Consider the following 125,042-nt stretch of genomic DNA (forward strand, 5'->3'; position numbering starts at 1 on the left):
TTTCAGATCGTATTGATGTATTTGTATGAGTTTGGAGTTAGTGAAAAAAAAAATCGAACTATAAATATTTATCGGAAGTAGTATACTGTTTGTGGCCAGAGCGGTAGGCAAAGGACGCGGTTCTCCATGTTCTAACTTACAGAGACATGATTGTAACATGCAGCTATGAGCTCCATGATTGTAACATGGAGCTCCATGATTATAAAATGGACGACCTTACCCGATGGCATGCCTGTGATGAACTGCCCTAGCCTAGCCTGGGCTAGTAGTAGTAGTAGTAGCAGTAGTAGCAGTATAGTAGCAGTATAGCAGTAGTAGCAGTAGTAGCAGTAGTATTAGTAGTAGTAGTAGTAGTAGTCAGTGGCGTAACTACGGGGGGCCCGTGCCCCCCCACCCCCCCCCCCCGAAAAAAAAACGGGGGAAAGGAGAAAAAGAGGGAGAAAGGAAGAGAAACGTAATGGGAAAGAAGAAATTATTGTTCATTATAGTTATAATTGTTATGTTATATTACATAAGAGACGTTTTTTTCATAACTTTATGAAACATAATTTGCTCAGGGCCTATGTCTTCATTGTTCCTGGTGCTCGCATTGTCTGTTTTACGAGATATATAATCCTGTTGTACTAAAACCTGCGGTTTTCAAGTCAATATACACCAAATATATTTCCTCGCACTTAGAGTTATTATTGTTTTATGTAGTGACATATGCTTCTTTTTCATGACTACTTAAAGTGATTGCCAAATTTTAAGGTCTTAATATAAAACATTTCCTGTCCGTGCTAACGTTCGCAATAGTGGATTGGTGATATACGTCTGCTCTTCATGAATTCTGAAAATCAGTCCTTAAAATTTCCCTTTTTCTAATCTGAATATAAAAAAATTTCAGCTCGCGCTTCGCGCTCGCATCATTTGGTTAGTAAAATACGTATGGTCTTAGTGAATTCCTACAAACAAGCCATAAGATGCCCCTCTTCGGATTTGAATTTCCTAAATTTTCAGCTCGCGCTTCGCGCTCGCCATATTTGATTAATGAGATGTGTATGTGACATGCGTATGTTAATCACTATGACTACAAGTGCTTCATGTGTTTAGATGTAATTCTAACAAAATCAGCAAGCGCTTGGCACTCGCATTAAGATATGACGTTGGTGAGATATGTTTACTCTTAATGGATTCCTAAAATATAGTCCTTAAAATGTCCCTGTTTGGGGTCAATATATACAAAAAAATCAGCTCGCGCTTCGCGCACACATTGTTTGTTTAGCGAGACAATTACGTATCATTATTACAAAAAATTGCTTATAATGTCCGTTTTTTAGGTCTTAATATAAAAAATGTTCAGCTCGTGCTTCGCGCTCGCATTATTTGATCAGTGACACTCGTTTAATGGTACTGTCCTTAAGATGTCTCTATTAGGTCAGTATACTTAGCAAAAAAATATTGCTGGTGCCCACCATGCCGTGACCCACGTTACGCAACTGGTAGTAGTAGTAGTAGTAGTAGTAGTAGTAGTAGTAGTAGTAGTAGTAGTAGTAGTAGTAGTAGAAGTAGTAGTAGTAGTAGAAGTAGTAGTAGTAGTAGTAGTAGTAGTAGTAGTAGTAGTAGTAGTAGTAGTAGTAGTAGTAGAAGTAGTAGTAGTAGTAGTAGTAGTAGTAGTAGTAGTAGAAGTAGTAGTAGTAGTAGTAGTAGTAGTAGTAGTAGTAGTAGTAGTAGTAGTAGTAGTAGTAGTAGTAGAAGTAGTAGTAGTAGTAGTAGTAGTAGTAGTAGTAGTAGTAGTAGTAGTAGTAGTAGTAGTAGTAGTAGTAGTAGTCAGGCAGGGGTGGATCCAGGATTTTTCGAAGGGGGGGGGGCACATTTTCCCGAGGAAAAATTTGACAAGCAAAAACAAAAGGCTTCACTTTCGAAAGGGGGGGGGGAGACACACTTCTGTTTTAACTGCATTTTTACATTACAAATTTTAATTGTGCCTCTTAAAAGAGGGCACGGGCCGGCTGTGCCCCCCTGGATCCGCCAGTGGTAGCAGAAGTAGTAGTAGTAGTAGTAGTAGTAGTAGTAGTAGTAGTAGTAGTAGTAGTAGTAGTAGTAGTAGTAGTAGTAGTAGTAGTAGTAGTAGTAGTAGTAGTAGTAGTAGTAGTAGTATAGTAGTAGTAGTAGTAGTAGTAATAATAATATAGAAGTAGTTGTAGTAATAGTATATTTTGTTCATCGTATTTGGGAAAGTAAATGTGAAATCAGAAAAAAAATCCGCTTTCTTCATCAGTTGTGCTATTTCTGTTCGCATGAGTCCATATCTCCATCTATCGAAAATAATACTAATATACAGTTCCAGATTTTTGCTTGCCTGAAAGTGCACATCTTGCGTGTAACATGTTAGTAGGACAGGATGGTTTGTTCAACTTTGAAATAATCAATACACTTTCATTACATCAGCAACATAAGGAATTCAGCCTTTTTACATGTATTTTAAGCTGATAACATAGTTATGGAAATATAAACAAAATGTTATATCCGACATAAAACATACAAAATACGGTTATTGCACTCTTCTGACAAGTTGATATTATGAAGCGTTGGTACTTATTACTGCTAGGTTTCAAATGCTCATATTTTATTGATTGTACTGGTAACAAGTTATATAACGATACATCATAGTCGTCGTCGTCGTCGTCATCATCATCATCATCATCAGAAGAAGAAGAAGAAGAAGAAGAAGAAGGAGAAGAAGAAGAAGAAGAGAAGAACAAGAATATTTCCCCATTACATCACGTAGGCCTATATGTAGTATAGTTACACCATAGAGCTATTAACTCCATGGTTACACCCTCCTCGTCTTGGCTTCCATAAGAACAAAACTTGAGCACAACTTTGCCCCTCCTGCAATATCCTCAACCTAGCGCCCTCCTCTCCACCATAATCTCTCAGGACATTTGCTTTCGAGAGAACCGTTATGCTATAGGTTGATAAGTTTTGATGACAGAGATTCTTTGAGAAAGTTGCCTTGTTTAGGTCGTAAGGCGGAAGTATTAAAATAGTGTTTTTCAAAAACTTTCGTCAGCACATTACCAATACATCAGACCAAGAAGAACTATTTCTGGATACTTGACTTCATCAGGGGACAAAGCTGGTGCTTCGATGTGAAATTGGCTAAATTTAATAAGTATAAATAGAGCGTAATATATACTCTACATACTCCGTTAAATGAATTTGTATAAGTATGCTGTTGTATCCACTGCATAACATTCTATAAACTAAATAATCGCTATCTATCCAAACACAAGAACAGTGTATCGAAATGTAAGTTGTAATATATAAACAAACGAACAGGCAATCTTTACATAATATCATAAAGTATACTATGATTCACATTTTCTTTCATTTTAATCGATTCCATTTGACTAATCTTAATCTTAAACTACTATTTTAGGGATTTGAAAAAAAAAAACAATTTTGTCTATTCTGATAAAGAAAATAAATCGAGATGGATTTTCGTGGTATAAAGGGAATATCGAATGGCGGCAGGGTGGAATTAAAGGACAAGTCCACCCCAACAAAAAGTTTATTTGAATAAAAAGAGAAAAATCCAACAAACAAAGCACTGAAAATTTAATCAAAATCGGATGTAAAATAAGAAAGTTATGACATTTTCAAGTTTCGCTTAATTTCACAAAAGAGTTATAAATTATGCACATCCTGGTCGGTATGCAAATGAGGAGACTGATGACATCATCCACTCACTATTTCTTTTGTATTTTATTATATGAAATATTCTAATTTTTTCCTCATTGTCAAGTGAAACAACAATAATTCTTCCCTGAAAATATGGAATTAGCATTGTGTAATAATATATGGTTCAGTAAAGTTGGTCCATATTGTCAAATTTGTAAAAAATGAAATATTGTATAATTCAAACAATAAAAAATAAAAGAAATAGTGAGTGAGGGACATCATCGACTGTCTCATTTGCATGTCACTGAGTTGTGCATAATTATTACTGTTTTTTGAAAAATAAGCGAAACTTTAAAATGTCATAACTTTCTTATTTTACATCCGATTTTGATAAAAATTTCAGCGTTATGTTAGTTTGATTTTTCTCTATTTATTCAAATCAACATTTTACTGTGGTGGACTTGACCTTTAAGAAAACATGAGTAACCTGCATCATGCAGACAGAGAAGTAGACACAGTTCTAAGAATATAAAAATCTTATTTTGCTTATACATGTAGATTTTTATTTTTACAATAGAGGTCAGTAGATCGAATTTTACAGTAAGACAAGAAATATCGCTGCTTGAATACATAGAACCTGAAGAGACGAGATTAGGGTACTTAAATCAATGTAGAAAATCGACTTTACTTTCAAGTGGAAAGTATGCATGGAAGTTTTACATCATTTTTTATCTACAAAATAAACCAAAAACTTATAAAATATATCAAATAGAATAAAAAAAAAATTTCAACACAAACAAGGCACAGTTTGCTTTACACATTATTCTGATGACTTCGGCTTCTTAGTCTGCAGGCACAGACCCTGATTGAAACTTTGATCAACAAGTGTGTCTCCACGCAAATACTAGCACATACAAAACTAGCTGTTTCTAGCGAGAGGGCCTTCAGTAAACAAGGCATCAGTAGGCTGCAATTCAGACCCTTTACTCGAGAGAAGGGTTTGCCCAGCAGAATATCGGCACCTCATGACAGGTTTTTAAGAAACCAGCGGAATAAGTCAAGAAAATGCGCCCAGAGTAGCGTTGCCCATTGGCAAGAGGCTCTGATACCATTATAGGATCAATGCAGATACGACAGGTGATTTATGCTTATTAAACGATTAGTAAAAGAGTCATGAACATAAGCGTGCCTTTTGCCATTGGAAACAAAAGTGAAGGAAAAGGGGAAAACGGAAAAGAAAGTGAAAGAAAGAAAAAGAATGAGAGAAAGAAGAAAAACGAGAAAATTAATTCGAAGAAATATATACAAAGAACAGCTTGTGATGCTGGTTTCGGAAATAATATACAGGAAAACAGTCTGAAATATAAGCTTACAATGTGCTGAAAAACTCAAAATCTTTGAACCGGCACGTTTTATTGTAATTCTGTGTTCATCTTCCTTGGGCATTGGTGGAATTTGAAAACAGCATCTCTTTAGCTATTTTGACATTATTGTCGGTTCATTGCAAGGGGCAAGCAGATGTAGGAAAACATCGGATTTAGACAATTTAATCTTTATCGTAGCAGATGGAGAAGTGCATTTCCTCTGAAGAAAATGAAGGGGAGGGTTGCCATATAAGATGAGCAGCCAGTAAAATAATGCCCAGTGGACAAAAATATGTTTGTGAAGAAGTTGAAATGAAACCGTGCCAGATCTAAACTTATTGATGATAAATGTGATTGGAGGGAGGGAAGCTATATTAAAGGGAATACAATAAGCAGTTTATGAGTTGTGGGGTTGTGTTCAGAGCATGAATAGCGTTGGGTCTATGTATCAGTATTGTACAACATTATCTAAATAAAAAAACAAGACAAAACAGCCGAGAAAAACACAGTTGATATGATTAATATTACATACATCGGAAATTGATCATTCTCAGTAAATACACCTCCATATAATTGCATTGGCCGGGGCAGGGTCCCGGCATCGATCTTGAAAATAAACTGGAAAGAAAGAAGAAACATATTTTGGCCAGGGACGATTCGGTGACGATTATATTTTGCTGAATCGTGTTGTTGTTATGTTTTTCTTTTTTTCTCACTCTCAATGCTGAACTGTTGTGGACCCGTGGATCTTCATGCTGGTGGTTTATTCATTCATTTACGAGAAAATGACTTTGGCCTGTCTGACCCGGCATGTCACACAGCCCAATGATGATGGAGCCTCAGCGTAGACTAAAAATGACAGATTTATTCAAAATATTTAAAGCTCACCAAATCGGAACCAGGTGGAAATAGGGAGAGAAGGCCCTATAAAATTATATGAAAATGCAATGAAGGTAATACAGTTATTTTTTAAAGCTAGAACTGCAATAACGCGTTTCTTGTCATTTTCATTCGTTTAATTTGCCGAATTAAATTGAACCGGAATTTGAAACATGAAATTGTTGTCGACCATGCTGACGAACGCCTTTTTTATGAAACAAGGGCTTATACAGCGGGAGGGGGGGGGGGGTTGCAAAAAATTTCCAAGTGGAGTGGTGTATACAACCACCCTAAAAGGGGATAAAATAAATAAATAAGATTTAAAAAAAGAAAAAAACTAAATAACACAAAAATACATATACATATATACACTGGCGTAAATCCGTGTTGATGGGTGGGATGGATGACTGAAATATTTTGGCATTTTTTTGCAATCATGTTTTTAAATATACAAGCAATTGCCATTGATATGTCCACAGTGGCGTACCGTGGGTCACGGCATTGGGGGGGGGGGGCACCAGCAAAATTTTTGAATCACTGAGTGAGTGCGCTCAGTTGCCAGTTTTACTGACCTAATAGAGACATTTTAAGGACAATGTCATTAAACTGATATGTATCTCACTGATCAAATAATGCGAGCGCGAAGCGCGAGCTGAAATTTTTTTATATTCACACCTAAAAAGGGACATTATAATCAAATTTGTGTAATCATGATAGGTACCTGTCTCGCTAAACAATGCGAGCGCGAAGCGCGAGCTGAAAATTTAAATAATTCAGACCTGAAGTGGGGTATTCTAAGGTTTTTTTTGTAGGAATTAACTAGGACCATACGTATTTCATTAACCAAATGATGCAAGCGAAGCGCGAGCTGAAAAATTTTGATATTCAGATCAGAAGAAGGGACATTTTAAGGACTGATTTTAGGAATTCATGAAAAGCAGACATATCTCACCAATCCACTGATGCGAACGTAATCACGGACATACGAAGACCTTAACATTGGGCAATCACTTTTTGAGTCATGAAAAAGAAGCATATGTCACTACATAAAACAATGATAACTCAAGTGCTAGGAAATATATTTGGTTTATATTGACTTGAAAACGGGATGTTTTAGTACAACAGGATTATATATCACGTTAAACAGACAATGCGAGCACCAGAAACAATGAAGACGTAGGCCCTGGGCAAATTATGTTTCATAAAGTTATGATAAAAATGTTTCTTATGTAATGTAACATAACATAATTATAATATAATATAACATTATAATGAATAATATTTTCTTCTTTCCCACTACGTTTCTCTTCCTTTCTCCCTCTTTTCTCCTTTTTCCCCTTTCCCCGTTTTTTTTTTTGGTCAGCCGATGGGGGGGGGGGGGATGTGCCCCCATGCCCCCCGTAGTTACGTCACTGTATGTCCATAGGGCAAATACCCCTCCAGTATTATTATCTTTTTTACCCCATGATGGTTTAATGGTTTTATTAGGATTACATTCAATTTTTTTTGACATTCCATCTTAATTCCTTCCCAAAGACCCCAACATGGATGAATTGGAAGAAACGGGGGTTTCTCTTCAATGTTATAATAAGGTCATAAGTATTTCGTTTGGAAATGGTGAACTGGCTCTTTATTTGCATTTTATGATTCAATAATATTGTTTTATTTGTTAAGCGGTATTTTAGGAAGAATTTTCACCAATAAAACAATTATCTCTTTGATTTTTTTCTTCATTTCTTTCGTAAAAAGTGGGGGGATGTTTGTACAGGCCATCCCCCCCTCCTCGAAAATTGGGGGGGGGGGGATATATCCCCCATCCCCCCGGGATTTAAGTTTCAAGGTATTTTTTTTAATGTAATGATATTCTGCATAATAATTATCTAGGCATGTATAAATGCAAACGGTGAATAATCGTGGGTTCGATCCTCGGCCAAGTCATACCAAAGACAAAATGGGACCTTCTGCCTTCTTGCTGGGCGCTCAGCATTTAGATTGGAGAAGGGTAATAATAACATATCATGTTATGCAGGGCCCGCTGGTAGAGCAGTTTCCTGACTAAAGTGGCTACCCTGGTTAAATAAAACGTTATTATTATTCATTTATAATCATCACCTTCATCATCGTTATTACTATCATTCTACATTATACGATGAAATCAATTCATGAAATATTAGATAGGATGGTTTACTGTGGTATGAAGCAAAACTTGTCCATTGACCTTTCTCTGAAGAATGATGAAGTTTTATCTCTCATTACAATGAATCTTAATAATTGCGTAATAATGACTATCGATTTTCAAGTAGTTATGATGAACATTGTAACATTTTGGGCAGTAAAATACGTTTTTCTCACAGTTCACAAAAATAGGATTTACTGGATAAACTATGACTATATAGCAGCAGGAGAGCGGGCTTATTTCAATACATATTCAATAAACAAAATGAGTCTCAATATTTAGAATATTCAAGTTTTTTCGCAACAAAAGAAATAACCATTTTACTAGTTGATACCAAAGTACATGAATAGATAAATAAAAAGGTCTTTCTAGGAGGGGGGATAGTTTGTTTTATTCTTATTGATTTATTTTACTTCAAGAAGGGCAAAAAAAAAATCAGATGAATAAAAAAAAGAAAACACTGACATCTACCTGTAGGTAATTTATTGAATTTTAATTGTGTGTGTATGGGTTTACTCTCGATCCTCTCTTTCTCTCAAAAGAGAATTTCTTCTTTGACATTACGCTTCATGATCCTTTAATCATCATAAGAACCACAGGACTGTTGTTTTACCCTCAAATGGAATAACATTTACAGCATGATGCGGGTACCACAAGGGGAAAAACTATGAACATGTGGAGAAAATGTTACGTGGCAGTGTTATTTGCTCACAAAGATTACTGGTTCCAGTGATGTTATGTGATGTCAAATACCACCGCTGTTTATGAGAAAAGAAAGATGAAAATATTGGCATGTAATTTTTTTTTTTTTTTTTTGGGGGGGGGGGGGGCGGACTGTCCAGCTCGGGAATAACCGTTTTGTGTTTTAAAATTCAAATTATTATCACTAGAACAATGGAAATCCCCTTACACTCCCTTTTAACAAAATGTCGGAGAATATCTCCCTTTATTTAGTTTATTAGCGTTTTTTTTTTCAAAATTCTTTTCAAAGTCAATGTCGTTATTTAATTTCTTCCTATAGACTAAACATAAATAAATATTATAGACCTCGTTTTCGTTGTGAGCAGCAGTAGTCGGGTGAAATGACCGTTATCAAAAGTAGATTGTCTCCCTCTTCAGTGATATCGAGAAAATGTCGTCTGCCGCATTCTGAGCAATGGCGAGACATTATAAACTCTTGAAGAAAGATTTATTCAACTTTCCAAAATAGGAAACAGAGACCATAGGTAAGCCATCGTTGATGATGAAGACCTGTAATTAATGAAAATACAGAGATTATAAAAAATACGTAAATCACATGCACTATTTTCAAATATTTGGGGAATATTAACGGGTCAATTTTACGTCGCGTGGTTCTCTTCCAAGACCAAGTTCCATTAATTTGAGGTCCAGTCGCTCTGCACTGATCATATCACGCAGCCCGGTACGCTGGGGGCAATACGCGAAAGTGTTCGTGCTATGTATGGCCTTGGGGTCTGGTCGGGCTAGTCAAGAATAAGAATGGAGTTCCGCGACGTGGCTCTTTGCCATGTCCTTGACTGATAACTCAGTAATATTTGCTCTACGGCCGAGTCGAAAACAACCGTTTAAACATTTTTGTACCAGCTACATATAGGTAGTGGGGCGAATAAAATTGAATAATTTATGGCTCTTTTCGACTTGCCGTACAACCACTGGCGGTGTAACGGGGGGGGGGGGGGGGGGGGGGGGGGGGGAGGGGGTCACTCTCCACATGGACTACTACCCACCCGTGTCCAACAACCTCAGAATTGCAACCCTAAATGGCGTAACCCATGAGAAAAGCCACCCCAAGACGTGGTGTGAGCAGGGATATCCCCTAAGTTAATGCCGAAGTGGTATGGTAGGGGGTCCTAAAGCTGCGCGGGTCCTAAAGCTACGCACCACTCATCGCGCATGTAGTTTTTATGGCAAATGCGCACTCTGTGTGTGGAACTGTGACTGCAGAGTGACGAACGATTCCTATTCAATTTTTTCTACAGAGGCTGAAGTAAATCTCTAAATGCAGAGAAAACCATTAACTGTTTCGGAATTTTGGAGTTATATTCGCTTAAATTTCATTTTATCCTATGATAATATGAATATATTTTAGAAATTGAGGCACAGGAAATACTATTTGTTTGCATGATAAATCGAGTGTGTAGCTTTAGGACCCCTTCTACATCGGGTGGCGAAATCAAGAGGTGTTCGGAAAACACGGCGGGATTTTCGTATTAGTGAGTTTTGCGATATTTTCTTCTTGGTTAATGATCTTTAGAATGTTTGCCACAAATTAGTGAAAGATATTTGTTGAAATATTAAAATTGGGATAGTTTTTATTGTTTGAAAACAAAGTGCGTAGCTTTAGGTCCCCCCATCATATAAACATCAAAATCAATTAATTTGATACCATAATCGATGACTGATGTTAAATTAGTATGATGGGGTGTCCAAACTTCGCGCACTTTTCAAAAATATTCATCAGGCTTAAATTTTTTCACAAAATATTCATAATTTATACAAAACCAATTCAAGAAATAGTTACCACATTGACGGCAAGATCGTAAACTATAAAATCATGGACGAAAATTTAAAGTAGGTCAAGGGGATTCGCCGGTATCGCGATCTCAAAAATCTATTCCGATCGGCGAATGCGCGCTGTGCTGGAAAACCGTTCAGAAAAAGTGTGACCTAACTTCGCGGACCAAAGTTTTTGTGGACATTTAAACAAAAACTCAAGCTCAAAAAGTGAAATATTTATATCAGATTGATGGCAAAATGTTATAGAATCGGTTAGTACCACATTTAACTCACATTTTTGATGATTTCTGCTTGCAAAATGGTGATATCGTGATGCTTGTTGAGAATATCAGATTTCTTCAAAACGGGCGCTAACGGTGACAAATTTGCCGATCTTTTGCCAATATTTTCATGAATACTGAACTCATCCTAAAGAAATTTACACCAAAGGGTAATTTTAGGTCGCTTTTCACGTTGATGATGTCAGATTTTAAGGATATTGGCTAGTTTTTTAGATAATGACCGTCCGCGAAGTATGGACACGCGCGAAGTTTGGACTCACTGCCATACAACAGGTATAAATTGCAAAGTTATTGAAAGTAAGGCCAACATGATACTCTCATTCTCAAGGACACCTCTCTTAGCCTCTTTGAATGCCCATCTTTTAGCCTAAAATATGACAGTAAGTGAAAAAAGTTGCTTGCCTTGACATGCATCAATCACTTACCATTCGTTTTACTAATTTTTATCAAAACTTGAAAAAATGGAATCCATACCAGTTTAAGTGTTGAAAAATACATTATTCATATCATGGACTTGGGTCCATGATCATATTCATTTGTTTGCAAGCCAAGCCTAGTACTTTAGTAGCTTCAAACAGGCCCGGAACATAATAGCATAGCATCCTCTGTGACCTGTGGGCATGTAGTATAGGAAACGGGTACTGCCTAAGAGCTGGGTGTAAGAGACTAGCGAGGACTGTACGGGCTAACTCTCATAAGTGCTGCGCTGGCCGGTGTGTGCGAGAATTATTTTGCCACCCTTAAGCCCTTCATGGTGTTTATGGCTTAGGACTGCTCCCGGGTCTCCTCAACTTTGCCCAAAATTTTCAACCCTTAAATTTGCACCGCTAAATGGCGTAATCTTCATAACCAAATTGGCAACCCTAAATGGCGTGAAGAGAAGGAAAAGGCTACCCTTATAGGCGATTTACCAGCGAAATGGTGCTGAAATGCAACCCTTTTTGCCAAAGACGTCGATGACACCAGAGTGCCTGAAACGGGACCCTTTTCGACGCTTTTACTGGACGCGGGTGCGTAGCAGGCCATGTGGAGAGCGACCCCCCCCCCTCCCGGGGCTGTAACACTACATGACTTCGGCATGGTATCTAGTCCTAACAGTTTGGTCCTATAGCTGAAAAGGTCCAGAATAATAACCAGGAGAACAACAAGACTTCAAACAGGATAGTTTTAGATAAACAACAAATAGATCTATAACTCTCAATAGTAGAACTCTTCAGACACAACCATAGCTGTATAGGCTGTAGCCTAGCTAGTCTTTCCCAGAAGTCCCATCTCCCTTCATTACATAACTAGGCTAGTCATGTGTAATAATATGAAAACGTTTAATCAATGTGCAAACAATAACAGTGCAAACCCTTACATAGCTGTTAAAGGGGTACTCTGGACTGAATTAATATCTGTACTGTAGAAGCATCAGTGATAATGTTTGGTCCATTTTTCAACAGAATAAACCCTAACTTAGATTGTTCTAAATTCATAACAATAATAGTATCAGCCAAAATTGACTTAATGCTATCTTAAGAAGATATTAACATGTTTTAAGCAGTCGCCTGTTTTCATGCATTTCTATTCTATTTCGTCTTTTTATGTGCGTTTTTTTTTTTAATCACACATTTTCTCCCAGGGTAGCAGCAACTTCCATCTTTTACCTTCTTTTGGTCTGTCAGGCCAGGGCTCGAACTCCCCATATTCTGAAAACTTTGACCTATATGTGGTGCCTACAGGGTTGTAATAAAAAACGTTTTTTATAAAAAAAAACAAATAAAACGTTTTTTATTGTTTTAAAACGTTTTAAATCGTTTTAAAATGTTTTTTTTTCAACGAACGATGAAATTTTCAGTAAATAAATTAAACTATACACTTAATACAGTACAATTTAAGCTGTTGATGTTTTAAATTCATTTTTAGAGTAAGTATCGTAAGAGATAAGTACATTTTTTGTTACTGAATTTCCAATAGAAAAGTTCATATTTTCCCCCAAATTACTAAATCATTGAAATTGAATGCAAACAAGTGTTGAGAAAGAGATCTTGTTAGAAGAAAATAATATACCACTTAAGAAATAAAAGTATAAAAAAATATTCATCTAAAATCACATCCATGACCATGCATATTTATAACACACAGGTCTATGAGGTGTTTTAAAACACGTTTTTTTTGTAAAAAAACCGGGTGTTTTAAAACGCGTTTTAAAAACATGTTTTAAAACACACCGTTTAAAACGTGCCAACCCTGGGTGCCTATCCCCTCCTTTTCTGAAATCATGGACCTGGATCCTTCCCTAGATATAGTAGGCAGTTTGGAGGGGAGTGGCAAATGGAGGCCTATAAAAGGACAAATACCCTTTATTTATTAGCTAAAGAAAAAAATATTGAAAAGGGTCTTGTCCTGGTCTTTGTGGCCATTTTGGTTGATTTCCATCTCCATTTATTGCTATTGTAAGATCTATTTAGCACAGGTCACCATTTTCTGTGTCAATGCTATGAAAACAGTCAATTTTTTTTACAGACTCTTTCTGATATCATACCATTTTTATTCAATGAATCTTTAAACCATTCTCTTTTTTATTTTTCTATCCTTGTCTTTCATTAAATGCTTTTATACCTGCCCATATATAAAATAGTAAAAATACCAACAATTTTTATTTCAAGAACTTGTTTAAACTGACTTGATGATTACCTGATTTTTCATTAATGTGTGTTTTACACTACAGTTTCCTGAACCAGATAACTTTAAGTCATTAATAGTTATTGGCCAGCAAGAAGATCCTCACATTCCAATACAGATGATACACATTTTACTTACCTCCGATCAAAAGTTCTTATCACTATATGCAAAAATGCCAGCTACCTTTTACAAATTCCTTTAAAATTTCTTGTAAATTGCAAAAGTAACTACCACTTTGGTACTGTTTTATCTTGGGACAATACATGAACTTTAATTTGCTCTCTCACAAGCAAAATATCATGTATTTTTCATGATGAGGCAAGTGTGAAATCACCTCTTGTCCCTTGTTTCTTTTTTTCTTACATCCCTCCAGAGGATGAAGTGACCCTGCCAGTTATTTACGAAGTCAGAAGATCAGGGCTATTATATGATTTCCAGCTTGCCCTTCCATTTTATTTTAACTTTCTGCTCATTTCCAAACAGTTATCTGCAAAGGCCAAAAGTTTACTTCCTCATTCCACCATCTGTCTGTTACTCATTACTCTCCTTTTCCCTGTTTATCTCCCCCTTACTCTTTCTTTCTTTCGTTCTTTCTTTCGTTCTTTCTTTTGTTCTTTCTTTCTTTCGTTCTTTTTTTCTTTCGTTCGTTCTTTCTTTCTTTCTTTCATTCTTTCATTCTTCCTTTCTTTCTCCTGCCCTCACTGCATTTCCCCCTCTCTCTTCCTACCTCTCCATCTCTTTCTCTCCTGTTCTGTATTACATTGTGCCACAGGGATTTGCAGCTTTACCAGTTGACCCTTGACAGACTCCTGGCCCAAGATGACATTGAAGTAATACCATTCATTCATCATCTTATATGAACTTCAAAAAAAATAAAGTGAAAATAATAATAAAATAAGAAATGAAAAAATAGAATAAAAGCCATGTATAATATATATTGTGATAAATCAGACATTGAAATGAATAAAACATTATTTTCAAGTAAGAACAAAATATAAATCGTGGAAGGATAATTGATTAATTCAACTTGTTTCATTTGATTCTGAAACTGATTATTGAAAGGGCAAGTTTACCCTAACAAAAAGTTGGTTTCAGAAGCATAACACTATTAAGATTAAAATTATTTCATTTAAATCGGATGTAAAATAACCCACTCATTATTATTCTTTTATTTCATTAGGCCTATATGAAATATTCTAATTTTCTCCTAATTGTCATATGGAACAAAGTTTTATTCCTCCCAGAACCTAAATGTATGTAATTACCATTGTTTTAAAATTTTGTGGTTCAAATAAGAGCGTCCTTATATTAAAATCTATAAAAATTGAAATATTATTTAATTGAAACAATTTAAAAAAAAAAAATAGTGAGTGACATCATGGACTCTCTCATTTGCATATGATTGAGTTGTGCATGTAGGGGTCTAACTATTTCATGAAAAATAAGCAAATTTTTGAAATGTCATAACTTTCTTATTTTACCTCCCATTTTGATGAAATATTCAGCATAATGCTTTTTTTTTCTCAATAAGTTCAAATTAACCTTTTTTTTTCTTAGGTATACATGACCTTTAAGTTTAAATGGAGAAAATGTTCATGAATTTTTTGTATGGAGTGCCTGGCAAAATGTTATGTAGTATTAATATAGTGTGTTGTCATCAAAATGCCTGAAGCTTATGACCATGGCGGTTGTTTGTTTCCTTTCCAGTAAACTAGTTGTAAGACCTTGCAAATGATTTCAGTTATAATAAATTGGGGATTCAAGCTGAAGATGACATTCACTTTTCACTTCCCAACACTGACATGATCAGAATCATAGCTAAATTTAAACTGCTAAAAATCCCCTTCATGAAAATATTGCGTTTCTTTGTTGGACAGTAAATTTCATAAGTAGAGATGTTGTTTGCCGCCTGATTTGATGAGGAAATGGACTTTTGCATTGCCTAATTATACTGTTGCTACTTTAGATTGATGTTATGGCCAGATGTTAATAATGATTAGCAGTGCCCTATCCCTGACCTTGATAATAACCTAGACAGTGTTGTTGACATCCATACCACTGTTTCCTGCTATTCAGCACTAATCAGCTATAATTAGCAGGTATTAGAGGGATGAATAATTAACATTGTCAAAAGGAGACAAAGCTTTTGATAATACCTGAAAGTTTTAGACGAAAAGGAAGTCCTTGATAAATTACCAGCAGAGACACCATTCTCACTACCTTCCTAAAACTAGTTTACTGGTAACTAGTTTAGTGGAAACTAGTTTAACGTGTAGTGAGAACGGTCAAAGCAATCTTGGAAGCGATCTTTCAAACCGGTTCAGAAAACCACCTTGCGATGTAGTTTTCAAGATCGCTTTGCCTCGTTAAACTGGTTTTAGCGTGAGGACACAACCGTTCTTCGGGAGCATTTCCATAGCAACAAGATCGCTTTACGTGAAGTGATTTTGAAAACCACTTTCGTGTGATCAAGTGGGAATGCTAGCAAAGCGATCTTCCAAACTGGCTGGTTTCCTGAATCGGTTTCCAGCAAACTAGATTTAGAAAGTGTAATGAGAAAAGCCTCATAGGCTTGCTGTTCTGCACCAGGCCAGCGCCTTTGATCAGTTTAAGACTTTTGAATTTCTACACTGTGCTCTTATTAGTTGTGGGCTTGTCTAAATGGGGTGCAAATCTTTGTTTTATTTCGTTAAATTTCTGAGAATTATTGATTGATATTACTTATATAGTCTTATTTTTAGATTCCAGTAATTAATTTACAGTAAAAAAAATGAGTGCTTAGAAACCGATTAGTATGATGTGCCTAGCAAATGTTATAATTAGGATTAGGCCTACAATTCAACTTTTAAAACAAAATAATAATCAAGGTTTACTGTACGTTTGCTCAATAAAGCTCACAAACATAATGCTTTGCTTTCATATTTAATCTAAACCAGGAAAATTGTGGATCAACACTATTTAACCTGTTTTTTCTGGTCTTTCATTTAATACCATGGGGATGGGAGGTACTGTGAATTTCATTTATTTTACCTGTTTTTTCTGGTCTTGCATTTAATACCATGGGGATGGGAGGTACTGTGAATTTCAATCTGATCGAGTTTTTACAGAGCAACACCTGTTACTCAGTAAGCACCTGGGGCGATATTCTGAAAACCGTGTTAGCACAGAAACGGTGTTAGCTAACACGATTGGTATTCTGAAAATCACGTTAGCATGAAAAACACGTGGGTCAAGCGGTAACACCGCGCACGGTCATGAAATACGCAGTGCGCAACGCACAACCCCCATACGCGGTGTTAGGGAGGAAGATAACACAAAATTTGGTATTCTGAAAATGGTGTTAGCAAGAATTTTGTTAAAAGATAACACGAACATTTAACACTGCTAATGAGAGGTTAAGAGGCTGTTCTCACTCAGTTCCTTAAACTAGTTTAGTGGAAACTAGTTTAGTGGAAACTAGTTTAACGCTAAGTGAGAACGGTCGAAGCGCTCTTGGAAGCGCTCTTCCAAACCAGTTTGGAAGACCACCTCGCGATGTAGTTTTCAAGATCGCTTCGCATCGGAAAAGTGGTTTTAGCGTAAGTGAGGACACAACCGTTCTTCGGGAAGCGATCTTCGCACATTTTGAGCGCGCTACTCCACACGACAGGTGTAGAATGCCTATGCTGCGGTTTCGAATTTCGCGCGAAACGTGTCTCCCCACTGAGAGCGTTTCCATAGCAACAAGAGCGCTATACGTGAAGTGATTTTGAAAACCACTTTCGTGTGATCAAGTGAGAACGCTAGCAAAGCGATCTTCCAAACTGGCTTTCTGAACCGGTTCCCAGTAAACTAGTTTTAGGAACGTAGTGAGAACAGCCTCTAAGTTGGGGACGACGATGGTTGCACTTCTTATAGCAGACGCAAATGTCGATAACAACAGTACCGACATAATTATAGGACTAGTTATCTTCTGGGAGAACTTCTTGTAATTTTTTGTCTCACCTGCATAGCAGAGTGAGACTATAGGCGCCGCTTTTCCGACGGCGGCGGCGACGGCGACGGCGACGGCGGCGGCGGCGGCGGCGTCAACACCAAATCTTAACCTTAGGTTAAGTTTTTGAAATGACAGCATAACTTAGAAAGTATATGGACCTAGTTCATGAAACTTGGCCATAAGGTTAATCAAGTATTACTGAACATCCTGCCTGAGTTTCATGTCACATGACCAAGGTCAAAGGTCATTTAGGGTCAATGAACTTAGACCATGTTGGGGGAATCAACATCAAAATCTTAACCTAAGGTTAAGTTTTTGAAATGTCATCATAACTTAGAAAATATATGGACCTAGTTCATGAAACTTATACATAAGGTTAATCAAGTATCACTGAACATCCTGCATGAGTTTCACGTCACATGACCAAGGTCAAAGGTCATTTAGGGTCAATGAACTTTGGCCGAATTGGGGGTATCTGTTGAATTACCATCATAACTTTGAAAGTTTATGGATCTGATTCATGAAACTTGGACATAATAGTAATCAAGTATTACTGAACATCCTGTGCAAGTTTCAGGTCACATGATCAAGGTCAAAGGTCATTTAGGGTCAATGAACTTTGGCCAAATTGGGGTATTTGTTGAATTACAGCCATAAATTTGAAAGTGTGTTGGTCTAGTTCATAAAACTTGGACATAATAGTAATCAAGTATCACTGAACATCCTGTGCGAGTTTCAGGTCACATGATCAAGGTCAAAGGTCATGTAAGGTCAAAGAACTTTGGCCACGTTGGGGGTATTTGTTGAATTGCCATCATATCTCTATAAGTGTATTGGTCTAGTTCATAAAACGTGGAAATAAGAGTAACCAAGTATCACTGAACATCTTGTGCGAGTTATAGTAGTTTTCAAAATCAGCACTGCTGCTATATTGAATCGCGTGATGCAGGTGAGACGGCCAGAGGCATTCCACTTGTTTTCTACCTTTTTCCCTTTTCCTTCTACCTTTCTCTCTAATGTCAATGATTAAACAACAATTATTTTGGAACTTAATTCCTGTGAAAATACCCTTCGAAAGCATCTTTAATTCGGATTATTCAAAAATCATTATTATGTGTGCTCATTCATGAAATATTTAATTGGCTACATTTTGCAATCGTAAAAAGTACAAAAGATAATTAAACACGTCTAAAAAGCACAAACAGCATGTCACTATATAAGAATGGAATTGTTAAGAACATGAGATTGGGGAACTTTTCTATAATCTCATATTGTTTTGCTCTTTTCTATGGTTATACTATAGGTTTTCCTTAACCTACCCCCCCAACCAGGGACGTCAATCGTACGCTTTCGGGGGGGGGGGGGGTAAATGTCAACAAAATATTTCTTTCTTTTTTTGCTGATATGGTTCTACACACTAAATAATGCTAAAGAATTTTACATGAGGTAAGCATAGATAGAAAATATAATTTTGTGTGTTTGATAATATTTCTGTCAGGTTTGATGTTCTTTTAAATGCTTTTCATGCTTTTTGAATTTTTGCATTGCATAACAATTTCAAGTTTTCAAAATTATTTGGGAGCAAATAGATATGTTTGCCCCCATATTTTCTTGGGTTGATCGCCCCTGCACCCTCCACAATCGATCGAGGCCTCTATCTCCTATTATAATTTCGGACCCATGCTGTCTGAAATAATCCCGGGAAATAATCCATTCTTAATTGCCACAATCACCCCTCCCCACATCTAGCTCTAACTTTTATTTAGCTGTAAGCGCCTACAAAATGATGTCATAATGCAGGCTTCGTGTCACGTCACTGCGCGCGCACTCATTTTTATTTTTTTCCCTGAAAATTCTGCGCGATATGTTTTTTAACAACGCATTTGATTGGATTAAATCTATGCAGAGTGGGAGGAGCTGAAGAAAACACGAAATGAGATAACACGCAGATAACACGGTATTCAGAATACCGATTTGGGGGTATGTTAGGGGTGTGTTAAATCAGAGAGATAACACGATATTTAACACGAAAGTTAACACGATTTTCAGAATACCACCCCTGCATGAGGTAACTGCTCTGAATTAGCATCCTTTTATCCAGGGGTCTGATGCCCAGTGCTGATTAAAACAAGCCTTCACCATAACACACTTTTTGCAAAAGGAAACAATTTGCAGATGTAAATAATTACTTAATAGATAACAGAGGTATTAGTCAGTTGGTATATGAACATGCATACATGGAGAAAGTTAAAATTGATTAAATGTGATTGTATTAAATTTTATAATAATTTTAACTTTAAGGTCGTATTTGTGTGACTTTACATGTATCTTGTATAAAAATAAGATTGAAACATACACCTGTAACACTATGTTACATTTTGGGGAATAACATATTACATGCTATAAGGATATGTATCATCTCTATCTACATATTAAGTCTCCTTAATGATAGGCATTATGTTCACACAAATTGTTTTCAGAGTGACACAAATGTTTTGAGAAATATGGTCAAGTTGTGTCTTTAATTTTATAATTTGTTTTGTTCCACAGCTTATATATTCTGATTTGATTCATTGATAGAACAGTTAACAAAAACACTTGATTGAAATGAATTGATTGAGTAGTTAGAGGTTCTATCATTAATCATAAACTATAGACCCTATACATATGCCCCTGGTCTATAGCAGTCATTTGCAATCCCATGAAGCAAATATTGTGTCATTACAGTAATTATTCTTTGTTTCTGGTGGGGTTGACCTGCTTTTCTTTTGTAGGTAAATAATGATGAGAAAATCAAGTCCTTGTTTAAAGTATTTTATTTTTTTCTGACAAAGAGTACAAGGCTATCTAGTCCAAACCAGAAACCAGACAGGAACAGAGCTTTAAATTTCAGAGATATAGGCCTACAGCATTTGTCAAGGCAGGAAGAGACAAACTATGATTTGTAGGGGAGGAAATTCATTATCGAACAAGGGATTTTGAGTCAAAGCTAAAACATACCTTACACATCCGTCAAATAAAACCCAATTACAGGTGTTTGATTGACTTACAACACAGGTTTAGCAATGTGATAGTTGCAAAATTACACTCAGATATACAGGGGTGACACTTCAGGGAGGGGTGTGTCAGCAAGGTGATGATTGCCTCCTATTATTTTTAAGAGATAAAACAAACAATTTAAAAAAAAAGTTAATATAAAATAAGATGAAGAAAAGAAATGAAGAGAGTACGGAAAATCTATGGCTTACCGTTCCTAACAAAATATTCCTATTACAAAAATACTCTGGCACTGCCCCTGGAGAATAATGCGATTCATTTTGATGTATGAACAATTAAAGTATGTGGATCACCTTTAATTAGATTTGTCATTGATTTTTTGATTGATTTACGTTTGATTCTGAATTAATTTGCTTTTGGTTCTGAACCCTCGGCCTCGTGGACTCTCAGCCCTGTGGAACCTCGGCCCCGTGGGAAGACCCCCCCCCCCCCCGACAAACCTTGATAAGAAATATGATGGAAGAAACTTCGACTTAGACATAAATAGAATATATATAATAAAAAGAAGATGAAAAATTAGGCTTTGAAAGTGAAACAATTTCATGTATGATGAATGCTGATGATTTTCAATTATATACAACTTTTAGTGCTAGGGATCGCTCTTGTGCTGTCCAAAAAATGGAAGATTGTTTGAAGGATATTAGAGCTTGGTCATTTCAGAATAAGCTCTCTTTAAATGATTTTAAGACTGAACTTGTACATTTATATTCTAATCAATCTGATTCTAAGTATTGCTCTGATGTTCCGCAAATTAGGATGGGGCAGTCTGTAATTAAGCCTTCAAATATATTGCGGAATCTATGTGTTGTCATGGATTCATTCCTTTCCATGTCTCAAAATGTTAATTTTATATGTAAGTCTGCCTTTGTAGCTTTAAGAAAAATAAGTAAAATCTGTAGGTTTCTTGACCAGAATACAGCCCATTGTCTTATTCATGCATTTGTCACATCTTGCTCAGGCCTTCTTTTTGGTTTTTCCACAAAAATGACCTTAAAGCTCCAGCGCATCCAAAACACTGTAATTTGTAATATTACTATTAGTTTTTTATACATTATGTAGTGCAAAGTATTTCCATTCCTTTTTTCTTTTCCACTTCATATTTTCTTTCTCTTAACCGTGTAGCCCTAGGCAATATGCAGTATATAAAATGATTACTATTATTAAAAGATTGATTCATACCCCAAAGATCAAAAATTCATTTGTCTGCATGATTTCCTTGTAAGAGGAAACCAATGGATAACTGCATTGAGTTTGATTTTGTGCAAAGTCTGGAAATTTAGAGCATTGTTAAATCAGTGTGGTTTTAAAAGTTTTCCAGAAGGACCGACAGGTCATTAAACTTAATCTATTATTTGTTGATTTTTTATTTAAAATAAACATTTTTTTTAAATCCAAGTAGATATTTTTTAGGAGAAAACTTGTACATGAATTATGTTAGTTTAAAACCAAAAGAAAGATATGCAACAAAGAATGCATTTTCAGAAATTAATGAATTTCATCCAGGAATTCAATAAGTTTTTGAGGAAATTGATATGAAGGGCTTTTGACAAAACGTGAATCAAACTAAAAGAAAATGGAGATTTGAAACAGTTAAAAAGCTATATTATTTGATCTAGTTCTGTAAAAAAAAAATTAAATATTATATAAAAGAAATATTGACATGGGTTTTTGTTTCATGTATGACATGTGTATGAGAGACCAAAAAGGAAATGTTTTCTCTTGATATTTGAAAAATAATAGTACTGGTAGATAACAATATTAAAATGGCAAATGAAAGTTCAATATTCTAGGCTCTAGTTGAAATTAAATAGGCCTAAATGTAGCTTTGTTATCAAATTTACTAAGATTAAATGATTTTCTTTGATGTTTTCAGTACAGTTGTCATGGATATATGGATTAGTCCCCATATTTTTAGTCAACAGGTCCTGGCTTCAAATCCCACCTCAGCACTATCATGTATCTAGACAAAATGTAAAGCTGCCTCTGATTTGATAGCCTGCAGTATATGAAAGCCATTGTTTGTTTATAATCGTGAGCATTTTACATAGCATTTGGTTAGATTACTACCCAGGATGTGGAAAATGTGCATATGTATGTATCTGTGCCAACCAGATTAGATGAATAGAATGCCTCTTGTGTACTAGTAACAATTTTATGAATCTATACCTGTACAGTTTATCACTGATTCAGTGCGATTAGTATGTGAAAAAAGGGAGTATTTGCTATTGACTAAACCTTTAAAATGTATGCATTCAACCCCCCCCCAAAAAAAAGATAGATGATATGATGTTTTGTCATTGCAATATACTTTTTATAATTCTTTGATGTGTCATATTGAAGACATCAAATTTAGCACAAGAGTTTAAATGAAATTCATGTGTTATGATATCAAATTTTTGTAAACTTTCTGGCCAGTCAGTGGTTTGGTAGTAAGCAACAATAGTTTCAGAAAAAAATGTGTGTTGATAGAAGTTTTTCCACAACTCATATACATTGTCCCCCTGAATCTGAATCCTAAATTTCCTGAAATTCATCGGTGTTTCAAGGATTTTTTTCAGCCAGCCTTATTGAAGATTTTTTTCATAAATAACTGTCAACTTATGAAGTTATCAGATCTGACAACCTATCTTGGCTCAGAATGGCTGGCAAGTTTATTTCCTTTGGTAATTGTCAGATAAAACAAACTTTCTCAGATAAAACATCTGACAAGTCTTCTCATGAAATTCCTAAGGCCCCTCTTTTCCATCAACCTCCTGAAATAAAGACAAAGTCAAGAATATATTTGGATATTTTTTTAGCTAGAAAAATCTTGTAGTGAAACTTGATACATTCACAGTTTTTTTCACAGAATTTCCTTGAATTTTTCCTTTCCCTGTATATTTCCTGAGAATGATCTAGATTTCTTGGAATTCTTGAATTTCCTTAAAAGTGGAAAGAGTTGTCGATACATTAAATTAGGTTTTTTTATTCATAATATGCTGATGAAAACTTGAAATTATTTTGAAATAATGATAAGGCTAAATAATTATTATCATTGACATTGCCTTTCTCTAAATCTTGCAGTCTATTCATGAATAGTAAATAGCCCCATCTTTTGACAAAACGAGGACTGGTTCCCACCAGACAGCAGGATGTGGAAGTGGTTGTATCCTTGGTGAGTCAATGTCTACAAAATCAAAACTAGTCACTAATAATAAACCCCCTTCTGTTTATTTCCTCTCCTATGTCATCAACATCAAAGTCTGATTGATGATCAATGTGAAATATTATGGCTTTATCAGAAATATTCAGATAATAATTGATATATAGATCACTTTCTATAACCTTTTGCATTGTAATTATAGTAGATGTCATTCTCTTTTTTTTATCGGGGGGGGGGGGGGTAGTTTGGAGTTCTACATTACCTCAATCATTGTCGAATTATGACGACACAATTGTGGAAATGGCCATCCTATCAAAGATTTGAGACATATAATTTTGTACTTTACTTAAAGCTTGAATACTCCGCAATGTCTATTCCTTTGAATTTTTAATAAATTTTTTTTTAAAATTATCATTGTCAAATATCATGCTAAAATTAGAAGGGTAAAAAGGATATAAAAAAAAGAAAAGTGAGAGAGACTAAAGAGCTCTTTCAAGTTCAAGTTACAAGGTGTTTGTTTTGGGTGGAAGTGGTCGTCAAATTTCAATAGGGCAGACTGAAAAAACATAATCTGTTGATATAGAAATATCATCTGGATTTCCTCATCTTGGTTGGGAGTGCAGATGAGAAACTGATTATGAATGATGAGGCGAGTCATATCATCAATTAATTTACTGTAACGTTGGCTCATACGATCTTCCTTCGACGCGTTAAGTATTTAGAGGCCTAAGTGGGGGTGACGATGGGTGATATCTCTTTGAACTGCTTATAGTGCTGTAGGGAAGTGGATCAATTCTGGAAAAGGGCCCAGAAATATGTAGACTAGTAGATAGATCATAACCAGATCTTATCATTATTGATCAATATGTACAATATTTTCAGCAGGTATTATTCCCGTCTACACTTGTATAAAATTCCCTTTTGATATTTAATCTGTACATTGAAAGGAGGAGAAGATGTAAGATCTACAAATTTTACTTTTTCCTCATTACGTCTTACCCCCGTTTGGGAACGGACCGCAGTTCGGATTGCAAACTGCGGTATTTCACCCCATTTTGCGTTTGAAAATCTAAAACATCATTTCCAAGCCCTGGGGGTCGTTTCATAAAGCTGTTCGTAAGTTAAGAGCGACTTTAACAACGACTGGTGATCATCGCCAATTGTACCATTTACCGCAAGACATGATCACCAGTCGCTCTTAACTTACGAACAGCTTTATGAAACACCCGCCTGATCAACCCCGCTTGGCCAGGTAATCCCCACAGGCCAGATTAAGAGCGTTGAGCCAAGGACGAAATGATAACAACAGCTGTGCTATTACGTAAGTCTTCTCTGCATGTAGAAGGACCTTCGGAATTAAATTATTGTATTCGATATTTAATCACGTTTTCAAAGGCATATTGTATTCAGAAATTCAATGCTAGCCCATTTTCAATTTCGAACAAAGAAAATCAACCTCGAAATAAGGAAAGTAAGTGAATAAAAAATGGCGACATGTTTTCCCGGACCGCACTCGGGCTGTTGTGTTATCTTCGGACCGAGGTCAAGAAACAGGTGTTTTGATACTTACATTGCATGCCTGGGGCAGTAGGGTTTTCGTACTTGGAGAAGAGGGGTATAGTGTTATCAAACGGAGCTCTTTCGTCATGTTTTAAAATAGAAAGGTCAATGGAACCTTTTATTGTGTCATTTGACAATAAAATTTTATGTAATGATAATAGTAATACAAAGCAGTCATAGGGTGCTTACTACGGGTGTTTCTTACCGTGCTTTTTTCTGTTTAAATGAGATCGGCATAAAGAAAATGTATATTTCAGGAAAATGTTTATACAGGTATTTCATTTTAGTCTGAAGACTTCCCTTCATACAAATAATTTCACTTACACTAGTTATAGGTTTGTTGGAACTTTATAGAGATGAAAGTACTAACCTTTGAAATTTAAGGCCACTGGTTCCATTCCCACTTTGGCTCTTAAAAGTAATTGAAAATGTATTTCAGGAGGATATGTCACTTTCAAAATCACTTTTAATTCATAGTAGGATGGGCTTGATTCCGTTCCATATGTGGAGTGAATAAACTTGATCTTGAACTAAAGACCCAAACTTGAACCTTTTCACCTCCAAATACAATCAGTAGACATTCCATTTAGACCCCGTTCTCATTACCGTCCTACATTTAGTTTAGTGGAAACTAGTTTAACGTGTAATGAGAATGGTCGAAGCAGTCTCTTTTGATAACATGTATAGTGAGAACAGTGTCATAGTTGCCTTATTTGCAATTTTGCATACTTTTTGATACAGCAAGACTAAATGTTACAAATTCAGTTTTCAAATTTTCTGTTTTCTGCAATTATGTATATTAATTTAATTCCAATCCCCCAGGGGGGCCACTTCCATTGACGAGTGGATACCATGCGTGACCACGGGGTTTCGAAAAGCACCCTGAATAAATATTTTCCATGTTCTAAAAATGCACCCCTTAACAAGTATTGGAAACAAAACGGTCACGGTACCCTTGACAAGTATTCCCTGAATTGACCCTCAAACAAGTACAACAATATCTTAATTGTTACATCACGGACCTGATCACGGACGTCGGCTTTACCTTTACTTTCATTGGGTTTAGTACCACCCCACACACCTCGCTCAAATCGGACCTTAAACACGTAGTGTTGGCGCAAAAAGTCATACATCCCTTATAAAGTATTTTAGTCTCTTTATACCCTTGCAAATTGGACCATAAACACATTTTTCTAGCAAAATATATACCCTTTTCTCATTATTTTAGTGTTTTTGACACCCTTATTACGTTACATACGTAACGTGCCCTATATTGAAAAAGAGATCCTTTTTACGTGTTCTTTTTGGTCACGTACGCATGGTATCCACTCGTCAGTGGAAGTGGCCCTTCCCACCCTGTTCAGTCCACATTTAACATAATTTAATTGAAGAAAAGCAAATAGTAGAAGATGCAGCAGCAGCAAGATGATGGTTACACTTTGAGAATGGTAGCAGTGGTGGTGGTGATGACGATGGTCATTATTATGTGGATAATGATAACATAATTTCCGGTTGCATTACAGTTACTTAATTCATGATCTTTATGCCACACAAAAATAATTTCACAAAACATTAATTCATGTAAATATTAAAGTTTACTGTAACTTGTAAGTGTTTGCAAAATGATATTGATCGGAGTCAATCGAAATATCCATATCTTTAGGCGTAGATGTCTTTTCATAACATAACTTGTCCTGCATCAATTGGCTGGAGTGGATGACCCAAGAGCCCCTGTAACACAAAGACTAGTGCTTAAATGTATGCCTTATTTTTATGCTCGATTACATTAATCATTATGTGCAATCAAGCATACAAATTGATTGTATGATCAGTCGCTAAGCTCTGTGTTTACAGGTCATAGGCCTTGCATATAGATTATCCATCGCAAGTCCATCATGGAAATCAAATTAGTTATTTACTTCCAATAAGGACCTTGATATTTACAGTTGTGTTTTAGATTACATCATGTCATATCTATTCCAATTGCTCTGTAGGTCTAGAGTGAATGAGGGAACACAGATGAGCATAATTCATGTTTGTGAGGGTCTGTGAAATATTGTGCAGGTCTTCATTAAACAAAGTAAACAAACTTCCCATAACAGTACATTCAGTATATTCAGTATGACAATATATTCTACAAAAACTTTAATAACAACATTTGTGATAATTGCTTTCTATCCTTTTTCTTTTTTTAGGACCTTCACAAAGGTTTTACAAAGTCTAAACTCTTTGCAATGTAGGCATAGATGCTTATTTCACTTTTCTAAGGGACAGTCAATCATTAAAAAAGATAGTGGAAAGAATGTAAAGAAATAAATTCGAGAAGTTGATATACATTTACCTTAAAACATTAATGTCCTCATAAATAGCGGCACAAAATCTTGATAGGTCATCTTCCCCGGATATTTTTCCTTATGCTGACACACGTACCCGATTCTGTTTGATCGATCTCATCCTACTTCATCTAGAACCAGTTTGTCTTTTAACCATTTTGTCTAATTGCCATTTGGCCTATTAGGCTATGGGTGTGTTTATGCTTCCCCCGGGGGGGGGGGGGGGGGGGGGGCACTCAGTATATAATGCATATAGTGGGTATGTGCCGCGGAGGGGACCCCCATTTTTACACTCAAATTTCCGTTCCAAGGAATATCATTTTTTGTCTTATTGAGAAAAAGAACAAAGAAAGCCGCTCCAAAGCATAGCATTTTCTTCTTATCGAGAAAAAGAAGAAATAAATCCGCTCCAAGGCCTCGCATATTTTCCGTTACGCCATTCCGGTCGCATTGTTCTGCTACAATGAGCCGCAATTTTGGTGAAAAGCGGCCGCAGAGCACTGTCCGACCATCGCCTCTGCGCTAGCGCACCCGGCGCCCGTGCCGCTGGGCTAGCTGCAAAGCAGCTGCATGCACGTTCCATAGGGGTGCATACGCACTCACACGCAGGGACCCGTTCCAAGGACCCCCGTTTTCACAAACATTTGTAGTTCCGAAGCCCTTTCCGAGGACCCTCCTTTTTACAATAAGCCCGCTCCAAGGCCCCCGTTTTTTGTCTCGCCCGCGGCACATACCCACTACTTTTTTGGTCGAGTGCCCCCCCCCGGGATGCTTCCATTGCGGAGACAGAATCAGCATTTTCAAACGTTGTTTCAGAACGCCGATCGTAAACGTGGTTTTGGGAGTGCTTTTTATGATTAGTTTTTCAGAGGCGAAGTTGCGATCTGCAGCTGGCTTAGCATCGTCATTTTCGTTGAGCAGGAAAGCGAGGTCAATTGGACGCGCCCTTTTTCGAAAGTTTTTTTTTCAGAGCGTTGATATGGTCGACTATCATTCAAACTTCGAACAATTTTTGATCTTTTAGTAACATGCATGGAGCTACTTGACAATAGCAATAGGAGGATAATAAGAAGACAAAATAAAGAATATTAAAATATACATGAGAGAATAATAAGACATCTATTTGATTATGCCACTGGGGCTTCTGGCTCAGCAAATCCTCATCATAACTCATGTTCCAGGTTTTTTGTAAATCCCTCAACATTCATTGTGATGACAATTAAAGGAGTAGTAATAGTGATCAGTACCTAACTTAGTAATCACATATGCAAATGTACATTGGTCATGATTAGAACCAGAAGATGGAGAGGTAATTCCGTGGAGGTAACTCTCTGTTAGAACCATGCTACTGACTGTATTTGCCTGTGGATTTTCATCTCACCAGAAGCATGTCATTTAAACACGTTTACAATCGTGGTTTTATTTATACTTCCCTAGAAACCCTGATTCTGGTCAAATGACGTTTTGAAATGCACCTTTTTGTAAGTTTACAATCGGCGTTCTGAAACGTTGTTTAAATAAAAGTAAACGTGAACGCAACCATGTTTTGGACTAATCACGTATGAAAACGCTGATTCTGGTCTGGAAAGTGGAAGCATACACGCCCTATGTCATTTCGTCTTATACTACTGGGTGAAACACAAAGGTCTATACTCCGTACTCGGGTTTATTTAAAACTCTTGTCTAAAGTTGTGGATTCACTATGGATAACCAATTGGAATTAACACAAATCTTTATTAGAACAGGTTCAGTTTATCAGCTCATCTGTTAGGTCATAACTGTCTAGCTGGGAATATCAACTGAATTAGTTTCTGCACCATTATAGAATGATGTAAGAGCACAGTGAATATAATGAAACAACATTTTGGCATTTTCTGCTTTCCAAAATTTTTGCAGAGTTAGACCATGGCCTAAAGTTAGATGTATATCGTTAGATGAACTGTTTATGAATAAATAATCATTGACAAAGTAAAAAATGATAAGATAAAGTGAAAACTAGAGTTCCTGGTCATTAGAGTAGTTTAGGGCCAAGTGTATTGTTGATCAAACTGAATTAGAGCAAATTGGTAATGGACCAAATGGATTTAGTCTACGTTGTACTAGACGAAGGGTGTGTTCAATGTTGATTTTCAAATTTAAACGGCAACATGAATCATGATTGAAAACTCAATTACAAAATACCGAACGCAAACACGATCATCGGTACACCATTCAGTGTCGAAAATGTAAAGCCGGATGTTGATCGTCTTTAAATTCCTGCTTTCGTTAGCGCAGATTTGGTGCGCAGTTTGACCCATCACAAAAAGGTCAGTTCTGACACCTGTTTGTGTAGGCATCCACTGCGAGAGCAAATTTAAAGACGTTTCAAAACTCAATTGTGTTCAATGTCGCATTCGCGATGCTCAAGGTCGTAAAATTTGAGCTGATCGCGTTTACAAATGCATCTTTTTCGACGTTTAAATTTTCCTTTGAATCATGATTTGAAAGACGTTTACTTTTACGACCGGGAATGAAGAACATGGAACACATCCTTTGTTTCTCATTATATCTGTGTTTTGTAATCATGTTTCATGTTGCTGTTTATATTTAGAAACCAACATTAAACACACCCTATCTGTAATACATGAGGCTAAACTATCGTTAGAGGAAACAAATCCCAGTTTCGAACCATGGGCCAGTATCTAAACATGTGTTTTTTTACATCAATGGGTCCTAAAAGAACTAAACCACGTTTTCATATGCAGTGTGACGATTCCAGCAAGCTCGCTGGCCAGTGCATGCATTCATTTTTATTCTCTTTGATAGTTTCCTTATTTCGGGGCCGATTTTCTTCGTTCAAAATTGAAAACAAATGAAAATTGGATTTCTAAATACAATATGCCTTTAAATAAATATCAAATACAATAATTTCATTCCGAAGGGCCTACTATAGGCAGAGCTGCTCTTACGTAATATCACAGCTGCTGTTTATGGTCGAACCCAAGCTCAACGCTCAGGCTTGCCTGCGGAGGTGAAAAGTTAGATAAGAGGGATTAAATTGGTCATGCATGCAGGGATGAAATAGCTTCAAAATAGGGCCGTCTGCACCATCCCAAGTTTTCAAATTAGCGCGCTATTTCTGATCCGGCAAATTATCCCGATCTGAACAATCTCGAGATTATTTGCAATGGAGATGTAATTACCGCGCTAGTTCGTTGGATTAAAGAGAAATTCCAGTAGTTGCAGTAAACACTGATTTCATGAGAAAGTCTGTAAAACCAGGTTTAATTGTCAGTATATCATCGAGGATCTAGATCTGGTACAGTTACATAAACTGAACTTTGTGAAATCTTGAAATCTACGCTGAAAAATGTTCAGACTGAACTTCCCCAACACAGATAAGCGCACGTGGGACAGTGTATAATTATTGCTTTGAGCGTCGGGCCCGACGCTCTACCCGAAACCTGTGCTTATTTGCTGATTTCTCAGCAATTACGAAATTTCTTCCAGAATCCTTTGGCGCATGCGTTTTATTTATACAAACAGACACTCTGGTGGTCATTTCATTGGATTATGTACGAACTCATTTTGATATCGTTACCAAAACTAGCATTTACCTTTAATCTCGAGATTGCAATCCCAAGTCAACTTGGGATTATTTGCAAAATAGCGCGCTATTTTTATACGAATTATCGCGCTAATTCGTAGGTGCAGACGCACTCGGGATTATTTATTCACGGCATCACACCATAACGCATCGATGCCTCGCTCAAGCAGGAATCGCTCTTCTTGCGATGGTGGAGACGGGGTTTCTTGAATCTCGAGATTAATCGCGAAGAGGGCCGATCGGGCTAAAATCTCGAGATTGAGCATACTCGGGATGGTGCAGCACCGCCTAACGAAATATATTGGATCCTCTAACGAGTTTTTTGGTAATTGGGGTATCAAACCGCAGTTCAGGGCCTGAAGTGCGGTCGTCTCCCCAACAAGGGTTTAAGTTAATGAAACCAACAAATTGAATATGCCAAGGAATATGCATATCAAAATCTCCATCGAGTACATGTATGTCTTCCAAGATATAACCTTACCCATTGACAACTCCAATTACCCCATGATGGACAAGTTTTATTTTATTTTATTTTTTTAGGGGGATGGGGTTGTCATTTGGGGAGTTCAAGAACCAAATAAAATCAGTTTATCCATGGACCTAAGTAACTTTGCTCAACTTAATTACTACAAAACACTCAACTTTTTTTTACAGATGATAATCTCATGGTGAAAATATCCGTTTGCACCAAAATGCCACTTTTGGCATATAAGTGCACCTTTTTTGACTTTGCCCCCCCCCAAGCAAAATATGTTCCGCCGCTCCTGGTTGAAACATGTATCGTCTTCATGGCTAACTGCAAAAATCCTTTTAGATCAGGTCAAAGCTTATATTTAAAATTTCTGCTCGCGCTTCTTGCTCGCAGTTGTTATCTAGTTACATAGGCATCTTGTTTTAAAAATCGCAAACATATTGCCCATCATATTAAAAAAAAATTATAACTCGCGCTTCGCGCTCGAATTATTTAAAAAGGGCTTATGATATCATTACATATTTACTTTATTTTATAAGAATAAAGCTAATTATTGACTGTTAGGAAACAAAAATCAACTTTGAGCTGCCGATCGGGGAAAATATGGGTTAAAATTTTTTCGCCCCCCCCCCCATTGGCGAATGTTGGATCCGCCGGGGGGGGGGGGGGGGGCAGGGAAATGCTATTTTTCCAAAATTGAAATTCCCTTTTTTCAAAATAAATACTCTTTTTAAAGTATACATTTTAGATTAATTTTCAGGCTGGAATATTACAATTTTTCAGCTCGCACTCGTATTATTCGATTGGTGAAATATGTATCCTAAAGAGGTCACTGAATGTAGTCCTTAAAAGGTTCCTTTTCTGGTCGGTATATTTTAGCTCGCACTTTGCGCTAGTGTCAATTCTTTAGTTAGATCATGGACATTAGGGTCCATGTTTAGATGCACATCTTTTTAACGATAGCAGAAACCTGCTCAGAATTTTTTATTTCTTATTGAAGTGCCCTAAAGTTTGAGCTTGTAGTGATTCACGCTCGCAACACCTCGAAATAATGCCATTTTAACAGTAATTGACCCCTAAAACGAGTTTTACAACTTCAGCTTTGAATTTTTTTCCAAAGCGCTCGCTAATTATACTCTCTCGCGAAAAACAAAGCCTAAATATACATCTTTCCATAATCAGAAGTCACTTCAAAAAGGCTTTTCTCTACTTAATTACTATAAAACACACAATGACTTCACGCAGATGATAATCTCATGGTGAAAATATCACCAAACTGCCCATTTTGACGTACGAGTGTCATTTTTGGCTTCCCCCCCCCAAATGAAAATTTGTTCGGCCGCCCTTGCCTTCCCATCCTCATAACAATTGAACAGCAACGGTGTTTCTCCCCCCCCCCCCACCACACTTGCCCTTCCTGCTTTCATTTTTCAGATTAACGAACCTTCGGAATAAAGAACCTTATTTCGTTTTCGGATTAACGAACCTTCGGAACAACAAACCTTATTTCGTTTTCGGATTAACAAACCTTCGGAACAACGAACCTTATTTCGTTTTCGGATTAACGAACCTTCGGAACAACGAACCTTATTTCGTTTTCGGATTAACGAACCTTCGGAACAACGAACCTTATTTAGTTTGCGGATTATCGAACCTTTGGAACAACGAACCTTATTTCGTTTTCGGATTAACGAAACTTCGGAACAACGAACCTTATTTCGTTTTCAGATTATCGAACCTTCGGAATAATGCCACAAATGTTCGGATTAACGAACCCTTTTTCGCTTTCGGATTAACGAACATCGAGGTATAGGCAATTTAAGTGTTTCTGAATTACGATCCTTTGGAATAAAGAACCTTCGGAATTACGAACCTTCAGAATTACGAAGTGTAACCAATATTAACATTACCAATGATTTTTAATATGACCTTCAGAAGATCAAGGTTATTTTAACATTTGACAATTGGTTAATTTTATGAAATATTGATTGTATTTCATGCTAAATTTAATTGTTGAATTCCTTGCTACTACACTACAAGTCTTTGATAACATGTATAATTACAAACCACACATTTTAAAATCTGAAGATTTTATTTTAATTTTGCATTTGTTTTGCCTTGTGCCATTTACAATAGATTTCAAAATAAGAAATTGTGCGCTGGAATGTGCACATTGTTTGTCGCTATTTACATTCAATTTTGGGAAACTGTACAGTCACGGTCTCTCAATATTCTGTTAATAGTTGAATTTTTCTTGAAAGATGACCTTAAAAGCCAAACTTGAGGGGTTGTAAGTAAGGATCAAAATTTTTTTTTTTCACTGGCAGGATTCCATGCCTTATTTTGATAACATGTATAATTACAAACCACACATTTTAAAATCTGAAGATTTTATTTTAATTTTGCATTTGTTTTGCCTTGTGCCATTTACAATAGATTTCAAAATAAGAAATTGTGCGCTGGAATGTGCACATTGTTTGTCGCTATTTACATTCAATTTTGGGAAACTGTACAGTCACGGTCTCTCAATATTCTGTTAATAGTTGAATTTTTCTTGAAAGATGACCTTAAAAGCCAAACTTGAGGGGTTGTAAGTAAGGATCAAAATTTTTTTTTTTCACTGGCAGGATTCCATGCCTTATTTGCAATTTATTGATCATTTATTGATCATATCAGTTTTTTTGCTTTATACTCGAATTATAGTAGATCTATGATATTCTTTTTATACATACCAAAACATTTGCTTATATGTGGATGATTTGTTAGATCTGGTTCTGTTAGAATCAATTTTGTGAGTGCTATAAGCAACAGGAACTCATCTTTTGTGCTAATGGTGCCAATGCCTACTCACTTTCAATGATAAGAGCTAATTAAGTTACATAATATCAGTTACTTGATATAACTTTGACCTTGTTAAACTTTGATGAGTGTCTTGTTTCTATTGCACAAGGTTCAATAATGGGTCATCTCTGAAAGGCATGTGATTAGTCAAGGTGGTAATTGCTTGTCACATTAGTACATGGCAGTTACATGGAATGTTGTCAACAGGGATGGGGTTGGTGTTATTGGGGGTTCTGACTAATGTTTGAAACAGCATCTTTGAGAACTGTTGTACTTTTCTTAGGGGTGTAGGTTCGAGTTCAAGAAATGTTCTTGGTATATCGGGGGAGGGGGGGGGGCCAGGGCAGGGGCACTGAAATAATTTGAAATTAACCATGATACCTTCATGTGTGCATATGCTACTATGCATTTAGGACTCTTATAAACTTAACCTTGATCTGGAAAATGGGTTCTCCTTATACCCCTTTCATAAACCCAATAAAACACAATTATGCGGCTAATAGCAGCATAATTTGGTCGTAAAATCAGAGGAGGACAAGAGTTATCCGCATTATTCTGATGCTGCTATTATCCGCATAATAGCGGCATCGGGACAAGATTTTGAGTTTATGAACGTATTTCCAAATAATGCGGATAATTGCCATGGTGCAGTCACAAGGTCACCCTTTTCCAACACAACCGCATTGGAGGGGGCGTGTCCAGTTGTCATGACGATTATCCGCCTTTTTCAGGACGGGCGCTCGTAAAAATAATTTATGGAGTTTGTGAACGCAATTTTTATTGAATTATCCGCATTACTCTTAGGCGGCTAATTGGAGGATATGTTTTATTGGGTTTATGAAAGGGGTATTAATTGCCTGATGATACATATTCCCTTGTCGACATAAGTTGAAAGTAAGCATTTCTATTGTGATTGGCGCTAGGTGACAAGGAAGGGAAATACAGCAATTTTGTCTATGGAACAGAAATTTCTTTTTCTGAAATCATAATGCTCAACTGAAATTAATAGCTGAAAATGAGTCTCAATCTTGAAACATACCGAGTGCCCCACCGACCTCCAATCTTGGTCCAAGACTTGCAAATATAAGTTAAAAAGATTTAAAAGATCAACTCAGGACCTACCTTTCAGACCCATGAAAGAGATGAAAATGCCTTTGAATCATAAATTGAAGTATGTTTTAACCTGTAGTGTAGGAAGACCCTGACAGTAGAAACGTATATACATGTAGCTTAAATAATTCAATTTCACTTTCAGAGAGATGGCGGAGCCAAACATGATTGATTATATTTGGTCCCGGGGGGGCACTTACATTGACGAGTGGATACCATGCGCGACCAAAAAAACATGTAAAAAGGATGTATTTTTCAAGAAAGGGCACGTTACGTATGTAACATAATAAGGGTGTCAAAAACACTAAAATAATGAAAAAAGGGTATCTATTTTTTTAAGAAAGCTATGTGTGTAGGGTCAAATTTGCGAATATGGAAAATAGTTGTTTAGGGTGCTTTTCGAGACCCTATGGTCGCGCATTGTATCCACTCGTCAATGGAAGTGCCCCCCCCCCCCCGGGCAGTTGGTTTAGTTGTATAGTCATAATGAATTAATAGCATACAATTCTATACAGTGCTCATGTCTTTCTAGCATGAATGGGTAGCAGACAGATGAGTTTATGACTAGGAGATTGATTACATAGACAATGATGTATGTTGATCTGGCATTGACCTTGAATATTTTCTTTCATTCATGAAGCATATGTGTTTACATTTAGCTCTGTCCACACAGTGACGCAAATGTTGTTAACATGACATTATAAATACTGACCCAACAATAATTGCTAGTGCATAATGAATAAAACAAATAAAAAGGTATGGTGTCCAATATGTGGCATTGTTTTGAATCACAAGCACTTCCATTGACGACTGGATACCATGCGTGACCATGGGGTTTTAAAAAGCACCCTAAGCAAGTATTTTGCGTGTTCTAAATATGCACCCCTCAACAAGTATTGGCGTGTGAATCCTTACCTTAAAAAGTATCGGAAACAAAACGGCATTCCTTAATTAGTTCAGTGATAATTTAATTAATGTCAAGTCCATCCCCCAAAAAATGTTGACTAGAATCAAAAGATAAAAATCAAACGAGCATAACACTGAAAATTTCATCAATATCGGATGAAAACTAAGAAAGTTATGACATTTTAAAGTTTTGCTTATTTTTTACAAAACAGTTCTATGCACAATTCAGTGACATGCAAATGGGAAAGTTGATGATGTCCCTCACTCACTATTTCTTTTGTTTTTATTGTTTGAATCATACAATATTTCCATTTTTACAGATTTGACAATAATGACCAACTTGACTGAACCATAAAATGTTAACACCATAGTAATTCCACATGTTCAGTGAGGAATAAAACTTTGTTATACAGGACAATAAGGAGAAAATTTGAATATTTCATATTTCATATAACAAAATACAAAAGAAATAGTGAGTGACGTCATCAGTACCATCATCCGTCGAGGATGTGCATATAACTGTTTTGTGGAATAGAGCAAAAATTTAAAAATGTCATAACTTTCCTATGTTGCATCCGATTTTGATGAAATTTTCAGTGTTTTGCTTGTTGGATTTTTCTCTTTTTATTCAAATCAACTTTTTGTTGGGGTGGACTTGTCCATTAACAGCCCCAGCATTAGTAGCAATCCCTTTTCTAGTATGTTTGTGCACATTTGAGTTACAATTACATCAGAGAAGCAAATTAACAAACAAACAACTGATGGGTAAGTTTCCAGGCCAATGAGGACCGCCTCATCTCCCACAGGACCCTAAATACATAGTGTTGGTACAAAAAGGACATCCTGTATAAAGTATTTTATACCCTCACATATTGGACCGTAAATACGAAGGTTTCCTAGCGAAAACCTTTCTATCTTAAAAGAGGTCCTTTTTACATGTTTCTTTGTCCCCCGACAACCAGACAGCTAGATGGAAGTTCTATAGTTTAATTCTATGATTACTGTAAATTACCAACTTTTAGATATGCGAGCTATAGCTTGTCCACACTGCCTTGGTGTTACATGCCAGGATACAAATGTCAATTTTCGGCAAAGTGATTTATACTAGACCTACATAAATAATGTAAAATACAGGTGAGATTTGATATTCCATGAAATAGGTCTGACCTTTTTCTTCGTCATTAAAACATGATAGGGGTTACCACATTATTCTGATGGATCAGCACTGGTAAATAAACAAGACATGATGAAAGAAATAGTGATGTCTAGACAATCTTTGACCCTGTTCTCATTACGCTTTCTAAAACGAGTTTACTGGAAACCGGTTCAGGAAACCAGTTTGGAAGATCGCTTCCCTAGCGTTCCCATTTGATCACCCGAAAGTGGTTTTCAAAATCACTTCACGTCAAGCGATCTTGTTGCTAATAACGCTCTCAGTGGGTAGACACGTTTCGCGCGAAATTCAAAACTGCATCATAGGCATTCTACATAGAGTGTGTTTAGAGTAACGCACTCAAAATGTGCGAAGATCAGTTCCTGAAGAACGGTTGTGTCCTCGCTTACGCTAAAACCAGTTTAACGAGGCAAAGCGATCTTGAAAACTACATCGCGAGGTGGTTTTATGAACCGGTTTGGAAGATTGCTTATTCGACTGTTCTCATAACTAGTTTACACTAAACTAATTTCCAGTAAATTAACTAGTTTTTGGAAGGAATTCTAAAACTAGTTTACTGGAAATTGGTGCAGATAATCAGTTTGGAAAATCGCTTTGCTAGCGTTCCCATTTGATCACCCGAAAGTGGTTTTCAAAACCACTTCATGTAAAGCGGTCTTAACACTCAGTGGGTGACATGTTTTGCATGAAATTAGAAACCGCAGCATATAGGCATTCCACGTACAGTGTAGTGAAGTAGCGCACTTTAAATGTGCAAAGATGGCTTCCCGAAGAACGGTTGTGTCCTCACGCTAAAACCAGTTTAACTAGGCAAAGCGATCTTGAAAACTACATCGCGAGGCGGTTTTCTGAACCGGTTTGGAAGATAGCTTCCAAGACCGCTTCGTTAAACGTTAAACTAGTTTTTTAGGATCAAAGTGAGAACGGTTCTATATCAGACAAACCACCAGTATGTGTTCCCCGATCTGTCCATATCCCGACCTCCTGTCCCACCCTTGTGCCTTAACCCTACATGCAAATGCAAACCTTCACCCTACATGTAGGCCTAAATGGTAGAGTGGTTTAATTTTTCTGCCTACTGGAGTTGATGAGATCGAAACTTTGTTCTGTAGTTAAGGTTAAAAACTTGTGCTTAACTTTTCTAAAGACCATGCAACTTGTTGATTGAAGTGCCATAACATCTCCTACCCCCGCCCCCCCCCCCACACCGTCCATAAACCAAGGTTTACAATGAGAAAAACCATGCCTGTGATATATGCACAATTTTTAAAAGTATTCTATACCTCCTTTTTTTATATCAAATATTGACATAAATTTGAATTGTGAACACAGTTTTGCATATTATAAAATATTGGAAATTTTATGCTTTATATTGGTATAAATTATTGCTCTGCTGTCCCTGAGGTTATCAGATTAGCATCCAAACTTTGAACACGATTAAATTGTTTTCATAAAGTCACTGATGAAATGGATGATTTTTTTTTCCTTCTTTTTATTGCTTGCACAGAAAAACTGATTATTCAATTTTCAAAATTTAATTTCCAGTTCCAGTGAATTCTGATGCCCTGTAGACTGAATTGAGATATCTTCCATTGAGTATTATCTTGTCTTATAACCAGTTCTGATGGTCGATTATGCTTTTAAATTTTATTCCTGCCCAGATGGGATTGTACTTTGGGATTGCTGGAGTAAATTGATTGATATAGGCGGATTGGCTGACCCCTGATCTTCGTCTGTAGGGGATGGACCAAGCAGTGTGAAGTTGGGAATATCGTGTCAGGAGTGGGAGGGAAGAGAGATAGAGAGGGAGAGACAGAGAGGGAGGGGAGAGAGGGGGAGGGACAGAACAAACTGATGGGGAAAGGTGGGGGTGCAGACAAGGAAAAGGGAGAACACAGTGATGGGGTGGGGCTGGAGTGAGGTTGGAACTGTGTGGGTGTGGCACCCAGTTATTTCATATGCCCTATACATTATCCAAGTTTCAATCTGATGCTGTGGGGCATGCTATGGAACATCCATGGTCAAAGTGAAATCCAAATTCACTGTCTGAACCTCCCCAAGGAAGGGCAAACTCACAAAACCTTAGGCATCATCTGTTCTGGCATGCAATTTGGAATTGCACAGTGTCTTGATCACTAACCATATGTTATAAACAAAAAGTTGACCCATTCACATTCTTCAAATCCATAGGTCCATGGTTAAATATTCAGGTATGCAAAGGGTTAAAACTTAAAATATGATGATAAAAATAATGTAAGTAGGTCTATTCAGCTTCTTCTTTTTTTGGTTGGGGGGATCAAAATGCAAAATGTTATTTTTTTATCCCCATAAATGAAAAGCTTAGAAATTCAGTGTCAGAATGAGATTGGCAGTAGGAAAGAATTTGTTTTCTTTATTAGATGTAAAGGATGGATGAATAGAGGGACATGATGGAATGTGAGATAAACCTTGGGCAAACTAATAACAAGTTCCATGTCATCTGCCAGGTGTGCAACATATTCTGAATAAAATACTCAACATGAAGGATATTTGAGTGCAGTATATTTTTATTTTCCTTAGCATGGGGTAACCAAACAGGTCATTGAAAAGGCAAGCTTAATCTGGGTGTGTGTGAGGGGGTGCATGCAGGTGTGTGTGTGAGGGGGTGCTTGCAGGTGTGTGTGTGTGTGTAAAGTGTGCGTAAAAACTACGGGAATAATATTAGATATGCCATTAATGTGTTTATAACTTAAATTATTGAAATTTATTCAAAGGGGAATTTCAGCCTAATCCTAATGAAAGGGATTTGATAAAAGCTCAAGAAGTAAAATAAGTGAGTTATACATTTTTGAAGATCTAAATTTGTGATGTTGTTGGCTCACAGCCAGCCCCACATGTCAAGTGATATAAATTCCATGATTTCCCATTTTAAGGACATTCCACAGTTAAAATGAAATCCATGTCATTTTCACAAAATTTTGCACAGAGTTACTTTAGCACCTAAATATTCAAATTTGCCAAAATTAACATAGGTTCATTTGCTTGATTTTTTGCTATCAAGTTTTGAAGTTCACCCATTTGAAAGGTTTCAAGAAATACGCAATAAAAATAATCTTTCATTTTTAGACCCCACGAGATATCTTGTAAAATAACACATCAAGAACTGCTGTTACTTAGAGTGCTGATGACTGGAAAAATCAGCTGATACTATTTCTCATCTGTTCACTTATTGTAACGGCAATGCTCCATGATGACTGAAAATATTTTTCTTGAAGCTAGAGGCAGGTATGAATGAATTGATGTGTCTGTTGACAAGTAAACTCATTCTCAATTTTCAGAGAAATTTCATTCAGTGGAATCACGTAACTAATGGGGGAGCTGCTCGCATATGACGTCACAAAACCAAATCAATTGTTTTGTTAATCTTTGATGGATTTTCACTAAATCTTCACCAATATCTTTCTTTTGTTTTCTGCTTTTATTCACACCCATTTTATGCCAAGTTGATCAACCCCTTTAAGTGGTATAAACTTAACACATCCATACGATGAATCTCTGCCTTCATTATTATGACATCATCCATCACCTGACCTCCAAAAATTGGTCCATCTCATTACCAACATTTCCCATAGTTTGACATACAACAAACATTCTTGCGAGGGTGTGAATACTTTCATTATAGAAGCCTGTCGTGCTGACATTCATTCAAGAATGTTTATGAAAGTGGGGTCTCATCCAGTACACATACTCCCACTCATAAAAATATGTTTTGAAGTTGCTTGTTAGTGCTGACAGTACTTGATTGTCAGAAGATGACTTCCTACTACAAATTTCCTATCTTGAAATATAATTCAAAGCTTACACTCAACTGTGTAGATTGTGAAAACACAGGGGTATTGATTTTCTGATTACCGGTATAATTTTTAAAATAAAACTTTTTTTTCTATCGGCAAGTATTACGCAGGGATTGTGCCTTAGATTTTCAGACCAATAGATAAAAAAAACATGGGATTCCTTTTTGAGTAAATACAGTTTTCTGGCAAAAGAAAAAACAACGATTTTTATGTCAACTTGCACTCTAATGTGCATAGTTCTTTTTCTTTGTCTGTATTTTCAGAAAAAAAAGAAATATGTCATGATGCAGTTGACTTTTTTTAAAACAAACTATTATTAAGCATGCTTTGCAATTTTACTTCTGACTTGAAATAATGATATTTCAAATTGATTTTGTGACCAAGTTTTTAACATGTTCATTTTAGATACTATTTCGTTAATGATAAATACTTGAAATAGTTTGTTGATCAAACATGCATTTATCAGTAGGGCCTACATACATGTACCCTTAAATTCAGGTTAGGATGATTTTTTCCCTTTTTTAAAATTCAGATAAATCAATATTTAGTAAATCTATTGTTGATGAGAGCACCTGTGGAGCCATATATCATAAATTCTGCCAATGAAAGAAGTGAAATCTCAAAATGCCTTTTTGAAGGTTATCAAGAATTATCAAATTAAGCCAGTTTGATTTGACCCTCTCTGTGACCCTTACCTTCACTAATTTATTAATGGTTTCGATTTGGAGTTGATAGTGGAATGACAAATGTGGGTAGTAATTATTTCTGAGAGGAAGTTTACCATGATAATAGTTTTTTTTTAGTTTGAAATATGAATATGAATTGAAGATCTATTTATTAATGCTTTGGTTGAGCTTCAATGATATAAATTACATCAGAATTTAATTTAAAATTCAATTTCAAAAGTGAAACAACCAATAAAAAAGACCAGGCATTTGTAATGATGGATGAAAGAATTGAAACACTTAAATTCTCATTGATTATTAACATTGATCACCTAGTTTTAAAATGAACTGGATTGGGTGATAAAAGAGTGGTTCAGAGGAAAAAGAAAGATAATGAACTAAACATGGATCCTTGATTACACTAGGCCTAATTGGTTTCCTCTTATTTTGATGTCACAATTTAAATGCTTTATTACTTTCCTTCCAATTTGAAGCCCACTAGTGTGACAATGTCACTTTTTATTACATTATCTCTGTAGAAACGAAACTATTGTTTAGACATGTTTGTGGAATATTTCCGATGCTGGGTGAGGTTAAGTGGCGAATCAGTAATCTAGACAATGCATTAAAATTGGATAAGAAACAACGGATAGTATACAGAGCCAAATCCGGAGGATGAGAAGTGCTGAGGATGCAGACAAAAACATAATGTACAGTATATACGCAACTAACTTTTTGACTTTTTCTTTGCAAAGGTTTGTAGGTATTCCCTGGGGTTAGTAATAGATTCCCTGCCTACAAGTTCATTAAAGTCAAACTACTCTCCAGATGAGCATGTGGAGAAAATCTTGCCATCTGTTGAAAAAAAAAAGGTTTGACAACAGGGAAGTGCAGGGCCAGCTAAAACTGTTACTTACAATCGGTACATGCCCTAACCATTCACTGGCATGATGTTGCCATGATCTGGCTCTGGAAACACAAGGTCCATAATGAAAGTAGAACTATGCATAGGATTTAAAAAAATAATGAAGAAAATTAATTAATCCATACAGAGTGACATGTATTCCTGAATGAGTATGATACACTTGAACAAATATTGTACAGAGTAAGTACATGTAAGTATATATGTATCAGACATAGTTTACTAAGGATGATATAGACCTACTTTGTAGGACAGTAGCAATTTTAAAGTGGATAACACCTAAACTGGAGAGGAAAGGCCTTCTCAATAAAGCAATAAGGGGGTGGTATTTGTAAAATAAGATTCTTAGTTACAACATACATTTTGCTCTGTTTGAGGTTACTTTTATAACAATCATAATTTTCTTTTTTTTTTCATGTACAGTTGAGGCAAAAAGTTTACATACACCCAGGAAATTCAAATAAAAGTTGACACTAGCCAAACATCTTAAAATTTACTGTATCTTATAAAATGTTTGTGCTATCATGACAAATTTGATATCAAACAAATGAGTATGTCATGCCCCTTCATCACACTGCTTTGTCATAAGGAGCTGAAAAATATTTAGATGTCATTTTCCCCCCCAAATCTTCATATTTTAGATAAATTAAAAATTAAAACTTGACAAAAAACATTTCATATTTGTGCTAGTTACTTCTTAACACAAACATTTCATATTACACTTTTTTATTCAGTGGTGGCATATCATGATAGAAAATGTAATTTAAATAATAGATTTGACATTTATATATTTCTATGAAACAACGTTTGAAAATATATTGAAAAACAATAGCACAAATATTACCTTTTTTTTGTACAAAGAAAATTCCACCTGAAATATTTAATCCCAATCATGTGAAAGAACTTAAATACGCTCTTTCATTTGATACCAAATTTGTCATGGTAGTATTTATATTTCTGAAAATAAAGTGTATAGTAAATTTTACAATGTTTGGCAAGCGAACAAATTTCACTGAATTCCATGGGTGTATGTAAACTTTTGGCCTCAACTGCACATGTCTATTCTAAAATGTAATGTTTTAAAGGGAAAAATATATAAGAAGCCATACATATCACCTTCACTGACAAATCTTGGAAGACTACTCATGTATTCTATCTTCATGATGTAAGGTAGGAACCACAGGATTTCAAGCCAAAGTTGACACTATAGATTAGAAGATTTTTTTTCTTGTAAGTTCATTCAAAATATGTGTGAAAATATGATAATTTGATTGAATACGTGATGGTATGTCAGAGGCCATTTGGAATTCCTGTGGGTGATTTCATTTAAGAGAGAAATGTAGCTTAGTTTTAGCATGGAGGTAGAATTTAGTCATGTCAAGGAACTTTAAACAGAAGCTCTTTGGTTTCATATACTAGACCACATATAGGCATAGTATTTGATAGAACAAGTCTTAAGTTTTGATAAAGATTCTAATTGTGAATTTTATTGTACTGTTATAAAACTCCAGTATTAAAAAGGAAATGTGACCAATGTGTTATATTTCAAAATTTAATTCTTCAAGAAATTTAAGATTTCACTGTTGAATCAGATATAATTGCCTTTATTTGTACTGTTATAATATTTCCTCACACCATGGACCTAGGTCCATGCTCACATTTACTGTTTTGTTTTATCTACTGATAATGAGATACCAGGAAAGGGTATGATTAAACTATGGTTTGAAGAGAGGAAGAGAGGGAGAGAGAGAGAGGGGGAGTAATGGAGGGAGGGATGGACAGAAGAGAGAGAATTAGAGAGAGGGTGGATAGGCGCTAGGTAGGGTGCTGTGATCAATTAACCCTCGACCTTGTGAAGTATTAAGGAGAATGCAAGAATAACCTGATCAGAAACATACAAATACACAAATAATATACAGCTTGTAATAATACAAGCTCACTAGCATGACTAGTGTAGTCTTACAATTGTCATACAAACCTTGTAATATTGTACAGAGTACAAACTTTGTACCCAAATTTGCACCTGCAAGTTACATAGAAAGTACTCACTTTATGTCCTATCTTTTAATTGATTGATTGATACAATATATTTGATGGAGTTGGGCTTGATGTTTAATACATTCCATATTATATAGATTTTGAAAGTATTGAAATCTCATAAGAGGCTAAATTTGATATGGGCCAGGCCTACATTGCCATATGGGCTACCTTGGGGAAATAATCGTTCTTGAGTTATTTAAAAACTCTGGATAAAGGAAAGTATGCGGTAAAAAAACTCCCTGATCAGGTGCAATGTGGACAATGTGTAATGCCTATGAATTCACAAGAGTTCATAGTAAATAAGTTAATTAATGGGAATTCACCCCCCCCCCCCTCAGACATCACGTCAATTAAAAGTAAATGAAGGAAAATATGGGAAGCATACTTTAACAAATAATTGATGGATATTATTCAAAGAATTAAAAGTTTTTGAAGCCGCAAATTTTGTGGCATCCAATTTATTACGTAATATAAAATTCGTAAAGTACTATTTTCTTAGAAAATTTAAAATCATAGGCCTCTCTGTGCATATTGTTTCTATTCAAAAGTAATCATAAACCATTAATTATGGTAGGCCTCTCCATGACATGGAAAACCTTACTACTTGTGATGTCACAGACCCACAACTTTACAAAAATTATTTAATGTATTTTTGCCATGAGTCTCACTTGTCTATGTTTTAAATATTGAAATTCACTTCACGTTGTCGTCGAGATTCACCCTTTAACACGAAAACATCCCTTGAGATTGCACAAGAGCTCTCTTTGCTTTCCTCTGTCTAACCTTGTTTCATCCCTGACCCCATCTTTTCTGACATTGCTCGCAGTCAGTCAAAAATGTATTTCAAAGCTAAATTCTGTAAACAGCTGATAGATTCAATTTTTGCTGACAGTGTGAAAATTGCAAGAAAGTGGTTCCACCAATCCCCAAGTGTCGTAGACAGCCGAGTTTCGCAGGGACCTTCTTGAAAATTTAAAACTGGTATTAGTAGTAAGAGCCGTTCAAACAAACCTATTTATATTAGCTGTTAGTAAAGAAATAAGTTTCCATTACATTTTTCCAAGTAACTTTGGAACTTTTATTCCAGTGAAGTTTTGCCACAGTAATATCCTTAAAACTGTAAACTACATTTCCAATATTAGAATCATTAAAAACAAAGAAAATCATCCTAAGGGATCAGCTTGTATTTTCTTTTGAGTTGTGTTGGGAAATCACTGTAGTTAGGAGAGGAAGTGAGCCCCCTTGTGACACAATTACAGACATTCTTATCCAGTCTGAATACCGGTAGTTTTTTTTTACAATACACAAGAGTTGATATTAGAACTGATCACAATATGTGCCACAGAAATTATGTAGTAGAATATTATCATAGACATACACTGTAGGTCCATGATATTATACAGGTTCTTATTATCTAACTAAGATGTGAAACTTATGTTGTACTTCTCAGATAATACTTAAAGAAAATTCAAGTATTCATAATTTCAAGCAAACATAATGTCAAGATAAGACAAGAGGAGAGAGTTAGTACATATGTATTTGATCTGAAAGTTTGGTGCAGCTGACCAAATTGCTAGTAGCATTGGGTAATTTTCATTTTTTACTATCTCTTAAATATGAAAACAAAGTAAGGAATGCAGTGTGATTAGAATCATGTAGGGCCTATTGGTTTGTAATATCTCTTTGGGAATAGTCATGCATGAACAAGTAAAAATAAGTAGGGCGTAAAGATATTGTTTGATTGGCCATTTTGTAAATACTGACAAAGATAAAATATGAAAATGTTTGAATGTATACTAGAAGGGCATCAATAAGTTTATGTAAATAATGAGCATGGTTCTAGTAAATAAAAAAAAGATATGTAACATGAAGTCTTTCTAGGGGAACTTCCCCCTGATGATAATTTTGTTCTAATAAAAGCAGAAAGAACTAGAAATTTGACGTGTCCAAAGAACACAGATGCCCCCGCTTAACGCGATCAGAAATTCATTCAATATGATCGAACCAACTCGCATATATAATGAGCTGTGACCTATGACTTGCGGACTCCGAATTCGAACTTAGCCTGTAATTTGGTGTCATCTACCTACACCCAATTTTTTTTTTATCTGTTGAATATTTCATAAGTTGTCATGCGGAAACCAACTCACATATTTAATGAGCTGTGACCTTTGACCTGCAGACTCCGAATGCTAACTTAGCCTGTATTTTGGTGTCATCTACCTACAAACCCAATTTTTTTAAATCCATTGAATATTTTTTGAGGTATTGCGCGGAAACCAAGTGGGGGGACGGACGGACAGGGTCAATGTTTAATGCCCCCTCCGGACTTCGTCTGTGGGGGGCATAATAAACAAGATATTGGTGAAGGTTTGGTGAAAATCAGTTAAAAATAATTAAACAGAGTTAAGCATTTTTAAAGCTTTTATTTGTGACGTGACAGATGAGTAGCTCCTCTGTATGTCATCATTCTAAAAAAAATGCCTTTTTCTCATATAAGTTGACAATGATTTTATTCATGCAGTGAATATATCAGATACATCAGTTTACCATCTTGTGTAAGAAAAATATTTGTATTCATCATGTTCCATTTAAAAAATTATTTTTTATGAAAGTTATTTCACATGAGATATGGGAAGCTGCTCACATAATGATGTCACTAATTGAAAATATATAATTTTATTATTTATTGATGGATTTTCATCAAATCTTCACAAATATTTTTCTCTAATTTGTAATATGCTTTTATTAAAACTAAGTTATTGTCAGGGTGATCAGGGTGTTTAAAAAGTGACCACACCCCTCCAAACAGCTTCTTCAATGCACTCCTCAGACAGGTCAAAAGTTCAACTGCAGACTGGAAGGAAATCCACATGAAAAAAAAGCAGATGCTGTCTTCTGGTATACCACTACTGCCCCTCTAGTACTGATCGTTTTGTGCCTTGGTAGTTGGTCTTCCAGCTGTGCAGTGTACCCACGGGTAAATACATAAGGGAGAAAAACCTGGAGTTACTTGTGATCAAACCAGTAGATCCATTTATATCAGTTAAAGGGGTACATCAAACTTCCAGTTAGTAAACTTGATCCTATCAAATCTCTTGATCCTCAGAGCTGATGGTGGCTCAGTGGTAGAGTGTCTGTCTCATGAATTGAAGGTCATGGGTTCGATCCCTTGCCGAGTCATAGCAAAGACTTATAAAATAGGACCTAGCTTATTCCTATTTTTCTGGTGCTTGGCATGTGAAAAGGAAAAGGTTGGCCATAATATAAAAGGAGAATGAAACCCTTGGGACAGGGTTGTTTTATGAAAATAGAAAAATGGAAAAAAAAGTCATGAAAGTTTGAGAAAAGCCAAACAAATTATAAGAGAGTTATGAGAATTTCAGTGTTGAGATTACTAATGATGTGGACATCCTCCAATTGGCAATGCATCCGAAATGTGTGATGTCACATACTCATAAACAACTCCCCAATAACTTTACTACATATTTTACATAAAATGTTACTCTTATCAAATCTATTCATAGATTGGGTGGCTTTTTTCATTGGTGGACATAGAGGTTTCATGTAATATATAAAGGACAATGAGTTTTACTATCATTAGATTAAAGGCATATGCTAACGTTGTAGACATGTAATTTAAAAAATATCAAAGGAGAGATGAAATATGTACATGAATGCCTTTCTGTCAACCTAAAAACTCTAAAACAACAAAAATAATCGAAAGAAATCCTTTCGATATACGTTATAATTGATGGTTTTGTGTAATTTCTATCGTGCCGATAATAATAGAACACATAAGTGTATGGATGAAATTAAGATGGTATTTCCGGTCACTTTATATTTCACTTTTTTGAAGCACTTAATAATAATTTTCGGACGCGATTTTTTCTGGGCTTCATTTTTGTAACATATCACAGGTGCAGGTGACAAGTGGGACCTCGCAGCTCAGATTTTTTAAAAGTCAAATTAATGTTAGCAAATACCTTTAAGAAACAAAATAAATGTTTGAGAAACTTTGAGGGGCACCACCCTTGCTTGGGAGGGGTAAAGTTCTGGGGAGTTGCAACCATCTGGGCCTTGGATGGAACTGGTAGAAAAATGGATGGGGACATATTTGATTTAAGAAGTACTTTGAATTATAAAAAAATCCAAACAGCACTTTGCATAACTATTTGGAATGTGATTGTTTTTTTCAATTTATGTAAAGGCTGTATATGATCCATCTAACCTACAAAATCTACCTAATAATTTCTTTTGCATTCAATTACCAGTTGCCTAAAACTTGGATTATGATTTGCTGATCAACGGAAGCCTGCCATTAATGTATTACATGGAAGTAATGTCTGAACCAAATGTTATGATAGGCAGTACTCAGTACTTTTCTTTCGTTAGTGTATGAATATATTGTCAGCCCACATGAAGTTAAACTTGAATGAATTATCTTGGAAAGAGAGCACCCAGTGCAGGCCATTAGTTTGTGCTCCTTCCAATGTTTGATGCTTGTGGCTTCTTTAATTGTTCATCCCACTATTATATACTGTGTTTTCATGTGATCGGCTTTTGGTTTATCTTGCACCGCATTTACACGCTGTTACAGCTCGCTGTTAAGAATCGGCTCGCGTGTCAAAAACCTGAAATGATACGCACACCAACAATATACGTCATAATAAAGACAACGCTGGATCCGTGCACTTACAATTACGTCACAATGGTAAAGTAAGTGAAAAGCACACCAATTGCCAATGCAAAATCGGCTTTCTGTTTACATGTAGTAAAAAAGCCGATTCTGCATCGGCTGGCGGTTCTGAACCTACTACTTTGGTGGTGCAAAATTGCCGATTCTGAACCGAGAGCCGATGCAAGTTAATTGCGTTTACACGCTATGAAAAAGCCGATGCAAAAGCCGATCACATGTAAACACGGTAATAGTTACACCATGGACCTACTGCCAACCCTCATTCCCCAAAAATGCTCTTAACTCCCACCCTTAAATTCACCAAGAAAAAAAAGTGTAAACATGCATATTCAACATTTTATTTTGTCTATCTATCTATCTATCTAACTATCTATCTATCTATCAATCCTTCTGCCTGTCAATTCAATCTCCTGATCTACATTTACCTTCTATGTTTATTGATCTTTCTCAATCAATCAATCACCATGCCATCTTCACTTGTTATCTTGTTTTCCTTTACTTAATTACCACCTATTAACCTATTCATACTCAATTTATCTATTCCATTATATATTAACACATTGTTTAGAAGTAAACCTTGCAAATTGAGACAAAAACCTATTTGATAACCTGCAAAACATGTGAATAGTTCAAACTGAGTGTTATTGAACGATGTTTCCTGTAGACCTCTCGTTTCCAGTTCAGCCATGATGATTGGAAGCATATTGCTGGTTTGTAGGGGGTTCAATGCTAATTCCTCTGTTCTTCACAAATATATACCTCTGATGGAACGTGTTGTATAGATTATGGCAACTGTATGATTCTGTGAAAGAGAATGTATAGATGGACAAATGGGATTCTAAGAAAAAATGTTGCAGTTTGGTGATTTGGGCTTGTGAAAGTACAAAAAACGGAAAAAAAATGTTATTTCTTTATATTTTATTTGTTTATGATATTGAAAGGGGACATCAACCTTGGACTGATTTTCTTTATTTTAACAAGACAAAGGAAGTTTAGACAATCTTGCAAATGAAAGTTCGAATAAAAATCCCTATACAGATTTTTTCTTTTTTTTAATTTTTAGTTTGTGTAGCCTTATATATGCATTCTGCTGTCCGAAGATAAATTAATAACAAGATCTTATTCCATTAGAGGTGTATATAAATATTGTCTCTCAAAATATGTTCCATTACCAGGTAGATTGATAAAGATTTTTTTTTTTTACAGAGTAGCAATTCATGAAATTCATGGTATGAGAAGCAACAAATCTGTTCTATAAGATAGATCTACTTAGTGAAATCACAAAAGTCTCATGATGTGTTACCTCATTATGTTTGCTTTTGATGAATATAATGCTAATGCTAAAAATTAACATTAAAGAATTTATATGTGATTTTATGAAATATTAAACAGTTAAAACAATTTACAGAAATCCAAACTTCTGTATGTTCTGCTCCATATTGTTCGCAAAAATTGTACTTACTGACAATACTGACTACTGTATAATGTAATTTCTAAGAGTGATGATTTTGCATGAACCAAGATGCCCTTTTCAAAGTTGATGCAAAACAGAGTATTGCCTAAGCTTATGTACTACAGGAAGATTTTATACACTTAATGATGTAAAAGAATGAATGATGTAAAGAAAACTAATTCTATCTTTAGAAACAATAACAAAACAATTATAACTTTCCGGCTTGTATATTGAATTTCATCTGCAGGGGAACCTTATATATATCACCTCCAAACAATGTGAGGAGGAGAAATTTACAGGTGCTATGAAGGGCTACATTTTCCATTCATAAGTTGCTGACGGTACATATGGTTTAGATTACTCAGCATTTACCTCCATCTAAATTGAATCAGACAAGTGGTAGAAAGTCCAGAGTTTCCACCAGTGGCACATGTTTTGTAAACAGGATGATGAATGCCATGAATGCTGGCTTTGAAGGATATGGTGGGGTGGAAGACGAGGCCCAGAGAAACAACATTATGATCTAAAATTGTTTTAAAAAATTGTGTTAACGAGGCAAAGCGATCTTGAAAACTACATTTGCATGGTGGTTTTCTGAACGGGTTTGGAAGATCGCTTCCAAGACCGCGCTCTTTCTCATTAGCCTACACCTTAAACTAGTTTCCACTAATCTGGTTTCCAATAAACTAGTTTTAGGATGGTAATGAGAATGGGGTCTTACATGTAGTAGACCTGAAATCAAGGACCAGAGAATCCTGACACTAAAATATATTTCATGATTATGAGGGATGTGAATGGTTGCAACATAGGCCCATTATTTACAACTTTCCACAAAATATAAATTATTTTACTACACTTGTATTATTGCAGACTTATATTCTCCATTAAAACAGTATTTTCTGTCCTTGAGATGCAGCAGTAAGGCCTACTGTCTATACAAGGCCAGCATACCTGATGATATTCCTTTTCATTAAAAGCAGATATTCCAGACGTTTTATTGCTACCAATTCAAATATTTGACCAATAGCACAACTGCATCTTTGCAGTATTAATTCATTTTTTCTCAAACCCTGTAATGTTTATTCCACAATTACAGAAGGGGAAGGGGAAGGGGAGTATTACTGCCCTTTATCAAATTTGGTGATACACTACAGCACCTAAATATCCTGATGAAAGTGTGATCATTTGTGAATATTTCTACTTCATTTTTCTTATAAGATTTATAAATACAGACAAAGCTAATATTTGTACATATGACCATACGTATGGACCAAATGAGTAACTTTCCCGGGGGGGGGGGGGGCACTTCCACTAACGAGTGGATACCATGCGCGACCATGGGGTCTCGAAAAGCACCCTAAACAAGTATTTTCCATATTCTGAAAATGCACCCCGGCCTAAACAAGCATTGGCATGTATAAAACCCTACCTTTAACAAGTATTGGAAGCAAAACGATATACCCTTGGCAAGTATTCTTTCTATTGAACCCTTTAACAAGTACAGCGATATGTCATGGACTTCGGTCGTCGGTTTTACCTTTACCTACATCATTGGGTGTATTAATACAGCCCCACCTCATGCAAATCGGACTCTAAACACGTAGTGTTGACTGTTGGGCCAAAAATACATCCTTTATAAAACATTTTAGTCTTTCATACCCTCGCAAATTTGACCCTAAACACGTAGCTTTCCGAGCGAAATAGATACCCTTTTTTCATTATTTTAGTGTTTTTGACACCCTTATTACATTACGTACGTAACATGCCCTATCTTGAAAAAGACATCCTTTTTACGTGTTTTTGGTCGCGCATGGTATCCACTCGTCAATGCAAGTGGCCCCCCCGGGTAACTTTCCCAGATAGTGTTAGAGGCACTGGCGGATCCGAGGGGGGGAAGCGGCCCGTGCCCCCCCCCCTTTTGAGAGGCACAATTAAAATTTGTAATATAAATATGCGGTTACAACAGAAGTGTGCCCCCCTTTGAAAGTGAAGACAATATTTTTTTTTTGGCTTGTAAAATTTTTCCGTTTACGAAATGTCCTTATTTTTTATGAAAGCTCTCCTTTTTTTTTTTGCTTGTCAAATGTTTTCTCGGGAAAATGTCCCCCCCCCCCTTTTTGGAAAATCCTGGATTCGCCCCAGGTTAGGGGGTTATACTCCAGACTGAAAACATTTATTTCTGAATAAATAAGAGTACAATTCACAGAGCAAAAAAGCTGAAAATTTCATCAAAGTCTGATAAAAGCTAACAAAGTTATAGAGTTTAGTAATATTGTGAAAACAGTTATAGGGCCTATGCATTCCATCATGAGTAGTCAATAAGTAGGCTCATGATTCATGTCCTAAATTTCCTTTTTCTTTGTTATCACATGAAATCCTAATTATTTCAAATTTTCATACATGGGTGTATGATATGTTTCCCTTGTAATAAAACAAATTGCAGCAATGAACATTTTACACATTAAATCAGTTATGGATCCATTTTTTTTATTCAAGGAGCACAAAATTGCATAGATATAATTTCATATAATAAGATACAAAAGAAAATGTGTGGATAATAGCTTGCTTGTTGCATATTAATGAAGACGTACACAAAATTGTTTTTTTTCCTTCTGATTTTACCTTTAATCTTTCCAATCATATTACATTCCACCCGGAGTAATATATTTATATTTTCCACAATTATTTGAAATAAGTAGCAAATGCTCTATCTCACACATAGACACCCACACATACAACACACACTTTTGAACATGTGTAAACCAACAATGATTAAAGAAATGCACCAGAAATTTGGAGAGAAAAACACAAATATTTTTATAATCCAAATTTTTACTATTTTCTTTATAAATAATAAAAAGAATAATTGTGATATCTAATTGAGCGCACACACCGTCCAGAGATGCTCATGGCGCTAGCCCAGCAACTGTTCTTTTGGATATATATATATACATGTATATATATATATATATATATAGACAAACAACAAATACTACAAGGTACATAATTTTAAAAGTGAAAAAGTTTTGCATCACTAGGAATTCCTAGCTACATCCTGGTGGGGGCTGGTGCCCTTTTGCTGCTCTGTTCACCGACAATTTAAGGGGCAAGCCCAGTCAGCTCAGTACTCAACAGGAGCTCTAGCCTAAATGGGCACCAACCCCCATAGGAAGCCCGAGTCAGACAAGTGAGTAATGACAAAACAAAATTTAGAGTGTACATGTATCCAAAATAAATTTCTATTAAATGTGGATTAAGTTGTTGAGGCATTAATGGATGAACAAATAGTTCTTAAGATGCACTTTAATGCAGCGGAGTGACTGGGGAAGTTGATTCCGCGACTTAGCTGCAGCTTGTAAAAGGACCTATCCCCCAATAAAGTATTTCTGAAAGACAATTGTACCCAAAATAATGGTTCCTACATCTTTATATTTAATTATTTATAGAAAAGTTGTCAAAGCTGTGATTTCTTATCTGAATTAGCAAAAATAATGTTATGAAGAAATATCTAAATAAATCAGCCAGAGACGTGTTAATTACATCATTCTATAGACTAATGTGATTAAGATGATCCACGCTGTGTTTTTAGAGGGACCTAAAAGCCCTTCTCTTTTATGTGACTAAAACAGCTATGTTTTTAATTACATAAAAAATAAATTGTCAAAGCTTTATGAAATTTCTGTACAGGGCAAAAATGAGGGAGACTTAACATACACTACTTCATAGACCTGCAAATTAGTTAATTGTTTATTGCAGCAACCTAACAAATTTCATAATTCTGATCAATATTCCTTCACACATTTAATATTTCAATTAACTTTTTACCTCTTATGAAAACAATTTTTTAATATCAAGTTCAATTTCGACTTTAAATGTGTGCTTTGGAATTGTATTCAAAGTGTACATAATGCACAAGTAATTTTATGTGCACTAATTCTTATTTAGCCACTGGCCCAGAAGGAGCCATACTAATGCCTGACCCCATTTTTGTCCAATGGATACAAATATTCTATGGGTAATATGTTGCTAGGCAACTGCATCATACCACGCTGAGAAGCAGGAAATATGAAGTATTTTGAGGGTCTGCCATGCACTTAGGATGTGTGTGTGAGAGAGAGAGAGAAAAGTATATATATATATATATATATATATAATATATACTTAGGGAAATTTACAGTGCTCAAAATTGATTTTATACTATGTTTACATGATTCCTATATGAATAAGGATTTGTGAGAAATGTGAAAATGTTTCTACTGAAAAAAAAGAAAATAAAAAAAAATAATGTAAATTATACATTGTATTTTCATAAAGTTGTTTTAGACAAAATGTTTCCTTTCTCTATTGGACCATATCTCAATTTTTTGCTCCGGCCTTTTTGTTTAAAATGGCCTATACATGTAGGTTTGCTTGAACTAATTTACCTTTGTGTAAATAATGCCAGATAGGTTTAATTCATCTTCCATTTTATTTTTTCTATCTGGCACTTGGTCTAATTACCTTTTAATTTTATCTAAAGTAAAAATTAATCTCAGTATGTTACACTATGCTGTAGTGTTAACCAGACTGGATGGAAATAAACAGATGGATATTTCATTGATTTGTGAATGCACCCTTAAAAAGAGACTTTCCAACACGTCCAATATTATGATTTATGTGGCCTAAAAAAAATTTAGAACTAGTACATTGTGAAAGTTTTGTCAAAGAAAATTGTTTCTATTTTTGGAGAGAGTTTGTTGTAACAGTGTAACATAAATGCAATATTATCCCAATAAGAAAGATGTCTTGCTCCTAACTCATTCCAATTTAAAAGTTATCTTTATCATTAAACCTCTTTGTTTTTCAGCTTGAAAGACAACTTTGCCATCAAGGTTTGATATTCCTTTAGTTGTTTGCTAAAAATAACAAAAAATAGATATCTTATCAAAAACCTGATGTTTTATTTAACATGCATGCTGAGATGGAATAAAGACCAAGTCCAATTTTTTCCAAGTTATGTTTTAGTCAAGTCACACGTACAAATTCAATTGGATATTCTTTCCTCTCTTGGCTTTATAACTGTTCAAAATGGGAAGGGGTAGACTTGTTCTTGCATGCTTTATCAGATTCCAGATGGTTTTTTGTCTCACCTGCATAGCAGAGTGAGACTATAGGCGCCGCTTTTCCGACGGCGACGGCGGCGGCGGCGGCGGCGGCGTCAACACCAAATCTTAACCTGAGGTTAAGTTTTTGAAATGACAGCATAACTTAGAAAGTATATGGACCTAGTTCATGAAACTTGGCCATAAGGTTAATCAAGTATTACAGAATATCCTGCCTGAGTTTCATGTCACATGACCAAGGTCAAAGGTCATTTAGGGTCAATGAACTTAGACCATGTTGGGGGAATCAACATCAAAATCTTAACCTAAGGTTAAGTTTTTGAAATGTCATCATAACTTAGAAAATATATGGACCTAGTTCATGAAACTTATACATAAGGTTAATCAAGTATCACTGAACATCCTGCATGAGTTTCACGTCACATGACCAAGGTCAAAGGTCATTTAGGGTCAATGAACTTTGGCCGAATTGGGGGTATCTGTTGAATTACCATCATAACTTTGAAAGTTTATGGATCTGATTCATGAAACTTGGCCATAATAGTAATCAAGTATTACTGAACATCCTGTGCAAGTTTCAGGTCACATGATCAAGGTCAAAGGTCATTTAGGGTCAATGAACTTTGGCCAAATTGGGGTATTTGTTGAATTACAGCCATAAATTTGAAAGTGTGTTGGTCTAGTTCATAAAACTTGGACATAATAGTAATCAAGTATCACTGAACATCCTGTGCGAGTTTCAGGTCACATGATCAAGGTCAAAGGTCATGTAAGGTCAAAGAACTTTGGCCACGTTGGGGGTATTTGTTGAATTGCCATCATATCTCTATAAGTGTATTGGTCTAGTTCATAAAACGTGGAAATAAGAGTAACCAAGTATCACTGAACATCTTGTGCGAGTTATAGTAGTTTTCAAAATCAGCACTGCTGCTATATTGAATCGCGTGATGCAGGTGAGACGGCCAGAGGCATTCCACTTGTTTAATTCCAATTAGCTGAATGATATTTGATAATTCTTAATGATAGCAGGCATCTGAATGAAGTTTGCTATTTATAAAACTTTAATCGTGGATATGTACATGTAAATTCAGTTCAATTCTGTTGAAACACTTTGCAAGTTTTCATAACCACAAGATCAAATCACCGCTCATACATTACTTCTGAAAAGCTTTATGCAACACCCCCACCCTGTTAGCATTGGGAGAACACATTATAATATGTTAAATGTACATGTAGCTGTGTATTGGCACTTTGACAGCAACATTATTTGATCCTTGGCAAGATTCATCTAATCATCACTTGCTGTCTTCAGTAGATAACCAAACTCAAAGAGATAAAGATCTACCAGTTGTTCCACTAAGTCCAGATATTTGTGTTTTCTTTCAGTAATGTAACTAAAGATAGACAGCCTGTCACTAGACAATGTCAATCAGTAAGAGGTAATGAGATTAGGAGAGTGTCTAGACCACAAGGGTATACAATCAAGGTAAGTATTGTTTACATTTTCTGCTTCACTGATCACAGAAGTAATGTACAACCTTAAAATAACAGGATAGTCTTTTTGAAGACTCATCTCATTTTTCTTTTGGCATATGACAACATTTTTATTCCATTTTGAAGCCCTGGTTTTACTTGTGAATTAGTATCTGGCTATCTTTTCAAATCCCAAACCAATAGTTTTTTTCTATGTTCTTCCTCTCTGTATAACTTTGGAACCCGGGGGGGGGGGGGGGGGGCACTTCCATTGACGAGTGGATACCATGCGCGACCACTGGGTCTTGAAAAGCGCCCTAAACACGTATTTTCCATATTCTGAAAATGCACCCCTTAACAAGTATTGGCGTGTATAACCCTACCCTTAACACGTATTGGAAACAAATACTATTGGCAAGTATTCCCAGAATTGAGCCCCTAAACAGGTACAGCGATGTATTTTCCATATTCTGAAAATGCACCCCTTAACAAGTATTAGAAACAAAACGATACTCTTGGCAAGTATTTCCTGAAATGAACCCCTAAACAAGTACAGCGATATTTTATTGTTATGTCACGGGTCCGTCGGTCGTCGGTTTTACCTTTACACACCATTATTTTGGTTTAGTACGGCCCCACCTTTCACACCTCGCGCAAATCGGACTCTAAACACGTAGTGTTGGGGCAAAAAGGACATCTTTTATAAAACCTTTTGATTTTGTTTTATCATCCCCGCCTATTTGACCCTAAACACGTATATTTTTCCGAAGCGAAATAGATACCCTTTTTTCAATATTTTTGTGTTTTTGACACCCTTATCACGTTACGTACATAACGTGCCCTATCTTGAAAAGGACATCCTTTTTACTTGTTTTTTTGGTCGCGCATGGTATCCACTCGTCAATGTAAGTGGCCCCCCCGGGCTTTGGAAATATAAAGCATTTCATTGCTGTTGTTATAGAATACAATTGAAAAATAAATTTTGAAATGGAGAAAGATCATATGTTATAAATGCATTTTTTGCTGTTTTCTTCACATGGTTTTTACACTATGAACATTTAGTATTTTTTTTAGCCTTTTGCATCTAACAGTCAAATCATGTTTGTACCTTTTTCAGGAATAATTACTTTATTAATTTTGAAAAATGTTGACCCATCACTGATTTTAAGTGTAATAATATCAATATTTAACTTAAATTGCCCTGTCCTGAATACAAATGTCAATAATGTACAAGATCATCTCATATTTTATTCCCTCTCCCCACTTTCTGATGGGATACTTTTCCAAATTATATCAAAATGATACAGATTTGAAACAATTTAAAAACTTTAGAATTATATCTATGTTACATGTTGCTACATGTATGTTCCAATATTTTGTCTGATTGTCAGATCCTTTGGATGGTGTTATCATGTCTTGGCCTCCATGGTTTGATGTGAAGGTTTGATTTAGGTCTCCCACTAGAGGATGTACTGGCTTTGCTAAGGAGGGCACATTTCCCACAGTACATGCCAGAAAACATGAAATGGGAAAGGAGGGAGGGGGAAATCCACAAAAATGAAATAATTATATGAATTATGATTTATAATAAATTTAAAAAACATATATAGCTAGAGAGAGAGAGAGAGATTGGAATGTGCTTTTAAGCACCCTTATTCGTAGTTTTGCCCTGAGCATGAGATTGTTGCTTATGACATTGATGAAGAAACACCCATATGCGATGCATCTGACTTTAAAAATTCATAATTGAAAATATAAATCTGTGAAACTCTAGAAATTCATATTTTTATCATCATCTTTAATCAGACTCTACTCAAATAGTTACCGTTCTATTCATTTTTTCTAAAATGCCCCTGCAGAAAACTTCTGGAGGGGCATGGTGTGTTGGAGATATCAGTCTGTCTACCCCCAAATTGTGACTTGTGTGATTAAATGATTGACAGATTTAATATTTTCTAGGTTATACAGTCCGTAGAACATACAATAGTTCAGGTCAATGTTCAGAGCTCATAATACATGTGTATGAGTTTTCGCAAAATAAGCGGGTGTCCCCATGTCACTATGGACACATAAAATGCCACGTCTTTTTTTTATTCACCTCTGCCCACTGTAGGTGGTTGATGCAGGCATTGTGCTTTGGGGTTGCCCATCCGCCCATTTATCGGTTTAGCAATAAGTAAAGAACCATTCACCTTCAAAATTAGTCCTAGTATATAGGACTCTGAGTGATGATCATTTTACTGGGTAAAGATCAGAGTGCCATTATGATTATGCATGAAAATATCTTGTTCTTGTATCAACTATAGAACCCTTCTAACCAAGGGATCAACTGCAAACTTGAAGGTGGCTCAATGTATTCCTTGAAAAGGAAGACTGAGGTCATCTCCATCTCAGTGCACCTCTTGATGTAGTTTGATACTGGCCTCAGTCCTGTTATCAGGTATGTGTAGATCCAAACTAGTCTCAATGTTAGCTAATGAAGAACACGGAAGTAACCTGAAGAATTGATAAAAAGTGATTGAATATAAAAAAGGAAGAGAAAAACAAAGCAATACATATGAACTAATAAATGAAGAGAGAGAGAAAAAAGAAATATGTGAGAAATGGTAAAAGGAGAAAAAGAGGGAAAATCAAAGAAATACAAGAAATGACAGAAGAGGATATTGAAAAAAAAGAGAAAAAGAAATACATGAGAAAAATTATTGACGGAAGAAAAGATAAAGGAAGGAAAAAACAAAGATAGAAAATGATGACAAGGAGATAAATACAGGAAATATCAAAGAATTACTTACATAAATGTTGGAAGAGTAGATTTAAAAAACAAGAAAAACAAAGAAAAACACAATGATTTAGAAGAAAAGGTAGGGGAAAGATAGAAAAATGCGATACATGAGTAATGATAGAAAAGGAGATAAAACAAAATTACAAAAAATTACTAAGAAATAAACAAATTCACTTTAGCATAAACAAAATGAATAAAATAAGCAGAAGACAACTGAAAGCTTTGGTATATAAGAATTATGAGTTTAATTCATATCTTAGACTTATAGCCTTTTATGCATACTTTCCCTCTTTACCTCGTTTTTTCTTCCTTTTTTGTCTCACCTGCATAGCAGAGTGAGACTATAGGCGCCGCTTTTCCGACGGCGACGGCGGCGGCGGCGACGGCGACGGCGGCGTCAACACCAAAATCTTAACCTAAGGTTAAGTTTTTGAAATGTCATCATAACTTAGAAAATATATAGACCTAGTTCATGAAACTTATACATAAGGTTAATCAAGTATCACTGAACATCCTGCATGAGTTTCACGTCACATGACCAAGGTCAAAGGTCATTTAGGGTCAATGAACTTTGGCCGAATTGGGGGTATCTGTTGAATTACCATCATAACTTTGAAAGATTATGGATCTGATTCATGAAACTTGGACATAATAGTAATCAAGTATTACTGAACATCCTGTGCAAGTTTCAGGTCACATGATCAAGGTCAAAGGTCATTTAGGGTCAATGAACTTTGGCCAAATTGGGGTATTTGTAGAATTACAGCCATAAATTTGAAAGTGTGTTGGTCTAGTTCATAAAACTTGGACATAATAGTAATCAAGTATCACTGAACATCCTGTGCGAGTTTCAGGTCACATGATCAAGGTCAAAGGTCATGTAAGGTCAAAGAACTTTGGCCACGTTGGGGGTATTTGTTGAATTGCCATCATATCTCTATAAGTGTATTGGTCTAGTTCATAAAATTTGGAAATAAGAGTAACCAAGTATCACTGAACATCTTGTGCGAGTTATAGTAGTTTTCAAAATCTGCACTGCTGCTATATTGAATCGCGTGATGCAGGTGAGACGGCCAGAGGCATTCCACTTGTTACCTTTTATATTTATCTAGTCTGTTTTCATTAATTTATTGTGAAATACGTAAATATTAATATTAGTTATATATATTTAGTACTTGAAATATACTTGCTTGAGAAACCATGCTGATAAAGCATTTATCTCTTATTATGATACTGCAAATTTGTGAGTAGGTTCATTTTTACATCTGCTTCTGACTCAAAGGAAAACTATCAAATACAATAATTTTGAAATATTGATCCCTGCCTTGGTTATGTTCCCCTTTATTTACAATCTTCGAGAATTAGGTTTGGATCTTGAGGTTTATTATATTTTAAGCATGTTAAGTGTAAACTATTCTTGTAACTTTTTATAACTGATATTAAATCACTTTTGATTTATTTTATGTCATTTTTATTATGCTTATTTTCAAATATTATTTTATGATATCTATTTTGCTTAAGTTTATCACTGTATTCATTTGATTTTTTTAATATCCCTGCCAAACCAAGTTTGAAGGGGGACAGGGGGTATATAGGAATCACAGTATGGTCGGGCGGGCAGTCGGTCCGTTGCAATCTTGCACATCACACTTCTTCCTTCATTTTTAACCAATTTTCATGAAATTTGGGACATTGGGGTAAAGATGTGCAAGACATATTTTTCACATGTGTTTGATATTGTGTTGCCATGGTAATGGTATATTATGGCAAAAAGAAGGTAAAAATCTTGTGGTTCAAACTACTTCCTCAGTTTTTAACTACTTCTCATGAAATTTGGCACACACCAATTTGAGGTCCAACGTGCAAGACACAATTTTTTGTCTGTGTCAGAAATAGTGTTACTATGGTAGCAACATATTTATGGCAAAAAATAAGTAAACCGTTGCGATTCGACCCACTTAATCGGTGTTCAACAAATTCTCATTAAAATTTTGCGTACAGATTGGTCTTAAAGGTATAAGAAAGTAGTTGCAGCAAACAATTTTTTTCATGAGAAAGTCTTTAAAATCAAGGTTAAATGCCACCATATTATCATAGATCTAGTTCTGGTACATTGAAATAAACTTATCTTCGTGAAATCTTAGCTGAAAACCGGTAATTCTGATGACCACTAACACAAAAAGGCATATGTGAGATAGTGTATTAATATTGTTAGGAAAAATACCTGACATTTTATGGAAATTTGTGCTTATTTTGCTCAATTCTCAGCAATTACACATTTTTTCCAGAGCCATTTGGCACATATTGGGTGATCATTTTATTGGATTCTGTTCGAACTCATTTTGAGATTGTTACCACAACTGGTATTTATCTTTAAGGTGAAGATGTGCAGGTCACATTTTTTTCGTGTTAGAAATTGTGTTGCCATGTTAACAACATTTTATATGGCAAAAATTCCATAAAAATCTTGCGATTTGAACTTCTTCATTAGTTTTCAACCAATTTTCTTGAAATTTGGCTGACACATTGTCTAGAGGTAAAGATGTGCAAGACACTTTTTGTTTTGCATTTCAGAATAGTGCTGACAATGCTACCTCATATTATAGCCAAAATACAGGAAAACTCATCGTAGATCATACTTCTTCCCCAGTTTTTAGCCAGTGCTCATGAAGGTTGGAATATATGTTCATCTTGGGGTACAGACATGCAAGATTCTTTTTTTCTAAATGTGCTCAAAACTACATTACCATAATAATGCCATAGGTTGGGGCACTAATCATTTGGTGATATTTCTAGTTTTTATGAAGCTGATCAAATTTGCTGAAATGCCAATTTGATGACACACCTTGATTGCTACTTATAGGTCAAGTCTACCCCAAAATTGCATTGGTTTTGAATAAAAAGAGAAAAATCAATCATATTTAACAAAAAATCATTTGGGCTCAAACAAAGTGCAGAAATAACAACATTTGTCAGGTGAAAATAATTATTTTTTAGCATGTTTTAGATGTAAAATCTTTTAAAAGTAAATTCAAACACATGACCTGAAACAATGATTTTTTTTACAATGATAACAAAATCATGAAATTTGATAGATACTTTGAGCAGCAATGACTGTATTAAAAAGAGGTGCTTTGGTCTGCATCAAGCTCATTAAATATGCAAAACCTCTCTGGGCATGAATATCACTTGGATGAAAGAAGCTACCTTTTGAGGATCGGACTACTGACTGATAATCAGGAGGAATAGTTTAAGTATTTCTCATTTCTTATTTTACACATGTCATAGTTCAATCCATGGTTACATTGTTTCTCTATTCTCTGTGTGTCAATTGTAAACTAACAAAAAAATCCACTTTATCAAATGAAACATCTGGTACAATGAATAAATCATGACTCATTTTAATGACTATTACATAATGCACTAAATGATTAAAGAGGCAATGAAGACAAACAATATTGTGGCTTTTCTTAACTTGTTATCTGAATCTAGTGGACTGAGAAAATCTCAGCCACATGCAAATCCTTCAATTTCAGTATTAGATACATCTCTAGATATCTGGCTTAAAATGTAAAGATAAATTTCTTTCCGGATAAAATTGAATTTAAAAAAAGGTCATTGAATGCTAACAAATAAAGCTGCTAATGATATGCATGTTTTTTGATACATTATAAAAAATACACTGCAAACAAATTTTTAGATAAAACAATTTTTTAATTCAATTTCAATTTATTTGCCCATAAAATCCATGAAAATTACATATACTATTACTAAGAGAGAGTCATATTCACAAAGTAGAAAAAAAGCTAGCCACATTGGATTGGATATGAATAGGACAGCAAGAAAAGAGCAAGCCTTGTGATTAGCTGACCCCATTTCAGAATAATTTGACAAAGACTTCATAATGAAAAAAACAAAATAACTAAATTACAACATATAGGGGGAGGGAAGTGTCTATAATTAATGCCTAAATAAAATTGAAACAAACTTGATTAATGACTGTTTCAAATGAATTGCCTAGACTTTGACTTAAAAACTGATTGCTTGATATCTACAGAAAGAAAATTCCAGAGGTGTGGTCATTGAAATAAAATTGAGTTTTTAAAAGATGAGATTCTTGGCTTGGTAGATTAAAATCTTTTAAGGAGACAATTCTTATTGCACAAAATATTTAATTTATTGATGTGAATGCTACTTGCACATCCTTTATACCTGATAAGAAAACATTTATTTCAAATTATACACTGTGGCAAAATGGCAAATTGCATAGAGATGTTAGGAATTCATTGAATCTTAAAATGGATCAATTTGAAATCAAATTCTCATGTATTAAACAAGAATTTGAAAAATATATTGTTTAGTCAGACAAATTTTTAGTTTGGTTTGTCCATTCAAATTCAAATTTATTCAACACTCATCATAAAAAACACATTACAAAATTTGTACAAGTATTACATCAAGTGAGGTTAATACAAGAATGAAAAAGACAAAAAGCAAGGTATAAATATAATGAGAGTGTAAGGGGTAGCAGAAAGGAGGAGATTCCTTTAAAAATCACTACCCCAACAAATCATAAAATTACAAGTTATAGATACACATAACAAACAAACAAAAGAATACTATAAGACAAAACAAATCATACACATAAACATATTGCCTAGATTACTTACAATTTCAATTAAGGTACTTGTTGAATGAAATTTTTTTGTATCTATTTAAAAACTTATCAGGGGTATATTTTGCCATATTGGTGGTCCTTTCAAAACAATGAATTTCTTGTATGTACATCGGTGTTAAGAATAAAACAATTTGGTAAAAAAGCCAGAAATTGTCCATTAAATTATAGAAACATAAGAACCGCAATATGAAAGTTTCCCAGGTCAATTACATTTAATATTTTAATTTCATGAATAATGGCAAGGAATGGGCATAATAATGTGAATGAATAATTTATTGCCTTCTATAGAAGTTTGAATAATCTATCTCTATCTCTTTGGCTCGAATTTACCCATTTAATAATACAATGATTGAAATACTTTGTTATTAGAGTATCATATAATAAATTTTTTTGACATATCTTCGGCCTTTATATAAACCATCAAATCAGTCTGCCTTGGGTTAAAGATAAATGCCAGTTGTGGTAACGATTTCTATATGAGTTCGTACAGAATCCTATAAAATGACCACCAAAGTGTCTGTTTGAATAAAGAAAAGATATGTGCCAAAGGATTCTGGAACAAATTGTGTAATTGCTGAGAAATTAGCAAATAAGCATGGGATTCGGGTCAAGCGTCGGGCCAACATTCAAAGCAATAATAATACACCGTCCCACGTGCGCTTATCTGTGTTGGTGTTGGTGATTTCACAAAGTTCAGTTTATGTAACTGTACCAGATCTAGATCCTCAATGATATAGTGACAATTAAGCCTGATATTACAGACTTTCTCGTGAAATCAGTGTTTACTGCAACTACTTTCATTTATCTTTAAATTATCAAATTTTTTTGCGAATTAATGTGATCGTCATATGTGGTTAAAATTTTTTAAATATGATTTCATTTCTTATTATGTTTGTTTTATTATGCAGGACCCCCTTGGAGACCAGTTTATGTGACCTGAAGTGGCTACATTCGGTAAATGGGTATTATCATTATCATGATTATATTCTCATGATTGCAGATGATATATCATCATTTACCAATTTTATTTTTGAATGTTTGAGTGCTTTGGTAAAATCATTATGGGTTTCTGGATTTAGGTTCACTATGCATACAAATCTCATATTCAGCAAAATGATCTGTGAGTTCTAATTATGTAGCCTAGATTTTGTATCATGCACCATTTTCTAAATAATGTGTCAACATTCATTCCCATTTTCAGTTTTAAATTTCCCATGGGTAAGTAAATGTGCATTGCTGCCATCTGTTGATAAGAAGGAGAAATGGCAAAACTATCTTTAGGGCTTAGTACAAGAAAGAACCCAAAGCTTTGAGTACTAAAACATGAAATAGATAATCAATTTGATAATCATGATAACTTACTCATAGAATCTGTTCATTGTAGGTCTGTGATTGCTTTGATTATTCATTAGGTTAACTTGTTCTTTTTTTTCATTTGTTTTCCATTCCTAGTCAAGGTGGCGTTTGGTGCACATGCCCCCTTGCCCACTCGATATGCTACTGTAATACAAAAGGCTGGTGCAATAAGGTTTGTTGCTTTTATTACATGATGCTGTGCAGGTCTTCTTGAACTCTACCCCTTCCCCAGACAGTAAGTAATTAGTGTACCACTCTGCAAAGACTTCAATAAAGTGTTAAATCATCATGCAATACCAATAAATATGTCATTTTTGGTGGGTGTGATTGAATGAAATCAGACCCTCAATGTATTTAAGTGTATTTATCTCATAATTTAGGCCATTTTTCAATTGTAGGCCAAATATGGTCTGTGAAATAAGAACGATATGGCATTTTAAAGTTTTGGTTATATAGTGGTAAAACTTTGGTTAAATGTATATTCACAAAACAGTGATGTATAAACACTGGTCGTTATGTAAATGAGGGAGCTGATGATGTCACAATCATATTTCCTTTGTATTTTGTTATATGAAATACATCAACTCATTGTTCATTTTTCCTCATTTTAATGTAAACAATGTTTCAATTTTCATGAGCATATGTAATTGTCATTATTGTATTTTTTAAAACAAAAAATGAGATCTTGTATATATTAAGAACATGGGGAGTGCGACACCTCTTAGTTTGCTTAACCTGTGTTGTGCATAACCCAGTGCTTTGTGAAAATAGGTGAAACTTTGAAAAGTCATAATATTTCTATTTTACATCCTGTTTTACATCCAGCTTTTTTTCTCAAATTTTTAAAGTAATTTTCATATTTTTCTCTAGTTTCATAGAAATCAACTTGTTTTGGGTGACTTGACCAGTACTTACCTTTTAAAAATCGAATGAGACCAGCATGGTTTTTTTTTTTAATAGTTAAAAGGTGGTGTTAAGATACTTAAAGGGTTCGTTAAGCCGGCCCCAACATAACTTTGATTGGAATCAATAGAGAAAAATCAAACAAGCATTATACTTCAAATTTCATCAAAATTGGATGTAAAATATAGAAATTACTGTATGACATTAAATGATGCCACTTACTATTTCCCAAGTTTTAAGGATTTGACAATAGGTGAGCTCTTCATAAAATCTCATTAGATTAAAAAAAATGCAATTACACATGATCAGGGAGAAGTTAAACTTGTTTCACTTTATTATGAGTTAAAAATTTCATATTTCATATTAAAAAATGCAAAAAAAGGAACAGTGAGTATGTGACATCATTGGTTTTATGTTGGCATAATGACCTGGATGTTGATATTGTTTTCTAAAACTAAGTGAAACTTAAGAATTTCATTTTGAATTTTTTTTTTTTTCTATGCTTATTCAATTTAAAGTTTTGTTATGGTGGACTCGGCCTTTCTGATGTGCTGTTGAATGTGCTACAGTAGTTGATCCTATTTTTAAGCCTCTGTACAGATGAAGTCTGGATTGACTGATTGACCTGTCTGTAAATCCTCAAATTTTGCCTCCAAATTTATTATTCAAAAGATAATAGGGCCTACATGGATTTTTCATATTTATGGTTGATAGGTAGAACTCACTTATATAAACACACCAGGGTAGAATTTTGAGACCGTATTTATATGATTATGAATATAAATTTTTTATTGTGAAATTTCACTATTGATAAGTAATAATTATAAAACCTTGATATTGTCATATAAAATTTGATGAAAATTTAAAATGAGCTTGAATATTTCAAGTTGTTTATAGAAATCCTTGATATATTCAAGGTTGTATAAAGTCTCAATAGTTTTTATGTTGACTGTAATGAGAAAACAGCAATATGGCTATCTTTGAAAAGTCTTGAAAATATTTTGTAGAAAGATTAACAATCATCTTCCAGAAAAAGAAGTGGTATTATTTCATGTTCCAGTGGTAATGAGCTCAGATTATTTTAATGAAGTTCATCTGTTTTACACTTTGGCAGACTTCATATTGTTATTTTATCTTACCACAATTTCTTTAAATTTCTTTAAGAAAAAAAATAGTAATAATGATCTGATTGAAAAAAAAATATATAAAGAAATGTGTGATTTTTCCCTATTCTGTGTATATGGGTCATAGTTGGACTTCACAACCTAACAGATTTTTTAAGAAAGAATTTTGTTTAGGTTATACTGCTGAATATAAGATGCTCCTGATTGTAATAGGTCTACTTTTAAAAAGCATTTTTTTGTTAGGCTGTACTACCTGAAGTTTCAATATTATGAACTAGCAGTTATTACTTAAGTAATTGTTAAAGTTATTTTTAATATTTTATGTTTTCTCATATTCAATCAATTTATTATCATAATTAGGCAATACGTTTATGTTTGTAAATGTCATCAAGTTGTTTAGTTATAAAGTATTTTGACCATTCTTTCTTGAGGTAGGGTGAAAGAATTGGAACAATTCTTGTTTTCTTACAACTTGCTGAGTAAGAAAAGTTGAAAAGGTTAATTCATGTGCACAGATTTTGTTTGTCCAATATATCATGGAGCTTACAAATTTCTGCAACAATAAGCATAGAAACTCAACAACTTTATGTGCACAAGCAGTTTTTTTTTCTCTGACTGATAAATCAGCTGAGAGAAGAATAAAAAAGTTTGATAAAACTCCTTGATATAGCAGAAATGTTATCTCAACATATACTGTGTATGCATTGAGGTGTCTGATTTTCATGGTTGGAGTCTGTGGTAGTAAGAGAGAAACACATGGGCTAGCTGCCTCAACCAGCTGGACTGCTCAACTTCCACTGTGATTGGCTGAATGAGTGACCCTGTGTCATATATCCCATAATAAGGGGATATAAAGCTCTCCTGCCATTCAGTGCAAAGTGAGAACCCTGAGCCAGGAAAAGTTAGTTTGGCAGTAGTCTCCACTTTACTAGTACTGAATTTGGGGTCCCACAAAGATTGTACCACAATGTATAGCTTTGTGGACCTCGCTATCTGCCACAGGCGGAGAATCCTTCTGACGTTATTTGTATTATTTGCTGTACAGTCATTTTCAAATGGACAAGGTAAGTAGGGAATACATTTCCTACTGCTAGTTTTTGAATGTTTTCTTTTTTTTAATTTGCTCACCTTGTTTTTTACTTCTCATTCTTAAAAAAAAAGTGATATGTTTTTGTGTTTACATGTCTTGTACAGTGAAGTGGGACCACTCATGCATGATGGTCTTGCAGGCTTGCTTGTGTTTTAAAACATTGACCGTCTTCTTCTCTCATCTCATAATACCTGAGGAAGAAGCTTCTCCTTAAGCTTTTTCTATCAAAATTTGCAGGAAGGATGTTTCTTTTACTGCATTATTTGAGCTCTATTACTGGCTCTGTTCTCAATATTTATCTATAGACTTTTTAAAATAGTTATGGTGCTGTCCAACGTTGCACCGCTGCCCTCAATGATAATATATATTTTATTACTATATTTTTTGTCTTTCCAGTTGAGAAGTTGTTAGTTTAGTCAGCCTTGGCAAAGCTATCTTTGAATTTGATCAGTTGAGCCCCCTTAATTAAAAATACTCTGTTTATCAATGGGTATGAGTTTACACAACAACTGTTTTATTTATTTATATTGTTTCTTTTGGTTCCTTTTTAAGTTTTATATGTTTATATTCCAACAATTAACAACATTAGGTTTAGGATAAAGCCATCATTAGTCTCAAATAGTTCCTGACAACAATTTTCAAATGTTTTACCTTGGAATTTGACAGGGGTGAACATATTACAAGAGTGGATACGGTACCCCGATAGCTCTGATATGTTTGTATTCAATGCCGGTGTGTCCCATTTGGCATCCGACTCCTTGCTGCGTCTAGCATGTCTAGGCTGGGCTGTGACCCTTTCCTAGCATTGTATATCACTCATTCCATGATAATGGATGAATCAATCTACAATCCAGACGTTGCTGACAGGCATGACAGTTTTGGAAAAAAATATCACACTCCCTAAACCTGAATGTGCTGTTTGTAACTAAATGTGTCTCTCTATTGTTGGTCTACATCGAGAATATTTTTCAAAGAAACTAACTTAATATTGGAAAGGAAGTTGCATTATATTCTCCAACTTCCCTTGTTCCATGCATCTAAAAATTCTAAATGATAATTTCTTCATTTGATGGTCTGCATTATGTGAATCTATTAGAATTTTATTCTCAATATTTGTAGGGATTATTGTCAAATTACTGTGGATGAGCATCATTTCATCTGTTCATAATTATTTAGGCCTATATCCAAATAAAAGGATATTCTAAACAAAATATCTTTATGCTGAGCTTAGCAACTAGGCATATTTTGTGGGGAAATTTTTCTTCCGACAAAATTGAATGAAATTGGTCCAGACAATAATTTGAAAAGTTTAGATCCATATCAGCTAGCTTCCCGAAATTGTATCAATTATTCATATATGACAAAAAAAGTGGACACCTGTAAAAAAAAGAGATATTGATTACTAGTACTAATTACCTGCAGGATACACTAAACTTATCTACTTCCTTTTGGTATAAATTTATCAGTTCAGTGAGTAATATACTTCCTGAGTAGGACCTGTGCTAGAAAAAAAATTTGATTGGAAAGTTTTGTGTAGCTTGATTTCAATCATCATGATCAATATGACATTAGAATGATGGAGAAGTATAAAATTGTCAAAACAGTTATGTCATGAAAGGATAGGCCTATGAGATGATTCTTTGGAAAGTTTGGGTTCTTCCCAAAATGAAGTATATCCATCAAGTTTGTCCAACAACCACAAATTTACATTCAGCAACATTAGTAGTCTACAGGATAAGATTCAGGAAATGGTCACCTGATAAAATTTCTGCCTGCGTGTGTCTTTTGTCTTTTATCTCTTTATGCCTAGACCAGCAATATTTCCACCTCCTCAAAAAAGTAATCCCTTCAGCTTTTCAGCCCTTGGGAGCCACTGGGTCATACATATTGCTGCAGTTGCAGTTTCGTGGAGGAGGGGCGGTCCTATTCTCTCTCATTTCCTGCCTGTATCACTGGCCATGTCTATGCCCTTGGCGCAGCCAGACAATCGGCCTCATAGGGAAATGATATCTGCACATGTGCAGTTTGTGTATTCTCACCATCAACAGTTTTCTATCCTCCCCTTTTTTATGCTAAGGTAGGCTAGTTCATATTGTTGCATCTTTCAACCCAGCACAAACTCAGCATCATTGCGGTGCACCCCAACCGATTTGCTGACTGAGTTATTTCTCAGTGGTGGGATGCAGGGCTGTGGTTGGTCGATTGCTAACCCACTTTTATTGTTACCTGACTGTATCTGACCTTGCCTTGAATTCTCAACTTAATTTCCGCGAGGAGGCATAATTTTTACTTTCTCACTGAAATATTATTTTAGTGTCCTTTATATTATTGGGTATTTCAGATATATGGGATGCTTTCACGATTTCATTGACAGCTAGATACAATTTTTTTTGTTATTGATTTAGACAAAGAAAAATCATGAGGGCTATTCTTTTTGCTTTTAGTTGCTATTATCATTGACTTAATTGATTTTTTGAAACTTCAATGGAATTAAATATTTCCTCAACAACTTTCTGCACCTGTTACTTTTAGGAATCATAAAATTTCCCTTGATACAAGAATTTTATTCTTTACTTGGCTAATCCTGATATAAATCAAAATAACTTAGCATCAAAGCAGAAGGGCATGTAGAGCCTATATGAACTTACTCTCAAAGTAGTAAATAGTGGAGACTAGTCCGGGTGGGTCAAATACTATTCCATCCCTGTACCTGAGATATATAATCCAATTTAATTATTTGAATTCGGCACTCAAAATTTATTGATGATAAGAGCATTACAACTTAACACTATTTCAGCATGCCCCATGATTTCAGGCAGGCCTACACACTTAGCAGGTACATGAAGTAGCTTGTCTATATTTGTACACTTTGGAAGAATGCCTCATTCCACCATCCCCCTCACAAATTTGAGGAAAAAATACTTCTGCATGTAGGCCTAGGTCAAATTTAACTTCCTCTTGAGTTGTAGATTCAGATGGTTGTGATTAGTTCATGTGTCATATAGTGGTTTTAAACTGCTTTTCCATGCCACTAGTTGTAGGTGCATTATATCACTGTAACTTTGCAACGTAGATTGTTTTCTGTAATATCAGTTTCTCTTCAAAGAAGTTGGTCTGAATTATTATTACATTTCCCCTTTCGCGATTCTTTGAGTCAATTTTTTTATCAGTATATTTCAGTTTGAATAAAGATTTTATAGATCAGCTCTCAAGGAAATGCTGTCATGTCCATCAGTTTCTTTTAAGATTTAATTTCAGTAGTGGAAAACCCAGTGTCATTAGGCATGTACAACACGAAAGTCCTTAGTATAGGCTAGTGTTTAGATTGCCTATGGATAGGCTAATTCAGGGGGTTCTCACCGTCTGGCTATTGCTTGTGTTAATGTAGGAAATTTGATTTCACCAAGAGGCCACAGAAGTATAGACAAAGTTGCACAAAATTGTTGTGAAGAAATATTGAGTGTGCGAAAAAACGTTCTTCAACATAGAATTCTACGTAATCATTAAATTACAATACATGCCATTATTTTCATACTGATTGGCCAATTCATTGGTTGTTTTGTAGGCATAAAGAAGCAAACTCCGATCTGCCATTATTCTTAAAGTGGGTCCACTTTTTGGATCAAAAGATTTGCAAGCATTCGCTATGAGATAGCTAGCCCCCTCCCCAAGAAAATTATAGGCCCTATGCCCTATATGATTTAATTCTGAGCAGATAACATTTTTGATATGCCTCTAATATACCTCTGTCATTATACAACAGGCATTTACTTGTAGAAACATCTTTTTTGTGTAGTATAGATGAAAAACTGACTGTTTTATCCCTAAAATTGCCTTAATTTTTTATTAGATTTTATGCAGAAATTAGGCAATATATGTGATAAATATTGTTCCAAAGCATCTTATTGTGATATAATGAAAATATAGAGAAGAAAAACTTAATTTTTGATTTTTCTTTTTATGTTTAATGAGTGACATTTACATAGACTATGTGTAAGAAATCCACGCAAGTTTGTAGAAAAAGGATTTAGAATGAATCATTACTGTAGAGTGAAAAGAATAATTATATTCCCCAAATCATACTTTACTTGATGGCTGATTTTGCCAATTATATATAATAGATAACACTGTTGAAATGACAGAAGTTACATTAAAATCAAAACATATCTTACTATAATGATGTTTAAAAAATGAATCAAAATGTAGGTCTACCTCTTTGTTTTTGTGTTTTTGGTGGCCGAGTCATTACACTGACATGCCATAAGGAATATATATCTTAATAACAGGATGAATGTTTTTTTTAGTATCATTTTGCCCAGCAAAGGGGTGTAGGCTTAATTTGTAAATTCAATAACACAATTTGTTTTACTTTCTTTCTTAATTGCCATCATTTTCACTTATAAGATAACTTTACTTTATACTTGTTTGGCATTGAGAATTTCATCTTTTGGAATATCCGAATCAAATCGAAAGTTTTATAAATCAAAGCCATTGTGTACTCCATGAATTTGATGAACTTCTTACTTAAAACAACATCATTGTCTTCAATATTTACCGATCAGATCTTGCTGGTTGAGGCAGCTAGCCCATGTGTTCCCCCCTCAATGTTTATTTGCTCTCGATATTTTATTTCAACCATATTTTTCAAATTTCTTTATTCCTTCCCTGCTTGCCAAGGCTGAATTAGTTGAGTTACAAAATATATTTTTATTTATTATATTGCCTGATGAGTGTAATAAAAAAATATACATGAATTATTACTCCCATGCAAGCTTGCATTCTTTTTCCATCAAAATTTTGTTTGATACATATTTTCATTTGCTTAAGATCGAGATATAGATATGTAGTCCATGCATGCTATCGCATGATTAAATTATGTCTCTGGAATCCAGTCATTGAGTATTAGTATTTATTCAATTCATCTGCAATTGCTTTATCCATCATGCATGAGTGGTCCCAATATTTTGGAGTGGAGATTTCCCTCAAATAAATGTGTTCATTTTTTTGGGCACGACTGTATTCATTATAAATGTTATTTTATTTTGCACGAGGTAAATTCACTGAGAAATTATTTTGCATGTATTATTTATGGATGAGCATGTTATTATGTTACACTTTTTCATGTGAAATGTTTTCTTCCTTTGCACGAATAATTTTATTATAGCATGATTATCATGTAGGAACTAAGGTTCAAAATATTTATGAATGAAACTAATGACTGTGAATTGAATTCAGCAAGAAAAGGCCCCCAAAATCAGTGATTATTTTGTCTTTCAAAATAATTTAAGAAAACTGTTTGAATTTGTTATTATTACTTGAATTCTAGGCCCTATTATTTATGTGCTGAATTCCATTTTATTCAGTCTGTTAAAGTAATAGTTTGCTTGTTAAATTTGTGAGCATGTTATGGAATGTGCTCTTGCTACTAATGCATTGTATTAATCTATTCCTTGATTATTTTTTTCCTTGTTTCATTTCCCTGTTGTGTTTATCCCCAATATTATTTCCCCTTGCCATACAAAAATATAGTCCGAATTCCAAATTGGATCAATGAAACATTTTTTTTTTCTTGTGAAGTAATTCTCAAGGATTTTTTATTTAAGGAGTATTTCCATAGTGCTTCCAAAGTATTTACATGTAGGGGATGGTTTTTACAAAAAGATATTGGTATCTTCCAATTTCCTTTAAACAGGCTTCTATGAGCCAATTGAGCCAGCCGTGTTAATCTTCCTTTTCCTCACACACTAATACAATTGAAACACAGGACATTTGATTTTTTCCATTAGATTTTGCACCTTAATTCTTTGACAAAGACACACACTCATAAAACAGTAAGAATGTCTAATAATTAGTGCATGAAAATTAGACCTGATAATATATAGTGAAAAATAGTGGATCTTGACTTAACTTGTAGATGCATGGAGTAGGATCCTTAATACACTTATTAAAATGCTGATCTTTCAAGGTGTCAGCATTTCTCAATAGCAAACCTGAATTATTGGTGTAATATATATTTTTTTACCTTACTGAGTGAGGAAGTGTTTCAATTTCTGCAAATTTCAAAACAAAACAAAAACATTAAAAAAACACGAGATATTGATCATTATAGTTCCTAATTTAATATTTGATTTTTCAATGATTTTTTGGGTAAATCAACATCTTTGAAGAATCGACTTGCTGAATTGATTTTTGTTTATACACCAATCTCTGAAATCTATTTTTCCCTTTGATATTCTGTAAGATTAAGTTCATGATATATGTAGGATCTAAAGTAGGGGTTTGAAATGACTGAAACAAGAATGCCCTCCAGTTTATTATCAAAATTGTTAACAAGTTTTCTTGTTGCTTTGATTGTATCAAACATACATCTTTTTTTTCTTTATCTTGGATAACGTTTTCAAAATGGAAACCCTAAGCAAGAGGCTCATATAAACTCCTGTATATGCCTATGAATTCCATTTTTTTTTGTTGGGGGGGATAAAAGGGCAAAGGGCTTTTAAGTTTTTAAAAGTAAAAACTAATCATTTAGATGTTGCTTGATTGCATAAAGGTGTTTCTTGTCTTTGTGTGTTGTTTTGTGATGTAGTATTGTAGTTTAGAGTTGTAGCATGTATATGTCAGTATAACTCCTACACTGTAGGAATATAGGATTTAAATAGCTAATAAACTAATTATGGCCTTGTAGGCCCTGGAATGAGAATGCTCTGTGGCTCACAGAGATGGAGGGAGTTCTTCTCAGTAGAGTCTGCATGAAGTTTATCAATAGTGAATGTTGAACTGCATGTCAACCACAAAGGAAAGATGCCAGGAATGCTAACTTGCATGGAGAGAGTGCATGCAGATGAAGTAGATGGACTTCACAAAAAGTTGTTATGTGTATGACATTTGTTTTTGAAAAGTAGTTAAAAGTGATGTATTGGCTTAATTTGTTCTTGATATTACCTGTTTGCCTCAAATATTTCTTTCTCCATTGAAGTTATACATTGAACAGTGTTCTTTACATGAAAAAAACGTTTTAAAAGCAATGATTTGAATCAAGATATTTCATACTTTTGAACCTGATAAAATATGGCACTTTTTCCCTTCTCATTCGCACCCATCATAATGATTACATTTTCTCTCATGACCCTTAAATGTGCTTCACATTCAGAAACAAGTATGAGTGTTTTTGCGTGCGCACATTTCTCTTCACTCGTAAACATTTTTACCACTTTTTACTTGATTTTTTTTTGTTTTGATATTTTTTCTCATTTCTAATTGTATTTCTGATTTCATTTTGTTTAATATTTGTTAGTTACAGTTTGTAATATGATTTCATTTGTTTTCATATCTGTGTAAATCAATGTTGTGTAAACTTCACTCATAAGCACCTTCAGTAATTCTACATGAATTTCATAGCACTTTCTTTTTCAAACTCAAATTCTTATCTGACTCGATTTTGAGGAGTTGGTTATGTGAGATACTTGCCATTTTGCAACCATTTCACTGACCACTCAATCATGATATCGCCATTCCAATTTGAATCCAACACACCTAACACATGCAGGCTTGCTTGGCCTTTTCTCCACCCCACAGTTCACTGTCATTCATGTGTGCTGTCATAGTTTGAATGAGAGAAATTTAATAACTTAAAAAATTAAACCGTTTGTTATCTTGTGTATTCACTTTTGAAACCATGGAAATTGTTGACAATGTTTCTTAGAGTTGGAATCTTTTTATCAGCTGGGTTTTGAACGCCCTTTGAGAATCATGCATTTTGTAACATTGAGGTGAGTACCTGATTGAATTATCATGTGTTATTTTGTATGTTTTGCATCTAGGTATTTTTCTGCATGATGCACTTATGACATGTTATGTGAGCATCCAATTCTTTCCCTTGGAATATCAATTATTTAAACTGTCAAAAAAATTACCAATACCATAATAATGAAAAATAATGTCATCTTTTACCATCTCATGTTTATTTTGAAAAGGAATGCGGTTCTAGTATGTGATGACAGAGTTTTGGGAATAACTAATTAAGATCATCTAGTCACTGAAGATTAATGTACTTGAAATTTTCAATATTAAAAGAATTGGATGCTTAATCATTATTTCTCTAAATTATAAGTCTGTTGTTTGTCAATGAAGTGACAGAGAAAATTACTTTGCCCCAAAAGTGATATCTGAAAATCGCATTTTGTAGAAAATGATTATTCAAGCTTGAAAAAATCTGTTTCTCATGTCATCTGGAGAATTTTAAAGGTCTTGAAAGACTTGAACCTTGAACATGAGTTCCATTAAAAGTTTCAGTTCATTCAATAAACTTTAAAACTGAGGAAATTGATTTTTCATTTCTCATCTTAAAATAATTCCTTGCAACCAAAAAGTAAATTCACAGAAGCCAATATCTAGGTCTCAGATCTGCTGTACTATTTATTGATTTGAACTTTGAAATATTTCCAGAGTCAAAGTGCATTCCTTAACCATCTTGACAAATACAGACTGATCTTTAATGCTTTATTATCTCTGCATAATTTTCTCTTTATTCCTCAGGCAACCCTTCTGATGTTGAAATATATGCAACTTGTTAATCTAAGCTTTTAACAGAAGTTGAGAGTAAACTTAATCTAATGAGTTAATTGATACAGACTTAATAAAAGTGATAGCAGAGTAAACATTTTCTAAAGATGTACATGTATTGGGCCAAAATCATGAAGGTTTTGCAAATGGAATAAATGTTTTGTTAAATTTAGAAGAAAAAAAAGTAATTTTTCATCTGATATGATGTTGGGTTAATCAACATTTAGTCAACAATCATCATTAATAAGAAGAATCAATAGAATATTAAGAAGTATTTAAGTCATATTAAGTGGATTGAATAGGGATGAAACATATACTGAACGTTAACCTGCATTACTAAATATATACCTGCATCTCTCTCCTATTCCTAAGCAACTTCTTGTTGCGAACCCTCCTTTATCCTCTTAATCTCCCATTTAAAGAAACAATAAAAGTGAATGGTTTGTGATTACTATTCATATTGTAAGATAGTAATGTGTTTGATATGACATACTGCATGACTCTATTCTCTTAATGATATTCAATGCTCTTGACCTCTGCTTAATGTTCCCCTCCCCCCTACCCTCTGGATGCATGAATTTGTGCATGGGCACCAACCCTGACAGGCATGCTCAATGTTGATGATTTCAACAACGCCCAGGCCGACAACCTACCCTGTGTGTACCGTGGTTTGTTGCAACCTCATGGCAAGAAGTGGAAGGCTAATGAATGCACCACTTGCACTTGCAACAATGCAACCACCACATGCCAGATTGACACATGTAAAGTGCCCAAATGCCCCAACCCTAAAGTTGTTCCTGGAGAGTGTTGCCCCCGCTGCCCGATTGGTGAGTCTGGATCAGATTGAGATCCTTGCCTGATAGAAGTAGCCAGAACCCTTCATCACCTGTGACCAGCCTTGGACCTCTCATTGTCCCTCCTTCATCTTAATTCCATCCCATTTTCTAGCTAACCGGACCTTCCTATCCTTTCATATTCTCTGATCACCCTGTAGAATGGAGTTGTAGTAGCCTGATGATCCTTCAATCAGCCCATCATCACACCTTTCATTTTCCTCCCCTGGCTTTCACTCCTGATGTACAATAGGTCTATTGGTTTCTTTTAAGATTCTGACATATTGCTTTGTCTCAGAACTTACTCATGAATCTTTTCTTTCTTTCACCATACTTCAATTTTCTTACACTCTAAGAACCGTCTTTACTAGGCTTGAAACATTATCCTCTCTTTTTTGTGAACTTTCTTCATCTCTTTTCTCTTTCAAATCCAATTCTTCTCACATTTATATCCACCTTTATTATTTCAGATTTCTTTTTTACTTTTCATTTTGTATTACCTGCCCTACGACTTCAACATTCCTTTCTTCTTTCTTCATAAATAGTTGATAGGCATCAAAATTTCTTCTATCAACCTTTTCTCTCCTGCTTATTGATGTAGCTAGGTGTAGCTTTGTTTCAGGAGCTCCACCTTTGAAGACAGCCATTCCTTTATCATTTTGTGTTGCTTCTTTGATTTTGCTCTTTACATCCTTCATTTATACAAAGAATCCGGATATATTTCTCTGCCTTCTACCGTATGGTATTAATTGTCTCGTTTCTCCAGTCTTGTTAAGTCATATACGCCACTAGATAGTTGCGGGTTTAGAAGTTTCACATCTATTTTACATCTTCAATGCCTATCCCGACATATTCACCTCCCATTCCCTTCTCACTTTCCACTTCCCGATCCCCCACTTCCTTCCCTTAATTAAACTAATTTAGTTTTGCATGCTAATTGCATTTGTAAATTATTTTGACGATAGGTTGGCAGGTTACAGAGTAAGTTGAGCTTGGGCTCCAAATGCAATTTTCTTAGTTCTTGTTAGGGTAGTTGAATTTTATATTTTGATTCCTGTAATTGGGTGGGTTCATCATACTGCTGCGGGTTGTCAATTTTCAGTAGGCATGTACGACAACAAATTTGTTAGAAAAGAAATGCAAACAAAACTTACATGCTTACTATTATTATTATTATTATTATTAATGTAATGTATACATATATTGATCATATACTCACTTTTGTAGGATACTTAATGGTAGAGTGAAAGGGTAGTATAATGGAAAGGGTGTAGCATAGGAGAGTTAGGTGGTATAGAGTAGTGTACGTGTAAGTAGTTTGGTAGGTAGGGAAAAGCGCTTAGGTTTGGATGTTGACTGAATGGACATACGTATTTATCTCACAGCTGTGACCATAACAAGTGTGGATGTGATGCTGAGCAATCCAGCTCCAATATCGGAGGGCATGGTCAACAGAGTGCCCATTGATGTGAACATAGACTTGAATAACAGAAAGACTCAAGATGTGTCTGGCACGGGGCTGTGGAAGCTCAATGTATGGGGATCACTACGTGCCGATGGTGCCGGGAACCAGATCTCATTCTCAGAGCAGGCCCTCTCATTGAACCAAGAAAATTCACCCGTTGAACGGGGGGCACCATTCTTCTTTCGCAATGTCCCGTATAACCTGGACATGAGGGGGGTCAGTTGCTCTGAGATCAATTACGTTTGTGCACGCATTAGAAAGGGGAACGATCCGGATCCACAGTTCACCTTCAAAGGAAAGCCCAACCAAGCTGCCACATTTGCAGACTGTGCACCCATCACTGAATGTTCAGGTGAGAAACTATTAAAGGAATGTGTATAAATTTGTTTTTAACATTGTGTGGATGAGAGTTGTGGTGTTTTCATTCATTGATTTCATTCCAGGCTCATTTCACAATGTAAGCAATGCTGTAAATCAGGTCATGTCTGATTTTTAACTCAAATTCATTTTCAGAGAGTTCACTAAGTATATTTCATAAGGACATCTCCATGCACACGAAAAGGGGCACATTAACATGTATCACAGAACATGCTCATGTCATGAGGGAAATTGTATCCCATTGATTCAGCGTTCATTTGCTTCAGAGAGGATCCCTAAATACCCCATTAGAAATGGATGTTAAGTTCTTTAAATAGGATAATACTGTTATATTTGAAATCTTGTGATTCAAATTGAAAAAAAAAGTTTTCGTCAAAATTTTGTATGCCAAGAACAAGTACATGTACCTATGCTTCATGGAATAGTGTCTGGTGATGTGTTGTACAGGTCTCATTTTCTTACTGTCAGTTTTCAAGGAAAACTTGTCTGATCAAGACAGCCTCCATCAACCTCGGCCCTGTCCTTTGAAAGAGGAAGTAGTTCATAACCTGCTTCACAGTGCTCATTCATATAGCAGTTGAATTATTCATCCATGTATTATGATTCTGGTTTCCTAGCCCGACCATGATAGTCTGCACAATTTTGTTTGTGGTCAAATCTTAAGTTGCTAAAAATACATTTCTTCACCTCTGGTTCAGGCATCATCCTGAATAATACTCTTGTGGTCTTGCCAAAGTTAACCTGATTGATTACTGATATTGGTGTTACAGGTGTTCAATTGCGAGGACTTACATGGTGGGTCCAAGCCAGCAATGTGGTCGCTGGCATTCCCAATCCTCTCAACATCACCGCAGAGGTGAATTTCGTGGAAGGCGCTGGTGATGTTTCTGGAGAGAATCTCTGGCGGCTTGGAATGTTCGGAAGTCGCAACTCAGATGGATCGGGACCTAGGTTCAATTATGTTAGACAGACTCTGAACGAGTTTGAAGCATCCTATCCATTGACGAACTCAAGGGATATAAATTTCCAGTTTGCTAGGGCCGACTTTGACATTGCTGCCATAGGATGTACCGAGTATGAATACATTTGTGGAGAGTTCACCAAATCAGATAATCCCAATCCAGACTTCAGCTTCTCTGTCTACCCACGAGGAGATACCAAGATAACCTGTGAAAGGTGGCCTTGTAGAGCTGGTGAGAAACAACTTTTTTTCTGTATTTTGATTGCGGTTAAATCCTATTTTAAGCTTTGTTAAAGTGTCAATAAATGTGTATTATTCTTAAGTATATTCTAATATTAAGGAAGTAAAATGGCTGTTGAATCTTTGTTCATTAATTTTACTTTTTTGCAGTAACCTTCTTCAGCACTAGCTTTATTTTCAAATAACCTTTTCAACACTTATCTTACAAATTCAGTGATTGGGTATACAAAATCTAGACTGAAATAACATCCTGAATTTCATTCCCTATTTGATGTTTTTTTATTTAAACACCTGTATGTTTATTTGATCTAGCTCTTGATCAACTAAACCTTCTTTAAAAATTGTAAAATATACCCATTAAATGTAGTAGATTAGATGTCTTTGCTGATGGATATGTTGTTTCTTAACCTTCTAAAGACTGCTTTTTTTAACTGTTTTTTTTTCTGATTTCATCTGTTCTTTTCAGTTACAAACATTGAGGCTGTTAGTGCCATCCCAGTACGAGGCAGCCTGGTAGCTGGTCGAGCAGACAATCCTATTGAGATGTATGTCAAAGTGAATGCATCCGAAGCTGGTAGTGTAGGTGTAGCAGGAGAGGGCCTGTGGATGCTCTCATCTTTTGGAAGTCAGAATAGCAGAGGAACTGGCCAGAAATACTCCCAGACCAGACAGATCCTTACCCAAGATCAACAGAATACCATGCTTGTTCTGGGTTCCCCAATGGAGCTTGGTAGGGTGTCCATGAACATTGACATGACCAACTATGACTGCAGTCAGATTACCCATGTCTGTTTAACCCTCAGTAAAGGACAATCTCCAACCACTGTCTTCACGCTTGTTCCTGTTCCCAACTCAAATGTTCTAACCAAGTGCATCCCATACCAATGTGCAGGTAGGTGTTCAAAGAACTGTATTCCATTTTGTTGGCAACTAGAAAAGCTTAACACTTCAGTGAAGTATATTACTAATTCCACATTTAGAGAGATGAAGCATTCATAGGTGGCTTGATTGAAGGAGTATCAAGGAGAGCATGTGTAAACAATATTTTAGCAGTGCTATGTAAAAAACAAAATCTTTACAAGATTACCTTGTTGATAATCAAATTCAGTGTTCATCTACTCACAATTTGAGAATTCAAATGTTATCATGTTTAAAGTATAGAATATTTGATATGCTTAATATACAGCATGAAATTCTAAATGTCTTGTACCTCTCATTTGTTTGCAGTGGCAACTGCCAGGTCACTATCTTGGGAATACAATGCCCCTTCTGTAGTGATAGGTCAGCAGAGTGAGCTGACCATTGACACCGAGGTATCATTTGTGGACAATGAGGCTTCCGTGGTTGGATCAAATCTCTGGCAGTTGGGAATATTTGGTAGTCGAAACCCGAACGGCAGAGGGCAAAGAATTGGAGAAAGGAGACAGATTCTCAGATCAACAGAAGCATCTACATCCCTTGATCCTAGTACAGCAGATGGCTTACATCGACTCAACATCAACAACATAAGAACAATGTTTGATATGAGTTCTATTGGATGTGGTAATTTTCCATACCTTTGTTTGGAATTTGGACAAGCTGATAGGCCACGACCCCCATTTGAGTTTGCTACTGAAGATGGAACAGACACAGTCGTCAACTGTAAACTGCTGCAATGCGAAAATGGTAAGTAGAGTACTGGAACACCTATTTTATCTGATTGGCCCAGGGGGGGGGGGGGTGTTTCACAAAGAGTTGAATGCACAATCTTATTGTTTAATAAGCAGTAGCATATATCCTATAAGCATGAAATGACCAATGTGCTGATGCCTTTTCTTCAGCAAGCAACTGGACTTTCAAGGGGCAACTCTACATGAGGTCATACTACACTCTTTGTGAAACACCCCCCTGGTATTGCATTTTATTTTCACAAATACATTTATTTATTGTATAAAAGTGTTGATTGAGATGGCTTTCCTTACAGCATACAGTATAAAACAGTAAACATAGATTGCAGATGCCATAACTTTTTCCTTCTACCCTCTTTATTCATTATACCTTTTAATCTATGTTTTCTTATTTTAGATGTTATGCTGAATGAATTACATTTGACACTGGAGGATGGTAGAATTCTTGATGCAAGACCAGAGAATCCACTCATATTTTCTTTGGAGGGAGTACTAACAGGTCCAGGTGTGCAAGGGAGGGACTTGTGGACAGTCTCATTGTTTGGAAGTGGTGAACCTGATGGACTTGGACCTCGTTTCGGCCAAATGGACCAAATACTTGATACCCGTCAGAGGAACAAGCCCTATGTGCCAAATGAAAATTTAGACTTTGGAAATATTGACCTGAATTTTGACATGAGTTCTTATGAATGTGCCAGGATCAAATACATGTGTGTTGAATTTTCCAAAAATGATCAAACGTCGGTGTCTTTCACGCTGACAGCAATCAGTGGAGATACATGGATATCTTGTGTTCCCATGCCATGTGAAGGAGTCATAGCCTCAGAACTGAGATGGAATTACCAAGCGCCCGAAGGTATCACCCTTGGTGCTCCCATTCCTATCCTACTGGATGCTGAAGTTGATTTTAGTTCAGTATCAGCTGATGTTACTGGAAGGAACTTGTGGGCTTTGACACTCTATGGTAATACCCTGGAGAGTGGACGAGGAGATATTATTGGTATCTTGGAAGGCAACATCCTAAGCAATAAGGCAGCTAGCCGTAACCTTCTTGTTGGAGATGACAGTTTGATATTTAGTAATGTAAGAAGTGAGAAAGATCTTAGCAGAATTGGATGTCTGCATGAAGGATACCTGTGCCTCACCTTTGGACGAGGAGCAAATCCCAAGCCACCCTTCAAGTTACTTACAACAAGTGGAGATGATGATATTGTTAGCTGCAAGAAGGTACCTTGTCCAAGAAGTAAGTAGTCTTTAATCACTTAAAAAGTGTGCCTGCCAGAAAAAAAATCAAAACACATCAGTGTTTTGATTATAAGACATTTTCATATTAAAAAAATATTTCATTATGATTTTATATCATCATGCATTTCATTTAACCTCTATACAGACCAATTGAGAGGAATTAGAAAAAAATTATTTTAACCATGTTATTGAAATAAATACACATCAAAAACATTTCAGACTAAGTATAGCAAGTCATGATTTCCTTTTTTCATCTCTATGTTTACAGATGTTGAACTGACAAATATTGATACTGCCTTTGTGAGTGGTTCTTTGATAGAGGGCACTCCTAGCAATGAAATTGTTCTTTCAATGACTGCAAACAGCGCACCAAACTCCAATGGCATCAATGGGATCAGTCTTTGGTCAGTGAGTGCCTGGGGCAGCCAAAATGCTGATGGAAGTGGGAAGCGCATCAACCCAGTGGAAGGGGAGGTCCTGAGTGGTGCACAGACCAGCATCAACCTGACTCCTGGAGGCATGATCGACTTCAGAGACGTTGCCATTGACTATAGCATGGAAGATGTTACATGCAGGGATATAAGTTATATATGTGTAGAGCTGGATAAAAACTCTGGTGCCAACGTTGAGTTTACCCTTGTTGCAGAGAGAGAAAACATGAGGAGATGTGAACCAGTCTCCTGCTCTGGTGTTCTTGCAAGATCTTTGAGTTGGGATTTCCGGGCTGACGAAGTGCTGCCCAATCAGCGCAGCCCGATCACCGTCCAAGCAAGTGTTCGCTTTGATGAAAACAGCTCTCCTCTCACTGGAAGCCGTCTCTGGAGGATGTCGCTCTTTGGGAGTGACAGTCCTGAAGGTGATGGCAGAATCTTTGATCCTATTCATCAGGTCCTTGATGCTCAAAATCAACGCAAGCCTCTCAACCCACAGTTTCCACTTACATTCAACACCGTACCCACCGAGTACAACATTGGTGCAATTGGTTGCGGTGAATACCAATTTTTCTGTATGGAGTTTACCAGGGCAGATAATTCTGATCCAGCTTTCGTGTTTGATGTCGTTGGTGGAGGAAACAGACTTGTGAACTGCAAGCAGCTGCTTTGCAATGCAGGTGAATTGATTAGCTACATACTTTTCTAAGAACTTTTCCAACAGTACTGATTCATGAGAGGAATAGTACTTTCAGTTCAGAGTAGACAATACAGTCAAGAACAGATTTGGTGTGTGTTTAGAACAGTGATGAATTCATTCATATCTCATGACATATGTATACTATGATTGACTACTGTATTTCAAATAATAATTGCTAACTCTCATGTGCAGACATATTTAAATTGAATCTGACACTTGTCTTCAGTATTGTTCTGTCATTTTTTATATCTAAGCTATGCAGTGCTTTGTTAATGTTTCCAATTTTCATTTTCTATAAATTTTCACAGATGTTATACTTCAGGGTATGACCACCAATATTGTTGGGAGCCCTGTAGTCACTGAAGGAGTAAGAAATACAGTTGACATCGACACCTCGGTCTTCTCTAGCCCTGAATCTCGTCCCCTAGACAATAGTCCCGGCTTGTGGCGGTTGTCTGCCTACCTGACACCCACTCCTGACTCTCCTCTGCAGTATAACATCCAGAGCCAGGTACTGTCAAGGCAACAGGCCAGTAGTGCACTCAACCCTGGAAGCCCCATTGACTTTGGTCCTGTCTCTGTTGATGTGGACCTTAGCCAGACCACTTGTGAGCAGGCTGGTTACATTTGCACAAGACTCAGCAAAGGTCCATCTCCTAGAGTGGATTTCAATCTGCAGGTGGTACCAGACCAAAGTGCTGTGAAGTCATGTGAAAGAATTGAATGCAATGGTTAGTATTTTTTTCTTATGAAGAAAAACTTAGATGAAACTTCAGTATAAGAGCTCAATGATTTTTTTTCAAAATCAGAATTTTTAAAGTTGAGATATCTATTCTTTACCTAATATGATTTGATTCTCTTTTCTGAATTTAATTTGTCATTACATTTGGTTTTGTTTTTTGCTTCATTTGCAGGGGTACATCTTCAAAACAACATTGACTGGACATTCAATGCTGAAGATTCTATACCAGGAAGGCAGACACCTTTGTCCATTACAACTAACCTCGTGCCATTCCCAAGCAGTCGTGATATTACTGGTGACAACCTGTGGGAAATGGGTCTGTATGGCAGCAAGAACCCGGATGGTTCAGGAGAAAAGTTTAACTATGATAACCAGATTCTCAATCCAGAACAGGCAGGCACATCTCTTGATGGTGACAGCCCATTTTTCCTTGACAATATTGACACTACCTTTGATGTTGGTTCTGTGGGATGCACAGACTTCAGATACCTGTGTATTGATTTCAGAAGGGGCAGAAACCCATCCACTGACTTCACGTTCCAGATAGGAGACACAGGAGATGACACTATCACATCCTGTAAACGAATGGCTTGTGACTCAAGTAAGTAAATAATTTCAACCAGTTTCTGTTTGAAAAGATTTGTAGGGAGTAGGGAGGGGAAATTTTCTAGGTTTGGTTTTGCCTTGATGATTTGTTAAGGCTGCTAGTTCTTTTTGAACTGTGTTTCTTAGTCCTTCACTTCATGCATGCTCTTAATGATTTGTATTACATGCCAAATTAGATAAATTTGTCAACCCTCTGTGTGAATTATGTTTATTAAATCACATTTTGTACATCATGGAGGTGAAAGTTAATTTATCTTTGTTATGATTTTCATTTTTTTACAGATGCAATTGTGTCTGACCTAGTACCAACTCTTGGTAGTGATGCTGTTTTGATTGAGGGTAACCCACGCAATGGTCTTGCTGTTGATTTGCGTGCTGTCACTAGTCCAGAATCCACACCAATCCTGGGAGACCGTCTCTGGCAGGTTGATTCTTTCCTGAGCCGAAATCCAGATGGTTCTGGTCCAGAAGAGGCACTGAACACAAATATCCTCAATCCATTGCAGAGTGCTTGGCCTTTGAGACCAGGTATAGACATTGATTATGGCCAAGTCTTTGTGGACGTGAACATGCAGGATGTGTCTTGCGCTGAGGCACGCTACTTGTGCTTCAGACTGCACAGGAATGCAGATGCAACAGTCAGCTTTAACCTCCAGGGCAGTCCAGATGATTCAGTGCTTACCAGCTGTCAGGACATGACACAGCAATGCCAAGGTATGTCACTTTCCTTTCAGTGTTGTAGTTCTGATGTTCATCATTTTGTAGAAATCTAAAACTGTGAAATAGGAGACAGAATTAAATACATCCGAATGAAAAGCATCACATTCTTTCTGTAAATATTATAATTGTGAAAACTCATTTTCCTTTTCTTGTTAATTGAATGACCACTACATCAACCTTAATTTTGCCATAACAAACAGATTGTTATTTTCATTTCAGGTGTGATTCTCACTGGTATTGATTGGAGCTATGATGAGTCTGTGCCAAGGAGACTCTCTATTGCAGCTTCTGCAGATGTGACATTGAACAGCAGAAACCTTGATGGGTCAGGCTTGTGGAAAATGGGCATATTTGGTAGTACCAATGCACGTGGACTCGGAAACCGCGTGGGCCACCAGGAGCAGATCTTGAATTTATACAATCAGGGGCGAACTGTGAGGCCACCCAGTGCTATCACTTTTAGGAATATTGAAAGCAGGTTCAATATTGACCAGTTGGGTTGTAGCAGCGAATATCAATTCCTCTGTCTCGAGCTCTCTAGAGGTGATGACCCAAATCCAGATTTCTCTTTCCGAACCATAGATGGTGACGCTTCTCTGATCTCCTGTAAACAGAGAGAATGTAGAGGTAAGTTTCAAATCTAGCCATCTATTCATTCCTTGTAGAGAAAGATGAAGTTTGGACACTGTTCTCAATGTTATTGGATTTGTTGACCATAATAAGGGTTGCCTTAATGTCTGAAATAAAAGAGAAACAGTTTGTGATTGAATAGTTGTGATATCTGACCATTCAATTCACCTTTTATTTCACCAGCTGTCATAATTACAAACCAAGAAACGACACCATCTTCCTTAAGCCTACGAGAGGGAGAACCAGTCAATGAAATCAACTTGAACACTGTAGTTTCTACATCAAGAGAAGGTGGTACTGTCACCGGGGATCAGCTGTGGCGTCTTGGCTTCTACGGCAGCACAAACCCTGATGGCACAGGGCAAAGAGTTGGTTACCAGGAGCAGATCCTTCCCTTCTCTGATGCTGATCAGGATTTGAGGACTCCAGGAGACACCTTGGATTTCTCCAACCTGAATGCGAACTTTGACATGACTGGAATTGCTTGCTCCGAGGTCAGTCACCTCTGTACAGTTCTCTCCAAGAACCCTGCAGCATCTGATGATTTCACCCTTAGCACACGACCAAATGATGATGTTTTGACAAGTTGTTTCTCAGTCCCTGATAATGCTTGTAGAGGTGAGCTTTGACGATAATTTAGTATTTGGCAAACTTTCATTAGACAAATGTTTGACTCATGTGATGTCAGAGGTCTACTTAACAATGTAGATATGTCTTCCTCATTAAATTACATAGGATAAGGTCATTACAAAAAAAATTGTGCCAATCAATTGTGGGTTAAATTTTATGATATACTACCATTTACTCAAAAAAATGTTGTGGCAAGATTTGTTCTAAATTACATTGTTTTCAATTTCATTGATCTTTAATCAGGTGTAATTATTACAGACATGGAGTGGTCTTACACAGCAAGTAAACCCAACCCTACTCTACCTGATAATTTGGACATCACAATGTCTGTGGACTCCCTTGAAACTGCTTCAAGTATAGAAGGGAGAAGGCTATGGCGTGTGGGCATCTTTGCCAGCAAGCGCAGTGATGGAACTGGTCCAAGGCAGAACACAAAATATCAGATCCTGAACACCAACCAGGCACGGAAGCCACTGGTTGCAGGCCAGAGATTTGAGCTTGACAGCATCTCCACCAGGTTTGAGCTAGATGAAATCAACTGCGACAGTGGTTACAGATACCTGTGCTTGGAGTTTGCTAAGAGCATGAGACCTCTACCAAATTTTGAGTATATGACAACGACAGGAGGGAATACCATCATTCGATGTAAAGAACATGAATGTGATAGAGGTGAGTCACAAATTATTCATTTTTTTAAATGGCTCATGCAGTATAATGATGTAACCATAAGCACTGAAAAGATAGAAATTTGAACATATATATATTAAATCATAACTAAATCATGACTACCTTTTAACAGAGCTCTACATAGGTGTTAAACTCATTTTTCTTTCTCCCAATTCTTTCCAAGGTGTGAAGCTTATGGATCTGGAGACAATCCCAGACAGCAACTACCAAACAGTGATAAGCCAGAAGGGGGAGAATATTCTTCAATTTGATATGATGGCAGCTCCTGCTCCTGACACTTCACCCCTTCGTGGTGTAAACCTATGGGAACTTGCCCTTTGGGGTAGTGACAATCCTATTGGCGAAGGACCACGCCACAATGAACGCACCGCCTACAACCTCAACAACTATCAGAGGAATGTTGCTGTTAATCCTGGGGATGTTCTTCGCTTTGGAACTGTTGAGACAACTTTCGATATGACAGGATTGGGCTGTGATGAGGTCAGGTATATCTGTGCACGTCTGCAAAAGTCTAGTGAAGCTGTGCCAAATTTCCAGTTGTCTGGGGTGCCCAACAATAGGGTTCTCACTCATTGCTTCAATGTCAGGTGTGCAGGTGAGTGAAAATTGTTATTCCCATCTAGTGTGAAGATAAAAAATACAAGTCAATATTTTTTACGAGATAAATATTCATTTTCAGATTAAGGGAAATCTTAAGTACTTGCCATATTTGAAAGTGAATATCTAGCATGTTCTGGTTAAGTGTCATCTCAATTCAGGAATTAGAAAAGGTCAAATTTGAATAAATATAGCTGCACCAGAAACTAAAAGAAAAGAAAAGAGTTCATTGAACAATGTTGATATTACATTTGATATTGCCTTTTAAAAAAGATTTAATACACATTTGGTAATTTGTTTTTGTTTCTTGTTTTTTTTCTTCTTCAAATGCAACTGCAGGAGTGGTAGTGGACAATACAGACCTTTCAGTGTCTAGTAACAGCCTTGCAGATGGTAGCGAGGAAGTCTATTTCTCTGTCACCATGGGTTCCCAAGACCAGAGTGCAGATGCTAGGGAAGAAAATATGTGGCAGTTGTCAGCGTACTTGACCAGCACCCCAGACGGATCCGGAAAAAAGGTTCCTCTTGGCGAGGATATCCTCACTGCCAGGGAGTCCAGTCAAGCCCTTTTCTCAGGCTCCCGTACCGGCTTCTATGATCTCCGTGCACGGGTAGATCGAAACACCCTGGATTGCACTGCCAGCAATTACCTATGCGTAGAGGTGACCCGTGCACAGAACGCCCCTAACACATTCTCTTTCACAGGCTCACGGTCAGACTCACTTTCTTCTTGTGAGCGACTGGAATGTGCCAAAAAGCGTAAGTGGTGTTATAGTGGTGTGGCACCAGAAACGTGAAGCAGAGACTGGGCCTTAGTTCCAGATAGCAACCCCTATCATTTTAGATCAGTTCACCCTTGCATGTCATTTCATAGGGGACAAATTTGCATGTTCAATCAGCTATAAGAAGCAACTTGGTTTGTTAAACCAAGTTTTTCCTCTGCCATATTTTATCCAGGTTCAAATGGAAATACATCAGGTTGCATGCTTATGTGTGTTTTGCATGTGTCAAGAATACTGTTCTAATTATACTTTGGAGAAAGTATAATTTGAGGCAACTGGATAGAATATTAACTGTTTTGGTATGGTGTCTTTCCACTGAATGAAAAAAAGTTTAATCTTTTTTTTTTGTTTACTATTTTCCTCTCCATGATTTGTCATCCCTCTGCTCGCTATTCTTCATATTCATCAGCTGCCGGGCAGTATGTAAGTGTAACTTTCCATTGAACTATACTTTTAAATTACATGGTAATCTATATTATTGTGCAAGATCAATATATAAACAAATTCATTGAGAAAAAAGAATTGGCAATGAAACAAAGATGATGACTTTTATTGCTCAATATAATGAACATTATTGACAGATATTATAACAATAAGGGCAATATCGAATTGACTTTTAAACTGATAAAGATTCCAGGCAACATTTTGAAAGTTATATGTGAAAAGGGAAATATGCAAATAGACAACTGACCTACTTAGGTGCTTTATTCCCTTCCATACCATATTGAAGCTGTGATGAAAGTTTATAATTTTTTTTTTTTAAACTCAACAGTCAGAAGGCCCTCGCGGAGACAAGGGCGCGAAAGGAGAACCTGGTGATGCCGATATAAATAGTGCTGTAAGTTTGCGACACTGCTTATCATATTTTTTTGTAAAGACAGGATGAGGAAACTGGCTATATAAAGACCAAAATGCTGATGCGTGCATGTATTTTCACATTAACATTTCATTCCTGTTTCAACATTCTTATTTAAAATGCATTAATTTGAAGATGACTGGAAAATAATTAACATTTAATTTGAAGGTACATAAAATTGTTTTTTATTTGATGGCTAAGTTGAATAATTTGTTTCTTTCACCTTTTCTCCCTGCAGAATTTCCCCCCTGGTATCCCAGGACCAGTTGGACCCCCTGGACCCTCTGTAAGTTGGTCTCCTTTCTCCTGTTACAAATTTATTTTGTTCTCTCTAGATGTTTGTGTATTTAAAAAAATGAAATATAATTTGTATGTGTATAAATTACTAATTTTGTGAAAGATTTGTGAAAGGTACTTATTATTGGTTTAAAGGCTTGAGACAAATGTTTTATTTCTTTGACAAGATCTTTCCATAAATGATTTTTTTTTCTTCTTATTTCCAAATAGGGACCTGCTGGACCCGCTGGTAACAATGGACCTCCAGGACCCCCTGGACCCCGTGTAAGTTTTCCAGTCTTTTATCCCAAATGGTTATGGATTCATAAACATGCACAAGATAACCTGGTACTCTCTGAAAAATCTAGTGAACACTGCATCACCTATGGATCAAACTATTCATAGAAAAAGAAGTAATGAACTAACCAAAAATATAAAAAAATATATATGTCTAGTTCATTCTTTTATGTTTTTCTATGCATTTTGTCGTCATATTTTGAAGATAATGAATGTATTTTCATTATGATTGTCATGTATATTCATATTCTGTTAATAATATATTTTAGGGAAACCCTGGTATGGATGGATTAACTGGTTTACCTGGTATCCCTGGACCTCCTGGACCTCCAGGCAAGTCAGGATCATTGGTTGCATCCGCTCAGACTACCTCCTTCAACAAGGGACCCAGCCTTGCTGGATACCAATACCCACAAGCACAAGCTGCCGTAAGTCTTCAAACCTCTACACAAGTTTTTTTGTGCATAGTCATTTACTTATAAGAGTTTTCCCAATGTGAGACAAAATTGATGGTATTCCCAATGTAGGTCTTGTACTTGAATTTGATAAAGCCATACACTGACAGTACTTGGGTTTTGATCAGGCCTTACAAAATAATGATTGTCTTTTTATTTAAAAAGATATCAGAATAAAAAAGTCAAAATCCATATATTGTGTGTTCTATTGAAAAAAATACTAAGAATAAAGGGGCTAACTGTATGAAATGCAATGGCTTGTTGAAAATGGGAAAATGCTGTAGTGTAATCTTGTTCTTTTTTTTAAATGAATACCATTGTACATGTATATCATTTTAAGGGAGATGAAAATCACATCTTTTTCAGCAACATACAATTTTTACATATAAGTTTAAACCTGATTATGTTTATTAATTTGAATTTATGATAAAAAATCATGTTCAGAAAAGCTTTTCTTTTGTGAGACTCTTTTTGTGGTAAACATCTACGTCTCCTCCTACTTGTCATACAGGGCACACCCGGACCACGTGGACCCCCAGGACCTCCAGGATCAAGGGTAAGTTTTGTCAGATTTTTTTTATCCTGCTAACTGAGAAAGTGCAAATTTCTCGGACAACCTTGATACCCTTTTGGATGAAGTAACCATGACTTTTGTATGTATTGACCCTTAGCCATTCCTAAATGAAAGAAAGTAATTTTGTACACATGATGTAGTGAATCTTGGTGGGGAGGATAAATAACAGACATCATAAACAAAAACAGGTCTTGTTTTCTAAAAAAAATATTAAAATGCATGCACAGAGCATAATGCTTGATTTTAACTGATGTTTCTTATTTAAAGATAATGATTTTTCATTTTACACAGTTCAAGATGAACATTTATTTAATTGCTTTGTAATTTCACCCGCTAGGGACCCCAAGGTTTGACTGGACCTTCTGGACCATCTGGAGAGACTGGACCTTCTGTAAGTCTATCTTCATTTTTCTTTCTTTTGTGTGTCTTGCACGTGGTATGATATACTCTTACTGGCATTCAACTCCCTAGTGACGATAACATGGGAGTCTTGTGGAATCTCGGAGGACAATCATGAAAACGATTGAAAAGAATTATTTATGATAAATGTTAGATCGTAGTGTTGACGTTGATAATGATGATGGTGGTAATGATAGTATTGGTTTCTTTCTTTGCTTTTATTTAGTTTTCCTACACTGTTGCAGAAAGATATTCCATAAGCTTTACATTCCCCGTAATTTGAAAAAAAAAAAAAATATTGTTGAATATTTATAAGCACAGGCTTGGAAAATGCATAAATGATTAAAGATGGTGTTTATATGATTTAAATTTTCTTCTTCATTTATATCTCAGGGCAACTCTGGACCACCTGGACCCCCTGGACTCCCAGGACGCTCTGGATCTGATGTAAGCAAAATATCCCATTGGATTCAATCATTCATTATTCTATGTGAAGAAGTATATTAGCAATGTTTTAAAAGACAACTCTTTGCTCCAACTTTACAATTTATATTCATTCTATTCTTATTTGCGTAATAAATGCTCTCTTTTTGTTTAAAGGTATTTTGATACTGCTGCCCAAAGTTAAAATTATGTATTATGATTTTCTCTTCATGTTAGGGAGATGATGGTGCCCCAGGATCTCAGGGACAACGTGGACCTGCTGGTACTCATGTAAGTAGAAATCCTTTACCTAATTTCCGACATTTGACACCGTACTGTGGTTTTCACATTAGGTTTGCAGACTACTGCATTAGATTTCAGAGTAACTTCTAATCCTATTTGGATGATAATACTACTATTTCTGTTCTGAAATATGTAACTCCTTATCGATCATCTCATAAAGAAGATAGTAATGGGAGTGTGAGCAATGTAAATTATGTAGCACAAGCTGTTGTCCAAACTAAAATAGTACATATACATTGAAACATTTGGAAAAGAGTAACAATGATTTACAAATCAACACAAAGATGGAGAAATTGATGAGTAATATCTAACTATGTGTTTTCCTTTCAACACTAGGGATCCCGTGGAACCCCCGGAATGCCTGGAGCCCCCGGAATGAAGGGACATCAGGTTAGTAAACCTTTATCACTTAATGGCGTGAATAAAATTAGTATAATGCTCCAGGAAAACTCCTTTCCTAGTTCAAGTATACTTTTATTTGCCTTTGCCCCCTAAAGATAAATATCAAAGATCGTTTCTCTGGATGATGGTATGAAGGAATGAAGACATGCATAAAATGTTACATGGAATGAAAAATCATGTGATATCCTAATGAAACTGTTTTTGAATGCTCATAATAACCATTTGAAGATTCTTTATGGTTCTTTTTTGTGGGGTAGGCAAGTGGGTGGCAAGTTTAATACAAAGTACCCTCTAGAGGTCAATTGTATATTGCATTAAAATATAGGAATGGTAAACATTCACCAATCATGTCGAACATTGATTGGTAATCTGGTTGCAAAAGTTTTAGCTTTGTTATGCCGAGATCACCATCACTGGTGTATCTACTTGACCAAGTTTATTTCATAGAGAGAGATAGTTATTTCTCCAGGCAGCATTGAGTATCAAGATGTCTTTTCTTTACCTTTCAGGGTCTACCTGGTCTATCAGGAAGCAAGGGAGAGCGTGGAGAGACTGGAGAGCGTGGAAGTGATGGAAACCCAGGACCTGTTGGTGCTCCAGGACCTGCTGTAAGTATTTCACGTTGGTACAAAAAAAATCAAATAAAAAAATATATATTCGATTGTCATGGCATCTTATCTTCTTCAGCTACCACATTTCTGCAAAGAATTCCTGTTGTTATATCCTTGAACATTGTAATTTGTACATAGTAATAACATTCCCATAAAAACCACCTGCCTTAACTGTTCTTCATAGAGTGATCTTTCTTTGTAGACTGCATTATTTGTATAAGTTGTATTTCTCTATGAGATCTAAGTCTATCTTACCTTTCTTTACGATCTGTCATGATGCATTGGTCTCATTATTTTCCTTCAGGGACCATCTGGACAACCTGGTGAACGTGGCCGAACTGGACCTGCTGGATCTCAGGGAGACCGTGGAGCAGATGGAGCCACTGGATCTCAGGGACCTCCAGGATCAACTGGACCTGCTGGAGCCCCAGGAATGCCTGGAATTGCTGGAGCTAAGGTGATACAATAAAACCATTTCTTCTATTCTCTATATTCCTGACACAATATACTTTGAAAATGTGAGGGCTGGTAGACATTCTAACAAAAAAAAGGAGGGAAAGTTTCTTTAGTAGACACTTTCTGCTGCATCTACAGTAATAATGCCATATTTCATTAACAGTGTCAAATGTTGTAAGATATGTGACTTATTTATCACAAGACTACTAATTTATAGTATTAGTGATGAAGATATTTATCCTTTGATAGGAACCAGTCTTCTGAATCTGGTTTTATGCTTGGAAAGGTCCTTTTTTATGATTTTATGGGGCTGATGAAAGATTTTTGTTGATTTCCCATAAATGTTCAGGAAAATTTAATGTAATGGATTGTTGTTTATATATAGGGAGATGCTGGATCACCAGGAGCCCGTGGATCACCTGGACTCCAGGGAGCCCGTGGAGAGCGTGGATCTGAGGGATCACAAGGACAGACTGGACCTCCAGTAAGTAGCCCTTGATGCTTTAATTTTGTAAATTTTCATTCAGTTCTGATATTTGTTGTTTTGCTTATTTGATTTTAATCTTCCTTGCAATTAACTTGATCTTTAGCTTTAAAAGATAAAAGTAAATGGTTCATTTTATATACATATATAGCCTTCTGTCTTACCATTTAGTTCATTTTCATGATCAATAGTGTTGGAGCATTGTAATGGAAAGCTTATGACTGACCATTTTCAAATGATGCTTCTCATACAACATAGAGTATTGATGTTTGTTTTTCAGCAAGTGATTAAAATATAAAAAAATATTATGATTAATATATTTCAGCTGTCATTAATTGCAAAATAATTTTTACCTCTTTTTCATGTAGGGTGTCCCCGGACGTGATGGATCAAATGGAGCCAAGGGATCTGCTGGACCCTCAGGTGCTCAGGGAACTCCAGGTTTCCCAGGAGCCCGTGGACCCCCAGTAAGTTGATTAAGTTCCTTTCATGAATTGTTTTTCTGGATTTAGGGAGAAGGGAATGATGCATGGGATTATAAGACCTAATTGGTAAGAAACCACTGGAGGCTTGATTCAATAATGAAAATTGTATGCCATTTCTAATTGCAGTGACCCTTGATGTGAACATTCTTACTATTAATATTATTATTGATTTTCCTATTCGATTTTGTTGGCCCTTGAATTGTGATATGCTGTATGTTAAATACAGATCTCTATTTTAAAAGATTAAACTGATTTTCTTTTTTCTGACCTATAACATGAAAACTAATTTCAACGTTACCTAGAGAAGCTCTAGATTTTAGATACACGCAAGGTACTGCTTTTTGTTCTGGATAATAACATATTTCCTTCGTGTTTTGTTTAGGGACCTGCTGGTAGCCCAGGACCTGCTGGTTCAAAGGGAGACCAAGGAAACCCAGGACAGCCTGGGGCTCAAGGAGAGACTGGACCTACTGGACCTCGTGTAAGTTGATTTATTCTTAGGCTGGCTTATGATTTACATATACTATTCAATTCCAGTTGGTGTTGTGTTTCATGCTTTTTGAATGGTTAACATGTAGATGAATATTGTTTTATCTGCAAGAATAGTAATTTACAATCATGATAAATTGTGTCTAAAATATATATGTATAGAATCTTACTAGCTTTCAAAGCATGAAACAGAGATGAAATAATTATCCCTTTTTGCTGAGTATTATTCCCTTCCTTTTTTTTTAAATGAATATACTGAAGCTTTTATTAGAATCACTTGTGCTAATCTTGTAGAAATGTCTATTGGATAAAAAATGAAAAAGTATTTCTATCCAAAATCCATCCCTCAAAATACTGCAGTTCTTCTCAGGATAGCACCCTTGTTTTATTGAAATGGATTATTATGCCATGTACACTTGTAGAAAAGTGTCACTCTATGAGAGAAATGACTTACATGATTGCGGGTCTATCATCTGCAATCATCATTGTTTGCCTTGATTGTCTTCTCTGACTATGATTTCTTTCTCATTTTACTATTACAGGGAGAGACTGGACCTGGTGGACCCCCAGGATCACAGGGAGAGAGCGGAGAGAGGGTCAGTCTCTTCATAATTTTTTTAATTAGATCTTCCTGTATGACTTAATTATATCAATCCCATTGCAACACAGGGATGAATGACATACAAGTATCTAATGTAGACATATATGCTGATCAGAATTGAAAAAATAATACCTCACATGAAATATTCATCCGTGATTGTATAAAAAAAACACAAAATTAGGGACAAGTAGAAAAACAAGTAAGATTTATACATCTTCAGTTGAGTTCTTAAAATAGAGAGTTGGTCAACAGTGTGTAAATAATGATGACAAATTTGAAATTTATATATGATACCTAGAACTCTGTTTGCTGAGGTTATATAAATTTCTTATTGATTGTTTGATCTATTTCTTTATTATCTTACCCTAAGGTTTGATAGTGTTATATGTTGATGAAATCATCTTCAAAAGTTATAATCAATTTAAGATGAATATCTTTATTTGCCTTACTTCGTAGGGACCTCGTGGAAGTGTTGGACCTGCTGGACCACCAGGTGGTGTTGGAGAGCGTGTAAGTAGCCATTCAAGATCAGTTCCAGAACTTTAATTGCAAATAGGTCTTGTTTTCATGAGTTTCTAATGATATATTTGGTACGACTATCAATTGAGAAGATAAAAGATACTGAAAGGGATGTTTCTTTTATTTTGTTTGTTTCAATCTTTCAACCTTTTTTTTCAGGATTTTAAATCAAGATTTTTATTGTGCTGAATGGAGACATTTATGATTCAAATATAGGCCTACATGTTGATGATGAAATACCTCCTTCCAAAATATATAAAAATAATGTGGAATTGTAATGAAATGCATGAAACAGTTATAGGAAATTGTTTAAAAATTAAAATGTTTTGAATGCCTTATGTTCCATATCATTTAGGGTTAACATAAAACAATTTCTCTAATTTCTCTTTGACAGGGACCCATGGGACCTCCAGGTATGTCTGGAGCCCCAGGAGCACCAGGAGCAAAGGGAGACCGTGGATTGCCTGGTGAACGTGGATCTGCTGGAGCTAAGGGATCTGCTGGAGAGTCTGGCCGTCCCGGTGAACCAGGTATGCCAGGACAGAGGGGACTTACTGGACCTCCAGGCAAGCAAGGACGTGATGGAAAGCCCGGACCCGCTGGTGCACCCGGAGAACCCGGAAACCCTGGACCTGCTGGAGCTTCTGGCCAGCGTGGTCTTCCTGGTCTTGTTGGTCTGCCAGGACCTCAAGGACAACGTGGAATACGTGGAGAAGATGGTGGACAAGGAGCTCCTGGTGCCCCTGGTTTGACTGGTGAGCCTGGAAAGCGTGGAGAACCTGGTATTGCTGGACCTCCTGGACCTCAGGGAGCCGCTGGAGAGAGAGGAAACCAGGGACCTCAAGGAGCTGCTGGATCTATGGGACCCCCAGGACCTCCTGGAGCAACTGGTGATGCTGGAGCACAAGGAGATGTTGGATCCCCTGGAGAGTCTGGACCTCAGGGACCACCTGGAGCCCGTGTAAGTAAATGTAGAAGTCAGAAGTCTTGTTTTCTAACATTTAATTTGTTTATCATTCTCTACACAGAAACCTATGCCAAATTAACAGTAAATGAAAGCGGCTACTATATTTATATCATTTGATAATGGATATTGTCATTTAAGGATGAACATCATATGTATTTGAGTGATTTTTCCTATAAAATATATGAACTTTTTTTCTCTAAATCTTGTGTTATTAGGGAGAGCGTGGTGCCCCTGGTGAACGTGGACCACAGGGACTTACTGGACCTCAGGGACGACGTGGAATCAGTGGACGTTCTGGAAATGATGGTGCTACTGTAAGTATAGTCTGAAAGGAGTTGTATCAGTAATTTGAGTCACTTTTTTGACCAATTTCACTAAAAAGAGAAAATTACAAAATTTTGTTGCAACTTGGACAATTCCTGATAAATTTATTGTCTCTTCAGAGCAAAAGGAACATAAGATTTGTGATGAGGCGTATGATTAGGCTCCCCTAGATTTCACCATATTCTTATACAAACAATGTAGGGAAAATGATCACATCATGGGGATAGTTGAACATTGCATTCCCCCACCCCACCCCCATTGAAGAGTTGATTTGTATAATTTTGCAAAATTTTGTAATCTTTTCTATTTCAGGGACCCCCAGGACAGAAGGGAGAGATGGGACCTCCTGGTAATGTTGGACTTCAGGTAAGGCAATTTCCATATCATTCCTGGTGTGTAAACGCAATCTCACACAACTATTTTGTGTGATATGTAATGTCATGGACCATATGTATCATATATGTAATGTTTACTCTAAAGTAGATTTGCTTAGTAATATTTTCGATAAATGCTTTTACTTTGCAAGTGTACAGAATAATGAAAATTCACTATTTGAATTCATGGTTGTTGCATTTTAGTGGTTAGCATGTATAACAAAAAATCCCTGAATTTTTTTTTTAAGTAGAAGACATTTGAAACCTATGACAGTTTTAATGAAATTGAATTACCTTTTGTATTATATTGATCACAATCTACACATTTTACTTCTACGAAACTTGAATTCTAAAAAAATTAATTGTTCTGTTAACAGGGACCTCCTGGAGAACTTGGACCCTCCGGACCACCAGGCGCCCGTGGACCACCTGTAAGTTTAACCCTCCTTACTTCATCTTTTCATTTTCATTGGTCTAATATGGATATCACCAGGGTCATGTTATCCAGAGATGGACAAACTACATGCATGCAACAATAATGTTAATGCCCCTTGGCTATTTGAAAGAGATTTCTAGCCCTTTTTTTATGGGATCTTAGTAATGAGAAAGGTCACCAAAACTGTTCATGGTTGCCATTGGAATGAGTTTCATATATAAAGTGTGAAGTCAGTGAAGAATACTTGTAAATGCGGTATCAAAATGAAGATGTAAATAAATTTAGATAAGACAAGCAGTGTGTATACATGTAGTGATGTGGATAGCACCCTCGTTTCAATGTGGCAACTATGGAGCTAACTACTTGATATTTGATCTTACTATCTTTCAGGGACCTAGTGGAAGCCCTGGACCTGATGGACCTGCTGGAGCTGAGGGAGATAGGGTAAGTTTTATCAAGAAATGAAATATCAAGCTAAATATATCTTTTTTTCATGAAGGATGAGGTCTTGCACAGATTTCACAGATTATTCTAAGGCATCATTAAATCAAATTAATTTTTTGACTGAGAAAACTCAGATATTTGTTATGAGATAGATATATGGACCAATGATCAGAGGACATCTTGAAAGTATTTTCATGCTTGTCTTTTCACAAATGTAGTTGCTTATCTTAGGTAATATTTTAGCAATCCGTTCTCATTCATGACAAAAGCTGCCTATATTATCTAATGGAAATTTTAGGAAAAAAAAATAAATAGAACATATTTCAGGAAAAATATATTTGTTCAATATGATTCAGTCAATATACAACATTTCTCTCAACTTAAGTCTCTTATTAGGAAACAAATGAAATAATAAATCTTGGATTCTAGCTAATAGTCTACTTTGCTTTCACTAAAATCGAATTTTTGTTGTTGTATTTTTTCCCCCTGACAGGGACCAGTTGGACCTATGGGACCAAGTGGACCTTCTGGACTACCCGGTGAAAGGGTAAGTGATAGTTTCAGTCCCTCTATATTGAGTTAGCTCATGAGAAATATTATCTATACATTGATTTAGTTGGTAGAACTTGGTAATCTTTTGACTGCAAACTTTTCACCATGTCTTCCTCTTGACTTTCTGTATTCTGCATTAAATGTGGTACAAATAACATGCTTAATACATACAGTCAGCCTCTCACATATATGGAAAAGGTTAGCATGGATTGTTTGTCATTAAGATAATGGCAATTGAGATATTAGTTTTAAAAATGAAAATGGATAAGTTTTATAAAAGCAGAAAACTGTTACTTGCCTAAAGATTGCAAAGCATTGTGTGTAATGTTTATGGGGATAGACTTTGATGTAGGCTTGAGTAACATATTTGGAGTGATCGTCCAGAACCCCTCATCTGGAAGCCTCATGCCTAAGTATATGAGACTTTGAGGGGCAAGTCTGTGACATGTAGGTGGTTATGAAGTTTTACACTTTCAATATTGCCTCTTGATATGTCATGTATTTCCATGAGACTTGATGAATGGTTTGGTTTCTTTGATAGGGAGACAATGGAGAGTCTGGACCTGCTGGAGCACCTGGACAGCGTGGAGATCCTGTAAGTTCATTTCGTTTACAAACAATGTGTATTTTGAAAAATGAATATCATATCTTCTCTGTGCAGCACTTGTATGTTCAGTTAAGATCATATTCCATTTTCATATGAAGATTTTTAACTAAATGTAGCACATTTAGTTAGGAAATAGTTGTACAAGTTTTTACACCTTCATGGGGTATCAAAATATCAAATGAACAGTTATGTTGGTAAGGTATAATGGCATTTGCTTTTAACCCTTGTGGTTGGGTCATTGTTGGTTTGACTGCGCTGTGTGAAAATGCTTAAATGATTTTATATGGCAATGCCTATTACACAAAAAAGAAACAGATTAAAATGTCAATATATGCATGAGTGAATCTGTACATGTAATAGAACTATGAACTGTATGGTATAACTTTTTGATATACCGGTATCCTGTTTTTTTCTTTAGGGAGATCAAGGACCTCAGGGATCACCTGGATCACCCGGATTTGCTGGACCACCTGTAAGTTCCCCCCCTCCCTTTCTTCAATCTCAGATCACCTAATCCTGTATCATAATACCCTGTCCATAATCTCTGTTTTTAAAAAAGGTCCTTGTGTAGAAAGACAATGTGTTTTTGGAAAACCACAAATTATGCACTCATTTTAGTGCATAACTATTGACATTGATTTCATTCGTTTTTTTAGGTCAGATGTTGAATGACTTATAAAAGCCATTTTAGGTAGAGGTTCATTTATATCATCTTGGTGTTTATTGATCTTGATGCTTATTGTCAACAAAAATTTTAATATTATAGTGTTATAAGATGAAAAAAACTTTGCCATTATTATGAATACAAATTACCAGGTACTGAATCTTATCTAATATTAGACTTCAGTGTCTTGTTGACATTTACTGCTTTCTGAAAACCCATTCATCTGATTTGTTTTTGTTTTTCCTTTATTTTCTAGTGTTCACATGATATCATATTTTCACATTTGTCCATACTTCAAATTTTGTAGGGCCGCCCAGGAAACTCTGGACCTCAAGGAGAAGTTGGACCCACTGGAGCTAGAGGAGAGACTGGACCACCAGGACCTTCTGGACCTACTGGAGACCCAGGACCACAGGTAAACTTACAGGATCATTTTTGTTTTCCCTGAGAAAAATATATTCCACGATCAAACAAAAACTTTGTAAAACTTGATTGATTTTTTAATGATAGAAAGCATAGGATAATAAGATTTTATTAGTTACACAATAACCTCTGAATAATGTGCCATTCTAAATAGGATCCGAGATGTGACTGCATGATTTTATGACTTTTTTAAGGGGAGGGAGGTCTGGATTATAGTGTATATCAGGTTTCCTTTACAAATACTAATAAGGAAACATCTATTCTGTTCTCACTCATATTCAGGGACCTCTCGGAGCCCCAGGAGCACAAGGAGAACGTGGAGAGACTGGACCTCAAGGATCATCTGGACCCCCAGGACCAATTGGAAGCCTTGGAGCACCTGGAGCACAGGTACACCATTGATATTATTTGATGTTTCTATTTGGGGTATGGTTTAAATGTTACCAGCGTGTGCTTCATTATTTCAAATGTCAACCTAATTTGAATACTCTGCTGTGTTCTCAATTGCTGCTGTTTTTTTTTTGTGTTTATGTTGTAATTTACTCTCTGATTACCCTTGACAGGGACCTTCTGGACCCCCTGGACCTTCTGGCAATGCTGGTAGCCCTGGCCAGCCTGGTGCTCGTGGAGAGCCAGGTCAGACTGGACCTCCTGGACAAGCTGGTCTTTCTGGAGCCACTGGACCACCTGGAGAGCGTGGAGACAAAGGAAACGATGGACAAGCTGTAAGTTCTCCCAACTTTCAGAACTATGATTGATCTTCCTTGAATCTCTGGGTCTGAGACAGTACGACAAAGTCTGTTGGCAAACTCTCAGTTCTTGTATGATAGCCTGCAAACATCAAATTCTACTACGTAGAGTTATAACGCAAACAAGAAACTTCTTATCAATAGCAAGTCAATTTTAAGTCCAAAATCATAGTAATTGGCTGCTGATCTGTTTTTTAGCAACTGAAAGTATGGATTGATTGTTTGCAATTGATTGTAAATAATTTTCCATGTGAGAAACTCCTTACTACCTACTGTAATTGAGCAGTAATAGTCAACTTGAGAGACATGTAAAAGGAAGAAAAGTAAGCTGCCAAGTGTTGAATTGTTTTTGCCAGTTTAATGGTCTTATTTAGATTTTTGAAACTGATTTTTTAAAATTCATTTCTGAAAGGGAGCTACTGGATCTTCTGGACCCCCTGGACCTCCAGGACAATCTGGAATCCTTGGTCTTGCTGGAGGTGTTGGCCCCCGTGGAGCTGCTGGACCCCCTGGAGCACCAGTAAGTACTAGAAATCAGTGAAAATTTTTTAAATTGCAATGAGAGCTTTGTTGACTTAGTCATTTTGTTGGGAGTTTACATTGATTTGATTTGTCATGTACCTCACAACATTTCATCATATTCGATTTTAAGAAGTTTGGATAGAGTAACCATTTTTTAGAAAAAAAGGAAAATTGGCAAAGATATAAACAATACCACCCATGTATTTGCACAGATAAGAATTGGTGCTTGCACTTGTATTGAGGGTTGTTATCATTGTTTTGACAGGGAGAATCTGGAAGCCGTGGACCCGCAGGAAAGTCTGGAGATAGGGGATCACCTGGAGCCGTTGGACCCCCAGGAAACCCTGGACCTGCAGGAGAGAATGGAATCCCTGTAAGTAATTACAAACCTACAATTGGAACCTACAAACTTTGAATGACAAATATTTATTTTCTTTGTGTAAAATTCTCTATTCGAAAGCAGCTTTTCATTAACTGTAAGTGTTTTTATATTCAATCTTGACATGTGTTTAATCTACACCAATGTGAATAAACATATCTTCAGATACAATTACAATTCTTACAATAATAATATCCGTATAGAAAATATTTGAAATGCCAGTGAAAAATAAAAATTTTCAGTACTCTTGCACATATGTACATTAAGCTATTCCTTAAAAAATAATTATTGCTACTGATACTGATATCCTTACCTCCTCACATTAGAAATCTAAACATACCTTCAGGTGACATTTGTGTAAGGTTAGATCAGTGATTCCCAACTATGTGATTTATAGAGTTTGGTATCTTTGTAGGGAAGCGATGGAAATGATGGAGCACCTGGACCACAAGGATCTCGTGGAGAGAAGGGAGACACTGGTGCTGCTGGAGCCAATGGATCACCTGGAGCACCAGGACCAATCGTAAGACCCAATTTCCATTTCTCTTTTCTACTCTCTATTCTACTCTACTCTACTCTAGTTCCTGGTCAAAGTCAGTTAGCAGCCATGACTTAAATCTCGCAATTTCATGCAATAGTTGAGATTTTTCGGAGAGTAAGGACGTTCTGTCTTGAATTGTCCAGCGAGAGAGAGAGAGAGATTATTGCTGGCATACCTAGTAATACTATGTATGTATGTGAAGCCTTTGAATAAAATAAAAAAAAGAAATATATATATAACACAAGGAATTGCAATGTTTCACCAATTATCAAATGATTACCTCATGTCTGTTAAATCAGCCAACATGCAAATGAAATCAATTATCATAGTGCTCCAAGACCTAAATAATAAGAAACGAATTTTGAAGCCAAAAAGCTGTTTGCCATGTTTATTTCATATTTGCACATTGCCGTAAGATATCTCACTAAAGATAATCAAGGAGTTACGAATTTCAGAAAAAGAATAAGTAGAATATAGAAATTTTGAATAATAACTACAGATTTTACTAATGAACATAGAAATATGTCATTTTTATTTCAAGATGAATAGGTGATAAATGAATCATTACTATTTTGGAACTAAGGATAGTAATAATATTGATGATGATGTTGGTGATAATGATGATGGTGGTGGTAATGAGGAGGAGGATGATGATGATGATGATGATAATGATGTGATTTCTCCTACTCCCTGTTCCCTCTACATTGATATAGCATGTTTGAAGTAGAAGTCATATTATCTAGGGCTGCAAAATTTTTTATTTCCTTTGTCCTCTTTCAGGGTGCCCCTGGACCTGCTGGTTCTGCTGGACCACGTGGTGAGACTGGATCTGCTGGTGCCCCAGGACCTCAGGGTCCCACTGGTGCCCGTGGATCAACTGGACCTGCTGTAAGCCTCTCTTACTTCTCATTTTCACATCTAGATTATTAGTCCAGTTCCCTGTAAAATCTCATATCATGGATATTGATTGATATTCTACAGTTCCACTGTTATTACCATGTCATATGTAAATATATAAATATTACATAGTAATAACATGCTATAATATTTCTACCATTTACAATCTAAAATGCAGTACTAATATTACCTATTATTAGTGATGTATATAACTACTGTTGTTATCTTTAACTAAGTAAAATATGTCTACTTTCCCAGTTATTCATACTTAAAATTTTAGAAGGATTTGGTCTCATTAAGTGCTGCATATCTTATTGGTGATGAAATGTCAATTTTAGCTTGAAGCAAGTATGCTATTGTAGTTTTTGCCAGCAGTTCACCATCTGCTATATTTTCCTGTAACATTTTTCTTCGTTTATTTTCTTGTATGTTATTTTTAAAGCCCTTTAATTAAATCAATTTGTTACATCTAACTGCCTTTAGGGACCTGCCGGACCCTCTGGACCTGCTGGAGAGCGTGGAGAGACTGGAAGTGCTGGACACAAGGGACACCCTGGAGTTCCTGGACTTCCCGGTCTTCAAGGAACCCCTGGACCCTTGGGAGAGCCTGGTGCACCCGGAGAACAAGGACAGCAAGGAACTAGGGTTAGTCCATAATTCATTTCATTTGGAATATATTTGGCTTACCAACACCTTGTCATGTCATAAGAATAGGGAATTAAAAAAAATATATATTTATACATGTACCTTACGAGCAAAAGGTAAATCATTTGTGCATGAGAGTTCTTCATAAAGGTAATTTTGATGTTTAGAGATTGTCAGCATTGGTCAAGTACATTGCAATCTCCAGTCCTATCAAGTCTAATATTTGTGCTATTCCATTCGTAGCTATCAAAAAACCTGTAATGAACCTCCTTCATTTCATTCACATAGTGTTATTTTATTCTTGTTTATTCTTCATTCGATAAGACTTAATATTTTTTAGGGATATACTTCTACATTTGTATGTGTTCCCAAAAGTTGAGTTAAATAAACAGTGTTAATCTTACTGTTATTCGTGGTATTCCATTCAGGGATTGCCCGGTGCACGTGGATCCAATGGAAATGATGGACCCCCAGGACCCCGTGGATTTGATGGACCAGAAGGACCCCGTGGACCCCGTGGAGAGGGTGGATCATCTGGACCCCCAGGACCCCCTGGACCTCCTGGACCCCCTGGACCCCCTGGCCAAGTTCAGTCATCCTATGGAGTCAGATACCCATCCTTCCAATCTGGTGGCAAGGGACCTTCTCCTTATGGTTACGCTGTAAGTTTCTAGTTGTGTGATAAAAAGTCAATGGAAATATGGTCCATCAATACATCTTAACATTACCATCATTCCAGCTCTATCATAGGGGACTGGAAGTTTGCATATACACTGTATGGTCGCATTATTCTTGCATTGCAATTTTCAGTTTGGTTTCCTAACCTTAACAGTGTTGTAGAATATGTAAAAAAAATTTAAAGCAATAAAAATCCACTAGAAATTTGATAAATATTAACTTGGATAGCCGCAGACATAAGATATTGTTTTTCAACGGGAAGGTTCTCCTTTTTCAAAAATAAACATATACATATACATTGAGGAACTTTGCATCCACTCAAATAATTTCATTGTGCTGGTATTACATCACGCAAGACATCTTGGCTCGTATTTTGACGTCCGATTTAAGCAAAGAGGCTGTTCTCACTCAGTTCCTTAAACTAGTTTACTGGAAACTAGTTTAGTGGAAACTAGTTTAACGCTAAGTGAGAACGGTCGAAGCGCTCTTGGAAGCGCTCTTCCAAACCAGTTTGGAAGACCACCTCGCGATGTAGTTTTCAAGATCGCTTCGCGTCGGAAAAGTGGTTTTAGCGTAAGTGAGGACACAACCGTTCTTCGGGAAGCGATCTTCGCACATTTTGAGCGCGCTACTCCACACGACAGGTGTAGAATGCCTATGCTGCGGTTTCGAATTTCGCGCGAAACGTGTCACCCCACTGAGAGCGTTTCCATAGCAACAAGAGCGCTTTACGTGAAGTGATTTTGAAAACCACTTTCGTGTGATCAAGTGAGAACGCTAGCAAAGCGATCTTCCAAACTGGCTTTCTGAACCGGTTCCCAGTAAACTAGTTTTAGGAACGTAGTGAGAACAGCCTCTAAGACCATGTTCTTACTCTGGGTTCTTTCATCGTATGACAACTATTTTATTTATTACTACAAGACACTTATTGATAAATTGCATGTCAAATGAGCTGATTCTAAATAAACCTGTTTTAAAACCTGTCACAATTTGTTATCCATAGGTAAACCATGTTATCCATGAGTTTTAAGTAAATCAGAGTCAGATATAGCACCCTAAGCCATTGCAGGACTGATTAATTTGCAATATCCTCAAAGAGCACTGACAAATTGAATTCTGCCGAGTGGCCAAGTTTCGATGTGGGAGTTGAGTCCCACTCCCCCCCTTCCTTACCTTCTGCACTTTGTATTCTTGACATCTTGATATGTTTCTTGAATTTAGGATGAAGTGTTATGATATTTTTTTTTCCAATTACCATTTTGGCTTACAGTACAGAGATGACAGCAAGAATGATGCCATCAAGATCAGTGATCAGGAACTCGTTGGTGTGATCAGTTCTCTCAGCCAGCAAGTCGACCAGATCAAATCACCACAGGGCAAGACCCAGACCAACCCTGCCAGGTCCTGCAAAGACATCTTCCTCAACAATGCTGAAGCCACTGATGGTGAGTAATCACCCCCTCCTTACCCCACTTAAGTCACAGCATGAATTAATGAGGTCTTAATTCTCTTAGGGAAAAAAAGTTGTATAGGTTTCAATATCTATAGGAAATGAATCGTGTTTTCTGTTTTTGTTAATAGGATATTACTGGGTTGATCCCAACCTTGGATGTCAGAAGGATGCTATCCAGGTATTCTGTGAGGCAGAAACTAAGGCTACCTGTGTACCTGCATTACGAAATGTGGTAAGCACTATATGCAACTTTTCAATTTGTCAATCAATCTTTACCCTTTCCTAAACTGAATTTATAAAAATCTTTATATTTGTATCACTGGGTTACTTACAACTGTTATATTGGGTTAAATCCACTCTTTCATATTTTACTGATTGCAATTTCTTGAGGTTTTGTGCCTGGCAGTTGATTTGATTCATTGGAAATATATATACCTATGTATATCTTTGAGAAAATGGAAACAAAATAGAAATAAATTCCTATTGGGGTATTTCTGACTCATAACTTAATGAAGTTAATATACAAAACTTTTAAATATGATCAATTTTTAAAACCTACAGATTACCACCCATTCATGGTATGTTGGGCCAGAAAAGCGTGCTTACTTCTCCACCATGGACTCTGGAGAGAAATTCTCTTACGTTGAGGAAACCACACAGCTCACCTTCCTTCGTCTCCTCTCTACCACTGCCCGTCAAAACGTCACCTACCACTGCCATAACATCCAAGGCAACCCTACCTTCCGTACTAGCTCTGATGTAGAACTTGTTCCTGACATTGACAGCAAATTCAGCTACACTGTACTTGAGGATGGCTGCTCAGTAAGTCCATTGCATTTGCTTTATGTGACGAATTTAGAAAATAGAAATATAATTAAGTTTTTAAATTCTAAAACTGAAAATTGATCGCTAAAGTTGTATAAGTCATGTTGATTATGGCATTTATTTTTTAAACAAATATAAAAATGACAATTTGTAGGGTGTGGTTTGGTTTTTATATTAGTAGAAAGATTTAATATATGTACCTTCTTCCATTCTCTTAATGTGGCTCCACTATGATGATTTTCTCATGATATCACTTTATTTCCTTTTTATCTTGCAGCAAGCAACACCAAGTGGAAGGGCTGTCTACTCATATGAGACCAAGAAGACAACACGCCTGCCAATTGTTGATTTCGCCCCTGGTGTAGTTGGCAATATGGAACAGATGTTTGGCCTAGAGATGGGACCTGTGTGCTTTTCATAAAAATCCTAGTTCTTAAACTTATTAAGTCGTAGCTAATTGACTGATGCCAGGAACGACTCCAATGCAGCTCTTCCCGAAAGTCTCTCCTCTTCTCACTCTTTTATTGTGTCCTATTTGTGCCAGTATTACAATGATTCCCGTCGACATCTGGTCTAGTTTTGTGTGAATGTTTCCAGGTTGTCATTCAATCCCGTAGCTACCATCTTACTTTTTTTTCATATTTAATGAGGAATGAAAATGTGAAATATATTTTGGACTGGAGAAATGACAAGCTGCTGCGGAGTCCGAGCTGGCCAAATTCTTTTATGGAAAATGTAATGAAACAAGTCTCTCCACAATATTCTTGTCCAGAGGTTTGTTTTATTAATGTGCATTTGATACTTCATGGGAAAGTCATGTACTTTTGATGTCAGTATTCCAAAATAGGGTCTTAAAAAGAAAACAAATCGATGTTGATTACCAGTGTGTTAATTTTCTTGTGTTTGGATGATTATAGAAGATTGATTGTTGTAAGTACAGATTAGTACACAACTAGCTAGACCTAATTATGTAGCTATAGTTGTGTCTAGTATCTATTTTCTCTTCTAATTTCTCAACCAGTTGTCAGCTGCCATAATTTGCCTTCAGTAGCATTTCCTAGATAGTTAGCTCTGTGTTTTATATTTTTATAAGCTTAGCAATTCATCAGTGATATGAGTGACACTAAAATTGTGTTACTACACCAATAAACCAATATGTATATTAGTGTTTTACTGCATGCCCTTTTCACATGGTGCTCTTAACTATAAATATTCTATATCAAAGTTTGTGAATAGTAGGGAAAGTTTTGGTGTAATCTTGTGATTCCTCAGGAATATTTTCAATCATGTCTTGCCAACACCTTTTTTTAATGGAACAAAAATTAAAAGTCCATGAACATATGACCGTGAAGGAGCCTTATATTTTTATAGAAATTGTAAGGTGAGAAGTTTTTATTGCAAATTAAAGAAAACACCACATGTGTGCTACGGGAAATTTTACTTTTCTGTATGTCTTCTTTTTATTGTAAACATTTTGTCTGCTGAATATTGTTACAGGCCAAGTCTTTCCTCACTACGAGTAGATTTAAATCAATATCGTAGCAGTCCTGAAAGAAACATCATATTTGAATAGAAATATGAAAGATATAGCAATTCAAAATTTCATCTAAATTCTAAAATTTAGATGTTGGAAATAAGCGAGTTTTCTTATGAATCCCACAAAATGTTCAATATTTTGGGTTTGATTCATGCAAATAATGATAGAACAGAGAGCTCATATTGTCATTTGCAGACCATCTTTGTCTTGCACATGACCATTATATAAAACTTCCAACATAATTTGTTTATGTATCACACATGATACTTTCAGTGCTGTTATAGGGTGGACGTGGCCTGTATTTTTTCGTCCCCTTAAGGTATGTGGTGGTGTGAGCTTGAGGTTTGTTTGGTTAGAATATCTGAATGTTCTCTTGTGATGTACTTGTGTGTTGATTTTTTTTTTCCTGCACAATTAACATTGCAATTATTTGTATTTGTTACATTTTGGAAAAAAAAATACTCATGTCATAGAATGAAACATCCAATGGCAAACTAAATGACAGACTCTTCCTAGATAGCAGTTTTTTTTTATATTTCATCCATTTAACCATTAATGACGGCAGAGACTGTTATCTCTAACTGGTAGATTGCCATGATTTCATCCATGAACTAAAAGAGGTAGAAATTCATATTTTGTCAGGAAAAATGTTACAAAATGCTACAAAATTGAATTCAAATGGAAGCCAATTCACATATTTTTGGATAAAAGAAAGTAAAGAAACAAGGCAAATATATTTTTGTAAGACATTTGTGAAAAAATATAATGGACGGGTTAAAGGTCACACCCATCCCAAAGAAAAGTTGATTGAAATAATTATAATAACACAAAAAGTCAAGTTCAGAGTGAAAAACTTCATACAATTTGGATGTAAAATGAGAAAGTTATGACACATCACAACAATTTGAACATCTTCAGTGGTAGGCAAATGAGGAAACCGATGTCACACACTCCATGGGAGTCATCCTTAATTATTCAAAATATCAAACATTTATTTTTTCTTCCAATAAGTAGGAATGTGGTTGGGTTCCTAAAGGAAAGTCATTATTTCACATTGTTATAACTTAGTGAAGATCCTTTTCACCTCAAACCCATAAGAAATTAAAGGTTAATATTTTACTTGATAAAATAAATTGTGACATTATTGGAACACTCATTTGCATGTTGACCAGGATGTGCTTTTATGATTCATTAAAGAATGCCATAACTTTCTAATTTTATATCCACTTTTCATGAGATTTTCAGGATAACTGACAGGAAAATAGGCATAGGTGGTGGTGGTGGTGGTGATGTTGATGATCATGATCATGATGATGATGATGGTGGTGGTGGTGGTGGTGGTGGTGATGATGATGATGATGATGATGGAAATACACCTTTTTTAGTGATACAGATATAGTATTAAAAAAAACAACCAAACAATTCATGTCCTCAAATTAATGTCAGACATTGAATTCATCAAGATGATAATACCTAAGCTGATGATGAGAAAAGGGTACTGATTGCGAGAACCTTTGCAATACATTTAGTCCCCTAAATTTACAAAGAAAAGTCACTGAAAAGTTTAATCTGATAAACATTTTCAAAGGTATATTATTCAACCTTGGCAATAGAATGGTGTGTAAGAAATTAGAAAATAAAAACGGAATAGGGAAAGTTTTGAAGACTAGATTAGACTGGGGCTAAGAGCGTTATGATTGTTTAAATAATAAGATTACTCAGACTGTGTAGCCCCTAGCATTTTAGTTGTAAATTATGTATTAAAGGGACAACCGATATCCCATAGTGGCCGCGTAGTTAATTGGTAGGAAGTTATCTCGCAAGCACCTACTTCTTTATGTTCTCATTAAAGATAAGTACTAATTGAAGTAAAACTTTTTTAGAGAGCGAGAGAGTGGGGACAAATTTAGTTTATAGGAGTAAACCTTACATCAATTTGTGATGTAACTCGCTAACAGGTGCCTGATATCTAATATAAACCCCGTAAATCCTAATTTCATTGTAATGGTTCATGGTGAGTGAAAGAGATTTTATCTCTGAACAATGCAGGGACATCGATAAAACATTTAGAATGGGGATGTAGGAACTAATTTTGCACAATAAATATTCTCCATTGTGCAGAAAACTAAAAACACACTCACCCCCACACACACAAGATTGATTTTTCAAATAAATCATGTCGCATTTTCAATTGATATCACTTCAAAATAATCTTATGAACCATCTTCTATTATAAGAAATATATCGAGATTGTTTGTTTCTCCACAAGCATATTGTCTAGTTACACTTTATTTTGATTTGATTGCTGCTTTCGTTTATCTGTTTTGATTAATAGGAGACCCAAAAGACATTGAAAATAAAATAGATATCAATAGGTATATAATCTATATTTGTAAATATTCGGGCACCACTCTCAGAGAAAGAAAACAAGTGAGCTTGCTTACTGAGATAACACTCTTTCCAGATTATGTAGATCTGAAATGTGATATCGGAGAAAGGGGCACTGGTAATTCTTACTTTATTACCATAATTTCATGAGTTTGGAAGAAGAAAGGATATAAAATATTTAAGTTTTTCCCTCCCATCTCCATATCTCCTCCCCTTTTCTTTCGCCTGTCTTTCTTTTCTTTCCCCTTTTCCTGTTCTTCTTCCATTGTCCTTCCTTTCCCATCCCTTCTCCCCTTCTTATTTAACCGACGGAGTTTGCGAGTTAGCCGACAAAACGTTCAAATTTATTGAGGGAGGTCACCTCCCCCTTTAGTAAGGGTAAATGTGAAAAGGAATTAATCTCTCCCTTTCTCTAATGTTATCTTCGTCTTTACAACCTATCGTTATTTCATATCGAAAAGGATTGTGCGATGATCATGATTGTTTCCTGTTTTGTTCATATTCTATACTTCAGACAAGTGGTTTAATACAAAAAAGTAAAATAATGAGATACTCGTATTGTTCAAGAACTTATATTTTTCTTAATGTTGAGTCTAAATTTGACCTATTCATAAAAGTTCAATTTTGAGATCGCTTCTTTTATATCTTTTGTGGTGTTGGGTGAACACTTTCACATTATCCGACAATGAATTTAAACTCTTGAAATATAGATTTTTCAAAACATAATACAGTTTTGAACTGCTTTGCTATCTTCCGCTTGTTAGCGAAAAAAAAGGAATCTTGTCTTGTCTTGTCCATATCTTTTTGAATTTGACGTGAGTTTAGAGGCTAATGATATTGTCTATTCTCTCCTGTCGGTTAAGATTAAAATAAGAAACCTTAATTTTAGACCCTCTTGTTTACCCATCTCTTTCTCTTCCACGCCACCCACCTTCCTATAATAGCATATTCATCACATGCAGTGGTGTATATAGGGAGGGATAAGAGGGAACATGTCCCGGATGTCATAAGAGCAAGATCAACAAAAATGGATTGAGAGAAAATGGTCATGTAATTTATTTCGTGGTGTAGCATTTGTGACTCTCGCCTTGTAATCAGAGGGTCGTGTGTTCGAATCCCACCATGGCCTAGCGTCCTTTGGCAAGGCGTCAATCCACAATTTGCCACGTACTCTCCACCCAGGTGTTAAATGGGTACCCGGGAGGATGCGAAAGCTTATGTAGTATGCCTAGCAATTGAGTCTTGGAACTCTTGTTGGAATGCTCCCCAGGGAGTGGAGAAGGTGCATACATTGCAGGGGCGGATCCAGCTCCCGCCAATAGGGGGGGGGGGCCGAATTTTTTTTCACCCATATTTTCCCCGATCGGCCGCTCATAGTTGATTTTTGTTTGTTTTTTTGAAGGGGTTGTCCCAGTGGCGAAATGAGCTAAAATATTTGGGGGGCTCGATACGGCGTATTGTGCAAAATTATAAAGAAGTTGTGAGCGAGCGAAGCGAGCGAGCAAAAATTTTGACATTTTATCACAAAAATCAAAGTTTGTGATAAATTTTTACATAACACTTGGAAACAAATAAGCCTTTATTTCTTTCTTATCCCTTTCCTTTTCTCTTTTTTTTCTTGGTCGTAAAAAATGGGGGGGGGGGGGGGCAAAACGCCCATGTCCTAACAGTCATTTCTTAGCTTTATTCTTATAAAGCAACATAAAAGTGTAATAATCTCATAAGCCCTAGATAGTGCGAGCGCGTTACGCGAGCTAAACATTTTTGGAGTTTCATGAGATTTTGTCCTGATAATTGAACATTCTGGGCAATCTTTGTAAACCTGAACACGATACATATTTTAACTATTAAATAATGCGAGCGCGAAGCGCGAGCTGAAAATTTTTATTATTATTTTGACCTAGGACCTGGACATTCTAGGCCTAAGGACATTTTGTAATCATATGAAAATGATGACTATCTTCCCATTCCTCTTCCTAAGCGCGATATGAAACTTGTCGATATTCCTCTCTGAAAAAGGGACAATTTAGTTATTAGGAATTCATAAAAAAATTATTATCATGTTTATAAATGTAATAAGCCTAATTAGTGAGTGAAATTTGTTGACATTGAGGCCTGAAAACTGGATATGTTAAACACTTTTGTAATCATGAATAGGATTCACGAGTTGATATATTTGTAAAAATTAATGCGAGTGCAAATCACGAAACGAAATTTTTGATAAACTGTCATAAAAGGGGGATTTAAAATAGTTTGTTATATAATTAATGTATAAAGAATCTTATGTAATAAACAAAGACAATATGTAGGCCTACTTGGCAAATCAAATCCACAACATAAAAAGGACATTTTACAGAGCACTTAAAAAAAAACAATCTGTAAATCAAACAAAATAATAAAAGTTTGATGTCCGAGCTGAAATATGCTTTGTATATTGACTTCAAAACTTGATATTTTAAGCTACATATCAGCCTATTGAGCGAGATGTGTATCTCATCGAACATGTAATGCGAGCGCGAAGCGCGAGCGAAAATTTAATATAGTGACATTAAATATTTAAAAAAATCATTTTCCAAGACTTCCACTGACCTTATTTTATTCACTCGTCTCCCTCCTTTTAATTTTTCCTCTTCATTTTCCTCCTTTCTTTCCCCTTCTTTTTCTTTTTTTCTTTCTTTCCCCTTTTTTCATTGTTTTTGCTCCGCCTATAGGGGAGGGGGGGGGGGAGGGCCCCTCGGGCCCCCCTGGATCCGCCCATGCATTGTATGCGGGCATGCAAGGATCTGATGACCGGGGTAATAATATATCTGTAAGCGCTTAGAGACGTCATGTGTTAAGCGCTATATAAATGCGGAATATTATTATCATTATTATTAATAAGATGAACCGTGGAAAATGGAAGGGGCGTTTATTCTAATAGTGTTAAGCCCTGGTACTATTGATCACGTATCAAACAATATTATATAGTTATTCTCCCTCACTTGTTTGAAAATATGAATAAATTTTCCATCTTAAGTATACAATTCTGAACAAGCCTGTGAACTTTGATGAAATATATGTGGATTTTGACTGATTAATAGAGGTTTAAACTTAAAGGAGAATGAAACTCTTGGAGCAAGTTAGCTTTTGTGAAAGCAGAAAAATCAAAGAATAAGATCAACAAAAGTTTGAGTAAAATAGGACTAGCAATAGAAGAGTTCTGAGCATTTGAAGGTCGAGATCACTAATGCTATGGAGATCATCGCATTGGCAATGCGACCAAGATCTATGATGTCACAGATGAACAACTCTCCCCTTTTGGACACTGAAAATATACCCCAAAACATCTCTTTTTGCTCATTCTAATCATATGACAAACAATTCATCAATGATATAATGCTGTGAAACCTCTGTACTTGTCCTCTCATAAAGAGAACACCTCACCTTGTGATAGACTATAAAAGTGAGAATATAAGTGAAATAAGTACTAAAGTAATGAGGGAGTTGTACGTGTGTGACATCACAGATCTTGGTCGCATTGCCAATGGGAGGATCTACATGGCATTAGTGATCTCAATATTCAAATGCTCATAACTTTCTTATTATTCATTCAATCTTCCTCAACACTTTCAACAATATGTTTCTTTGATTTTTCTCTTTGATATGGATTCAGCTGGTTTCAAGGGTTTCATTTTCCTTTAACGTAGTGATCTCGTAAGGTCTAAAAAAAGGCCCAGTTCTTTTGATTGCGCAATTCTCGAGAATTTCTAATTGGCCGAACTTCAAAGCTCGATAGCAAGAAAAAAAATCAACCACATGACCCATTCAGTTTCTTTTGTGCATTATATGGAATATGTAGATGCTAAAGTAACTTAAGGGAAAATGACATGAATTTTATGTTAACTGTGAAACGTCCTTAAATGGGAATGTTGAACAAATTTAACAATAATAATTCAGGAGAATGGATATGAATGAAACAATAAAGAAGAGACAGTCTGAACTTTGAAACATACTCCCTGTATTCTAATTGAACCATTAGTTACACTAATATTCTTATGTTGGAAGGCGTTATTTCGATATTTGATTTGATTTCTTGTTTCACATTTTACCAAAATACATACATATTGGTCAAATAAGAACATAATGAAAATAATTACATTCGCTGCTTAACAAAGTCATTGAATTGAGTAACGTGAAATATGAGGAACCTAATAAAAAGCATAGCTTGTAATCACAGGCTCCCCCCCAAAATGATTAAAAACTCCTAACGCAATGAAGGAAGATAAATAAAATGAAGAAATATATATACATTATATAGAGTTCTACAGATAGTCACTCTAGTAAAGCGATTACCTACATACAAGCATACGATTGTACAAAAAAAAAATTCAGTCTACGTTTAAAATACGATGAGGGCGACTGAATTATATCGCGGTCTAAATTGTTCCAAAAAGAAGGCCTAGTATAAGGAAATTATTTGAGAGCAAGAACAGTACGTACTGGGGAAATGAGTAAATCGTGAACTTGTCGAGTCGGGTAGGAAAGGATTTCTTAATTTTGAAGAAACTAATAAAAAAATACACTCTGTAAATCATTTGTATTTAATTGGTACATAAAATACCAAAAAAGTCATAATGTAAATCGGTTACTTTTAATAACTAGTTTGAATGAAATAGTGGATTAGTATGAGCGAGAAAGACATAAGAAGAATTGTCCTCATTGCTACTTTAAAAAAAATATAAGTATTGATTCAAGTTTTGTCTCAGAGGCATTTCCCCAGGCTAAAATTCCATTATTTAGATATAGTAATAATAAAGTAAAATACAGTAGTTTCAAAATATGAAGCAGAAAATGTGGTTTAAGTTTATTAATGACTTAGAGATTTCTTGATAGCAATTTGCATAGGTGGTCAATGTGAACTTTCTAGGACAATTCACAATCAATTAAGATAACAAGGAATTTTGTAGATTCAATTTGTTCTAAATTCATAAAAAACAAGACTTGGCAAAGTGTTAATGAGTTGCTGAAAACTATATAATTTGTCTTTTTAAAATTTAGCGATAATCTATTAGCTTGTGTCCAATCACACGCAGAGCATAATCCAATGTTTAGCCTTTCAAAAAGAATATGGGGATTGTTGTGTGTAAAATTACGCTAGTATCACCTCTCTTTTTTTCTAATCCTCTTTCGCTATTTTGCCTTTTCCCTTTTTATTCTGTCTCCTTTTCTATATTATTTGAAAAATCATATTAGGGTTTCATTGTTTACGTTTTTTCTTTATCAAATTCTATATTTGGTAAGATTCTCGTGTCATGTTATGTCCATTAATTGGTTTATTGATTGATTGACTTATTCCTTACTCTTTAAACAAAAATCTGAACAAAATGTTGAGATTATTTTCTGAGATTACTATTTCTCTTTATACCAACTGCCCTACGTGTATCCCCTCGAATGCTTCATGCAGCCTCCCTCAATTCAAATGAATTTCACGGGGAATTATTTTGATTTCAAATTTAGAAAATCGAAGACCAATCTCTGATATTTGAAGGTCACATGAGCGGTTGCCATAATTGGTTCATAAAGCAAACCACGGGATGTTTATTAAACCCAAGTTTGTTAATTTATTCTCTGCCATTGTTTTCATTTGTCATTTGGTGACATTTACTGCCTCATGATTCATTCCGTTGAATTTGAAGAGCAGGTGGATTGCCATCAGATCCCGGGGAGTAGATTGGGAAATTCGTCTGATCCATAAGATGCAGTATATAAAAGTTGGATATTGAATAAGTTTTATTTTTATAGCTTCTGTGGTTTCCATGCTTTCAGAAGAAAGTTATAAAAAAGTTGCTAGTCTCGAGAGATAGGGAGAGAGAGAGAGAGAGAGAGAGAGAGAGAGAGAGAGAGAGGGGGGGGGGGGAGAGAGAGAGGGGGGGGGGTGGTCACTGAATGCAGCTTTAATTTCTGTGGCTTGGGCATCCATATACACCAAATGAGTTGGCAAATTTTTGCACCTATTACAAATCGGAAATTTACTGGAAAATATACCATGAACACGAAATTATTATATATATTGCCTGAAAGATTTTATCCTCACGAAGTGTTTGATACTATTTTAAATCGTATCATATTTCCTAGGGCTGGCGATCCTGGGGGGGGGGGGGGGCAGGGGACATAGTGCCCCCCCATTTTTTGAAGCCCTGAAATTGTGCCCTTTTTTACGCAAGCAATAATGCCCCCATACGAACGTGTACTTTGCCCCTTTCACCTAAGGAGGACCCGTTTTAGGTGTTACCAAGGGTTTTCAAATGCCCTTTCTCGTATCAGTGTCAATTTTTACCAACAATTTATGACCCCTCTCGAACGTATTCTGTGTAAGTGCACTTTTTCGAATCAGTTCCCATTTTTACCCAAGAAAAGTGCCCTTCATGAACGTGTTCTGTGCCCCTTTCACCGAGAAGGACCCGTTTTATGTGTTAACGAGTGCCCCTTTGAAACCGTGAGAAAACAATATTCTAATTTTTAGCTGTTACTACTTATGAAGGAATAACCCTACGTGGCTTAAGGTTCACGAGTCATGTGAGTGGGGTAGATTAGCAGTGTCGTATAGATGGGAGGGGGGCTCTTGCCCCCCAATGTTTCACAGACAAGAAAAAAAAGAGAAAAGGAAAGAATTAAATGGAAGAAGAGAAGGGTGAAATTTATATTATTTTCTGAATATTACGTCAAAATCTATCACAAATTTAATTTTCATTTTAAAAATGTCGAAATTTTTGCTCGCTCATGTAGCTTCTTATCAATTTTATGTGATGCGACACAGAGTTAATAATAGCTCTGATGCGACATATCTAGCCCCTCAACAGTTTTGGCTCATTAGTCATTACACTACTGTAGATAAGTCATTTTTTTTTAAATAGTGCCCTTCACTTTTGACTTTGCTCGACCGCCCCGTACGCTTATATAATCGAGGTATCGATCCTTTGATGTGATATGAAATCTAATTTTGGCTAATCCAGTTGCCCATGAAATCATTATCCTATATGAGTTATTACAGTTATTGTCGTACTGCAAACCACCATTTCAAATAAATTACCTTGGGAGTTGATAATAAAAAGTGTTTGTTAAAGAATTCTGAAAAGGTGTTTTTTTTTTAAGCTGAACTTTTTATATGGTCTCAAGTTATTTGGTAGAAAATAGTCCGTTGAGAAATATGTATTCATGTATTATTTTATCATTAAGTTCATGTTATGTGAGGTGTAAGGTTTTATTCTGATCCACTCGGTATTTTAACGCACAAATAGAATAAGCATTTTCGTCATAATTTTCGTCTTCTGAATGACGCGGAGCGTCTTCAAAAGCCGATCTTACGTACGTAACGGTACGGTACGCGGTACCGGTATAGGGATCCAGCGCAGGTCAGTCAGTGTACCGCTGCAGTGTGCAATCGATATCAAATTAAATTTGGAAAGTGTCCGGGGAAAGTGTGTCTCCAGTCGTAAGTTGCGTACAGTAATTAACGAAAATAAACATATTTCTATATGTGTACTTGAAGCTGTTTGTAATAATATTTAGGCCCATTATCCTTGTTTCATTTCTCCCTCGATATTTATGTAGAGCGAGAGTTAATTAGCCTTTTGCCAGGACTGAGTACCGTAAGGGCACTAGTATTCAACCCGTTTGGAGAGTTTCCTCAAATATATAGAAATATAGAATTTACCTGAATTTCAGACCCATCTTATTTCCAAGAGCAAATGCTGGTTATTCTTTTTTCTTTATTTTTTTCTTCAACCAGTTGACTGTGTGCGCGGGCGATCGAATTATACGGCGACGGATTTTGGTACTAGTATTCAACCCGTCGGCACTAGTATTCAACCTAGCGATGAAAGATGGCCCTGTCTCTCAATCTGCCCTTGTCCCATCCGACTATGGACTAGACCATTTGAGATGAGACCAAACAGGGAATTAATCAAAGCCAGAGACTTACATAGATCTAGATCTAATTTAGCAATCTAAACCCTTTTGAGATTTGCTATCAATCCTCACTAGGTTGAATACTAGTACCATTCAGTGCAAAAGGCCATCGCCGCATAATTCGATCCTCCGCGCATACAGTCGACAGATTGACAAAGAAAATATCGACAACAGATTACCCTGGAAATAACAAAGGTATGAAATTAAGATAAATTCCCTATTTCTAAATATTTTGGGGAATATGTCAAAATCTTTGAATTATGCCGGGTTGAATACTAGTACCCATACGGTATGACTATCCCCTCGGGCATCACACCCCCTCTCCGCATCCCCGGGGGGGGCACTCAGTATATAATGCATAGTGGGTATGTGCCGCGGAGGGGACCCCCATTTTTACACTCAAATTTCCGTTCCAAGGCATAGCATTTTTGTCTCATTGAGACAAAGAACAAAGAAAGCCGCTCCAAAGCATAGCATTTTCTTCTTATCGAGGAAAAAGAAGAAAGAAATCCGCTCCAAAGCCTCGCATATTTTGCGTTACGCCGTTCCGGCCGTATTGATAAGCCGCAATTTTGGTGAAAAGCGGCCGCAAAGCGCTGTCCGACCATCGCCTCTGCGCTAGCGCACCCGGCGCCCGCGCCGCCGGGTGCACGTATGCCCGTTCCATAGGGATGAATACGCACTCACGCGAAGGCGACCCGTTCCAAGGACCCCCGTTTTCACAAACATTTGTAGTTCCGAAGCCCGTTCCGAGGACCCTCCTTTTTACAATAAGCCCGCTCCAAGGCCCCCGTTTTTTGTCTCGCCCGCGGCACAGACCTACTACTTTTTTGGTCGAGTGCCCCCCCCGGGTCCGCATCCAGCCGGTGGAGCTCAGCGGGCGAGATAGGGGGAAACGTATGGCAGTGTATCCTATTGCCGGACACCTATATTTCAGTGCTTTAAAAATGACAATTAAAGGAAAAACAATAAAAATCGCACTTGCTATTTCCATGGACCATAGGTCCATGCTATTCCAAATACTATGAAAGTTATAATGGTAGGCCCTAAATTTTTTTATAAAATAGGTGTTTTATTTCAAGCATCGCGATTGGCCAATAGTATACAAATAATGCATGCAGCCGAGTGCGTTAGTGGAAATGCAGAGCACGCGAGGTTTCTTTAGATAGGAGTCGCACTATGCACGAGCCGCTTGCGGCGAGTGCCCAGTGTGCTCCATCTGAAGAAACCGAGCTTTCTCTGCATTTACTTTTACGCACGACAGATCAAGTGCATTATTTGTTTTATAAAATAGCAACACAGAAACAATTTTTAAAAAAGTTACAGTACAGTTTTGTTGGACTTCTACCGCACTGGTTTGCTCGAGCGTGCAATGTCAATTTTCGTTGCACACCTTTTGCACTACCGTGCAGTGCACAAAAAAAGTTGGATGTCATGTGACGCGTATTGACCAATCGCGATGCTTGAAATAATACAGCTATTTTATAATAATAACTAATACGCGTCACATGACATCGAACTTTTTTGGTGCACTGCACGGCAGTGCAAAAGGTGCGCAATGAAAATTGACATTGCACGCTCAAGCAAACCAGTGCGGTAGAAGTCCCGGGGGAAGTCCAACAAAACTGTACTTTAACTTTTCAAGAATTTGTTTCTGTGTTGCTATTTTATAAAACAAATAATGCACTTGCTCTGTCGTGCGTAAAAGTAAATGCAGAGAAAGCTCAGTTTCTTCAGATGGTGCACACTGGGCACTCGCCGCCAGCAGCTCGTGCACAGTGCGGCACCTATCTAAAGAAACCTCGCTTGCTCTGCATTTCCACTAACGCACTCGGCTGCATGCATGGTGGTCTGTCTATGAGTATGACAGATCACCTCTTAATTTCGTCAGAATTTTCTTTATTATTTCTTTATTATTTATTTTTAGCACCTATGTTTGTCGCCAATATTAACTTTTCTCCGAATTGGCAGAATCAATTTGGCTGATTTTTTTGTCATATATAGAGTCTATCATAGAGACGGCATACTAAGCTTTTCAAGGTCATCTGGTCATGATGACATCATCTACGCGCCATTTTGTAAAATTCTCAATTTGATCATATCAACATAACGGATCATCAATAATCAACCATATTCACATCAAATAAACTTTACGTCGAAGGTCATCTGTCAAGGTCATCAAAAGTCATGTAAAGGTCATGACGCGCGCGTACGCAGGCGTCAAAGCCAAAAAAATTCTCCAAATGGCCTATAAAAATTTTTGAGCACGTTTCAGGTCATTTTAAGCATTTCAAAAAAGTTTCTGCGCGTAACTCCTTAACGCAACGCAGAAACAC

General features: G+C 36.0%; 1 protein-coding gene and 1 long non-coding RNA gene across 3 annotated transcripts; both read left to right on the plus strand.

The window, feature by feature from the left end:
* Window positions 1-57,829: 57,829 nt before the first annotated feature.
* LOC129256295 (uncharacterized) lies at window positions 57,830-72,301 on the plus strand. Its single transcript, XR_008583970.2, has 4 exons — window positions 57,830-57,928; window positions 60,222-60,355; window positions 66,284-66,329; window positions 66,828-72,301. It is a non-coding gene; the product is annotated as an uncharacterized LOC129256295 (long non-coding RNA).
* Window positions 72,302-79,002: 6,701 nt separating this feature from the next.
* On the plus strand, window positions 79,003-112,274 carry LOC129257175 (uncharacterized). 2 transcript variants are annotated; one of them, XM_054895445.2, is made up of 53 exons: window positions 79,003-79,237; window positions 80,629-81,060; window positions 81,857-82,279; window positions 82,754-83,179; window positions 83,515-83,952; window positions 84,352-85,197; window positions 85,468-86,310; window positions 86,639-87,061; window positions 87,245-87,673; window positions 87,961-88,392; window positions 88,618-89,025; window positions 89,212-89,646; window positions 89,902-90,327; window positions 90,509-90,940; window positions 91,282-91,701; window positions 92,134-92,147; window positions 92,497-92,562; window positions 92,819-92,866; window positions 93,088-93,141; window positions 93,423-93,581; window positions 94,120-94,164; window positions 94,520-94,573; window positions 94,975-95,028; window positions 95,242-95,295; window positions 95,644-95,697; window positions 96,219-96,317; window positions 96,625-96,777; window positions 97,162-97,260; window positions 97,629-97,727; window positions 98,128-98,226; window positions 98,777-98,830; window positions 99,292-99,345; window positions 99,749-100,315; window positions 100,537-100,635; window positions 100,958-101,011; window positions 101,397-101,450; window positions 101,846-101,899; window positions 102,393-102,446; window positions 102,993-103,046; window positions 103,477-103,530; window positions 104,030-104,137; window positions 104,428-104,535; window positions 104,709-104,870; window positions 105,307-105,414; window positions 105,682-105,789; window positions 106,211-106,318; window positions 107,117-107,224; window positions 107,717-107,878; window positions 108,307-108,540; window positions 109,827-110,001; window positions 110,138-110,241; window positions 110,571-110,831; window positions 111,112-112,274. In XM_054895445.2, the coding sequence occupies exons 1-53, from the start codon at window positions 79,018-79,020 to the stop codon at window positions 111,253-111,255; spliced, it is 11,172 nt and encodes a 3,723-aa protein (XP_054751420.2). In that variant the 5' UTR covers window positions 79,003-79,017; the 3' UTR covers window positions 111,256-112,274. The 2 variants fall into 2 exon arrangements, with proteins under 2 accessions (XP_054751420.2, XP_063953208.1); XM_064097138.1 differs by lacking the exons at window positions 94,520-94,573; window positions 94,975-95,028; window positions 95,242-95,295; ... (3 more) ...; window positions 97,162-97,260; window positions 97,629-97,727 and having other exon boundaries at window positions 94,120-94,150; window positions 98,132-98,226.
* The last annotated feature ends 12,768 nt before the right edge of the window (window positions 112,275-125,042 follow it).

This window comes from Lytechinus pictus, chromosome 3, assembly GCF_037042905.1.
Source record: "Lytechinus pictus isolate F3 Inbred chromosome 3, Lp3.0, whole genome shotgun sequence".
NCBI lineage: Eukaryota > Metazoa > Echinodermata > Echinoidea > Temnopleuroida > Toxopneustidae > Lytechinus > Lytechinus pictus.

Bases quoted from the DNA above. Each gene is read 5' to 3' on its own strand.
- LOC129257175 (XM_054895445.2), top strand. From the start codon at position 79,018: ATGCTCAATGTTGATGATTTCAACAACGCCCAGGCCGACAACCTACCC. The intron at 96,778-97,161 runs GTGATACAATAA...GTTTATATATAG, and splicing joins CTGGAATTGCTGGAGCTAAG to GGAGATGCTGGATCACCAGG. The intron at 107,879-108,306 runs GTTAGTCCATAA...TATTCCATTCAG, and splicing joins AAGGACAGCAAGGAACTAGG to GGATTGCCCGGTGCACGTGG.